The sequence below is a fragment of the Ranitomeya variabilis genome, chromosome 4 (assembly GCF_051348905.1).
Source record: "Ranitomeya variabilis isolate aRanVar5 chromosome 4, aRanVar5.hap1, whole genome shotgun sequence".
Lineage (NCBI taxonomy): Eukaryota > Metazoa > Chordata > Amphibia > Anura > Dendrobatidae > Ranitomeya > Ranitomeya variabilis.
In genome coordinates, this window is record NC_135235.1 from 259114162 (window position 1) to 259258340 (window position 144179).

General features: G+C 44.5%; 2 protein-coding genes, 1 non-coding gene and 10 pseudogenes across 3 annotated transcripts; all 13 read left to right on the top strand.

Moving 5' to 3' along the window:
* The first annotated feature begins 60844 nt into the window (after positions 1–60844).
* On the top strand, positions 60845–61056 carry LOC143771187 (U2 spliceosomal RNA; annotated as a pseudogene).
* A 2373-nt stretch (positions 61057–63429) lies between these two features.
* LOC143771190 (U2 spliceosomal RNA) lies at positions 63430–63641 on the top strand (annotated as a pseudogene).
* Positions 63642–65865: 2224 nt separating this feature from the next.
* On the top strand, positions 65866–66077 carry LOC143771169 (U2 spliceosomal RNA; annotated as a pseudogene).
* A 1165-nt stretch (positions 66078–67242) lies between these two features.
* LOC143771164 (U2 spliceosomal RNA) lies at positions 67243–67454 on the top strand (annotated as a pseudogene).
* A 6964-nt stretch (positions 67455–74418) lies between these two features.
* Positions 74419–74630, top strand: LOC143771204 (U2 spliceosomal RNA; annotated as a pseudogene).
* Positions 74631–76692: 2062 nt separating this feature from the next.
* On the top strand, positions 76693–76904 carry LOC143771165 (U2 spliceosomal RNA; annotated as a pseudogene).
* A 1219-nt stretch (positions 76905–78123) lies between these two features.
* On the top strand, positions 78124–78334 carry LOC143771171 (U2 spliceosomal RNA; annotated as a pseudogene).
* Positions 78335–79536: 1202 nt separating this feature from the next.
* On the top strand, positions 79537–79748 carry LOC143771196 (U2 spliceosomal RNA; annotated as a pseudogene).
* Positions 79749–80974: 1226 nt separating this feature from the next.
* LOC143771163 (U2 spliceosomal RNA) lies at positions 80975–81183 on the top strand (annotated as a pseudogene).
* A 1233-nt stretch (positions 81184–82416) lies between these two features.
* Positions 82417–82634, top strand: LOC143771185 (U2 spliceosomal RNA; annotated as a pseudogene).
* A 1366-nt stretch (positions 82635–84000) lies between these two features.
* On the top strand, positions 84001–84186 carry LOC143771335 (U2 spliceosomal RNA). Its single transcript, XR_013215085.1, has one exon. It is a non-coding gene; the product is annotated as a U2 spliceosomal RNA (small nuclear RNA).
* A 16478-nt stretch (positions 84187–100664) lies between these two features.
* LOC143767823 (protein kinase C epsilon type-like) lies at positions 100665–102495 on the top strand. The gene is made up of 3 exons (XM_077256344.1): positions 100665–100910; positions 101984–102234; positions 102429–102495. Exons 1-3 carry the CDS (start codon positions 100665–100667, stop codon positions 102493–102495), a joined length of 564 nt encoding a protein of 187 aa, XP_077112459.1.
* Positions 102496–102673: 178 nt separating this feature from the next.
* LOC143768786 (protein kinase C delta type-like) lies at positions 102674–105291 on the top strand. The gene is made up of 3 exons (XM_077257426.1): positions 102674–103210; positions 103337–103380; positions 103531–105291. Exons 1-2 carry the CDS (start codon positions 102681–102683, stop codon positions 103359–103361), a joined length of 555 nt encoding a protein of 184 aa, XP_077113541.1. The 5' UTR covers positions 102674–102680; the 3' UTR covers positions 103362–103380; positions 103531–105291.
* Positions 105292–144179: the final 38888 nt, after the last annotated feature.

Below are 144179 nucleotides of genomic sequence, written 5' to 3' on the forward strand. Positions count from 1 at the left end.
TGAATGAACTGCAGAGAGCTGGGACCAATGTAACAAGGCCTACCATAAGTAACACACTACGCCACCATGGACTCAGATCCTGCAGTGCCAGACGTGTCCCACTGCTTAAGCCAGTACATGTCCGGGCCCGTCTGAAGTTTGCTAGAGAGCATTTGGATGATCCAGAGGAGTTTTGGGAGAATGTCCTATGGTCTGATGAAACTAAACTGGAACTGTTTGGTAGAAACACAACTTGTCGTGTTTGGAGGAAAAAGAATACTCAGTTGCATCCATCAAACACCATACCTACTGTAAAGCATGGTGGTGGAAACATCATGCTTTGGGGCTGTTTCTCTGCAAAGGGGCCAGGACGACTGATCCGGGTACATGAAAGAATGAATGGGGCCATGTATCGTGAGATTTTGAGTGCAAACCTCCTTCCATCAGCAAGGGCATTGAAGTTGAAACGTGGCTGGGTCTTTCAACATGACAATGATCCAAAGCACACCGCCAGGGCAACGAAGGAGTGGCTTCGTAAGAAGCATTTCAAGGTCCTGGAGTGGCCTAGCCAGTCTCCAGATCTCAACCCTATAGAAAACCTTTGGAGGGAGTTGAAAGTCCGTGTTGCCAAGCGAAAAGCCAAAAACATCACTGCTCTAGAGGAGATCTGCATGGAGGAATGGGCCAAAATACCAACAACAGTGTGTGGCAACCTTGTGAAGACTTACAGAAAACGTTTGACCTCTGTCATTGCCAACAAAGGATAGATTACAAAGTATTGAGATGAAATTTTGTTTCTGACCAAATACTTATTTTCCACCATAAAATGCAAATAAAATGATAAAAAAACAAACAATGTGATTTTCTGGATTTTTTTTTCTCAGTTTGTCTCCCATAGTTGAGGTCTACCTATGATGTAAATTACAGACGCCTCTCATCTTTTTAAGTGGTGGAACTTGCACTATTGCTGACTGACTAAATACTTTTTTGCCCCACTGTATATATATATATATATATATATATATATATATATATATAGCAGCCACATAGTATATAGCACAGGCCAAGCAGTATTTGTCTGCTATATACTACATGGCTCCTATATACTACGTGGCCTGTGCTATATACTGTGTGGCTGCTATATACATACATACATATTCTAGAATACCTGATGCGTTAGAATCGGGCCACCATCTGGTATATATCCTATATGTATAGCCTACATCCACATAACAGCTGCAGCCAAACACCGGCTTCTATAGTGATATCTGCCTGGCTCCAAAATGCTGAGACTCAGTGGCTGCCTACCTCAGTCATGTGGATGTATAGCCAATGATTGCTGAGCCAAAGTAGATTTGTGGAGCTTGAGCTTCTAATTTTTTTGTTGTTGTTTTTTTCCTGGGGGGGGGGGGGGGGTGAGGATTGGGATTATTTTTATCTTTTTTATGAAGGAGGTAGAGGAGGAAGAGGACAAGGAGAAGGAGGAGGAAGAAAATGAGGAAGAGGAAGAGAAGGAAGGAGGAAGACGAAAAATAAACAGGAGAAGAAGAAGGCAGTGTACATTAGACTGGAGTACATTTGGAAGTAGTACACTACATGCTTGAAAAGTTGCAAATGATGAGTGAGGTGAAAAAAAATCTGTAAACCCTAAACTCCACCACCAACTAAATAGGCAAAAAGAAAGCAAAACAAAGGTGAGCATATTTAACCCCTTAGTCGCAGAGCAAATTTTGTGCTTAATGATCAAACCAATTTTTACAATTCTGACCACTGTCACTTTATGTGGTTATAACTCTGGAACGCTTTAATGGATCCCACTGATTCTGAGAATGTTTTTTCGTGACATATTGTGCTTCATGTTAGTGGTAAAATTTCTTCGATATGACTTGTGTTTATTTATGAAAAAATATGGCGAAAATTTAGCAATTTTCAAACTTTGAATTTTTATGCCCTTAAATCAGAGAGTGGGGTCACACAAAACACTTAATAAATAACATTTCCCACATGTCTACTTCACATCAACACAATTTTGGAAACAACATTTTTTTTTGTTAGGAAGTTAAAAGTTGACCAGCGATTTCTCATTTTTCCAACAAAATTTACAAAATCATTTTATTAGGGACCACCTTACATGTGAGGTGACTTTGGGGGGGTCAATATAACAGAAAATACCCAAACGTGACACCATTCTAAAAATTGCACCCTTCAAGGTGCGCAAAACCACATTCAAGAAGTTTATTAACCCTTCAGGTGCTTCATGAGAACTAAAGAAATGTGGAAGAAAAAAATGAACATTTTACTTTTTTCACAAAAAATTTACTTTGGAACCAATTTTTTTTATTTTCACAAGGGTATCAGGAGAAAATGGACCACAAAATTTATTGTGCAATTTCTCCAGCGTAAACTGATACCCCATATGTGGGGAAAAGCCACTGTTTGGGCGCATGGCAGGGCTCAGAAGGGAGAGAGCACCGTTTGACTTTTTGAACGCAAAATTGGCTGGAATCATTGGTGGCGCCATGTCGCGTTTGGAGACCCCCTGATGTACCTAAACAGTGGAAACCCCCCCAATTCTAACTCCAACCCTAACCCCAACACACCCCTTACCCTAATCCCAACCCTAACCACACCCCTAACCCTAATCCCAACCCTAACCATAACCCTAACCACACCTCTAACCCCAACCCTAACCACAAACCTGACTCTAACCTCAACCCTAACCACACTCCTAAACCTAATCCCAACCCTAACCTAGTCCTAACCCTAGCCCAACTTACTTTAGCCCAACTCTAACCCTAACTTTGGACCAACTCACTTTAGCCCAAATCACTTTAGCCCAACTCTAACCCTAATGGAAAAATGGAAATAAATGCTTTTTTTATTTTATTATTTTTAGCTAACTAAAGGTGGTGATAAAGTGGGGGGTTTGATTTGAAGTGGGGGGGTTGAACTTTTTTTTTTTTTTATTTTGATCACTGTGATAGGGTCTATCACAGTGATCAAAATGAACCAATAGGAACAATGTCCTATTGTTGCCGGGTGCCGGCCGGCAGATATCAGCGGGCGCACTGCGCATGCGCCCGCCATTTTCTCCCGAAAGAAGATGCCAGCGGCCCGGGGGACTTCACGGGGGCATGCAGGGACACCAGAGGTACTGGGGGGGTGATCGGGGGACCCTATTTCTCTTTCCTCTGATGTAAGATCACATCAGCGGAGAGAGAAATTAAATGGAAAATTGGACCTTTTGGTTTTGTTTTTTCTGCAGTCGCCGTTATACCGTTAATAACGGCAATGAGAACACCGGGGTCGGTAAAAGCTGACCCCAATCATGTTCTCTGGGGTCTCATCTACCCCTGGTAGCCAAGACCCCAGAGAAATTTCAACTCTGGGGGGGGGCGCTATACCCTTATTCCACAGTGCCGTAAAGCCAATGTGGTTTAAGTACCCTTAAGTGCCCCGTTAAAAGGTGAATCGGCGGTTGTTAAGGGGTTAAAATAAACTTGCATTTGGAGCACACAAAAAAAGACACCAAAATACATGCAAAACACCAAATACTTGACCAAAACCAGGCACAAATGCCATAATGAATCGGGACATACTGTAATTCACAGACAGATAAGTAATCTAGGAGAGTAATATGAATAATTATCAATAGTTAGCGAACATGGGAACAGTGAAGGGGCAAATAATCAGTCCCAAAGTGGCAATGATTGATACATACAGGACAATTTAATGCCAAAAAATAGCAGCCTTATTTATAAGCAATGATAACAAGTAGTCACAGTGAAGAGGCATGACACCTCAAAGTATTTCAGAAGACATTTAAAAAGAATATTTTTTACAATAGCATACTGACAAAAACAATTAGCAGTCAGATAGGTTTCACTGTCTGCCAGAAATTTGTTAAGTCATCTATTGTTTAAGTGAGTGATGTTAATTAAATGTGTGAATAGAATCTATGGCTGCTTCGTTGTGTGATCGGGGGAACAGTTCACCGCTTTTAAGCTTTTTAAAGCTGTTCTTTTTACACTGTACCTGTTTAATGACAAACAGTATAAAGTGATTGTCTGTTGCCCTATAATACTCATTGAGGATGGAGCACACATCTACTGAACCAACGTGACATTTCCTTTTCTCCTGCTCTGGCTTCTGCTTACACCTTTCATAGTGGCCATGCTGAATCTCTTGCTCTGGCTGCTCGGCTCAGGCAACCAGGAACAGAGGATGACCTGTTAGCCTATATAAAGGTCTTTCAGCCTGCCATGTCTTGCTGGCGGATTGAGGTTCATACACTGCATGGCTTTTCTTCCTTGTTCTATTGCTCCAAAAATATAACTACTCATTGACCTTGAGTTTCTGGTGGTTGATATAAGCCCCTACTGCTCGATTGTCCGACATGACTCGGACTTGGTGACCCCGGAGGAAGGGGAGAAAGTGTCTCAAGGCTCTTTCTACAGCCCACAGATCTTTCAAGCTTGAACCCTGGCCCCTCTCTAGAGGAGACCAGATCCCTTGAACTGAGTGAGACATTAGATGTGCCCCCCCATCCTGTATTGCTCGCATCTGTCGTGATAACATCCTCCACTGGTCTTATCCAATGGACTCCTAATGACGAATGTTTTCTTACTGTCCACCAAGACAGGGAATCCCTTACTGAAGAAGATGTAACTTTCCCTCTAAATGCCCTTTTAACAACCTCTGTACAGACAGAACCTTCCACTGTAGCTGCCTTAGGTGAAATTGGGCACATCTTACTGCCGGGATACAAGATGTTAGGGATCCTAGCAACGACTTTTTTTTTTTTTTTCTTAGTGTCATTCTTGGCTGATCTATCTATAGCTATTTTGTCCTCTGGTAGGAGACAGATCTGGTGCTCGGAGTCCAAAACCAAACCCAGGAAGGACTATATGGTTTTAGTCTCAATTTGAGGATATTTACCATCCAGCCCAGCTCTTCTAGGACCACCGTTACCTCCCTCAGCTGTCCTGCACAGTGATCTTTTGACCTTCCGACTATAAGGAAGTCGTCCAGGTAAGGGATAACGGTGTTTTGAGAACGAAGGTAGGCCATCACTTCCGATATTACCTTGGTAAATACTCTCGAAGCTCTTGACAGTCCGAATGGAAGGGCTGTGTACTGGTAATGCCTGACCCGTCCCTGGACATACAGAGTCACCCTCAGGATTCTTTGATGGTCTGATGGATTGGGATATGGTAACGGGCTTCCTTCAAATCGATGACCGACATGAAACAATTCTGGAATAACAGCTTTATAGCTGTGTTCCCTGACTCAATCTTGAAGGAATAATTCATAATCAATCTGTTGAGCTTCCTCAGGTTGATAATATTCTTAGAGAACCATCCGGCTTCTGTATGAAAAAGAGAGGAGAATAAAATTCCCTTTCATATCCCTTCCACGGGACTTTGCACAGAACATGCTTTTGTAAGAGTTCCATGATTTCTGCCTCCAGGACCAGATGTTCTCCTGGTGATTTCCTGAGGGATGATAATATGAAGGTCTGGCAAGGTGGATGGACAAAGTTTATCTGGAGTCCGTCCTTGATGATACCTAAGATCCAGCAACTGGGGGAGATGTTCACACCCAGGCAGGGAGAAAGAGGGAGAGCCTTCCACCTACTCCTGACCTGATGTAATTGGGAGGACTTTTTGGAAGATGTAGAGGGTCAGCTGAACATATATCTGGACTCCTTTCTATACTTGAACTCCCACCTCTTCCTTTCTCCCGAAGGACATCCCCTATTAAACTTCCTCCTCTGAAAGGAAGGCTTCCTAGCTCCAGCAGGTAAATGAGGGAATCCCTTCTTTTTCTCGCCTGCCTTTTCCAAAATGTCTTCTAGTTTCTGCCCAAAAGAGAAACTGGCCAACACATGGGATGGAGCAAAGTCTATTTTTTGAAGGCAGGTCTCCCAGACACCCCTTCAGCCAAAAGGCCCGTCTGGCCGTATTGGACAGGCTCGCCGACCTAGCCGCTAACTTCACAGAGTCTGCTGAGGTGTCTGCCAAAAAGGCTATTGCTCCTTGCAACAGAGACATATTGGCCAAGATCTCGTCTCTCAGAAGCTTGCTCTTAAGCTGCTCCTCCATTTGTTGCAGCCAGATAATAAGGGAGTGGTTAGTACAAGTCCCAGCTATTGCTGGCTTTAGAACCCCTGCGGCTGCCTCCCAGGTGTGTCTCAGGAACCCATGAGCTTTTTTATCCAATGGGTCTGTAAGTGCGCCAGAATCTTCAAAGGGCAGGGCCGACCTCTTAGAGGATTTCACCACTGCCCCGTCTATTTTAAGGATTTTACCCCAACTCTCTGAGTCTTTCTCCTCAAAGGGGTATTTCCTCTTTGAAGATGAGCGCAGGCTACCAGATCTTTTCAGCTTCTTCCACTCTTTATCTATGAGCGCTCGTATCCTGGAATTAACTGGAAAGGTGCACTTCCTCCTGTCCTCTAGACCAACAAACATTATATCCTCTAGGGATTTAGGTGCCTTCTACTCCTTCAGACTCATTGTTAACCTGACTGCCCTAACCAACCTATCCGTATCAGCTGGAAAGCAAGGTCAGCCACCTATATCACTGTCCGAGGAGGAGGACGGGGATTCACTATGTTATTATCCAGACTGTGGAGAGACCTCAGATTCCGTAACGACCTCCTGAGCTCTTTTGTTCCTCTTTTTTAATAAGGTCTTTAGGGAAACTTGCACCTCAGCCCTGATCATGGACCTAATGCTCGTGTTGAAGCAGGTGTTAAATGCCGCTGTCAGAGTTTGACAGAGGCATATAACTAGTTCACGGCCGCGGGTGGATCGCGATTCCAACCGTCGCTGTAAGAGGCACATGTAAGCTGTTCAAAACAGCTGACATGTGCTGGAAAAGATGTGGGCTCAGCGTCGGAGCCCACATCAAAGGGAGGGAGTCCGACATTGGCGTACTATTACGCCCGATATCGGAATGGGGTTAATAGTCCCCTTAGGAGACTTGAAGCTGCAATCGCCTGTGCCATGTATAGCCAAAATCACGATCTCCTATGAACTCTGGCCATGGTCTTCAGAAGACCCCCGGCTGTCATGACAATCCATCGGCACCGAGCGATCATGTGATGTGCATGCCATGGGCAGGATCAATGATGCAGTCAGTGATTGACAGTGGCATTTAACTGGTTAACAGCCATGGGTGGATCAACAAAAGCTTCTTAATTTATAAAAACTAATTTACATTTTTATTTATTTTTCTTTTTAATATCAAAGGAGTATTTAGGTAAAACAATGAAAACTATAGGAAATTAGTTTTTTTTTATCTTTAAATAGGTTCAAAACTAAACTAAAAAAGAAACTACACTTAAAACACATGCACATGATGGCTTCAGAAATACCCCTAAAACAGATTTAACTCTCTTGTACTTTATATAAGAGTGTCATGGGATATCCCAAACCCATTAGAGTCACAAAATCACTGTCGAGTTGAGGGGAAAAAAAAAAACAAAAAACACAAAACATTTACCCAGATGAAAAAAATGAACACACAGGGACTGTGCAGCACAAGAAATAAATGTAACGTAACTCATTAAAATTGATTCACTTCTCCTTCCAGCTCAGAAACAAAGTAACTATTGGGCTTGATTTTATTCCCAAATGTGGATAAAAAATTTGCATTAACATAGCTAACAGACGCAGTTTGGTGCTGTTCATTGTATGCACACCAGTGAAGACTGATAGAAAATGGCAAGTATGCACAGCACTCCGCCCGTGCGCTCATTTCAGATCTCTAGGGCAACATATCATATTAATAACAGCAAATCATAACTAACATTTTAATCTGGAACTTACGTAATGTAGGTGCTTCAAATGTGGACATTTTTAGTAGTTTTTCTTATATACATACCTTAAAAAAGCAGCTCTTAATTTTTGAGAATTATAAATTCACTTGCTCCAAAGCAATCACTATATTACAAATTGTTCTTAGGGCTCACTTTGCCGGCCGCCATATTACATCTAAAAAAAAATAAAACAAGGTGAAATACAATCATCAATACAGGGGGTTCACAAAGATAGATTGCACTATTATTCATTATCAAATAGCATGTTCTACATTATAGTATGTGTAAAACATGGAACATGTCCCAAAAATGTCAGGAATGAGGCAGCAGGCAATAATACTATAGGACAGACATGTTTGCAAGTCGACAATAATCCTTTTACCGTGTATTCAGTACATGGTGACAATTTAAAGTGTTATTCCTGTTGCAGTTTTTCATGGAAGGAACCAGAATAACATCCATTTCCGATCACTAGAGGTGGAGCTACAAAAATAGGTAAGAGTGGCTAAGCTACACTACGTAAAAGCTACAGAAACAGTAGCCCAGCAAATCTTGACTGTTTCCGGAGCTCTACTTCCAGTGGTCAGAGACTGGACAGAATGATTCCCCTCTCAGCCAGGAATGGTTGAGATGGAGTAACCTTTTAAATGAAACCGGTCATTAGATTCATGAATGAGAGCTTGGCTTCACTATCACAGCCAGTTATATTTTTCACTGAAATGCTGTTAAAGATCATTTCACCCAATGAATAAGTGTTTTGCTTACTCATCAGGTGATTGGTAGCCTGTTTACACGGCTTGCTCACATGGCCAGAAATCATCCGTTAGAACGGATCCAGCAGTAATCTGTTGTCAAAAAAGTTGTGCAGACATAATTTTTTTTATCCGGACAAAAAAGTTATTTCACCTGGATCCGATTTTTTAACATTGCAGTCTATGGACAACAGATCCGTTAAATAGTAATCCGTTTTCTTCCATTTGAAAATCATCCAGTAAACAAAAAATGGATCCAGAAAAGAGTTTTTGCGTCACTTTTTTGTCAACGGATTGCTGCTGGATCCATTCTAACAGATGGTTACTGGACATGTGAACATAGCCTTATCTTGCAGTGCTACTGCCCCTTTAGAGTTTGTTTAAATGAACTGACTGGCAGACCACTCTTAATGACTAACTGAACGATCCCTAATAGATCGTTCACTGTGCATAGGCTGTCATTGTTCTCGACCACAGGAATCCTGTTTACAGAGGACGAGGCACTGCCAAGAACGATGATGTTTAGAGCAAAAGATCATTTCACCTAACGAACAAGGCTGGATTTGCATATTCATCGGAGGATTGCCAACTTGTTCAGACTCAACATTATTGGGAACTGAGCAATCCTAGGAAGGGTCATTCATGAAAATGTTGCAGTGTAAATGGACCGTTAGGATCGGTTTCAGATGGTAAAGCGGCCACATTTAAACAGGCTGTAGTATCTGCAATACCTGGATTCTTAAAGTTCTAAACGATGCAAGATGTTTTTAATGATCTGAAAAAGACCTGACAATTTTATATACAACACACTCCTTTGAAGCCCTAATAGAAATTTCATGAAAATCAACTTTGTGTTGTTCAGTGAGCACTCATGCTGCAAATGCAAAGTGTAAACCTAGACTATTGGCCAACCAAAAGATTACATTAGATGTTGTCTCTAGTAGTGAGTCGGAAAAAGCTCACGCCCGTGCCTACAAAGCAACGATAGGACATTTCAATTATACCCAAACTTGAAGAGGGGTGAAAACATGACAAACTTGCTTTAATATTGCAAATATGGACATAGCGAAAGAGTAACATTTACAAAATTGTAAATCAATTAACTTCTATTATTGATTCTTTTGGCCATACCTATTTCATTACGAAGATCAGGCTATTAAAAAGAAAAGAGACCAACAGCACAAGAAGGGTGAACTGAGCGCGGGAGACCCAGCCAAGTCTAGGTTAGAAGTCAAATAGCATTTAAAACCTGTTTGATTTATAATATTCATCAGCGATTTTAAAAATGCTATCCGCAAGAAGGGGAGAGGGAGGGGAAAAGAAAAAAACCTTTTCCAGTAAATCGATGTATTTTGTTATAATTTTATTAGGAATATAAAAGAAGCCTTGTGAAAAGTGCTTAGAGCGCAGAAAAAAAGAAGTCTAGCGGTGGAAACATTAGTCAGTCTGTATTAGGAATCCCATCCTCACAGTTTTATTGTTACTGTCAGGATGTGAAAGGCAGTGCTTAGAACAAAATAATACATAATGTATTACACCGGCCTAAACATCAGCAGTCATTTTTATTCTAAAATGTAAAAGCTCAAAAAGGGAGGGATGGAAACCAATTGACGGCATTCACAGAAGCTTGGGACAGAGGAGACGTTCAAATTGCTATGAGGAAAGTAAAGCAGTTTTCTGCTCTAATGGCACACTGGTGCCTTTATTTAGGAGATTATATTGCAAGACCCAGCATAAAATTGTATTGATGTAAAAACACACATTGTACCTTAATACTTTTCTAATTTCCGAGATGTGCACTATTAGGATAATTGTCTTGTTAGGAGAAGCACCATTTATCTACTGCTGTGGGACAATGATTTGCTCATGCAAAGGAACTAAGTAAAACATGATATTACTGTTAATTACAGAATGGGTGTAAGATGCATTATGCTCATGACTGAAAAGTGCCTTGCTCATTAGATACAGCATCTCTATGATGGCATGGCAGTCGCTAATTAAGAGAAACTTTCATGGGTTAGAGGGAGGGTACCCTGGAGAAAGGATGCTATGTAATGCAGCCGGGATATTACAAGTCAAGGTCCAGACCCCCCGACTGTTCTCTTATTACACAGTACAAGCCACCACGTAATATATCTTCACATTACAAGCCTTATATTTGCAAAAACTAGCCAACCACCACCAATTAAATATCAGGATTTTATGCCTGGGAACGTCAAAATGTTTTCTATTGCTACTGATTGTAACTTGCATATTAGTGGGGGTGTGAACAATGAGACCCTCATCAATCATGAGAAGGAAGCTTTAAAATGGATTGTCAGCAGGTTTTGCTATGATAGCAGCATGATGTAGCGACAGAGACCCTGATTCCAATGACGTATCACTTAGTTTACTGAGTGCAGCAGTTATGATACAGTCAGTTTTCTCTACTGCATATCTAGCAGAGCAAAGTTGTTGAGCTTTGTATGGAATTATTTACCCACACCACACCTTTCTGTGTACATTGTATGGTGACAGAGAGCTGTTAATCAGTGCTGTTGGTGTGGTTGGACTAGCATGCACAGGTCACTTGTCTTGTAGGAGACCACTTGTAGTGATACTCTCCTGCTGATAAAACAATGATTGTATTGAAATAACAAAGCAGACCAGTGACACATCCCTGGCATCAGGGTTTCCTCTCTTACATTATGCTGTTCTTACATAGCAAAAATCAGGTGACCGATTCCTTTAAAAGTGCTTTAATCAATGATTCTCTATACAACTGCTTGAGATGTCCACGTAAAGCACTTGGCTCTCATGTATCATTTAAATAGGTGATAACTTCAACTCTTAACAATAATACTTTATGTTTAGACAGATCAAAGTTAGAAAGGATGCTCAAAATTTACCATAGTAGCTCATGACTGTTGATAAAATTTTTAACACCTCTAAAACACTTTTGTCTAACTTTATAACACCTCTTTATTGGCTTACTAAAAATACTACATTGTTCAATAAAATCTTGCCACATCTTATAGTATTTGCCTGATAAGAATGTATTGATAACAAATGCTGGAGATAAGAGGATGATTGTTGGTGCGCTGCAGAAGAGAGTGGGGGAGACAAGGCAGGTAAAAGTAGATAACTTTTATTGGAAGTTTTCGGAATCACAAACCCTGCTTTTGGCTCCAACCCGAAGCCTTCAATACACCTGATGAAGGTTTAGTCCAGAGCCAAAAACCGGTTTGTGATTCTGAAAACTTCCAATAAAAAAGGTATGTACTTTTACCTCTTGTCTCCCCGTGGCAGCGCACCAACAATCGTCCTTTTGTCAGATACCCACTGTTAACCTGTCTTACTGCAGCGCCCCAGAGTCCTGGTCGTTGCAGTACTGTGGCTCCGCCACTAAGGGGAGCCATGGTGCGTTCGATGGCACTGAAGGAGTTCCTCCAATCAGGTATCACAGACACCAATATGTTTCACAGCTGGGCCTCCGGGGGGAGCTAAGGGTGCTATTCATTAGGCCACTCCCCACCATAGTGGGTAAACTGGGGGTCAGGCAGGAAGTTAGTAGAGAAAGCTGACTGGATCGAACGAAGCAACACCTAGTGAGAGAGGGTGTTGTGGAGGAAGAGACAGTAGGGTCTCTGCCAGGGGTGGGATCCTGGCAGAGGCTTGGCATTGAAAGAACGTAACGGGACCGTGCCTGCTCAGAATAGCGGCGGTGCCCTAAGAAAGGATTAGAAGCGAGATAGATTGTGCTGAGTGAGAAACGAAATCAAGCAGAAGGAGAATACCAGCAGGGGTTTTGTTGAAAGAGGCAGCACCTTGCTGAGGCGCATTACCTGTGGCCGGAACGCCGAGGGAGTGGAATAATATACAGCTTTAAGCCATACTCCAAACAGCGGCAGGACAGTCAGTCTCAGGCGGGCTGTCTACCACATATCACCTATGAAGTCTTGGGGGGCAATTGCGGGAGAGGGGCGTCTCTAGGGTCCCGGAAGAACTCCAGGCCTACCTGACAAACGGGTGCCGTTCTTACTGTAACATCAGGAAGGGACGGAAGATTAGCAGAAGATCAGTTAATCGAGTTGTGAGGGAACTTAAGAAACAGACACAACAGTTGTGGGGTACTTTCCGTAAGCACAGCAGGGAAGGACTACAACACAAAGCGCTAAGAAGGAAGGCACTGATTTCCACCTGTGAGGAGAACTCTGGAGGTGCCATTGGACCGGCCGGACTTGCGCAGCCTGGTGGACCGGATTCCGGACTGAGGACCGAGAGATCTCCAGTAAAGAGGTAAAGAGACTGCAACCTGGTGTCCTCGTTATTTACCGCGACCTGCACCCCACAACTGCACCGCTACACCACCGTTAACAGCACCTATTTGCAACGGACGTCCCCCACTGACAGACAGGGCCACGGACCGGGTCTAGCCACCGTGACAACCCCAGGACTGAGATCCCAGAGGCCCGGCTCCGGGTACCCCTCGGCCCTGTGGCGGTGTGGGGGCGCTCCACATTACCCTGGAACCATCCGGGTTGCACCTCACTCCTTATGTGCTGTAACTGCACACCATCAGAACGATTTGCCATTTCAGTGCCACATCACCTCGCTAATGTGCCGATCCTGGGGATGGGTTATCAATTTCAGACTTCCACCAGGAAACCCCCATCGATTGACTCAAAGGTGGCGGAAGAACGTAAACACTTTGAACGAAACTACGCTGTGGAGCTCTAGTCAATGTATAGTGGCCGATGCCAGGAGCTGTTCTGCAACACCAGGTAGCAGGCATTAAACATTGAACTGAGCAATTTAGCACTGAATTCAGATAAATATTATGGTTCAAATAAAGAACATGAATTCCCAGATTGGCCACTGGGATTCTGACTCGAATTCAACATCCTCATATACGACGCTGTTGGGTTCAAGCCAGGGGTGCAGCGGAAGGTCCAGACATCATTGTTTGCATTCAGACCATGAAACTGGGCCATCTGAATTCAGCCGTGGTCTAAGAAATCAACCATGCTGGATCTTCAGACCACCGGGTGCATGAAATAGTGACAATTAACTATGCTGTATAAAATGCTTCCACAGTAAAGTTTTACAATGTCCTGGACTCAGGAATATATGTATTTCTAATGGTTCTCCTTAAGCTCTCCCCTTATCCAGCTAAACTTGATTGATAGACCTCTACCTAAATATCATGCAGAGAAGGAGAGGCACAAAAGCCAGGAGTACCATGACAGTATTCGCATTACTGTTCATGGGGGCTTATACTTTATTTAGCATGTAACTTACATATTTCTGCATATTTGTGTATTGACATAGGGACACAATAGAGAATTTTTATTCTAGATTTCAAGTAAAATTTCTTAGACAAGGACCGAAAAGGCATTTACACTCCATTTTTACAATGGTGTAATCAGGGTAGATATGTGGAATAACACAAAACGCCATCGTCTTTCAGTTTAATCGAGGAGTCAACGGTTGCGCCTTCATCAGCACTTAGATTGAATGAAATTTCATCCTGACAGAAACAAATCGTGATCTTTTCTTGTAATACAAGATTGTGATGAACAGTTGAAGTCCGAGTTTTGACTGGGAAGGTAAATATTCCCATGATGTTCTTAAATAGGCTCATTAACATAGTAGGGATAATTACACGGTGAACATGTCGCCAATAACTTCATGCATATGTGCAACGAGCTTCATCAAATATGTATAAGCTCATTATAATCTTACAGGTATTATTTTTAACCTTCACTGAAAGAGGCAATGTTTTCTAAAGCGCAAAACTCTTTTCTAGATATGAATAAATTTGCCAGTAAACAGGGAACAAATTTGAAAAATTTCTACTAATCAAAGAGGATAGGAAAAAAAAATTGCAGTCACAGATTTGCGTTAATTCATTTTGAGCGGCTGGCAGACAACCCAACGTGTCCGCTTGCTGAACAAGTCAATTATTTCACGCTCTTCCTACCTGATGAGACGAAGATGATAAGGGAAGCAACAAAATATCGCTATTGAAATAGGTATGTTCGTTGGATTAATGAAAGATCTTTTAATAATGGAATACACCTAGGCCCTTTTGTATTGCATTTAATCCTTTTGCTATTGTGATTGCCCAAAAATACAACAGTTAAGATGGCGATTCCATCTGGGTTTGGTTAGGATATGTTTACACTTTGTGCAATTGTTGACTATTTTTGGTCTAGAATCTGTACTAATATGTACGGTATCTAAATTATTTTTTTTTTATTTACAGAACCCTAGTCACACATTGTGGAAAAAAATGAGGAGTCAGGGATCGAAGGAGTGATCAGCGACATAGCTGAAATTTCAGTTGAAGTGGAGATGTGTGCATTGATCCTGCACAGCAAACTATGGAGGCTTATTGGCTATCTAGTACGAATCTGTATTGCCTCCCGAATGGCACCATACATGGTCCATCATGGGGGCATTCGTCCCTTGAGCAATGCCTCCATATATCTCCGTGCACAATATACAAAGCATATATCTTTTTTCAATCTAATTTTTACAGAGTTCAAAATCATATGGTGCCAATCACCTAAATTATGGCTCCATACAAAATGGCACTTCCGTAAAGAATGGACTTTCTCAAATACTTCCAGCTTTGAATGAACTTGCAACAAGAAAACTTTAAAAACTAATTGCAGCACTAAGAACGCAGTCTAAAACTCCTGTGACATTAAATCCTTGTTTTAGTATGACCCCCTCAAGGTGTCACTGTAAAAAAAAAAAGACAATCTCTTGATCCAGTAAGTAAATCGTTTCACGTCCTTTACTTAGTGGATCAAAGGATTAACTTTCATGCAAACATGGCTTTCTAGAAAAGGTTAGCAATCACAGCAGCCACGTGAATGGGTTAAAAAGCGTAAGGGCAATCACACTAAGCAATATGTAACAACATACCTACGTCTTTACAGTACCGTATATAGGTATCGCAGTATTTTATTTAATCACCTACATATTTTATTTCCCAAAAGAGAAAAATGACCATATTTAATAAAATCCATGTGACGAAGCAAAGAACAAAAACTTTAAAGGTCAATGTGAATCTCCTGTTGAGTCCTGTGCACTTTGAAGTATTTTTTTTTTATTAATAATATGTAAGGACTTCATCAGACATTTCCAACCCTATAGCCCACATCTAATTTTTATGTCGGGTATAAAATAAGCTTAATTATCAGTATCAAAATGTTAATGTGTTATAAAGAGAATTAGGAGATGACATTCTGCAAATATTTTATGAATTAAGGATGAGATAAATATTTTTTACATTATATTGATACCTAAAACCTAAAAGGTAAAGTCTACAAATTAAATATTTTTTACTCCAAAGAGCAGATTGTATAGCTGTGTATAAAACAAGTTCCTCTTTAAAAAGTCTTTATCCTCAAGGTATTTTTATCTATAATACATAGCAGGAAATGAATGGTTCAATATAATCAACTTAAAAAAAAAAAATAATAATGTGTATGTATATTATATATATATCTATATATATATATATATCTATATATATCTGTGAGGGTTAAGTTGCATAAAAAGGCTGGTTTTATGTGGACCTTCATAGAGTGGGTGGGAGAAGGTCCACTTTGCCTTCCCTGGCAGACCTGTCAGGACCTGTGTGAGGTCATGATCATGTGATCAATCACATGATGGGAAAATCACAGGCTTAGGTTTAAATAACTGAGCTCTACAGGCAGTCTGGGGTCAGCTAGCCTGGAGAGAGGAGTCTCAAGAGGCTTTGTGGCTCGTGGAGCACAGACTGAACCTGTGCTGCTCACATACACTGTATATATACACACACATATACATACAGGGTGGGCCATTTATATGGATAGACCTGGGTGGGCCATGTATATGGATACACCAAAATAACGTGGGAATGGTTGGTAATATCAACTTCCTGTTTGTGGCACCTTCATATATGGGAGGGGAAAACTTTTCAAGATGGGTGGCTTTCACATTAAATCTATGGATAATCTGCCATATACAGTACAGACCAAAAGTTTGGACACACCTTCTCATTTAAAGATTTTTCTGTATTTTCATGACTATGAAAATTGTAAATTCACACTAAAGGAATCAAAACTATGAATTAACACATGTGGAATTATATACTTAACAAAAAAGTGTGAAACAACTGAAATTATGTCTTATATTCTAGGTTCTTCAAAGTAGCCACCTTTTGCTTTGATGACTGCTTTGCACACTCTTGTCATTCTCTTCAAGCTTCAAGAGGTAGTTTTGGCAATTCAGAAGTATACGTCCAGCAGACTGCACTGTATACACGTAACAATGTATTGAATCTATACTGGGAGGAACTGAACTGCATGAAGGGCTAACAAATTACCACCAATAAGACCCCAACCGATCCAAAGAATGAGGCTTTGCAGAGCACTGTCTTATAATACAGGCATTCGAGTATGTCGCCACTTCATTATCTATGGGGATGCCAAAGGTAGCTGTACACAGTGTTTGGCTTTATACAGCAGTGCCATGAATAGTCCATCGAGCAGTGGTGCGCATGTCGTTACATTTGTCTGTGTGCAATATTTGGAAATGTTTTCTTCTCTTGATTCTTAGAAGGAAGCTACAGTTGGTTTTAAAAAAATAACCTGTTTTTTTTTTTTACCAAATAATTAGACATGACATAAATAGAACATATACGGTTTCAATGGTACATATATCTTACAATTATGTCTTCTATAGCCCTATCTCCAGGATATTCTAGATCGGAAGTCACTAATTGATAGACAATATCAGTATCATGCCGCATGCTGAGGGTATGTGGAGCATCTTTTTTCCAACACTAGTCTTTTCCAAATTGCATGTTGTTGGTTTTCTTCTAAAGATGGGATGTATCTGAATTGGTTTATTGACCGTGTACTTTTCATAAATTTGGATGGACCACATTAAAAACTGAATTAAAAAAAGACATAATTATTTACCGGCCATGGGATTTTTCAGAACCCATGACAGCACCACAGAGAGGATCCCACCCTTCAAGGAAAGGAAACCTATAGAATAAAAGAGCAGTACCTCTCCCTTGCATCAGTTGATTTCCTGTCCTTGACGGGGGAACTGTTGTGAATTCCGTTCTCGGGCTCCCTCCTGTGGTCGTGAATGGTACTTTGGTGAGTTCTGTCCTTGAACACCCTCTGGTGGCTTTGAGTGGAACTGCTGATCTTTGAGGTTGGCTTTCTCAGCTGCCCTCGTTTATTGTTTCTGCTGGCTTCCCTATTTAACTCTGACCAGGTCGTTAGTTCATGCCAGCTGTCAATGTCTCAGTACTGGTTCAGATCTCTCTTGGATTTCTCTGATGACCTGTCTACTCCAGCAGAAGCTAAGTCCTTGCTAGTCATTTGCTGTTCATCGGTTTTTGTACATATTTTTCAGTACATGCTATGTTTCTAGTCCAGCTTGCTATTATGATATTTCCTTGCTAGCTGGAAGCTCTGGGGGTGCAGAGCTGCACCTCCACACCGTGAGTCGGTGTGGAGGTCTTTTTGCACACTCTGCATGGTTTTTGTAGTTTTTATACTGACCGCATAGTTCCCTTTCCTACCCTCTGTCTATCTAGAGAAGATTCGGCCTCATTTGCTAAAATCTGTTTCATTCCTGTGTTTGTTACTTTCCTCTTAACTCACAGTTAATATTTGTGGGGGGCTAGAGTCTAGAGTCTCTAGAGTCGCCCCTCTCCAAATGTTGCCCCCTATGTCTTCTTAGGTGATTTGAGTGAGACAGCCCGCCTATAACTGACTGTCCTGCCGTAGGTTTGAAGTAAGGCCTGGAGCTCTATACTTCCTCGGCGTTCCGGCCACCGGCTGCGCGCCTCAGTAGGATGTTGCCTCGACTTACAGCACGACTCCTACTGGTGTTTCTCCTTGTTGCGTTGATCTCGTTTCTCACTCAGCACAATAAACCTCGCTTCTTGTCCTTTCTTGGGGTACCGCCACAACGAAATGCAAGCGCGGTCCCGTAACGTTCTTTCTGTTCGCTAGGCCTCTGTCAGGATCCCACCCCTGACAGGGACCCCCCTGAATCTTCCCCTGCAACACCCTCTGCCACAGGATGTTGCCTGGTTCCAACCCAGTCAGCTTCTACCTAACTTCCTACCTAACCCCCAGTTTTACCAGATTGTGAAGAGTGGCCTAATACATAGTGCCCTTAGCTCCCCCTGGAGGCCAGACTGTGAAGTGTATTGGTGTCTGTGATACCTGGTCAGGTGAACTCCTTCAGTGCCATCAGACGTACCATAGCCCCCCTTAGCGGTGGAGCATCAGTACTGCAACGACCAGGACTCTGGGGCGCTGCAGATGCGCTTCTTTATGACACATGCACCAGTGTCAGGTGACCAGAAGTAATTTCCAGGGATGGACCCAGATGACACCAGGAGGGACGCGCTGTTGGCTGGTCCCGCTTTGAAAAGTGGTTAGACTGCTAGGAGAGTGGTGTACCTATAGCTTCAGTTGTCCTGGCAGGCAAAATGAGAAGAAAATAATATTAAGGAAAATATAGGTCATTTATATATTAAACATTTCTTTTATTAAATGGCTTGACAACCAAGTATACTACTCACAATAGAGGGGATGTCTGGCCAATGAAACACTGAAATTAAACTTTCACAAAGCTGTCGATTAAGAACATTTATCTACCCAAACGCTACTACCGGATGCTCTGAGTGGACGTGCGGCGGACAAAGAAATAGCTGGAAAATGAGCAAGTAATCGACAAGGTGAGCATTGCTTAGTGGTGGCATTCGGAAGTGACCAAGCAGCCCCATTCAACAATTGCCTCTAGGAGAATACAAATGAAATCCTATAGCTTGTAATGTTGACGATTTCTACGTGGTATGCCTTTTGCAAAATATTTTATTTCCTTTATTCCTCACAACGTACAGATTGTTCTCTATGATTATGTTGAGCCTTTTTGCTTCTAATGTAGTCGTATAACTAGTTTGTATTTGCCCTGTTTTTACTGGGCAATAATACAGAGATTATTAAGAGGCGCAGGATGAACCAGAAATACCATATAAACCAATTACATTCAATTATCGCTCGTTTAGGATGTGCAAGACATCTCCTCTGAGTGTAAAAAAATATATAAAAATCCTTTTGATTTTTAAACATAACAGCTGTTTCGTGTAATTCCTCTGAATAGCTTTAATACTGTCTATTACTTGCTTTACGGAGCAAATGATTAATTCCCAGTAAGGTTAGTAATTATTCCATTATAAAAATGGAGATGTAAGGAGATGAAAACCACAAGAATGATGAAGCAAACCTTAGAGGAGTGGATTGTAGGATAAGTCCCTTGTCGCTGGTAGAACATGTGCATTACTGATCAATGTGGTTAAAACACACGAGAACAAAAAACTTTCTACAATTCCCTATTCTTTCCAAGAATCAATTGTTTAAGAAATTCTGTAGTCTCACAAGACTAATAAAGGTCATTTACTTCTTTGTTCTAATACACAACAGTACTGATATCCTACACTTATGCCGGTATAGGGGCCTAACTATACCCTCCTAACACCACTCTTCACTCCTTATGACCGTGTTCACACAACACAAAGTTGCAAATAGACAATTTGTTGTACGTAAATCCATAGTGGGCTTTTTTTGTGCTAGAAAAGAAAAACATTTCGATTTCTGAAGCTGTTTGACCTGCAGATCTGACCACAGCCTTCCACCTGTGGAATCCATGGCAAGAACAAACATGAAGATGAATTTAGACCCCTTTAGATTCCGATGTTATTTTCATGTATCAGAAAAATGGTTTGAGTCATCTGCTTTTTAGATGAGAGAAAAAAAAAAAGTTTCCCCAGCTTCTCCATTCAAACAATTTGTGAGAAAAGGATGGCACAAGGCTGGCAGACATGCATTGGCGACTTTGATCTGACACTCGGATCAATATCGGACAAGCCTACATGATTTTGCTTTTCCGAGGAGAAAAAAAAAAAAATCAGATGTGCGCTACCACATAAACTATCATAGGTACTAATGCTATCCATGAAAAACGCAAAGAGAACTGGGAAAGTGAAATGCTGATGGTCTGAATGAGCCCTAACTCTGGGGATAAGCTGCTGCAGGAGATAAGCAGAGCAATCAGAGAAGACTGCGATCATCTGCACTACAAAACAAATGAGCTCTAATATCAAAGAAAATGAAGGTAAGCAAACAAACTGGGGAAAATCTGGAGTTTGGAAGACAATTGCATGTTTTGTTGTTTTTTTTTTTTTATATGAATGAACACAAATCCCCTGAAAAGTGATTTTCTAAATTTCATAATTTTCCATGCTGAACAAAATTATAATAAAAAAAAAAAGTTTAGTTACTCTTTAAACTGCATAGTAAACAGCCTAAAGAAGCAAAAAGACAAAGAATTGCTACCCCCAAATAATAAACAATATGCATTAATGTATATGCAACTTAAAATGGCTCATGACATCCCATTAAAAAAAAAAAAAAAAAAAAAAAAAAAACACACATGGACATAGCAACATTAACATAAAAATATTTGAGGAAATGTGTTTCATTAAGCAAAAGGAGAAAGAGTTAATAAAATACAATAAGTTATTAGTACTGTATACTAAAATGTTGCCATTAAACAGCTACTTTGCCAGAGCGGCAAAAGAAATGCCAGGAAAAAAAAAAATTCTGCTAAAGCTTGTGAACAAGCAAGGGCTAAGCAAGCAAGTAATAAGATGTATAACTATGTGCTTAATTCTAAAACTCTGGGCAAAACCGTCAATGAAAAAGACCTGGGTGTATGGGTGGATGACAAACTCATATTCAGTGGCCAGTGTCAGGCAGCTGCTACAAAGGCAAATAAAATAATGGGATGTATTAAAAGAGGCATAGATGCTCATGAGGAGAACATAATTTTACCTCTATACAAGTCACTAGTGCGACCACACTTAGAATACTATGTACAGTTCTGGTCTCCGGTGTATAAGAAAGACATAGCTGAACTGGAGCGGGTGCAGAGAAGAGCGACCAAGGTTATTAGAGGACTGGGGGGTCGCAAAACCAAGATACCGTATATACTCGAGTATAAGCCGACCCGAGTATAAGCCGACCCCCCTAATTTTGCCACAAAAAACTGGGAAAACTTATTGACTCGAGTATAAGCCTAGGGTGGGAAATGCAGCAGGTACCGGTGAATTTCAAAATTAAAAATAGATGCTCCATACCATTCATTATGGCCCCATAGATGCTCCACATAAAGCTGTGCCATATATACAATGCTCTGCACCGTTGTCCCATAGATAGCTGTGCCATATATATAATGCTCTGCACCGTTGCCCCATAGCTGTGCCATATAGTGCTCTGCACCGTTGCCCCATAGCTGTGCCATATAGTGCTCTGCACCGTTGCCCCATAGCTGTGCCATATAGTGCTCTGCACCGTTGCCCCATAGCTGTGCCATATAGTGCTCTGCACCGTTGCCCCATAGCTGTGCCATATAGTGCTCTGCACCATTGCCCCATAGCTGTGCCATATAGTGCTCTGCACCGTTGCCCCATAGCTGTGCCATATAGTGCTCTGCACCATTGCCCCATAGCTGTGCCATATAGTGCTCTGCACCATTGCCCCATAGCTGTGCCATATAGTGCTCTGCACCGTTGCCCCATAGCTGTGCCATATAGTGCTCTGCACCATTGCCCCATAGCTGTGCCATATAGTGCTCTGCACCATTGCTCCATAGCTGTGCCATATAGTGCTCTGCACCGTTGCCCCATAGCTGTGCCATATAGTGCTCTGCACCGTTGCCCCATAGCTGTGCCATATAATGCTCTGCACCGTCCATTATTGCCCCATAGCTGTGCTGCTGCTGCAATAAAATAATAAAACACATACTCACCTCTCTTGCTTGCAGCTCCTCGGCGCCATCTTCCCGGCGTCTCTCCGCACTGACTGATCAGGCAGAGGGCGGCGTGCACACTATATGCGTCATCGCGCCCTCTGACCTGCACAGTCAGTGCGGAGAGACGCCGGGAAGATGGCGCGGCGCCCGGCGGGTGGAACGAGGACAGGTGAATATGTAATACTTACCTGCTCCCGGCGTCCCGCTCCTTCCCCCGGACAGCTGGTCTTCGGTGCCGCAGCCTCTTCCTCTATCAGCAGTCACCGGCACCGCTGATTAGAGAAATGAATTATGCGGCTCCGCCCCTATGGGAGGTGGAGCAGCCTATTCATTTCTCTAATGAGCGGTCCCACGTGACCGCTCAGGGGAAGAGGTTGCGGCACCGAAGACAGTGTGACTGCAGGGACAGCGCCAGGAGCCCCGGAACTAGGTGAGTATATGACAGTGCTCACCCGCCGACCCCACCACCGATCATGACTCGAGTATAAGCCGAGAGGGGCACTTTCAGCCCAAAAATTTGGGCTGAAAATCTCGGCTTATACTCGAGTATATACGGTAGGTTATTACACTTGGGGCTATTTAGTTTGGAAAAACGAAGGCTAAGGGGTCTTATGTTAATGTATAAATATATGAGGGGACAGTACAAAGACCTTTCTGATGATCTTTTTAATCATAGACCTGAGACAGGGACAAGGGGGCATCCTCTACGTCTGGAGGAAAGAAGGTTTAAGCATAATAACAGACGCAGATTCTTTACTGTAAGAGCAGTGAGACTATGGAACTCTCTGCCGTATGATGTTGTAATGAGTGATTCGTTACTTAAATTTAAGAGGGGACTGGATGCCTTTCTGGAAAAGTATAATGTTACACAGGGCCGGACTGGGACTAAAATTCAGCCCTGGCATTTGAAGTTACACAGGCCCACTTGTCACATGGTGACTGTATAATATCTTTGTACACTTGTAGGCAGGGCCGGTTTTAGGTAAAGTGGGGCCCTAGGTAAAGTTTAAAATGGGGCCCCAAATGCTAACATATTGCACATCACACAAAAGCATTTCTGTTGTATTTACGTGCGCTGAGTTCAGGCCGCTAAATGAGTTTGATCGACAATACGGAAGTTGTTCAACGCTTGTTTCCCGGCCTCTTTCCACCAACTGAGGAATAATGATGGGACAGAACGATCACTAATAGATCACTAACAGATCACCATACAGTATCATGTTATCAGCAGCACATCTACAGTTTACGCTGGCGATGTGCTGCTGAGAACAATGATTTTTGTTCCAGCAAGAACAATCTGAATATGCAGCATTTTACTTGTTTAGTAAAATACACCCCATAGTCCTCCATATATTATAATGTGCCCCACAGTCCTCCATATAGTATAATACACTCCCTATAGTCCTCCATATTAAAATACACTGCTCAGTCCTCCACATAGTATAATACACTCCTCACAGTGCTCCATATAGTATAATGCACTGCCATAGTCATCCAAGTACTACAATTCACTTCCCATAGTATAATGCACCCCATAGTTCTTCATATAGTATAACGTATTCCCCATAGTCCTCGATACAGTATAATGCATCCCACATATAGTATAATGCAGCCACCCCAGAGTATAATGCAGCCACCCCAGAGTATAATGTAACCCCCCATAGAATATAATACAGCCCACCTCCCCATAATATATAATGTAGCCCCCTATAGAATATAATGCAGCCCCCCATAGTATATAACACAGCCTCCCCCATAGTATATAACACAGCCTCCCCCATAGTATATAATATAACCCCACAATAGTATATAACACAGCCACATAGTACATAACATGGCCTCCCCCATAGAATATAATATACTCCCCATAGTATATAGCACAGCCAGCATAGTATATAGGACAAACCGTATAGTATATAGCACAGCCTGCGTAATATAGCACAGCGCGTGTAGTAGATAACACAGCCCACGCAGTAGTATACAGCACAGACCAAACAGTAGTATACAGCACAGCCCACAGAACACTATATACAGCACAGCCCACAGAGCACTATATACAGCACAGCCCACAGAGCACTATATACAGCACAGCCCACAGAGCACTATATACAGCACAGCCCACAGAGCACAATATACAGCACAGCCCACAGAGCACTATATACAGCACAGCCCACAGAGCACTATATACAGCACAGCCCACAGAGCACTATATACAGCACAGCCCACAGAGCACTATATACAGCACAGCCCACAGAGCACTATATACAGCACAGCCCACAGAGCACTATATACAGCACAGCCCAGAGTAATATATACAGCACAGCCCAGAGTAATATATACAGCACAGCCCACACAGTAGTATACAGCACAGACCAAACAGTAGTATACAGCACAGCCCAGAGTACTATATACAGCACAGCCCACAGAGCACTATATACAGCACAGCCCACAGAGCACTATATACAGCACAGCCCACACAGTAGTATACAGCACAGACCAAACAGTAGTATACAGCACAGCCCAGAGTACTATATACAGCACAGCCCACAGAGCACTATATACAGCACAGCCCACAGAGCACTATATACAGCACAGCCCACAGAGCACTATATACAGCACAGCCCACAGAGCACTATATACAGCACAGCCCACAGAGCAATATATACAGCACAGCCCAGAGTAATATATACAGCACAGCCCACACAGTAGTATACAGCACAGACCAAACAGTAGTATACAGCACAGCCCAGAGTACTATATACAGCACAGCCCACAGAGCACTATATACTGTACAGCCCACAGAGCACTATATACTGTACAGCCCACAGAGCACTATATACAGCACAGCCCACAGAGCACTATATACAGCACAGCCCACAGAGCACTATATACAGCACAGCCCACAGAGCACTATATACAGCACAGCCCACACAGCACTATATACAGCACAGCCCACAGAGTAATATATACAGCACAGCCACAGAGCAATATATACAGCACAGCCCACAGAGTACTATACACAGCACAGCCCACAGAGTACTATATATAGCACAGCCCACAGAGCACTATATACAGCACAGCCCACAGAGCAATATATATATAGCACAGCCCACAGAGCACTATATACAGCACAGCCCACACAGTAGTATACAGCACAGCCCACAGAGTAATATATATATACACCACAGCCCACAGAGTACTATATATAGCACAGCCCACACAGTACTATATATAGCACAGCCCACACAGTAGTATACAGCACAGCCCACAGAGTAATATATACAGCACAGCCCACAGAGTACTATATACAGCACAGCCCACGGAGTACTATATACAGCACAGCCCACAGAGTACTATATACAGCACAGCCCACAGAGTAATATATACAGCACAGCCCATAGAGTACTATATACAGCACAGCCCACAGAGTACTATATACAGCACAGCCCACAGAGTACTATATACAGCACAGCCCACAGAGCACTATATACAGCACAGCCCACAGAGTAATATATATATATATAGCACAGCCCACAGAGCACTATATACAGCACAGCCCACACAGTAGTATACAGCACAGCTAACAGAGTAATATATATATACACCACAGCCCACGGAGTACTATATATAGCACAGCCCACACAGTACTATATATAGCACAGCCCACACAGTAGTATACAGCACAGCCCACAGAGTAATATATACAACACAACAGCCCACAGAGTACTATATACAGCACAGCCCACAGAGTACTATATACAGCACAGCCCACAGAGTACTATATACAGCACAGCCCACGGAGTACTATATACAGCACAGCCCACAGAGTAATATATATAGCACAGCCCACAGAGATTATATACAGCACAGCCCACAGAGCACTATATACAGCACAGCCCACAGAGTACTATATACAGCACAGCCCACAGAGCACTATATACAGCACAGCCCACAGAGCACTATATACAGCACAGCCCACAGAGCACTAAATACAGCACAGCCCACAGAGCACTAAATACAGCACAGCCCACAGAGTAATATATATAGCACAGCCCACAGAGCACTATATACAGCACAGCCCACAGAGTAATATATATATAGCACAGCCCACAGAGCACTATATACAGCACAGCCCACACAGTAGTATACAGCACAGCTAACAGAGTAATATATATATATACCACAGCCCACAGAGTACTATATATAGCACAGCCCACACGGTACTATATATAGCACAGCCCACACAGTAGTATACAGCACAGCCCAAAGAGTAATATATACAGCACAGCCCACAGAGTACTATATACAGCACAGCCCACAGAGTACTATATACAGCACAGCCCACAGAGTACTATATACAGCACAGCCCACGGAGTACTATATACAGCACAGCCCACAGAGTACTATATATAGGACAGCCCACAGAGCACTATATACAGCACAGCCCACAGAGCACTATATACAGCACAGCCCACAGAGCACTAAATACAGCACAGCCCACAGAGCACTAAATACAGCACAGCCCACAGAGCAATATATACAACACAGCCCACAGAGTAATATATATAGCACAGCCCACAGAGTACTATATATAGCACAGCCCACACGGTAGTATACAGCACAGAGCACAGCCCGCATCTCTTCTCTTCCTCCACCCCCCCCGAGAATGGCCCCACACAGTCCAGTAAAAAAAAACCACTCTCCTCACCTCTCCTCGTGCCCCGCGTTCCTTCCTGGTTCCTGCTCCTGTCTCAGCAGCTGCAGTCTGCCCGGGGGACACAGCAGGTGCGCGATGATATGACGTCATCGCGCACCCACAGTGTCAGAGGCAGAGCGGGGAATGATGGGAGAGGAGCGTCTGTAGACGCTCTCTCCTCCATCATTGCGTTCAACTGTACCGGCGTCTATACACCGGTATAGTTGAATGCGACGGCGGGGGCGGGGGGAGGCGGATCCAGCGGCCCACTACTGGCACCGGCCCTTCTGGCATTTGCCAGAAGTGCCTGATGGCCAGTCCGGCCCTGATGTTACAGGGTATATACACTAGATTCTTTGATAGGGCGTTGATCCAGGGAACTAGTCTGATTGCCGTATGTGGAGTCAGGAAGGAATTTTTTTTCCCCAAGGTAGAGCTTACTCTTTGCCACATGGGTTTTTTTTTGCCTTCCTCTGGATCAACATGTTAGGGCATGTTAGGTTAGGCTATGGGTTGAACTAGATGGACTTAAAGTCTTCCTTCAACCTTAATAACTATGTAACTATGTAACTAAGGGTGAATTCACTCAGGGCGTTTTTGCTGCGTTTTTTATGCTAATTTTCAGCTGCTTTTTACAGTACCAGCAAAGCCTATGAGATTTCAGAAATCTCATTCACACACATTGTTTTTTGAGTGATCAGTATTTTGTGCTTTGCTGCGTTTTTTTGGACAGAGCATGTCACTTCTTTCTGCGTTTTTTCAGCATTTTTCACCCATTGACTTGAATGGATGTTGAAAAAACGCAGGTATCATTATTTTCTGCATTTTTGCTGCTGAAAATTCAAGGACATTAGCATGGACAAAGAGAAAAAAAAGCACCAAAGAAACGCACCAAATATGCAACAAAAAACGCACCTAAACCTGCTTTTTTGACGCAGCATCTTTCCTGCTAAGATGATCAGGTTTTACTGCAGAAAAAAAGCAGTAAAAAAGTCCTGTGTGAACGTTACCCTAATTGTACATTCATATGTACCAGTGTAGTCAGTAGTATTCTGAACTTGTTAGGGTAAGTTCACACAGGGCGTTTTTGCTGCTTTTTTATGCTAATTTTCAGCTGCTTTTTACAGTACTAGCAAAGCCTATGAGATTTCAGAACTCTCATGCACACACAGTGTTTTTTGTGTCATCAGGATTTTGTGCTTTGCTGCTTTTTTTGGACAAAGAGCATGTCACTTCTTTCAGCGTTTTTGCAGCATTTTTGCAGCGTTTTTCACCTAATAGCTTGAATGGATGATGAAAAAAACGTTGCAAAAACACATGTACCATTATTTGCAGCATTTTTACTGCAGAAAGTCAATAGACATTAGCATGGACAAAGACACAAAAAACGCACCAAATTCACACCAAAAACACACCTAAACCTACATTTTTGCCGCAGCTTCTTTCCTGCTAAGAAGATCAGGTTTTGCTGCAGAAATTAAAAGCAGCAAAAACGCCCTGTGTTTTGACCTAAACATTTTTATCTTGGTCATTCTAAGGCTGGGATCACACATACACGAGATACGGCCGAGTCTCGCAGGGGAAAAAACAGCTCTGGCGTCGGCACTCCGGAGCGGAGCGTGCAGCCATACAGCAATACATGGAGCCGCACGCTCCGCTCCGGAGTGCCGGCGCCAGAGCTGGGTTTTCACCTGCGAGACTCGGCCGTATCTCGCATATGTGTGATCCTGGCCTTATAATGAGAAGAATCATCCGCAGCCTCCCCTACATACTTATAATCAACTAAATCAACCACAAGATCTTTGCAACATGCTGCACAAAATATTATTATTTAACGGCCTTCCGCTTGATCCTGAGCCTTGAAAACTTGATTGATGTATGATCTGTATAAAGACAGATCTTGTGCAAGATAGGTCCACCAGGGTCTTCTCTGCCGTTATCTTGATAGTATCAAGCCATTGGGTTGCTGGTCTTCCTCTTTGCCTTGTTCCTTCTATTCTTCCGACCAGGATATCCTTCTCCAGTGATTACTGTCTTTGTATGATGTGTCCAAAATAAGCAAGTCGTAATTTGGTGATCCTTGTTTAGAGTGACATGTCTGGCTTTGATTTGTTCCAAAATTCATTTTCTTGTTCTTCTTTCCATGAGTGAAATGTTCCTCAATTTTAAGACCTCCAGTGACTTCATTGTTGATTTCTCCTTGGCTATTCTATTGTTTTCTAGTGTCGTCACAAACTGCAACCCTGTATACTAAAGACAATTATACAATTTGCTGTAAACTTCAGGCATTAGTATAAATTTGTTTGACAGTCCTGTGGTCTCACTAAAACCAGAGTGTTCTGTAATTTTCCTGCGCAGTTGCAGCGAATTCATTAAATACTTCTGCTGCGAATTTAAGCTGATCTCTAATGGTGTTATACACCAAGATCAACTTATTTTCAGGGAGTCCTCCTTGCAAAGCAGATTGTCCATACCCATGAGAAAGATCAGGCCAGGTCAAACATGTAAAAACAAAGTAAGACTTAAAGGGGTTTTCCACTACTAGGACAACCCCTTCTTAAACTAAATGTTTAGCCCCTAGAAAATAATAAAGACTAAACTCACCTCCCATGACAGTGAAACATGACGACGGCACCCAATCAGCGCTGGAGTCAATGTCTCCACCTTCAGACAAACTGAAAATGAAGAAGTAGTCCAGGCTGCAGCTCATCCCAAACTTCCTCTTCATGCTCAATTTGTCCGAAGGCAGACACAGCGACGCCAGCACTGATTGGGAGCCAGGCTTCAAATGTCATTTCACCGCATCACAGTCCTGGACGAACAAGTTTCGACAATACTAGAACGGAGCCGGCATGGGAGGTGAGAATAGGCTTTATTATTTTATCGGGGTATAATATTTAATTTAAGGGCTATCCTAGTAGTGGACAACCCCTTTAAATCCAAAGCTAAATAAATTGTGGACACCATTTTTTCCCATATTTTCTTTAATCTCGGCTACTAGGTAAAATAAAAACAAATTATTGTTTCTTCATACAGTTTATTGTTATTTTACCATTTCATTCTAATTACATATTTGGTACCAGCCACAAAAAAATGGAACATGCTTTTGACAACTATTTGACCTTACACAATTTAGCCTAATTGAACTAATGGAAAACCACAGAAAAAAAATCATCCCATAGTAAATCCAAAAGTCCTATTTGTCTTCTTTTACAGGCATGTGGCCACAAATTACCAACCATGATTCAGAAAAGATACACTTGTTTGCATAAATTAATAATTGACGGGGTGCTTAAATCAGAGTTGTACTCTTAGAATTAAAACATTGCAATCTTTTCAATATTAAGGTCTGGAAATGACAATAGTTTATACTTTGCTATTAGAAGCAGACCTTTTTAGGCTATTGACATATGATACTCGTAGCAATGAGTGGGTTTCAAGCTTAAAAAAAATATCTCTGCATCAGCAGTTATTAACAATTAGGGAATTCGTCATCACATCAAATGTTAATGAGGCACTAAAACAACTAGTGTGGATTGCTGCAGGCGGAATCAAAACCTATTAAGAAATTACCACTTACATGTCAGAGTACTTACCAAATGGAGTGACCTAGTGATAAAGACAGCGCACTTTGATATGGGAAATGCAGTTAAAGGCCTAGGACAAAATCTTGAAGATGAGGCAATTCAGTAAGCAGTCAGTGCCAAAAATAAACTGCAACTAAATGTAAAGAAGATTCGCCCGACAAGTCTCTACATTAAGACATGAACCAGCAGGTACAAACTCCATTAAGGAGACCAACAAAAAGTATATATTTTAACTGTTTGTAGAAGTATGGGCACTTTCATACATCAGTTTTTCGGAGGGTGTGAAATTCGTCATTTTTACGGATAGATCAAGACTCATTATAATCAGTATTTTTTACTTATCCTTCTTTCCAGACTGGCTGTCAGTAGAAAAAAACAAAACAGTTTAATCGGTAAAGCCAGGTTGTTTTTCTTGTATACATGAGAGGAAAATAAATGCAGCAAGAATTAAACAAACTGACAACCAGACCAAAAATGAGACCAGCAGAGTAGAGGAAAAAAAGTATGACTAGGTGCACAGTGTCGGGGGCGCATATGCTCAGAAGGTATGGATGCCAAGGCATCAGTCCAACATAGTGACCCACTGTTATAAAAACATACAGCGGGTGAAATAAGTATTGAACACATCACCAATTTTCTAAAGGTACTATTGACATGAAATTCTCACCCGATGTCGGTAACAACCCATCCAAGCCACACACAGAAATCACACCATCGATGTCCATAAACTAAGTTATGTGTACAAAGGAGAAATGACACAGTAAAAAAAAAATTTTTTCGACGCATGAAGAAAGAGAGGTGCAAAAAGCCATGGACAGTCCTGACACCAGATGAAATCTATCAGTAATTAGTAAACAATCCTGTCACTTAGTGAAAAATAATATCAGCTAGTTCAACTGATGGCCTATAAAAGGATTGCTCATTACCAAGATTGCCACACAAGAAACATCTCATGATGGGTAAAACCAGTGAGCTGTGTCAAGACCTTAGCAACCTCATTGATGCAAAACATACTGACGACATTGGTTACAGAAGAATTTCTAAACTACTGAAGGTTCCAGTGAGCACTGTTGGGGCCATAATCCGGAAGTGGAGAGAACATCATTTTACCATAAACCTGCCACGACCAAATGCTCCCTGCAAGATTTCAAACATAAGAAGAATTATCAGAGGAGTTGTCCAAGAGCAAAGGATTAGCTGGGGAGAGTACAGAAAGACCTGGAGTCAGCAGGTACAATTGTTTCAAAGGAAACAATAAGTAATGTACTCAACTTCCATGGCCTGTATGCACGCTCACCATGCAAGACTCCATTGCTGACCAAAATAAATCTTCAAGTGTGTTTAACCCTTTATCACCCAAGTCTGTTTGCACCTTCACGATGAGGCCAAATTTTACAATTCTGACCAATGTTACTATATGTGGCAATAATTCTGGAATGCTTCAACAGATCCCACTGATTCTGAGATTGTTTTTGGTGACATATCGTATTTCATGATAGTGGTAAAATTTCTTTGATATAACTTGCATTTATTTGTGAAAAAAATTGAAATTTTGGCAAAAATGTAGCAATTTTAAACATTTTATTTTGTATTCCCTTTAATCAGAGCATTATTTTCCACATGTCTACTTTACATAAACACAATTTTTTGTGAGGAAGTAAGGGTTAAAAGTTGAACAATGATTTTTCATGTTTTCCACAAAATTTACAAAACTTTTTTTTTTTTTTAAGGGACCACATTACATTTGAAGTGACTTTGAGAGTTCTATATGACAGAAAACTCCCAAAAATGACAATATTCTAAAACCTGCAACCCTCAAGGTGCTTAAAATCATATTCAAGAAGTTCATTAGCCATTTGACTTTTTGGGAACTTATCTGGATGTGTGGTGAGCACAATTAACGTAATCAGCAGATTGGCCCTTTTTGACAAAAGACCAAAGGGAACCAGAATCCCAGTTATAACAATAGCTATAGCAAAAAAAGGGGATCTTTAAAACATAACCTTTAATATACTGGAAAAAAAACTAATACTAAAATGTGACACACACAACATATAACATACAGATCTTAGGTCCAATATCACAGACCAATTACCATCGCACAACAATCAGAGGGAAGAGAGGACCTATATTAAGACCCCATGCCCCGATTGCATGCCAACTATGAAATATGCAGTACGATGTGAAATATGTAATAACCAAATTAGCCAATCATTATGGGCAGCACGGTGGCTCAGTGGTTATCCCTGCAGCCTTGCAGCGCTGGGGTCCTGGGTTTAAATCCCACCAAGGACAACATCTGCAAGGAGTTTGTATGTTCTCCCCGTGTTTGTGTGGGTTTCCTCCGGGTACTCCGGTTTCATCCCACATTCCAAAAAAACATACTGATAGGGATTCTAGATTGTAAGCCCAATCGGGGACAGCGATGATAATGTGTGCAAACCGTAAAGCGCTGCAGAATATGTTAGAACTATATAATGTTATACAACTTGAAACCACTTAACTTATTATGGATTTTTCTCACTTCCCATGTGGAAAAGCAAAAACTCAGCTTTCAGCTCAATGGTATAAGGCTAACCTAAAAGTGAAGGTGAGTATCGTATTCCAATTTAAATATACCACATCATGCAACAGCCTATATTGGAATAGTCTCACCCACAATTTGATTGAAGTCCTGTTTTTAAAACTGATCAACCCCCATTACAAGCCCTTCAGGATGCAGAGACCAACGCATATCCGCTCTTTTAAGCATCCATTCCTAAGGGCAGTATAGGGGAGAGCTTTAACCGGACAACTGACCACCCCCCGACACGTTTCTTCCTTTCCTAGGATTCATCAGGGGATTTTGTAGCCTGACAGTGGGTTCCCTTTTATACCTTAGTAGTGCCTTATTTTCCGGTGCGCAGGACAGCATTTCCCACCAACATAGAGCATGCCTGAGAAATCAGCCAATCCAGAGCTCATACCTTGTATGCCGAGAGCTACTCAGCGCATATTCCTTCCTCTTTTTGGAGCGCACAGACATCTACATCCCAAATATCCAGCGGTATGCATTAGCTCTTACTTCCGCCTCTTGGAATGCACAGCCTAAGACATCTGGTGATACCAGGTCACGCGCATGCTCAGGCTCTCATTGGGCGTATACACTCACCGGCCACTTTATTAGGTACACCATGCTAGTAACGGGTTGGACCCCCTTTTGCCTTCAGAACTGCCTCAATTCTTCGTGGCATAGATTCAACAAGGTGCTGGAAGCATTCCTCAGAGATTTTGGTCCATATTGACATGATGGCATCACACAGTTGCCGCAGATTTGTCGGCTGCACATCCCAAAGATGCTCCATACAAGGCAGGATGGATCCATGCTTTCATGTTGTTTACGCCAAATTCTGACCCTACCATCCGAATGTCGCAGCAGAAATCGAGACTCATCAGACCAAGCAACGTTTTTCCAATCTTCTACTGTCCAATTTCGATGAGCTTGTACAAATTGTAGCCTCAGTTTCCTGTTCTTAGCTGAAAGGAGTGGTACCCGGTGTGGTCTTCTGCTGCTGTAGCCCATCTGCCTCAAAGTTCGACGCACTGTGCGTTCAGAGATGCTCTTAGGCCTACCTTGGTTGTAACGGGTGGCGATTTGAGTCACTGTTGCCTTTCTATCAGCTCGAACCAGTCTGCCCATTCTCCTCTGACCTCTGGCATCAACAAGGCATTTCCGCCCACAGAACTGCCGCTCACTGGATTTTTTTTCTTTTTCGGACCATTCTCTGTAAACCCTAGAGATGGTTGTGCGTGAAAATCCCAGTAGATCAGCAGTTTCTGAAATACTCAGACCAGCCCTTCTGGCACCAACAACCATGCCACGTTCAAAGGCACTCAAATCACCTTTCTTCCCCATACTGATGCTCGGTTTGAACTGCAGGAGATTGTCTTGACCATGTCTACATGCCTAAATGCACTGAGTTGCCGCCATGTGATTGGCTGATTAGAAATTAAGTGTTAACAAGAAGTTGGACAGGTGTACCTAATAAAGTGGCCGGTGAGTGTACACCCGAATCTAGCCACTTACATCACTTCCGCCCTCTGGATCGCAAGCTCTGCACTGCTGAACTGCATATTTTCCACCTTCATTTTGAGGATTTATTATTATGGTTCCTAATTACCCAGGGGAAAAAAAATTAAAAAGAGAATAATATAACCATCTTCCTTAATAAAGGCACACATCAAAATAGAAAAGGATTATAGAAATCCAGGTCAAGGTAACTTAGTGTGTCTTAAAGGAATACCAAGATATCAATCTATCACAAATCATAAAAAATGACATACGGAATACAATCCTGGTATCACAGAGACTCAAACGAGCATATAAAAGGAATATTTTGGCAATTTCCACAGGGAAGACCACATTCACCAACAACTCACCTAGTGATAACAAAATTCAAGGGCCGAGCATGCCACACACCCACTACACCTATAACAACCTTTTATTCCCAATGTTAGCCATGTAGGTTCACGTGGGTTAACAAAGTGGCTATGCACCAGGCGATCTCGCAATGATCTGCCTTTTCTATACATACCATAATTTGAGGATATGTTGTCAGCAGTTACCTAATGTCATTATCCATTTTTAGTACCATCCAATGATTTTCAAGAATGGATCTCACATCTCCAGCTCCATTATTAAACGTTGTAATGAAGCATGCATTTTTTGCCCTTTTTTTTAGCAGATTTTGACAATAGATCTAATCTCTGACTGTCAACAGATGTTTTAAAAGCTTCTCTCAAGACCTGGTCTGGATATCCTCGCTCTTTAAATCTTTGCCTCAATTCATGGGCTTGATCCTTAAACTTGTGAATGTCTGTACAGTTTCTTCTAATCCTAATGTACTGACTTTTAGGAATCCCTCTTTTGTGCAATCGGATGGCTACTTTACCATCTTAATAAGGAATTGATAGAGGTGGGCTTCCTGTAGGTGCTTGTGCCCAAAGTGCCATCCGGCATTTTTTGGAACAAAACATCTAGAAAGGACAAACGAGTGCTGCTGGTTTCAAAAGTAAAGGTAAGACCCAGTTCATTAACAATGAGGACATCCACAAAATCTCTGAAGCTGTCTTTGGAGCCATGCTAGATAACAAACAGGTCGTCGATATATCTCAACCATATCACGACGCTCTCACTTTCCTGTGTGGCTCCCTCATCAAAAACCATCATTTCCTCCCACCAGCCCAGGAGTAAGTTAGCATATGAGAGGGCCCACGGGCTCCCCCTTGCTGTGCCCCTGAGCTGGTGGAGCATTTGGTGTGAAACAAACACATTTTTTGTCAGCAAAAAATTCAAACTCTCCAAGACAAATTCATTGTGTTTCCGAAATTAACAACCTCTAGTGCTCAAAATATTTTTTACTGCTTCAAGACCCTTAGAGTGTGGAATTGAGGAATATAATGCCTATACATCTATACTTGCTAAGATCATATCTTGTTCTAATACCAGTCCTTCAGTCTTAGTAAGGAGATCGGTCATATCTCGAGTGTAATAATTCAGAGCTGTAACAAAAGGTTTTAGTACTCTGTCCAGGCTATTAACCCCTGACACAACAGGCCTTCCTTTTAAGGGATCCAAACCTTTATGCAATTACGGCAGACAAATGTTACAGTGACTGGAAATTTTGGTAGTATAAATGCAAATTCTTTTTTATCCAGAACACCTGCTTGAAGACCACTTTTCAAAATTAAGTTCAGCTCTACCAGATGTTTCTCTTTGGGGTTATTCTCTAAGATCTTCTAAAAGTCTGAATCATTTAGAATCTTCATATACATCTGACGATTATCCCGTGTATCTACCACCACATTACCACCCTTATCAGATGGTTTGATCGTAATGTGATGGTCCTTCTCCAATCCATGGAGACAAGCCATCTCATCACGAGTCAGATTGTATTTTGTTCTATTCCTCATTTCTGACAATTTTTCCAAGTCCTCTGTCACCAGGTGGACAAAAATGTCAATCAAGGACAGTTTCCCTTGTGGTGGTGGCATAGATTTACTCTTATTTTGTAAATTTGTAAAGGGTCCTTCCCCTTTAAGATTTGGGTCAATTTCAGAGAGATTGTACAGTAATCGGATATCCTCCAAAAGTAAATCTGGGACCCCCAGTTTAGCACTCATTTTTTTGTCAGCTCGGATATGATATTTTTGCCATTTTAATTTTACGAGCAAACAGTTCAAGATCCTTGATAGTTTCAAAACAGTCTATATCAGCTGTTGGAACAAAGGAGAGTCCCTTACATAGTACACCCATCTCCAACTCAGCTTTCTCGAGGATAAATTTATGATTTGCGTGGGTCCAGTGGAATGTGGGTATTTTGTGGATTTAACAGATTTCTCAATGGATACCTCTGGTCTAAAAAATGTCCTGTAATTTGTTCGCCTATCAGAGGCCCTCTGTCTCCCACCACTCCATCCTCTAAACCTGCCCCTTTGCGGTCTCCTTTGGCTTTCAAAATCAGATGTCTCTGTATTGGCCGAGGAAAAGTCAGTCTCAGGGGATTTTGTCACTTTTTTTAATATGCCTTATTATCTTTGAAATCTTGTGAATCACAGATAAATTGTGTGTTTTCTATCCTTTAGATGGAACTAAAATTTTTCCAATGTGGTTTGCAAACTCTTTTGATGCAAGGTTCACTTGAAAATTTTTTAGTGACCTCTATCTGTTCTTTTAATAGTTCTGTCAGCTTGACCACATTATTACGTTCCTCCTCAAGGAGCAATTGCATCAGTCTGAGGGAGCTATTGGTTGCTTTCCTCTCCCATTTTGTAAATAAATCCTGGTTCTTATATCTGAACCCAGGTGATAAAGTGATTCTTAAATGTTTCTGGACTATCCCTGCTTTTATATAGTATACTAATCCTTGGACCTCCCACCATGAGGAAATCTGATTTTTATATACTCTAGCAAGTTCTCTGAATGCTGAGTTGAAAGATGGTGTGTACTTTTTTAAGTGAACTCTCTGTCTGAAAATATGTATTTTACTTTGGTGAGCCAGTGGTTAGTATCTATTCCTGTAGATAGGAAACCTGCCACATTCCAAAAATTTCAAAGTAATCAGCAGATTGGTCCCTTTTTACAAAAGACCAAAAAAGTCCAAAGGGAACCAGAATCTGAGTTGCCAGTTATCGGACCTAATATTTGTATGTTATATGTTGTGTGTGCCACATTTTAGTATTAGTTTTTTAACTAGTATATTAAAGGTTATGTTTTAAACATCCCCTTTTTAGTTATAGCTATTGAGTACTTTTAACCCCTAGGTGCTTCTCAAAAGTTTATAACATTGAGCTGTGAAAATAAATCACATTTTTCCCACAAAAATGTCTTTCAGCCCCAAATTTAGCATTTTCACAATGGCAACAGGAGAAATTGCACTGTATATTTTTTTGTGCAATTACTGCCAAGTAAGCAGATACCCTATATGTGAGGGAAAATTACAGTTTGGGCACATCACAGAGCTTGGAAGGGAAGGAGAGCCATTTGAATTTTTTAAAAAAGCAAAATTTGCTGGAATAATTAGTGAACGCCATGCAACATTTAGAAAATCCCAGATGTGCCTAAAAAGTGGAAACCCCCCCACAAGTGACACCATTTTTTAAACTAGACCCCTCAGGGGACTTACCTAGATGTGTGAGGAGTATCTTAAACCCTCATGTGCTTCACAGAAGTTTATAACATTGAGCCGTGAAAACAAGTCAATCACATTTTTCCCACAAAAATGTTTTTAGCCCCAAATTTACATTTTCATAATTGTAACAGGGGAAATTGCACCATACAATTTGTTGTGCAATTTCTCCTGAGTAAGCCTAAACTCCATATGTGGGGGAAAACTACTTTTTGGCCGCACGGCAGGGCTCAGAAAGGTAGGAGTGACATTTTGGAACGCAGACTTTAATGGAATTGTGTGGGCCGTCATGTCATGTTTGGAGAAACAGTGGAAAACCCCCATAAGTGACCCCATTTTGGAAACTAGACCCCTCAAGAAATTTATATGGATGTGTGGTGAGCACATTAAACCCCAAGGTTCTTCAAAGGATTTTACAAGGCTGATCTGTGAAAATGAAAAAAAAATAATAATTTTGCTCTGATTTTGTTTCGGAACTTAATCATATCTTCAAAATTGAGCAATTGATTGGTCAGGACACCAGAACCTCAGACAAAGTACTTAACATCTGGTCTCCTTGGATTGTATTCACTAAAGATTTGGCTATGATAAATGGTCTAACGAACAAACTACACCCCTATGTGTCATTACTCTTTGTCGTGGAACAATTAGCCCATAATTTTAAATAAACCAGATTCAAGTTGAACCGGACAAGAAACCAGATCCTTTCCTCCCCCCCCCCTTTTTTTTTTTTTCTTTTCTCCCCTCTCTCTCTTCTTACTTTTTCTCTCTCTTCTCTATAACCTGAGCTATATCTAGATTCTTTTATGGTCGTTGAGTAATCCAGATAGCTTGGGTATCCTTACTCCCAATTTGCATTCAATTACCACTCCAAATCATACGTAAGAGTTGGACAATGGGAGTTTTGATCTATAATACTTGTAAACCTTTATTGCAAATACTAATTTACCCTTATTTTAATTTAAAGGTAGAATGCTCATAAGGTTGGGCTGTAGTACTCTGTTGATGGTATCAGACTCTCTTTTTAGAAGTTAATTGTAATTGTATCCTCATATTGACCCTTGACGTGGGTTGGCAGCTTCAATATTGTGGCCATAATATCAACCAATACCTTGCATACATTGTTATGTTTTTGGTGCACTGTACATTTTTCCAGGGTGCGCCTGGGCCCTAGATGGCTCTGTACACTGTGGCCTCTGTTCACACAGGATGCATCATGGTTAGCCCGCTATATTTATGGCGTCATTAATAGGCTTTTCACCATATACTTTGCAGTCCTGTGTGAACATGCCACATACAGACTATTTTTTTGCATGGGTGCTCCAAGCAGCCAATTCCTGATTGTAGGTTGGCTGCATCGGTATTATTTGCACCTGTGTTGTTTGCTATCTTTACTTGGGCCTGGTGCACCCTGGGTAGTGCAATTGTTGGAGGCCTTGAACAGGTAAGCATGCCTGTGTTCTGGTGTTTTTTTTGAGTTTAGTGGAGGTTTTCCTCCAATGGTGTTTGTTTAGATTAGGACTGCCAAGATACAAGGACCCTTGACGTGGGTTGGCAGCTTCAATATTGTGGCCATAATATCAACCAATACCTTGCATACATTGTTATGTTTTTGGTGCACTGTACATTTTTCCAGGGTGCGCCTGGGCCCTAGATGGCTCTGTACACTGTGGCCTCTGTTCACACAGGATGCATCATGGTTAGCCCGCTATATTTATGGCGTCATTAATAGGCTTTTCACCATATACTTTGCAGTCCTGTGTGAACATGCCACATACAGACTATTTTTTTGCATGGGTGCTCCAAGCAGCCAATTCCTGATTGTAGGTTGGCTGCATCGGTATTATTTGCACCTGTGTTGTTTGCTATCTTTACTTGGGCCTGGTGCACCCTGGGTAGTGCAATTGTTGGAGGCCTTGAACAGGTAAGCATGCCTGTGTTCTGGTGTTTTTTTATCCTCATATTGATCAAGAGACAAAAGAAAATGGTTTTATACAGATTTAAATGGAATATTATAGTACCCTTACACGTTCGACAGCATTTATGATTGCTTATTAATACTTTGATTTACATCTGCTTATTAATACCTTGATTTACATTCTATATTTATATGCAATTCAACTCAATAAACCTGATTTACAAAAAAATAATAATAATTTACCATAAAACTTGTTTTAGCCAAACATTTTTTCATTTTCACAAAGATAGCAGGAGAAAATGGACCCCAAAATTTGTTTTGCTATTTCTCCTGAGTACAATGATACCCCATATGTGGCCAAAAAATACTTTTAAGGCACAGTGCAAAGCTCAGAAGGGAAGATTCGCGATATTGGGGTTCAGATTTTGCTGGAATGGTTTGAGGGTGCCATGTCACATTGGAAGAGCCTCTAAGGGTGCCAGAACAGCAGAAACCCCCCATATATGACCTAATTTTACAAACTACACTCCACAAAGAATTAATCTAGGGGTGTAGTGATTATATTGACACCACCTATGCCTCACAGATATTTATACTATTGCGCAGTGAAGAATGAATAATTATATTTTTACCACTAAAGTGTTGTTTTAGCCCCAAGTTTTTAATTTTTCTAAGGGCTGATAAATGGACCTTAGTTTGTTGTAAAAATTTCTCCTGAGTGCAAAAATACCCTACATATAAATGGGAAACACTTTTCAGGTACAGTGCAAAGTTCAGTAGGGAAAAGAGCCATATTATAGTGCAGATTTGACAGTTCTAGATTGCGGGTGCCATAACCCACTGGGAGAGCCCCTGAGGTGCCAGAACAGCAGAATTCCTCATAACTGACCCCATTTTACAAAATATACCTCTTCATGAATTAATCTAGGGTTGCAGTGATCACATTGACACCACAGGTGTGTCAAAAACATATCTGTGACGCCACAGGGAGGCGAGTACTAGAGTGGACCCTCTGGACCGTGGCACAAACCTACCCCTGGGCGAGCTGACCTAATGGAGACCGACCCCTATACAGGGATCGTCAGGGGCAAGCCCAGAGGTCTCTTGGACCACAGTAACCGATACCAAGAGTGGAGGCTCAGATAGTGAATGGGGAGTGACACAGAAAGGGACCATGGGAGAGTGATGGACACAAGCATGCAGGAGTCAGGGGTACAGATCCAGGGAGGATGGATGGGTCCAGGATGAACACTGGAGGACGCAGAGGCAGGACCTACCGCGGAGAGAGGGAGAGAGTTAGAGGGAAGAGGTATGTGCTGACACAGCAGGGCACAGGAGTACGAGCGTACGGGATGCTGATGGGGCAGCGTACAGGAGCGCAGGCACACGAGGGAGCAGGCACTGGCCTGAGACTTTAAGCAGAGAGCTTAAACGATAACCAGGCACCTCCACTATTAGGAGGCAGCCTAAAATACCCCACGCCTTACCCGGATTAGTTGAAGGGGACTTCCGGGTTAGGACCTCTGGGAGCATAAGAACCTGGAGAGGCGCGCAGCCGCGCTCTATGTATCTCAAGGCGCATGCGCAGATGCCGGGAACTTCCTGCAGAGCGCCTGACCAGACGTCGGTGAGGAGCGCGGAAGGACCGAGCGAGAACAGCGCCCTGAAACCCAGGAGCAGAGCCGGAGGAGCCATCCGCAACAGAGGGAGAGCGGGCAGCAGCGGACCGGTAGAGAACCGATTGACAGCGGCAGGCACAGCAGCGGTAACAATATCATTGGGCTGTAAAGAAAAAATAATTACGTTTTCATCACAAAAAAAATTGTTTTAACCCTAGATTTTACATTTTCACAAGAAGAAATGGGTAAAAATAGCACCAAAATTTGCCTCACAATTTTTGATGAATGTAGAAATACCCCATTTGTGCGTGTACAGTACTGCTTAGCCATACAGCGAGACTCAGGAGGGACGAAGCGCCATTTGCCTCCTGGACCTCATATTTTCCTAGAATAGTCTGCTGACTCCATATACAGAGCCCTAAATACTAGAAGAGCAGAATCCCCTTTCAAGTGACCCCATTTTGGAGATTATACACCTTTGGGAATTTATCTACAGGTGTAGTGACAATTTTGACCCCATGGCTGTTTTCCAGAAACAAGCAGTAGTGAATTACTAAGTACATTTTAAACTGCCATCGTAGTGACATGTACGCTGTAGCGACCTGTACTTACCGTATATACTCGAGTATAAGCCAACCCGAGTATAAGCCGACCCCCCTAATTTTGCAACAAAAAACTGGGAAAACTTATTGACTAAAAATTAAAATAGATACCAATAAAAGTAAAATTAATTGAGACATCAGTAGGTTAAGTGTTTTTGAATACCCATATTGAATCAGGAGCCCCATATAATGCTCCATGCAGTTCATTATGGCCCCATAAGATGCTCCATATTAAAATATGCCCCATATAATGCTCCATACAGTTCTTTATGGCTCCATAAGATGCTCCATATACAAATATGCCCCATATAATGCTCCTTGCAGTTCTTTATGGGCCCATAGATGCCCCATATAATGCTCCATGCAGTTCTTTATGGGCCCATAGATACCCCATATAATGCTCCATGTAGTTCTTTATGGCCCCATAGATGCTCCATATAATGCTCCATGCAGTTATTTATGGCTCCATATAATGCTCCATGCAGTTCTTTACAGCCCCATAGATGACCCATATAATGCTCCATGCAGTTCATTATGGCCCCATAGATGCTCCATATAACATTGTGCCACATTTAATGCGCCATACAGTTCATTATGGCCCCATATAATGCTCCATGCAGTTCATTATGGCCCCATAGATGCCCCATATAATGCTCCATGCAGTTCTTAATGGTCCCATAGATGCCCTATATAATGCTCCATGCAGTTCATTATGGCCCCATAGATGCCCCATATATGCCCCATATAATGCTCCATGCAGTTCTTTATGGTCCCATAGATGCCCCATATAATGCTCCATGCAGTTCTTTATGGTCCCATAGATGCCCCATATAATGCTCCATGCAGTTCTTTATGGCCCCATATAATGCTCCATGCAGTTCATTATGGCCCCATAGATGCCCCATATAATGCTCCATGTATTGTGCCATATGTAATGCCCCATATAATGCTCCATGCAGTTCTTTATGGCTCCATAGATGCTCCATATAATGCTCCATGCAGTTCATTATGGCCCCATAGATGCTCCATATAATGCTCCATGCAGTTCATTATGGCCCCATAAATGCTCCATATAATGCACCATGCAGTTCATTATGGCCCCATGGATGCCCATATAATGCTCCATGCAGTTCATTATGGCCCCATAGATGCTCCATATAACATTGTGCCACATGTAATGCAGCTGCTGCACTGAAAAAAAAAAAAAAAAAAAAAAGACATACTCACCTCTCGTCGCTGCCCGCTGCTCCTCAGCATCCCGTCTCTCTGCACTGACTGTTCAGGCAGAGGGCGGCGCGCACACTAATACGTCATCGCGCCCTCTGACCTGAACAGTCAGTGCCGAGGACGCGGAAGACGGAGCGGCGCTGAAGGTGGAACGCGGAAGTGTGAATATGAAATACTCACCTGCTCCCGTCGCTCCCGACGCAGTCCCTGCATGTCCCACGGTCTCCGGGTGCAGCAGCTTCTTCCTGTAGTGAGCGGTCACATGGTATTGCTCATTACAGTAATGAATATGTGGCTCCACCCCTATGGGAGTGGAGTCCATATTAATTACTTTAATGAGCAGTACCAGTGACCGCTGAACAGGTGAACAAGCTGCCGCGCCCGGAGACCGTGGGACATGCAGGGACCGTGTCAGGAGCAGGTGAGTATTTGACAGTCGTCGCTACCCCTCACCCGCCATCCATGACTCGAGTATAAGCCGAGAGGGGCACTTTCAGCCCATTTTTTTTTGGTGTCAATGGACAATACAAAGGTGACATCAACCCCACAAATATTACCATTTACCACCGCCACAGGGCAAGTGGGAAAAGTCGGGCAAAGCGCCAGAATTGGCGCATCTAATGGATGTGCCATTTCTGAGCGGCGGCGGGCTGATATTTTTAGGCTAGAGGGGGGCAATAGCAATGGCCCCTTACCAGCCTGAGAATAACAGCCCCCAGTTGTCAGATTTGTCTTGACTAGTTGTCAAAAATGGGGGGGACCCCACGTTTTTTTTTTAAATTATTTAAATAATTAAAAAACCAGTGTTGGGACCCCTCTATTTTTGATAACCAGCCTAGCCAATGCTGACAGCTGAGGGTTGCAGCCCGCAGCTGTCAGTTTTGCCTGGCTGGTTATCAAAAATACAGGGGAACCCATGTCAATTTTTTTTTTTTTATTTATAGCGCAATTGATGGGTCAATTGATGCCACTTTTCCTGGTGTCTGTGCCTAATTTGGGCTGTTTTGGCAGCTTTTTCTCCCCCCTGGAGGTGTTGTCTATGCATTTGGTTTTCTCTCCCAAATTCAATGGGGGTTCAGATATGTTCGACGAACCATTCACCTAACATGTTCGGCGAACATTGAGACGAAAGGTTCGCTCATCTCTAAGCCTAAGGCCTTATTCAGATGTCAGTTTTTCTCACATGGTCTATGGAGCTGTTCGCATGACTGATTTTTCGCTAAGACCAATGGTCCGCACAAAAGCACTGAGACTTGTTCAATACCGATTCAAATGTTGGATCAAACTGGCAAACGCAAGTCAATGGATCTGTGAAAAAAAGTCATCTGTTTTTAATGGACTGTTTGATAGGTGAAACTTGAGAAAGCCCCAACAGTTGTTTTTGGTTTGGTTTCATCCGAGGGAAACTGATGGTAAAAATTGACACTAACAAAACTCGGATGACACACTGATCAAACTCAGACTACTTTATGAGTATGAGAAAAATCCCTTATGTGTGAAGGAGCCCTTGGTGCGCACTTATCCTTAGCGTGTGCAAATTGGTGTCTCAGAAAGAAAGAAAAAAAACCTTTGTGGGTCATTATGGTTTCAGAAGCATTATTTTTGAGGCATATTTCTACAACTTCAGCTATTCAAGGCTAGTTGTCTACACAGAAAGAAACATTATAGCAAAATTCCCCAAAACGCCATTTCTTCTCTTCTGAGCATCTCAGATGTGTGCACATAACCTCATATTTAGCGTCTCCAAGCTGTCGGCAGTCAGCCGTGCTCAAGAAAGGGTTATGGACAAGAATTACACAAGCTACTTATAAACAACTTAGCACAAGACCTTTGGACATTTGTTCTTTAATTAGGTCTGCAGTGACCCCTGTGGTATGGAGCCATCTATAGATTAATTTAGAGAATAAAATGGGTCCTCCGCCTTCCATAAAACACTATTATGAACCCTCCAATACACACGTTTAATTAGAGAAAATATCCGTTCTAGCAATTTAAATGATTTTGGCAATTTCAGGAGGGCACATGTAATATTCAAATTACTTTCACTCTGCACTGTCTCGTCTGCCTGGGCTCCTCTTCCCAGGTGGATTTGCACACTCTGTAATGCTCTAATTTGCCTCACAAGCCATGTCAAATATAATTTTGGTGCAAAGTTAGTAATTATACGTAACATCAGTCTGATGTTAAAAACACTGAAAAATTTAGCACAGAGAGACACATGGAAAGAAACTACTCTGAAACACATGAAAAAAAGCAGAGCAGTCAGTGTTTTCCCCTCTCTCCCGCATACTCAATCTTTAATTAATAATAACATGTTTTCAAGAACTCGGCTACTGTATTTCTGAACTCTGTGGAATTCACTTATGTTCTAATTACTTTGTCTAAGGCAGGAGAGGGAAGGTCTGCTTTATTACATAAATATGTGGCCATGCTTGGGAGAGAAAGACATTTCTGCAGCTGTGGAGTCAATGTAGTGAGATGTGTTGCCACAGGGATGGTGGGGCAGATTTACTTTTGGTAGGGCAGATTTCCTAATAATAAGCCATGGCTTTAAACACTTTGTACCAAGTATAAAGAGGTGTTTCGGTTTCGGAAAACCCATGCCCACTGTATGAAGTTTGATTTAAAATAAATAAACTGTATTTTTCACAACCTCCCCAGATCCAGCCCTAAACTTTCTCCACTGCTCCCGATTATTGGACTTGATCAATAACATGAAGAACAGTGATTAATAGGACACTAAACATGTGATTATGTTGCAGCACAGGTGTCATGGCTGGCACCTGCCTGCAGTTTTTTTTTTTCTTCAGTATGTACAGGTATTCATTATGTAAACTAGGGGGCAGGTCAGTGAGGGATCAGTGACCTGTCAGCAGTCTGCACTATGACTACCTAATCAAAGCACCACATAAAGAACTCCTCCCCCACTGGCCGCCCCGGGGCACGAGCATATCGTTAACTAAAAACTGAAAATAAAGATTAAACAACAACCACAAGATGGATTTCATAATCCAAGGTATAATTTTAATCAGTATAACGGCGCCGACCTGACACTGTGTGTAGGTCACTGTGCACAATGCTGCTGACAGGTTCCCTTTAAGGCTGTGGGCACTTCCAGTCCCATCACAGCCATGCCAAGTAATGGCACGGCTGTGATTGGCCAGCACACCACATAAGTCTGCCTGATAGTGTAAAATAAATAAATAATTAACCTCTTCACCTTCTTGAGATTGTTCTTGTTTTATATCCTTCTTCCCAGAGCCATAACATTTTTTTTTTATTTTTCCGTCAATAAGGCCGTGTGTGGGCTTGTTTTTTGAAGGACAAGTTGTACTTTTGAACACCATCATTGATTTTACCATACAGTGTACTGGAAAAGAGGAAAAAAAAATCCAAGTTCGATGAAATTGCAAAAAAAGAGCAATTCCACAAATGCTAAAACTGACCTGCCATTATTATTCTATATGTCATTACGAGTTCGTAAATACCAACATGTATAGGTGGTTATTTCTTATTTTAGTGGTGTAAAAAAAGTGCAATTTTCCGAGACATGTAGTAGCTCCATTTTTCGGGATCAGGGGCTGGGTTCAGGCTTATTTTCTGCGCGCTGAGCTGACTTTTTATTGATACCATATTGGGGTAGATATGACGTTTTGATCATCCATTATTGTATTTAATTGCAATGCTGCAGTGACCAAAAGAACGTAATTCTGGAGTTTTGATTTTTTTTTTTTCTCGTTACACTGTTTACCAATCAGATTAATTCTTGATATATTTTGATCGGGTGTTTCTGAACATGGCGATACCAAATAGGTTTATTTATATTTGTTTTCTTTTGAATGGGGCAAAAGTGGGGTCACCTTTCGAGACTTGAAGCTGCAATCATCTGATTGCTTGTGCTACACATAGCAGGGTTTCAACCCTCCTATTTGTAGCAGAAATGCTCATCTGTTATGAATAGCAGCAGATAGAGAATGACAAGCACGGGGGTCTCATGAAGACCCTAGTTGTCATGCTAACCCATCGGCGCCCCACGATGTGACCGGGGCGCTGATGGGCAGAGTTAGGCCGCCGTCACACATACGAGTTTTACGGACGTAAGAGCGCAGAAACTACGTCCGTAAAACTCGCATAACATACGGCACAATGATTCTCAATGGGTCTAGTCCTATCAGCCGTATATTACGGATCCGTAATATACGGCGTTCTACGGCCGTACAAAATCGCAGCATGCTGCGTTTGTCAGCGTATTGCGCAAATAATACGCCAATGAAAGTCTATGGGGGCGAGAAAAATACGAATTCCACACGGACCAGCAGTGTGACTTGCGAGAAATACGCAGCGGTGTTAGTGAAAAGTCGGTAATTCAATTGCCGGCTTTTCATTTCTCCTGCCTAAACCCGACAGGATATGAGACATGGTTTACATACAGTAAACCATCTCATATCCCCTTTTTTTTTGCATATTCCACACTACTAATGTTAGTAGTGTGTACGTGCAAAATGTGGGCGCTGTAGCTGCTAAAATAAAGGGTTAAATGGCGGAAAAAATTGGCGTGGGCTCCCGCGCAATTTTCTCCGCCAGAGTGGTATAGCCAGTGACTGACGGCAGATATTAATAGCCAGGAGAGGGTCCATGGTTATTGGCCCCCCCGTGGCTAAAAAAATCTGCCCCCAGCCACCCCAGAAAAGGCACATCTGGAAGATGCGCCTATTCTGGCACTTGGCCACTCTCTTCCCACTCCCGTGTAGCGGTGGGATATGGGGTAATGAAGGGTTAATGCCACCTTGCTATTGTAAGGTGACATTAAGCCAGATTAATAATGGAGAGGCGTCAATTATGACACCTATCCATTATTAATCCATTTGTCTGAAAGGGTTAAAAAACACACACACACATGATTTAAAAGTATTTTAATGAAAGAAACAAACAGGTTGTTTTAGTATTTTATTGCTCTCTCAATCCATCAGGAACACCCTCGCTTGGCAAAATAATAAACACACAATATACATACCTTCTGATGTCCTATCACGTCCCACGAGGTAATCCATCTGAAGGGGTTAACTAATATTACAGGCATGAGCTGCGCTAAACCACTCGCTCGTGCCTGTAATCCCCGGGTGCTGAAAGGAAAGCAGAGTGATCTATACTTACATTCAGTCGCGGTGATGCGCCCCTGCTGGATGTTCTCATGAACTGCAGCCTGGGAACTTTTTCCAACGCTCCAGGTCATATGAGGACATCCACCAGGGGGCGCATCACCGTGACTGAAGGAAATGTAGGTCAATGACCTACATTTCCTTCATTCGCCGGGGAATTACAAGCACGAGCACAGCTGCATTTGCAGGGCTCCTGCTTGTAAATTATTTTAACCCCTTCAGATGGATTACCTCGTGGGACGTGACGGTTCAACAGAGGGTATGTATCTTGTGCATTTATTGTTTTGCCAAGCGAGGGTCTGCAAATGGATTGAGAGAGCAATAAAATATTAAAACAACCGCTGTGTTTATTTCATTAAAATACTTTTAAATCATGTGTGTGTGTGTGTTTTTTAACCCTTTAAAACAATTGGATTAATAATGGATAGGTGTTATAATTGACGCCTCTCCATTATTAATCTGGCTTAATGTCACCTTACAATAGCAAGGTGGCATTAACCCTTCATTACCCCATATCCCACCGCTACACGGGAGTGGGAAGAGAGAGGCCAAGTGCCAGAATAGGCGCATCTTCCAGATGTGCCTTTTCTGGGGTGGCTGGGGGCAGATGTTTTTAGCCACGGGGGGCCAATAACCTTGGACCCTCTCCTGGCTATTAATATCTGCCGTCAGTCACTGGCTTTACCACTCTGGCGGAGAAAATTGCGCGGGAGCCCACGCCAATTTTTACCGCCATTTAACCCTTTATTTTAGCAGCTACAGCGCCCAAATTTTGCACATACACACCACTAACATTAGTAGTGTGGAATATGCAAAAAAAAGGGGGATATGAGATGGTTTACTGTATGTAAACCATGTCTCATATCCTGTCGGGTTTGGGAAGGAGAAATGAGAAGCCGGCAATTGAATTACCGGCTTTTCACAGATATCGCGCTGAAGTAAATATAAATACAGACTATATATATATATATATGTGTCTCAATGACATATATATATATATATATATATATATATATATATATATATATATATATATATATATATATATATAAATATATAGATCAAAAAAAGAAGCAGCACTCCATTTTCAAAAAGGTGCAGGATTTATTCAAATCCACATGTCTATGCTATGCTATGTTTTTTTGATCTATACTGAATACTGACGACCGGTGGACGGGTTGCCTGGAGGCTTTGCACCCTAAAGATAAGTTACACCAGTGTGCTGTTCCTTTTTTACTATTTTTATATAAATATATATATATATATATATATATATATATATATATATATATATATATATATATATATATATATATACTGTATATATGTTTTCCCGAACATTTGAGCACATAAATCCATTAGATGTCGGTTTTGCAAGCCTGCGAGAAAATATCGCAGTACGGATGCCATACGGATTACATACGGAGGATGCCATGCGCAAAATACGCTGACACACCCTGCCTACGGATCACTATTTTGGAAACATTTCTCCGTATTACGACCGTATTACGGCCGTAAAATACGGACCGTATTGTCTTACGCCAAGTGTGACGCCGGCCTTAGTAACGCGATTCCAGCGCGAGCATGCTAAATGCCGCTATGAGATAGACAGCGGCATTTAACATGTTAACAGCTGTGGGTCGATCACGATTCCACCGGTGGCTGTTAGGGGCACATGACAGCTGATCAGATCAGCTGCCATGTGCCTGAAAAGATGCGGGCTCAGCGCCAGAGCCTGCATCAAACAGGGAGGCGACCTATGATGTACCTATACGTCACAGGTTGTAAAGGGTTAAAAAAAATCAAACCGTTGTGTGGTCCCCCTTATTTTATAACCAGCCAAGGGAAAGCAGAAAGCTGCGAGCTGGTTTTATTATGGCAGAGTTCACATTTGCGTTGTTGGGCGCAGCGTCGGCGACGCAACGCAACCAACAACGCATGTACACAACGCAGCATTTTGCGACGCATGCGTTGTCATAAGATTCTACAGATCGGGACTTTCGGTGCAGGGAAAACGCTACAAGTAGCGTCCCCTGCGCCCTGTCTTGTGCGTCTATATGACGCATGCGTAGTAAAACGCAGTACAACGCATACCGGCGCATGTCCATGCGCCCCCCATGTTAAAGATAGGGGCGCATGACGCATGCGTCGGTATGCGTCAACGACGCTGCGCCCAACAACGCAAATGTGAACGTAGCCTATGCTGGGAAGGAGCTAATATCCATGGACCTTCCCAGCCTATTAATATCAGCCCAGCAGCTGTCTGATTTGCCTTCAATAAGGTCACCTCAGCTCACAGCACCTGTTTTTCGCAGAGTTCAGCATAAAAGCCGGACTGATGAACGGTGACGTCAATGCTCATCATTTCGGCTCTTGCGATGCCCTCATGAGAATTGGCGCCTGTGAACTGAGGTGACCTTACTGATGTCATCTTAGTTCACAGCGGCCGGGTCTCATGCAGTACAGCGTGAAAACTGGTAGCGGCTGCTCGTTGTGGGACCTACATTTGGATTATAGTGGACCCTGTGGATTTTTTTTATAGTAATAAATGAGGGAAAGTGGGAACTTGTAGGGAGTGATTTTTACAAATATAATACTTTTGTGTGTGTGTTTCATTCTTTTAACTACGAAGTTATTAATGAGGTGTCTGATAGTCTACTCTCCATTATTAACCCCTGGGTTTGTTCAGAAAAGTTAAAAAAATAAAACTGATGCCGGAATTTAATAATTCCAGTCACTTCACACCCAAAAATGCCTATAAATCATAACCCTAAAATAGTATAAATAAAAGTCATCCTGACGCACAAAAGAAAAAAAAAAAACTTTTCGCACAGAAAAATACAAACATTGTGGGTTTCAGGTAAAATGGCGACAAGTACCTTTTTTATTTTCTTTTACACGAAGTCCAACATTTTTAATTACAAATAATTATATTAAAAAAAGAATCATTTTCAGGTCATTTTAACCTCAAAGTGAATCGCATAAAACCAAGACCCCCCTCTAAAAAAAAAAAAAGGGCAGAAACGTGTTTATCCTCCATATTGCAAGTTTATTTGTCCCCAAAAAAGCATGGAGTCATTCAAAACTTCAAGTTGTCATGCAAACAACCTCATGCGGCTGTGGGGATGGAAAAATAAAGAAGTAATGACTCTTGAAATGGGAGCAAAAAAAAAGAGCAACAGTGAAAAATGGCAGCGCAACTGGAAGGTTAAAATGGCGTCTCCTCTCAGGTCCGCCCATGCTAGCTTTCCAATGCTCAGCAGCTGTACACCCGTTGCTACTTATCTTTTCTTCCTGTAGCAGTAATGATGCACTGCACACGACAAGTCACATACATTTCTGTGGGTTTGGAGTCACTTTCCTCAGAAATAAGTTTCCACACAGAACACAGCAGGAGCCGCCATCTCCTCACCTGAGACGCCGCATCCTCCACAACGTTTTCCCGTGGTTCTGCTGCCGACGAAATGGCACTGCGCTCACTAGTGGCCGATCAACAAAATGGCGGCGCAGCCCCTGCGCAACTTTTACCTCAGGAAATTGGCGGGACGCCTGAAGTTTTAGATTCGGTTTACCTCATGTCCTTGTTGTGTGGCCAAGGGGTGTTAAAATAAAATAATCTTTGGCAGTTTTGCGACTATGGTGTCTTGTGTATCGCCAAGGACTTGTGTGAGGAAAGCTAAGTGCAGGAGTCAGGAGAGCCTCCATATATGTCTGCCTCCAAGTCATTCATCCTGACTGAGCAACAGCAACTTGCTGATGTGGAAATCACTTAAAAGTGGAAATATCTGGTTCATTTTCCATGCTGAAAACATTGCTTTTATTTATTATGTATTTAAGCAACATCCGATATATTTTTTTTTCCCTCCAGGTGTTTTGCTATTCAGATTTTGAGCAGGAAAAAAAAAACTCATGGAATTTCCATAGAAATTAATAGCGAGAGTTTTTGAGGAGGATTTTGGTGCAGATTTGGTCCAAAACCTCTGAGTGCAAAAATTGTGTAATGAATCCTATCCGCATCAATGCTGCATATAAATTTGTATTCCTTTTTTTTTATTCCAGGATCAGACTTCTATGATGTGATGATAGACATTTTTTTTCTTTCATTTTTGTTACATTATTATTTAACAAATAGGAAGTGGCGCGTGCTTTAATTTCGTATACAGGTGACAAGAGCTTGCAGCCATTGCTGGACGACAGGCACTTCTGTATTGTCGTGCATTTCTGTGATCGCGGCAGCCATTATTATAGTCCAATCGTACTCGCCCGATTTGTTCTACCACTTGGATGACATGGCCGCAATTGAGTGCAGCATCTGAGGGGTTACGCTGCAGTGATCGGAGCTGGCTGTATAACGCAGCCGGCGTCCGCTGCTCAATGACCCCTGGTGCCCTTACGACATGTATGGTTTAACTGTGAGTGTTCATCTTGCAGCTACGATACTCCATCCGTGCGTGTGACCGCTGCAGACAATCGCTGTTCGCAGCATAGGTTTCTATTAAAATTTGCATAAATGATTTGGTAAAATAATTTTTATTTTTTTGCTTGCATACATGATTTTTTGTGCTTTCTGGGAATGTCCAAGCAAGGGGAGTCCGCGGGGTCCGTGTAGTATTGATGAAGAGAGATCCGAGGTAACATATAGTGAGTGACACAATGCCCAGGCCGTGATCGAAGCAGCAGCCATTACAAACCATTAAGGCTTGTTCACACGTAGCAGATTTCATTGCAAAGGTGGAAAACGTTGAGCAAATCCATTTTGGTGCAGAAGTTTTCTGAACTCCATCTTCTTGGCTGGTACAGTATCACACTGCGGATATCGTGTACACTAATCGGCAGCAGACACGCAGTGTTACCCTAAGGGCTCGTTCACACAAACATATTAATCAGAACACAATTTGGATGCGAAAACTACAGGTTCTTTTTCTTGACAACGGGTATCCGTGACTCCTGTGAGCTCTAGTGTAAAACCCCTTACCTCACATCATGTCACCCCCGAGATAACAGCCGCCTCCCCCTTCATCCGTAGTAAGAGAATAACCCTATTAAAAACGCACGACAAATAGGTTGGATTAATTGGCCACAGCAGCCGTTTATTAACATTTAAACATACAACAATAATGGAACAATAAACCCCGGAAGTGGATGATCCTCGAAGCCCGAAACATATATTGAACATTTTCCAGCCAAAGGTCCCACCTATTTTGGCCTTATATCCGCCTTACCCCCAGCCGCTATGCACCAGCTCGGGGGCAAACTCCACCCGCCAGGCCAGAACCCACACACCTGTTTGTGGTTCCCCTAATAATCCCTTCCATGGGATTATCTGTACCCCTTTGACCATTTTAAAATCACCCCGGGGAGTCCAGGACCTATTGAGATCCCCCCCCCCATCGATCCGCCATTTTCCACTTCCACCAACTTCGAGGATCACCCCCCCCTGCCACAAACATAAATGCTCTAAAACCTTAGACATTTATGTCCCTCCGCACTCTCAAAGCTGTTTCGATACCCTCCTGGATCGCCAAACACCACATATCGGTGCCAACCGCATTCAGATGCACACCATCCAACCTCCAGTAACCTCCCGTACCGGACTCCAAATTGACGTGCCGCACCACTACCGCTCCGTTCCTTGCCATGAAACGCGAAACAGCTTTGTTCACCTTAATCCTTGCTTTATTTACCCCTTCCAATGACCTAGCGCCCCGCCAAACCTTCCGCGGGACGATGTCCGACCACACCACCAAAACCTTGGGAAATATTGCCCACAACCTTAACATGTCGAACTTAATGTCCTTTATAAGTTCTCTACACGGCCTCTTCCCCAAGTCATTACCCCCCAAGTGAATAACCAAAATTTGTGGGACCTGATCCCAGCGCACAAAACGATGAAACTCGGGTAAAAATTGGCTCCACGTCATCCCCCTTTTTCCAATCCACCTCAGAGTTGCCACGTCATGCGAAAAACCCAATTGCCGGCCATCAGGACAAACCGCTGCCCTCTCAGCCGCCCAGAACACGAATGAGTGTCCCATAATCCAAACCAGCCTTTTGTCGTGTTCTGTAAGAGAATAAACGAGAACAACGATCAATTCAATAAAAGAAAAAAACCCCAACACTGGAACCATGAAGTTAAACCAAACCCGGACGAACATAAGACCGGAATCTCTCCGATTCCCACCGCCCGATTCTTTTAACCACCTCATCCCCCAAACCTCTCCTGGCTGCTTCCGTCGCAGCCCCTATACGAAATGAATGTCCGCTGTACTTTGCCGGTGAAATTCCCCCCCATTTCCAAACACTTCCGAAATAGTGAAACAAATTGAAAACGTGATAAGAAAGAACCATCCGCATGAACCAACAGTGGGTCGGATAATACACCCCCTCTTCTCATTAAGTTATCCACACAGATTACCGGGCACAACGGACAATTCGGAACTTCAAATAACACTATTTTACAGCCTTTCCCGGTAACGTCCGTTTTTGATGACCGAATGAACACAACCACCCTATCCGACGTAATATCCACGTCTTCCCTCCGCAAACCCCCTCCCTTGTATCTGGAGGGGCTAACCAACTCCCCCAGGCGAAATGCCCCAAAAAACGCCAACGAAAAAGCCGCTTGAAATAACGTCACCTCCCAATCCGAAAAACAAACAAACCGTAACTGCCTACCAATTGTTAACAGCACTTCGAAAGAAACCGGTCATCTGTCGTCAAACGACTTCTGCCCTTTTTTCCAGCCTTTTACTAATTGCGTCACCAAAAATGATTTTGTCTCGTCCCGCAAACCTCTGGCCTTGAAACCAAATGCTAGACCAGCTAGGAACTTACTCACTTTGGACACCGACCAACCTGATTCCCATACATGCCCTACTAACAACAACAGTCTATTCTCATCGTCCATCCCAGCTCCGTAGGACACCTTCCAATTCTTCCATGTACTCCAAGCTTGATCATACTGCAACCAAGACCTATCCGATAACGATCTAGCGAACAACTCCCTTACGGCCTGAAGGGCAGGTTCCACAGTTCCGCTGGACAATCCCGGCCCGCTGAATCCAAGCAAGGTCTCGGCCCTTGAGACCGATGCCACTGTGAATGGAAAAGGACATTGTCAGCATTAGTAGGCATAGCTGCCCTACAATCCGCTACAATCCACAAATTAAACTTGAGGCCCAAGAAAACCAGATGCTGCAGTATCCTGACAACTTCCGGAGATGCCGCAGATAACGTATTGATGGCTTCCACAACGCCCGCATGTTTGCAAGAAAAACGGATTTTTTTATTCATCACCATTTCGCCCCAAACTGACAACGCCACTATTCGAGGAAATAACTGAAGCAAAACCCGGTTTTGCAGCAAACCTTGCTCACGCCACCTGGGTGGCCACTCCGCCACTAAACCCTGACCGCAATACTGCAAACTGAACCCACGCATTTCGCTCACATTAATGCAAAAACCTAAGTCTACCGCATTCTCAACTGCCTGAATCCAAATGGATTTGCCATTATATTCTTCCAAGAAAAGAGCCCACACCTTCAAATCCTGTTTCAAATCCTTCGTCAATCTGATGAAATGTAGGGGAGACTTCACTCCCGCCGTTGCCAAAGACAAACGCCGACAAAATGGACGGCCCATCGGCATAATCCTGCAAGCAAAGTTCAGCTTGCCCAATAAAGATTGTAAATCGTGCAGCGTTATCTTACGCCGAGTACTTGCTTTTTTAACCTCATCCCGAAAAGCGACTAGCTTGTCATCAGGCAATCTGCATTCCATCGCTACGGTATCAATTTCTATGCCTAGAAAACACAGTGTCGTCGTCGGCCCGACGGTCTTCTCAGCCGCTAACGGGACTCCGAAACCTTTTGCTACCCTCTCCATCGTGTGTAGTAGAATCGAGCAAACCGCAGACTGTGGCGGGCCCACGAACATAAAATCATTGAGGTAATGTAAACAAGAACTCAAGCCAGATACATCCTTAACGACCCATTCCAAGAATGTACTAAACGCCTCAAAATAGGCACATGATAGCGAGCAGCCCATGGGAAGACAACGATCAATGAAAAAACCTCCATCCCAAAAACAACCTAACAGGTGCATGCTCTCAGGATGCACTGGTAACAGGCGAAACGCCGCCTCAATATCCGTCTTCGCCATCAAAGCCCCCCTATCGCATAGCCGTACCAAATTCATTGCTGCGTCGAACGACATGTAAGAGACCGCACACAGTTGAGGATCGATACCATCGTTCACTGACAGACCTTTTGGAAATGACAAATGATGAATAAGCCTAAATTTGTTAGGCTCCTTCTTCGGAACCACTCCGAGCGGTGACACCCTTAAATTACTGATTGGAGCTATTGCAAAAGGTCCTGCCATCCTTCCCAAATCAACCTCTTTCTTCAACTTCTCGGAAACCACACTGGGAAACTGCAATGCCGATTTTAAATTATTTTTTGACAAACAAACATCGTGCTCAATAAACGGAATTTTGAAACCATAACCAAAACCTTCCCTCAAAAGTGACGCTGCTGCTACGTCAGGATATCTATTTAGATACACCTCCATCGCGTCCAGCCGCACCGGTGTCTCCCCTTTTTTCAGCAACGTCCCCCCCTCTTGTTTTTCCCCCTCTAAAACATCTAGCTGCCCCGTGTGTGCCCCCACAAGTTGAGCATTCGTGCTTGAATTTACACTTGCTCCCAAACCTACAGGTCCCCTCATTAAAGGAGAAACACAGTCCCTTCTGCATTGCGACCGAGTGTCCTGACTGCCCTGAACTCCCGGCGCCCCCTTGAAATGGCTGACTTCCCTGATTTGTTCTAGCCGGTGCCATAACCCTCATCCATAAAGCAATGTCCTTATGGTCCCAACGTATGCTCGGGCGGACTGCCTTACGCTTCCTAAACTGCTCGTCATATCGCAGCCAGCCTTGCCCGCCATACACCCGGTAAGCCTCCCCAATTGCATCCATGTAGCAAAAGAGACCTGAACAATTTCCCGGTGCCTTTTCACCTATTATGCTCGCTAATATAGCAAAAGCTTGCAACCAATTTGAAAAAGAACGAGGGATCAGACGGTACCTCCTCTTTTCCTCATCATCTTTTTTGGAATCATCTCTTCGTAACCTATCAAGATTGAATCTTTCTAACGGTAACAATGAAAAAATATCCACATAGTCCCCCTTCCAAATCTTTTCTTTCACTTCCTCCTTCAAATGGGACCCCAGCAGTCCCTCAAAACATACATACACCTCGCTCCTAGCTGAATCATCCAAACGCACCGCCTCCTCGTTTTCCTTTTCTTTGCTAGCCCCTGCATTATGGGTCGCACCTCCCAAATCAGCTGACCCAGTCCCCCTTTCTGCTTCACTGCTGCCCCCCCCCGACGTAGCTGAGACTGCTGTACCTCGGCCCCCACACTGCAAAACCACCTCAGTGTCTGATAACATTCCTATACCTGCTGCCCTCTCTGCGCTCCCTAACCAAGCCGCTGTAGGTGACCCCACCCCAAGAGGACCCCCGTACCATATTCTAGCTAAATCTCTAAGGCCATGCAATATTAAAATCATCCCCACGCTAGCGCCCCCCATGACTGCCTCCCGCTCCCTAACCTCATTCGGAGCTAAGCAGGGGTTAAATACAGAAAATTGCTGGCTCTCACCTGGCTGCCTGGGCGCTGTGAACCCAGCAGCCGAAGGTCCTGGATCCTGACGAAGATGTGCTGGTCCCATGCTGGTTCTGTCTGCTGCTGGCTCCGCAGCTCCCGGGTCAACCTGCCTCACCAGCTGCCCACCGCCAGAAGCAGGCACACTGGCGATAATGGCAGGGACCCTCGGAGCTGCCGCCGCTGTCCATAGGGCGCCGCCATCTTGGGGAGGTCCTAGGTCCTGGTGCATAGATGCAGAACTCCAGAATGCGGCGCCATCTTGCTGGAGTCCTTGGTCCCGTGGCGCCGAGTCCCCTGCTGCGGCGCCATCTTGCCAGAGACCCCGGCCCTGCGGTGACGCCGCAGCGCTGCTGACCGAGGCAGCCGACTGCTGCCCGCCGCTCACCGGAGCTGCCCTCTCCGCACCGCGTCCATACTGCCCATCATGCGCCGCTCCTCCCGGCGTGCTAGAAGACAGGCCGGCGGGCTGCCGGCCGCTGGACCGCCTCCGCATGGGGGCCCGTCCCCTGGCTCCTCGTGCCCCTCCACGCTGAGCAGGGCCAGCCGGAACGCTGGCGCCTGCCGCTCCTGGTCCCGGATCCCGACGCCTCTGTGCTGCGGGGGGGGGGGGACCCCCACCCCTGTTGTAGGTCCCGCCTGTTGGATGGATTCCTCCCAGCCTGCGGGCGGGGAGCAGGGGGAGCGCGCCCGCCGACCACGGCTGGAGGGTCCCTGGCGGGGCTCCGAATGCGGCGCCGGACCCGGGGGGTAGCCTCGGGGCTTAAGCGTGCCGGAGGCCGAGAGCTCCGCGGCCGGCATCCCGCTGGAGGAGCGATGGAGGCTCCGGCTACCGACCCCTGGAGCAGGCTGTTCATCGAAGCCTGCAGCCAATCTGTCCCTTGGGTGCCCGCTGCGTCCCGCAGCTGCTGCAGCAAAGCCTCGACGTCCATCGTTTGTGGGTACAATGGAGTCTATGGCTGGTGAGTACCCAAAATGGTTGCCCCACTAACGTGGCCACCCCCTTTTATAAAGTCTCCCCCTCCCCTGCCCCGACCCCTCATTCTCCTTTCAAATTCAAAAACCTCCGTCACTCCCCTCACCTCTTTTAACCCTGTACCCCCCAGCAGTCCTAATAAGCTCCCTATTGTCGCACGTTTCCCTGTCATGGCGGCCTCCCCTAATCGCCAGAGGCCCAGTATGGCCTTTCTGGACCAAAAGTGAACAATTTTGCCTAATCCTGGCCTAAGGCTTAATTCAGACATTACTTTTTCACATACGTGTTTTATCCGTGGTTGTCATGGATAGAACATGTTCCCATCATAGTCTATGGGGTTGTTCTTTATTTCTTTTTTCTTTTTTTTTGCAGACTGTGTATCCTAAAAAATGAAATGGAGACATGTCCGTTTTTGACGTGCATCATGTATCAAAATTATCAATAGAAGTCTATGGGTCTGTGAAAATCATAAAAATTAATTAGAGTATTTGAAGCAGGTTTTAAAGAAGATCCACAAAAAAAAAAAAACACAGTGTGAACGCCTTCGGAAAAAAAAACCACTTTAAAAGTCGCCTGCGCGGATGGAAAAAAGTCTTTTGCTGCAAGAAGGTGAAAAGAAGGTTCTTTTATTCAGACAACGCGTTTCAGCGCCATATCAGCGTCTTTCTCAGGTCACAAAAAAAGACGATAGATAAGATTACAAGCGCATTTGCTTAAAATGTGCAGTGTTTTACAGTACCAGCATAATCATGCCATGGCCATGGTCGTTCCACGTGTCACAATGGGCTGGAACCCTCACGTGTCACAATGGGTCCTTGGCCTATAAAAAGCAGCGCGGTGGCAGTCATCTTCAGTCTGCTGCCGGAGCAGCGGCGAGCAGCATGATGGTAGATAGGCAGCAGGGTCTATACCCAGCATCTGGAGAGCTAAGGGAAGACAGCTGTTCGCTTGTTTGTTTTTGGAATTTCCCTCTCGCACACCTCCTCCTGAGGGCACATAGGAACAAAGAGGGGTAGGAGGGTTACAATAGGTGGGGTTATGCAGATTAAAAACGAGGGGCTCACAGCTTGAACAAACAGCAGAACGGCCATTGTGAAGGCGTCCGGTTTGCTAAAATGTCCTCCTCAGGGCAATCTTTTGCTCCATCTCCCTAAAGGGTATCAGTGTTAGGCCTTGGTGCGGCACAAGTGCAAAACGAGTTCTGGTTATTGCTTCTTGGCCTTCTGGCTATGATGAAGGGTCAGTGTCAGGCCTCCAGGCGGCACAAGTACAAAACCATTTTTGGTTATCGCTTCTCGGCGTTTTGGCTATGATCGTCGTCGCCGCCGCCCAAGATCAATTATAGTATCTGTTGTTATCAGTTTAATATCTGATACGTCTCCTAATTGGGGACCATATATTAAATGGATTTTTAGAACAGGGAGATGGGAAAAGAGCTTGCTCTGTCCACTCACGCATTGACCCGTTATTGCAGTATCTCCGGGAACAGTGCACGCCTTCTCTGATCCGGTTTCCAAAAACAGATTGAATTGAAATCAGCGCAAGTTGTGTTTTAACCCACGATGTGAATTCTTTTCAGGGTCAAAGAAGCACATTTCAGATGCCAAGTGTAGCATTTTTCTCGCTTTCGCTTGACCGTTTGCAACATTTTGTGTGTGTGCCTTGCCTTGCTTTCACCTATGTATGTCAAGCATTATATTGCATTCAATATGCAATCAATCAATCAATCAGTCTTTACTGGTTGCATCAGGTGTGTTAAGATGTAGGTGCAGCGCCCCAGAGTCCTGGTCGTTGCAGTACTGTGGCTCCGCCACTATGGGGAGCCATGGTGCGTTCGATGGCACTGAAGGAGTTCATCTGATCAGGTATCACAGACACCAATACATTTCACCGCAGGGCCTCTGGGGGGAGCTAAGGGTGCTATTCATTAGGCCACTCCCCACCATAGTGGGTAAACCGGGGGTCAGGCAGGAAGTTAGATCAGAAAGCTGACTGGATTGGACGAAGCAACACTCAGTGGCAGAGGGTGTTGTGGAGGAAGAGACAGTAGGGTCTCTGCCAGGGGTGGGATCCTGGCAGAGGCTTGGCATTGGAAAGAACGTAACGGGACCGTGCCTGCTCAGAATAGCGGCGGTGCCCTAAGAAAGGACTAGAAGCGAGATAGATTGTGCTGAGTGAGAAACGAGATCAAGCAATAGGAGAATTCCAGTAGGGGTCGTGCTGTAAGACCGAAGCAACACCCTACTGAGGCGCACTACCGGTGGCCGGAACGCCGAGGGAGTAGAATAACATTCAGCTTCAAGCAATACTCCAAACAGCGGCAGGACAGTCAGTTTAAGGCGGGCTGTCTAACACATATCACCTATGAAGTCTTGGGAGGCAATTGCGGGAGAGGGGCGTCTCTAGGGTCCCGGAAGAACTCCAGGCCTACCCGACAAACGGGTGCCGTTCTAACCGTAACATCAGGGAGGGACGGACGATTAGAAGAACATCATTTAATCGAGTTGTGAGGGAACTTAAGAAACAGACACAACAGTTGTGGGGTACTTTCCGTAAGCACAGCAGGGGAGGACTACAACACATAGCGCTAAGAAGGAAGGCACCGATTTCCACCTGTGAAGAGAACTCTGGAAGTGCCCTTGGACCGGCCGGACTTGCGCAGCCTGGTGAACCGTATTCTGGACTGAGGACTCAGAGATCTCCAGTAAAGAGGTAAAGAGACTGCAACCTGGTGTCCTCGTTATTTACCGCGACCTGCACCCCACAACTGCACCGACATCCACACCGATCATTCACTGTGCGCCCCACGGCAGGGTCACGGACCGGGGCCTAGCCGCCGTGACAACCCCAGAAGCAGAGACTCAGAGGCCCGGTACCGGGTACCCCTCGGCCCTGCGGCAGTGGGGGCGCTACATAGGCCTGTATTAGGCCTTTGTTACTGTGTTGCATATATACTGTGCCATCCATCTACAAAGTTAGGCCCCCCTGCTGTCAGTACTTGGCGTTTAAATTGAAGTATCCAATGAGTGGTTCTGCCATACATACCACATTTGTGACCGCATGAATTCTTTTGTAAAACCTTGTTTCCCTCTTGTGGACCACTGACTTTTAAATTTGGTGTATATGTATTTAAAAAAAGGAAAAATCGTGTCTGTGCTGATCTCGAATACGCTGCCTATCTCCAACTGTGTGAGTATTCTAATGCTTTCTAGCAACCAGGTGCGCTGCCTGCATTTTATAGAATCTGTTCACGGAACCCTCACGTCTCACAATTGGCCCTTGTCCATGGTCGTTCCACGTGTCACAATGGGCTGGAACCCTTACGTGTCACAATTGGCCCTTAGCCATGGTTTTCCATGTGTCACAATGGGCTGGAACCCTCACGTGTCACAATGCGTCCTTGGCCTATAAAAAGCAGCGTGGTGGCAGTCATCTTCAGTCTGCTGCCGGAGCAGCGGTGAGCAGCATGGTGGTAGATAGGCAGCAGGGTCTATACCCAGCATCTGGAGAGCTAAGGGAAGACAGCTGTTCGCTTGTTTGTTTTTGGATTTTCCCTCTCGCACACCTCCTCCTGAGGGCACATAGGAACAAAGAGGGGTAGGAGGGTTACAATAGGTGGGGTTATGCAGATTAAAAACGAGGGGCTCACAGCTTGAACAAACAGCAGAACGGCCATTGTGAAGGCGTACGGTTTGCTAAAATGTCCTCCTCAGGGCAATCTTTTGCTCCATCTCCCTAAAGGGTATCAGTGTTAGGCCTTGGTGCGGCACAAGTGCAAAACGAGTTCTGGTTATTGCTTCTTGGCCTTCTGGCTACGATGAAGGATCAGTGTCAGGCCTCCAGGCGGCACAAGTACAAAACCATTTTTGGTTATCGCTTCTCGGCGTTTTGGCTATGATCGTCGTCGCCGCCGCCCAAGATAAATTGTAGTATCTGTTGTTATCAGTTTAATATCTGATACGTCTCCTAATTGGGGACCATATATTAAATGGATTTTTAGAACAGGGAGATGGGAAAAGAGCTTGCTCTGTCCACTCACGCATTGACCCGTTATTGCAGTATCTCCGGGAACAGTGCACTCCTTCTCTGATCCGGTTTCCAAAAACAGATTGAATTGAAATCAGCGCAAGTTGTGTTTTAACCCACGATTAGTGTTGAGCGATACCGTCCGATACTTGAAAGTATCGGTATCGGAAAGTATCGGCCGATACCGGCAAAGTATCGGATCTAATCCGATACCGATACCCGATACCAATACAAGTCAATGGGACTCAAGTATCGGACGGTATCCCTGATGGTTCCCAGGGTCTGAAGGAGAGGAAACTCTCCTTCAGGCCCTGGGATCCATATTAATGTGTAAAAGAAAGAATTAAAATAAAAAATATTGCTATACTCACCTCTCCGACGCAGCCTGGACCTTACCGAGGGAAACGGCAGCGTTCTTTGCTTAAAATGCGCGCGTTTACTGCCTTCCGTGACGTCACGGCTTGTGATTGGTTGCGTGCCACCCATGTGACCGCGACGCGACCAATCACAGCAAGCCGTGACGTAATTTTCAGGTCCTGAATGCAGAATTAGGCATTCAGGACCTGAAATTACGTCACAGCTTGCTGTGATTGGTCGCGTCGCGGTCACATGGGCGACGCGACCAATCACAAGCCGTGACGTCACGGGAGGCAGGAAACGCGCGCATTTTTAAATTACGTCACGGCTTGTGATTGGTTGCGTGCCGCCCATGTGACCGCGACGCGACCAATCACAGCAAGCCGTGACGTAATTTCAGGTCCTGAATGCCTAATTCTGCATTCAGGACCTGAAAATTACGTCACGGCTTGCTGTGATTGGTCGCGTCGCGGCCACATGGGCGGCACGCGACCAATCACAAGCCGTGACGTCACGGAAGGCAGTAAACACGCACATTTTAAGCAAAGAACGCTGCCGGTTCCCTCTGTAAGGTTCAGGCTGCGTCGGAGAGGTGAGTATAGCAATATTTTTTATTTTAATTCTTTCTTTTACACATTAATGTTGTTTCGATACCGATACCCAATACCAGAAAAGTATCGGATCTCGGTATCGGAATTCCGATACCCGCAAGTATCGGCCGATACCCGATACTTGCGGTATCGGAATGCTCAACACTACCCACGATGTGAATTCTTTTCAGGGTCAAAGAAGCACATTTCAGATGCCAAGTGTAGCATTTTTCTCACTTTCGCTTGACCATTTGCAACATTTTGTGTGTGTGCCTTGCCTTGCTTTCACCTATGTATGTCAAGCATTATATTGCATTCAATATGCAATCAATCAATCAATCAATTTGTCTTTACTGGTTGCATCAGGTGTGTTAAAATGTAGGCCTGTATTAGGCCTTTGTTACTGTGTTGCATATATACTGTGCCATCTATCTACAAAGTTAGGCCCCCCTGCTGTCAGTACTTGGCGTTTAAATTGAAGTATCCAATGAGTGGTTCTGCCATACATACCACATTTGTGACCGCATGAATTCTTTTGTAAAACCTAGTTTCCCTCTTGTGGACCACTGACTTTTAAATTTGGTGTATGTGTATTTTAAAAAAGGAAAAATCGTGTCTGTGCTGATCTCGAATACGCTGCCTATCTCCACCTGTGTGAGTATTCTAATGCTTTCTAGCAACCAGGTGCGCTGCCTGCATTTTATAGAATCTGTTCACGGAACCCTCACGTGTCACAATTGGCCCTTGGCCATGGTCGTTCCACGTGTCACAATGGGCTGGAACCCTCACGTGTCACAATTGGCCCTTGGCCATGGTCGTTCCACGTGTCACAATGGGCTGGAACCCTCACGTGTCACAATGGGTCCTTGGCCTATAAAAAGCAGCGCGGTGGCAGTCATCTTCAGTCTGCTGCCAGAGCAGCGGCGAGCAGCATGGTGGTAGATAGGCAGCAGGGTCTATACCCAGCATCTGGAGAGCTAAGGGAAGACAGCTGTTCGCTTGTTTGTTTTTGGAATTTCCCTCTCGCACACCTCCTCCTGAGGGCACATAGGAACAAAGAGGGGTAGGAGGGTTACAATAGGTGGGGTTATGCAGATTAAAAACGAGGGGCTCACAGCTTGAACAAACAGCAGAACGGCCATTGTGACGGCGTCCGGTTTGCTAAAATGTCCTCCTCAGGGCAATCTTTTGCTCCATCTCCCTAAAGGGTATCAGTGTTAGGCCTTGGTGCGGCACAAGTGCAAAACGAGTTCTGGTTATTGCTTCTTGGCCTTCTGGCTATGATGAAGGATCAGTGTCAGGCCTCCAGGCGGCACAAGTACAAAACCATTTTTGATCGCTTCTCGGCGTTTTGGCTATGATCGTCGTCGCCGCCGCCCAAGATCAATTGTAGTATCTGTTGTTATCAGTTTAATATCTGATACGTCTCCTAATTGGGGACCATATATTAAATGGATTTTTAGAACAGGGAGATGGGAAAAGAGCTTGCTCTGTCCACTCACGCATTGACCCGTTATTGCAGTATCTCCGGGAACAGTGCACGCCTTCTCTGATCCGGTTTCCAAAAACAGATTGAATTGAAATCAGCGCAAGTTGTGTTTTAACCCACGATGTAAATTCTTTTCAGGGTCAAAGAAGCACATTTCAGATGCCAAGTGTAGCATTTTTCTCGCTTTCGCTTGACCGTTTGCAACATTTTGTGTGTGTGCCTTGCCTTGCTTTCACCTATGTATGTCAAGCATTATATTGCATTCAATATGCAATCAATCAATCAATCAATTTGTCTTTACTGGTTGCATCAGGTGTGTTAAGATGTAGGCCTGTATTAGGCCTTTGTTACTGTGTTGCATATATACTGTGCCATCCATCTACAAAGTTAGGCCCCCCTGCTGTCAGTACTTGGCGTTTAAATTGAAGTATCCAATGAGTGGTTCTGCCATACATACCACATTTGTGACCGCATGAATTCTTTTGTAAAACCTTGTTTCCCTCTTGTGGACCACTGACTTTTAAATTTGGTGTATATGTATTTAAAAAAAGGAAAAATCGTGTCTGTGCTGATCTCGAATACGCTGCCTATCTCCAACTGTGTGAGTATTCTAATGCTTTCTAGCAACCAGGTGCGCTGCCTGCATTTTATAGAATCTGTTCACGGAACCCTCACGTGTCACAATTGGCCCTTAGCCATGGTTTTCCATGTGTCACAATGGGCTGGAACCCTCACGTGTCACAATGGGTCCTTGGCCTATAAAAAGCAGCGCGGTGGCAGTCATCTTCAGTCTGCTGCCGGAGCAGCGGTGAGCAGCATGGTGGTAGATAGGCAGCAGGGTCTATACCCAGCATCTGGAGAGCTAAGGGAAGACAGCTGTTCGCTTGTTTGTTTTTGGATTTTCCCTCTCGCACACCTCCTCCTGAGGGCACATAGGAACAAAGAGGGGTAGGAGGGTTACAATAGGTGGGGTTATGCAGATTAAAAACGAGGGGCTCACAGCTTGAACAAACAGCAGAACGGCCATTGTGAAGGCGTCCGGTTTCCTAAAATGTCCTCCTCAGGGCAATCTTTTGCTCCATCTCCCTAAAGGGTATCAGTGTTAGGCCTTGGTGCGGCACAAGTGCAAAACGAGTTCTGGTTATTGCTTCTTGGCCTTCTGGCTATGATGAAGGATCAGTGTCAGGCCTCCAGGCGGCACAAGTACAAAACCATTTTTGGTTATCGCTTCTCGGCGTTTTGGCTATGATCGTCGTCGCCGCCGCCCAAGATCAATTGTAGTATCTGTTGTTATCAGTTTAATATCTGATACGTCTCCTAATTGGGGACCATATATTAAATGGATTTTTAGAACAGGGAGATGGGAAAAGAGCTTGCTCTGTCCACTCACGCATTGACCCGTTATTGCAGTATCTCCGGGAACAGTGCACTCCTTCTCTGATCCGGTTTCCAAAAACAGATTGAATTGAAATCAGCGCAAGTTGTGTTTTAACCCACGATGTGAATTCTTTTCAGGGTCAAAGAAGCACATTTCAGATGCCAAGTGTAGCATTTTTCTCGCTTTCGCTTGACCATTTGCAACATTTTGTGTGTGTGCCTTGCCTTGCTTTCACCTATGTATGTCAAGCATTATATTGCATTCAATATGCAATCAATCAATTTGTCTTTACTGGTTGCATCAGGTGTGTTAAGATGTAGGCCTCTATTAGGCCTTTGTTACTGTGTTGCATATATACTGTGCCATCCATCTACAAAGTTAGGCCCCCCTGCTGTCAGTATTTGGCGTTTAAATTGAAGTATCCAATGAGTGGTTCTGCCATACATACCACATTTGTGACCGCATGAATTCTTTTGTAAAACCTTGTTTCCCTCTTGTGGACCACTGACTTTTAAATTTGGTGTATATGTATTTAAAAAAAGGAAAAATCGTGTCTGTGCTGATCTCGAATACGCTGCCTATCTCCACCTGTGTGAGTATTCTAATGCTTTCTAGCAACCAGGTGCGCTGCCTGCATTTTATAGAATGTGTTCACGGAACCCTCACGTGTCACAATTGGCCCTTGGCCATGGTCGTTCCACGTGTCACAATGGGCTGGAACCCTCACGTGTCACAATTGGCCCTTAGCCATGGTCGTTCCACGTGTCACAATGGGCTGGAACCCTCACGTGTCACAATGGGTCCTTGGCCTATAAAAAGCAGCGCGGTGGCAGTCATCTTCAGTCTGCTGCCGGGGCAGCAGCGAGCAGCATGGTGGTAGATAGGTAGCAGGGTCGATACCCAGCATCTGGAGAGCTAAGGGAAGACAGCTGTTCGCTTGTTTGTTTTTGGAATTTCCCTCTTGCACACCTCCTCCTGAGGGCACATAGGAACAAAGAGGGGTAGGAGGGTTACAATAGGTGGGGTTATGCAGATTAAAAACGAGGGGCTCACAGCTTGAACAAACAGCAGAACGGCCATTGTGAAGGCGTCCGGTTTGCTAAAATGTCCTCCTCAGGGCAATCTTTTGCTCCATCTCCTGTCATGAATCCCCAATGGCTAGGGATAGCACAGGACAAGCCAAGTACAAATAAATAACGGACGAGCTCTAGGGTGATGGAACCTGGGCTGACCGCTGCCCTACGCCTGACAAACGCAACTAGAGATAGCCAGGGAGCGTGCCTACGTTGGTTCTAGACGCCACGCACCAGCCTAAGAGCTAACTAGTACTGCAGAGAAAATAAGACCTCACTTGCCTCCAGAGGAATGAACCCCAAAAGATATAGTTGCCCCCTCACATGTATTGACGGTGAAATGAGAGGAAGGCACACACATAGAGATGATATATATAGCTTTAGCAAATTGAGGCCCGCTGTAAACTAGAAAGCAGAAAGATACAAAAGGGGACTGAGCGGTCAGCAAAAAACCCTAATCAAAAAAAACCATCCTGAGATTACAAGAACCCATGTGCCAACTCATGGCACATGGGGAGAACCTCAGTCCACTAGAGCTACCAGCTAGCATAGAGACATAATAAGCAAGCTGGACAAAAAAACCAAACAACTGAAAATCAGCACTTAGCTTATCCTGAAAGATCTGGGAGCAGGTAGGCAGGAACCAAACAGAGCACATCTGAATACATTGATAGCCGGCAAGGGAATGACAGAAAGGCCAGGTAAAATAGGAAACACCCAGCCTCTGATGGACAGGTGGAAACCAAAGGCCGCAACCCACCAAAGTCACCCAGTACCAGCAGCAACCACCAGAGGGAGCCCACAAACAGAATCCACAACAGTACCCCCCCCTTGAGGAGGGGTCACCGAACCCTCACGAGAACCCCCAGGGCGATCAGGGTGAGCTCTATGGAAGGCGCGGACCAAATCAGTCGCATGAACATCGGAGGCGACCACCCAGGAATTATCCTCCTGACCATAACCCTTCCACTTAACCAAATACTGGAGTTTGCGTCTGGAAACACGAGAATCCAAGATCTTCTCAACAACATACTCCAATTCTCCCTCCACCAGCACCGGAGCAGGAGGCTCAACCGAAGGAACAACGGGCACCTCATACCTCCGCAACAACGACCGATGGAACACATTATGAAGAGCAAACGATGCTGGGAGATCCAAACGAAAAGATACAGGGTTAAGAATCTCCGAGATCCTATAAGGACCGATGAACCGAGGCTTGAACTTAGGAGAAGAGACCTTCATAGGGACAAAACGAGAAGACAACCACACCAAATCCCCAACAAGAAGTCGGGGACCCACGCGGCGACGGCGATTAGCAAACTGCTGAGTCTTCTCCTGAGATAACTTCAAATTGTCCACCACCTGATTCCAAATCTGATGTAGCCTGTCCACCACCACGTCCACTCCAGAACAATCCGAAGACTCCACCTGACCAGAGGAAAAACGAGGATGAAACCCCGAATTACAAAAAAAAGGAGAGACCAACGTGGCAGAACTAGCCCGATTATTAAGAGCAAATTCGGCCAGTGGCAAAAAAGCAACCCAGTCATCTTGATCAGCAGAAACAAAACACCTCAAATAAGTTTCCAAGGTCTGATTAGTTCGCTCCGTCTGGCCATTCGTCTGAGGATGGAATGCAGACGAAAAAGACAAATCAATGCCCATCTTGGCACAAAACGTCCGCCAAAATCTAGATACAAACTGGGATCCCCTGTCAGAAACGATATTCTCCGGAATCCCATGCAAACGAACCACGTTCTGAAAAAATAAAGGGACCAACTCAGAGGAGGAGGGCAACTTAGGCAAGGGCACCAAATGAACCATCTTAGAAAAGCGGTCACACACAACCCAGATAACGGACATTTTCTGTGAAACCGGGAGATCAGAAATAAAATCCATGGAAATGTGCGTCCAAGGCCTCTTCGGGATGGGCAAGGATAACAACAACCCACTGGCCCGAGAACAGCAAGGCTTAGCTCGAGCACACACTTCACAAGACTGCACAAAGGTACGCACATCCCTAGACAAGGAAGGCCACCAAAAAGACCTGGCCACCAAGTCTCTAGTACCAAATATTCCAGGATGACCAGCCAACACAGAAGAATGGACCTCGGAGATGACTCTACTGGTCCACTCATCCGGGACAAACAGTCTTTCTGGTGGACAACGATCCGGTTTATCCACCTGAAACTCCTGCAATGCACGTCGCAAGTCTGGGGATACGGCGGACAATATTACCCCATCCCTAAGGATACCGGTAGGCCCAGAGTCTCCAGGAGAGTCAGGCACAAAACTCCTGGAAAGAGCATCTGCCTTCACATTCTTTGAACCTGGCAGGTATGAAACCACGAAATTGAAACGAGAAAAAAACAACGACCAACGAGCCTGTCTAGGATTCAAACGCCTGGCAGACTCAAGGTAAATGAGATTCTTGTGATCAGTCAAGACCACCACACGATGTTTAGCACCCTCAAGCCAATGACGCCACTCCTCAAATGCCCACTTCATGGCCAAAAGCTCCCGATTACCCACATCATAATTGCGCTCGGCGGGCGAGAATTTTCTAGAGAAGAATGCACATGGCTTCATCACTGAGCCATTAGAACTTCTCTGTGACAAAACCGCCCCCGCTTCAATCTCGGAAGCATCAACCTCAACCTGAAAAGGAAGTGAAACATCTGGTTGACACAACACAGGAGCAGAAGAAAACCGGCGCTTAAGTTCCTGAAAGGCCTCCACAGCCGCAGGAGACCAATCAGCAACATCAGCACCCTTTTTAGTCAAATCAGTCAAAGGTTTAACAATACTGGAAAAATTAGCAATGAACCGACGATAAAAATTAGCAAACCCCAATAACTTCTGAAGGCTCTTAACAGATGTAGGTTGTGTCCAGTCACAAATAGCCTGAACCTTGACGGGATCCATCTCAATAGTAGAAGGAGAAAAAATGTACCCCAAAAAAGAAATCTTCTGGACTCCGAAGAGACACTTTGAGCCCTTCACAAACAGAGAATTGGTCCGCAGAACCTGAAACACCTTCCTGACCTGTAGAACATGAGACTCCCAGTCATCAGAAAACACCAAAATATCATCCAAATACACAATCATAAACTTATCCAGATATTCACGGAAAATATTGTGCATAAAGGACTGAAAGACTGACGGAGCATTGGAGAGTCCAAAAGGCATTACCAAATACTCAAAATGGCCCTCAGGCGTATTAAATGCGGTTTTCCACTCATCACCCTTTTTTATCCGCACCAGATTATACGCACCGCGAAGATCTATCTTAGTGAACCACCTAGCCCCCTTAATGCGAGCAAACAAATCAGTTAATAATGGCAATGGATACTGATATTTGACTGTAATCTTATTCAGAAGGCGATAATCTATACAAGGCCTCAGGGAACCATCTTTTTTTGCCACGAAAAAAAAACCTGCTCCCAGAGGGGACGAAGATGGACGAATATGTCCCTTTTCCAAGGACTCCTTAATATAATTCCGCATAGCAGTATGCTCTGGCAGTGACAGATTAAATAAACGACCCTTAGGGAACTTACTGCCAGGAATCAATTCTATAGCACAGTCACACTCTCTATGAGGAGGGAGCGAATTGAGCTTAGGCTCCTCAAAAACATCCCTATAGTCAGATAAAAACGCAGGGATCTCAGAAGGAGTAGATGAAGCGATTGAAATCGGAGGTGCATCACCATGAACCCCCTGACATCCCCAGCTTAACACAGACATTGTTTTCCAGTCCAGGACAGGATTATGAGTTTGTAACCATGGCAGACCAAGCACTAGTACATCATGTAAATTATACAGTACAAGGAAGCGAATCACCTCCTGATGAATGGGAGTCATGCGCATGGTCACTTGTGTCCAGTACTGCGGTTTATTCATAGCCAATGGTGTAGAGTCAATTCCCTTCAGAGGAATAGGAACTTCCAGAGGCTCCAGACTAAAACCGCAGCGTTTAGCAAATGACCAATCCATAAGACTCAGGGCAGCGCCCGAATCCACATAGGCATCGACGGAAATGGAAGACAGTGAAAAAATCAGAGTCACAGACAAAATGAACTTAGGCTGCAGAGTACCAATGGCAAAAGATTTATCAACCCTTTTTGTGCGTTTAGAGCATGCTGATATAACATGAGCTGAATCACCACAATAAAAACACAATCCATTTTTCCGCCTATAATTTTGCCGTTCACTTCTGGACTGAATTCTATCACATTGCATAGTCTCAGGTGCCTGTTCAGAAGACACCGCCAACTGGTGCACGGGTTTGCGCTCCCGTAAACGCCGATCAATCTGAATGGCCATAGCCATAGACTCATTCAGACCTGTAGGCGTAGGGAACCCCACCATAATATCCTTAATGGCCTCAGAAAGACCATTTCTGAAGTTTGCAGCCAGGGCGCACTCATTCCACTGAGTAAGCACCGACCATTTCCGAAATTTTTGACAATATATTTCCGCTTCATCATGCCCCTGAGAGAGGGCTAATAAAGCCTTTTCAGCCTGAATCTCCAGGTTAGGTTCCTCATAGAGCAATCCCAATGCCAGAAAAAACGCATCCACACTGAGCAATGCAGGATCCCCTGGTGCCAATGCAAATGCCCAATTCTGAGGGTCGCCCCGCAGGAAAGATATTACAATCTTGACCTGTTGAGCAGGGTCTCCAGAGGAGCGAGATTTTAAAGAAAGAAACAATTTACAATTGTTCCTGAAATTCAGGAAGGTAGATCTATCTCCAGAAAAGAACTCTGGAATAGGAATTCTAGTTTCAGACATGGGAGTGTGAACAACAAAATCCTGTATGTTTTGAACTTTTGCCGCGAGATTACTCAGGCTGGAAGCCAAACTCTGGACATCCATGTTAAACAGCTAAGATCAGAGCCATTCATGGGTTAAGAGGAGGTAAGAAGCAATTAAGGGCTAGGCAGCAAAACTCTGAAGGGAAAAAAAAAAAAAAAAAAATTTCCCTTAAACACTTCTATTTCTCCTGCTTCAGCCCAAAATATTAACACTTTGTGGGCCGGCTATACTGTCATGAATCCCCAATGGCTAGGGATAGCACAGGACAAGCAAAGTACAAATAAATAACGGACGAGCTCTAGGGTGATGGAACCTGGGCTGACCTCTGCCCTACACCTGACAAACGCAACTAGAGATAGCCAGGGAGCGTGCCTACGTTGGTTCTAGACGCCACGCACCAGCCTAAGAGCTAACTAGTACTGCAGAGAAAATAAGACCTCACTTGCCTCCAGAGGAATGAACCCCAAAAGATATAGTTGCCCCCTCACATGTATTGACGGTGAAATGAGAGGAAGGCACACACATAGAGATGATATATATAGCTTTAGCAAATTGAGGCCCGCTGTAAACTAGAAAGCAGAAAGATACAAAAGGGGACTGAGCGGTCAGCAAAAAACCCTAATAAAAAAAAACCATCCTGAGATTACAAGAACCCATGTGCCAACTCATGGCACATGGGGAGAACCTCAGTCCACTAGAGCTACCAGCTAGCATAGAGACATAATAAGCAAGCTGGACAAAAAAACCAAACAACTGAAAATCAGCACTTAGCTTATCCTGAAAGATCTGGGAGCAGGTAGGCAGGAACCAAACAGAGCACATCTGAATACATTGATAGCCGGCAAGGGAATGACAGAAAGGCCAGGTAAAATAGGAAACACCCAGCCTCTGATGGACAGGTGGAAACCAAAGGCCGCAACCCACCAAAGTCACCCAGTACCAGCAGCAACCACCAGAGGGAGCCCACAAACAGAATCCACAACAATCTCCCTAAAGGGTATCAGTGTTAGGCCTTGGTGCGGCACAAGTGCAAAACGAGTTCTGGTTATTGCTTCTTGGCCTTCTGGCTATGATGAAGGATCAGTGTCAGGCCTCCAGGCAGCACAAGTACAAAACCATTTTTGGTTATCGCTTCTCTGCGTTTTGGCTATGATCGTCGTCGTCGCCGCCCAAGATCAATTGTAGTATCTGTTGTTATCAGTTTAATATCTGATACGTCTCCTAATTGGGGACCATATAGTAAATGGATTTTTAGAACAGGGAGATGGGAAAAGAGCTTGCTCTGTCCACTCACGCATTGACCCGTTATTGCAGTATCTCCGGGAACAGTGCACTCCTTCTCTGATCCGGTTTCCAAAAACAAATTGAATTGAAATCAGCGCAAGTTGTGTTTTAACCCACGATGTGAATTCTTTTCAGGGTCAAAGAAGCACATTTCAGATGCCAAGTGTAGCATTTTTCTCGCTTTCGCTTGACCATTTGCAACATTTTGTGTGTGTGCCTTGCCTTGCTTTCACCTATGTATGTCAAGCATTATATTGCATCCAATATGCAATCAATCAATCAATCAATCAATCAATCAATCAATTTGTCTTTACTGGTTGCATCAGGTGTGTTAAGCTGTAGGCCTGTTTTAGGCCTTTGTTACTGTGTTGCATATATACTGTGCCATCCATCTACAAAGTTAGGCCCCCCTGCTGTCAGTACTTGGCGTCTAAATTGAAGTATCCAATGAGTGGTTCTGCCATACATACCACATTTGTGACCGCATGAATTCTTTTGTAAAACCTTGTTTCCCTCTTGTGGACCACTGACTTTTAAATTTGGTGTATATGTATTTAAAAAAAGGAAAAATCGTGTCTGTGCTGATCTCGAATACGCTGCCTATCTCCACCTGTGTGAGTATTCTAATGCTTTCTAGCAACCAGGTGCGCTGCCTGCATTTTATAGAATCTGTTCACGGAACCCTCACGTGTCACAATTGGCCCTTGGCCATGGTCGTTCCACGTGTCACAATGGGCTGGAACCCTCACGTGTCACAATTGGCCCTTGGCCATGGTCGTTCCACGTGTCACAATGGGCTGGAACCCTCACGTGTCACAATGGGTCCTTGGCCTATAAAAAGCAGCGCGGTGGCAGTCATCTTCAGTCTGCTGCCGGAGCAGCGGCGAACAGCATGGTGGTAGATAGGCAGCAGGGTCTATACCCAGCATCTGGAGAGCTGTTATGATCCTGGTGGTAGGATCTCAAACTGACCTGACAAATATACCCTGAGTATATAGGACAAGTTCTGGGGATGTGGAAGCTATACTGACCGCAATCCTGATCCTATCCAAACACACTAAAGGCAGCTGTGGAACGTTACCTGAAAACCTAGACATCTCGTCACAGCCTGAGAAACTGACTACCCCTAGAAAGAAAGCAAAGACCTCACTTGCCTCAGAGAAATATACCCCACAGTTTTAGATAGCCCCCCACAAATAATAACGGTGAGTCAAGGGGAAAACACAAACGTAGAGATGAAACAGATTTAGCAAATGAGGCCCGCTAATACTAGATAGGCAGAAAATAGATAGGTGTCTGTGCGGTCAGTACAAAAACTATCAAAAGTAAACCACGCAGAGAATACAAGAACCCCCACACCGACTCACGATGTGAGGGGCGCACTCTGCACCCCAGAACTAACCAGCAAGCAAAAAATCACATAAAAGCAAGCTGGGCTGAACTCATAATATAATGAGAAACGTTTTCAAGGAAATAATGAGAAACAGAACAAGCAAACTTAGCTTCTCATAGCAGGAGACTGGTCACAAGGAATATTCAGGAGGACACAGGATCAGGACTGAATACACCGACAGCAGGCGACAAGTAAAGGTCCAGGTGAGTTAAATAGGCCCAGCCTAGCAGGAGATGAAACAGCTGAGCCCAGCCAAGACCAGCCATATCGCTAAAGGCCACCAGAGGGAGCCCAAGACCAAACTCACAAAGTACCACTCATGACCACAGGAGGGAGCCCGAGAACGGAATTCACAACAGAGAGCTAAGGGAAGACAGCTGTTCGCTTGTTTGCTTTTGGAATTTCCCTCTCGCACACCTCCTCCTGAGGGCACATAGGAACAAAGAGGGGTAGGAGGGTTACAATAGGTGGGGTTATGCAGATTAAAAACGAGGGGCTCACAGCTTGAACAAACAGCAGAACGGCCATTGTGAAGGCGTCCGGTTTGCTAAAATGTCTTTCTCAGGGCAATCTTTTGCTCCATCTCCCTAAAGGGTATCAGTGTTAGGCCTTGGTGCGGCACAAGTGCAAAACGAGTTCTGGTTATTGCTTCTTGGCCTTCTGGCTACGATGAAGGATCAGTGTCAGGCCTCCAGGCGGCACAAGTACAAAACCATTTTTGGTTATCGCTTCTCGGCGTTTTAGCTATGGTCGTCGTCACCGCCGCCCAAGATCAATTGTAGTATCTGTTGTTATCAGTTTAATATCTGATACGTCTCCTAATTGGGGACCATATATTAAATGGATTTTTAGAACAGGGAGATGGGAAAAGAGCTTGCTCTGTCCACTCACGCATTGACCCGTTATTGCAGTATCTCCGGGAACAGTGCACTCCTTCTCTGATCCGGTTTCCAAAAACAGATTGAATTGAAATCAGCGCAAGTTGTGTTTTAACCCACGATGTGAATTCTTTTCAGGGTCAAAGAAGCACATTTCAGATGCCAAGTGTAGCATTTTTCTCGCTTTCGCTTGACCATTTGCAACATTTTGTGTGTGTGCCTTGCCTTGCTTTCACCTATGTATGTCAAGCATTATATTGCATTCAATATGCAATCAATCAATTTGTCTTTACTGGTTGCATCAGGTGTGTTAAGATGTAGGCCTGTATTAGGCCTTTGTTACTGTGTTGCATATATACTGTGCCATCCATCTACAAAGTTAGGCCCCCCTGCTGTCAGTACTTGGCGTCTAAATTGAAGTATCCAATGAGTGGTTCTGCCATACATACCACATTTGTGACCGCATGAATTCTTTTGTAAAACCTTGTTTCCCTCTTGTGGACCACTGACTTTTAAATTTGGTGTATATGTATTTAAAAAAAGGAAAAATCGTGTCTGTGCTGATCTCGAATACGCTGCCTATCTCCACCTGTGTGAGTATTCTAATGCTTTCTAGCAACCAGGTGCGCTGCCTGCATTTTATAGAATCTGTTCACGGAACCCTCACGTGTCACAATTGGCCCTTGGCCATGGTCGTTCCACGTGTCACAATGGGCTGGAACCCTCACGTGTCACAATTGGCCCTTGGCCATGGTCGTTCCACGTGTCACAATGGGCTGGAACCCTCACGTGTCACAATGGGTCCTTGGCCTATAAAAAGCAGCGCGGTGGCAGTCATCTTCAGTCTGCTGCCGGAGCAGCGGCAAGCAGCATGGTGGTAGATAGGCAGCAGGGTCTATACCCAGCATCTGGAGAGCTAAGGGAAGACAGCTGTTCGCTTGTTTGTTTTTGGAATTTCCCTCTCGCACACCTCCTCCTGAGGGCACATAGGAACAAAGAGGGGTAGGAGGGTTACAATAGGTGGGGTTATGCAGATTAAAAACGAGGGGCTCACAGCTTGAACAAACAGCAGAACGGCCATTGTGAAGGCGTCCGGTTTGCTAAATTGTCTTTCTCAGGGCAATCTTTTGCTCCATCTCCCTAAAGGGTATCAGTGTTAGGCCTTGGTGCGGCACAAGTGCAAAACGAGTTCTGGTTATTGCTTCTTGGCCTTCTGGCTACGATGAAGGATCAGTGTCAGGCCTCCAGGCGGCACAAATACAAAACCATTTTTGGTTATCGCTTCTCGGCGTTTTGGCTATGGCCGTCGTCGCCGCCGCCCAAGATCAATTGTAGTATCTGTTGTTATCAGTTTAATATCTGATACGTCTCCTAATGGGGACCATATATTAAATAGATTTTTAGAACAGGGAGATGGGAAAAGAGCTTGCTCTGTCCACTCACGCATTGACCCGTTATTGCAGTATCTCCGGGAACAGTGCACTCCTTCTCTGATCCGGTTTCCAAAAACAGATTGAATTGAAATCAGCGCAAGTTGTGTTTTAACCCACGATGTGAATTCTTTTCAGGGTCAAAGAAGCACATTTCAGATGCCAAGTGTAGCATTTTTCTCGCTTTCGCTTAACCATTTGCAACATTTTGTTTGTGTGCCTTGCCTTGCTTTCACCTATGTATGTCAAGCATTATAATGCATTCAATATGCAATCAATCAATCAATTTGTCTTTACTGGTTGCATCAGGTTTGTTAAGATGTAGGCCTGTATTAGGCCTTTGTTACTGTGTTGCATATATACTGTGCCATCCATCTACAAAGTTAGGCCCCCCTGCTGTCAGTACTTGGCGTTTAAATTGAAGTATCCAATGAGTAGTTCTGCCATACATACCACATTTGTGACCGCATGAATTCTTTTGTAAAACCTTGTTTCCCTCTTGTGGACCACTGACTTTTAAATTTGGTGTATATGTATTTAAAAAAAGGAAAAATCGTGTCTGTGCTGATCTCGAATACGCTGCCTATCTCCACCTGTGTGAGTATTCTAATGCTTTCTAGCAACCAGGTGCGCTGCCTGCATTTTATAGAATCTGTTCACGGAACCCTCACGTGTCACAATTGGCCCTTGGCCATGGGCTGGAACCCTCACGTGTCACAATTGGCCCTTGGCCATGGTCGTTGCACGTGTCACAATGGGCTGGAACCCTCACGTGTCACAATGGGTCCTTGGCCTATAAAAAGCAGCGTGGTGGCAGTCATCTTCAGTCTGCTGCCGGAGCAGCCGCGAGCAGCATGGTGGTAGATAGGCAGCAGGGTCTATACCCAGCATCTGGAGAGCTAAGGGAAGACAGCTGTTCGCTTGTTTGTTTTTGGAATTTCCCTCTCGCACACCTCCTCCTGAGGGCACATAGGAACAAAGAGGGGTAGGAGGGTTACAATAGGTGGGGTTATGCAGATTAAAAACGAGGGGCTCACAGATTGAACAAACAGCAGAACGGCCATTGTGAAGGCGTCCGGTTTGCTAAAATGTCCTCCTCAGGGCAATCTTTTGCTCCATCTCCCTAAAGGGTATCAGTGTTAGGCCTTGGTGCGGCACAAGTGCAAAACGAGTTCTGGTTATTGCTTCTTGGCCTTCTGGCTACGATGAAGGATCAGTGTCAGGCCTCCAGGCGGCACAAGTACAAAACCATTTTTGGTTATCGCTTCTCGGCGTTTTGGCTATGGTCGTCGTCGCCGCCGCCGCCCAAGATCAATTGTAGTATCTGTTATCAGTTTAATATCTGATACGTCTCCTAATTGGGGACCATATATTAAATGGATTTTTAGAACAGGGAGATGGGAAAAGAGCTTGCTCTGTCCACTCACGCATTGACCCGTTATTGCAGTATCTCCGGGAACAGTGCACTCCTTCTCTGATCCGGTTTCCAAAAACAGATTGAATTGAAATCAGCCCAAGTTGTGTTTTAACCCACGATGTGAATTCTTTTCAGGGTCAAAGAAGCACATTTCAGATGCCAAGTGTAGCATTTTTCTCGCTTTCGCTTGACCATTTGCAACATTTTGTGTGTGTGCCTTGCCTTGCTTTCACCTATGTATGTCAAGCATTATATTGCATTCAATATGCAATCAATCAATCAATCAATTTGTCTTTACAGGTTGCATCAGGTGTGTTAAGATGTAGGCCTGTATTAGGCCTTTGTTACTGTGTTGCATATATACTGTGCCATCCATCTACAAAGTTAGGCCCCCCTGCTGTCAGTACTTGGCGTTTAAATTGAAGTATCCAATGAGTAGTTCTGCCATACATACCACATTTGTGACCGCATGAATTCTATTGTAAAACCTTGTTTCCCTCTTGTGGACCACTGACTTTTAAATTTGGTGTATATGTATTTAAAAAAAGGAAAAATCGTGTCTGTGCTGATCTCGAATATGCTGCCTATCTCCACCTGTGTGAGTATTCTAATGCTTTCTAGCAACCAGGTGCGCTGCCTGCATTTTATAGAATCTGTTCACGGAACCCTCACGTGTCACAATTGTCCCTTGGCCATGGTCGTTCCACGTGTCACAATGGGCTGGAACCCTCACGTGTCACAATTGGCCCTTGGCCATGGTCGTTCCACGTGTCACAATGGGCTGGAACCCTCACGTGTCACAATGGGTCCTTAGCCTATAAAAAGCAGCGCGGTGGCAGTCATCTTCAGTCTGCTGCCGGAGCAGCGGCGAGCAGCATGGTGGTAGATAGGCAGCAGGGTCTATACCCAGCATCTGGAGAGCTAAGGGAAGACAGCTGTTCGCTTGTTTGTTTTTGTAATTTCCCTCTCGCACACCTCCTCCTGAGGGCACATAGGAACAAAGAGGGGTAGGAGGGTTACAATAGGTGGGGTTATGCAGATTAAAAACGAGGGGCTCACAGCTTGAACAAACAGCAGAACGGCCATTGTGAAGGCGTTCGGTTTGCTAAAATGTCCTCCTCAGGGCAATCTTTTGCTCCATCTCCCTAAAGGGTGTCAGTGTTAGGCCTTGGTGCGGCACAAGTGCAAAACGAGTTCTGGTTATTGCTTCTTGGCCTTCTGGCTACGATGAAGGATCAGTGTCTGGCTTGCAGGCGGCACAAGTACAAAACAATTTTGGTTATCGCTTCTCGGCGTTTTGGCTATGGTCGTCGCCGCCGCCCAAGATCAATTGTAGTATCTGTTGTTATCAGTTTAATATCTGATACGTCTCCTAATTGGGGACCATATATTAAATGGATTTTTAGAACAGGGAGATGGGAAAAGAGCTTGCTCTGTCCACTCACGCATTGACCCGTTATTGCAGTATCTCCGGGAACAGTGCACTCCTTCTCTGATCCGGTTTCCAAAAACAGATTGAATTGAAATCAGCGCAAGTTGTGTTTTAACCCACGATGTGAATTCTTTTCAGGGTCAAAGAAGCACATTTCAGATGCCAAGGGTAGCATTTTTCTCGCTTTCGCTTGACTATTTGCAACATTTTGTGTGTGTGCCTTGCCTTGCTTTCACCTATGTATGTCAAGCATTATATTGCATTCAATATGCAATCAATCAATCAATTTGTCTTTACTGGTTGCATCAGGTGTGTTAAGATGTAGACCTGTATTAGGCCTTTGTTACTGTGTTGCATATATACTGTGCCATCCATCTACAAAGTTAGGCCCCCCTGCTGTCAGTACTTGGCGTTTAAATTGAAGTATCCAATGAGTGGTTCTGCCATGCATACCACATTTGTGACCGCATGAATTCTTTTGTAAAACCTTGTTTCCCTCTTGTGGACCACTGACTTTTAAATTTGGTGTATATGTATTTAAAAAAAGGAAAAATCGTGTCTGTGCTGATCTCGAATACGCTGCCTATCTCCACCTGTGTGAGTATTATAATGCTTTCTAGCAACCAGGTGCGCTGCCTGCATTTTATAGAATCTGTTCACGGAACCCTCACGTGTCACAATTGGCCCGTAGCCATGGTTGTTCCACGTGTCACAATGGGCTGGAACCCTCACGTGTCACAATTGGCCCTTGGCCATGGTCGTTCCACGTGTCACAATGGGCTGGAACCCTCACGTGTCACAATGGGTCCTTGGCCTATAAAAAGCAGCGCGGTGGCAGTCATCTTCAGTCTGCTGCTGGAGCAGCGGCGAGCAGCATGGTGGTAGATAGGCAGCAGGGTCTATACCCAGCATCTGGAGAGCTAAGGGAAGACAGCTGTTCGCTTGTTTGTTTTTGGAATTTCCCTCTCGCAACACCTCTTCCTGAGGGCACATAGGAACAAAGAGGGGTAGGAGGGTTAGGAGGGTTACAATAGGTGGGGTTATGCAGATTAAAAACGAGGGGCTCGCAGCTTGAACAAACAGCAGAACGGCCATTGTGAAGGCATCCGGTTTGCTAAAATGTCCTCCTCAGGGCAATCTTTTGCTCCATCTCCCTAAAGGGTATCAGTGTTAGGCCTTGGTGCGGCACAAGTGCAAAACGAGTTCTGGTTATTGCTTCTTGGCCTTCTGGCTACGATGAAGGATCAGTGTCAGGCCTCCAGGTGGCACAAGTACAAAACCATTTTTGGTTATCGCTTCTCGGTGTTTTGGCTATGATCGTCGTCGTTGTCGTCGCCGCCCAAGATCAATTGTAGTATCTGTTGTTATCAGTTTAATATCTGATACGTCTCCTAATTGGGGACCATATATTAAATGGATTTTTAGAACAGGGAGATGGGAAAAGAGCTTGCTCTGTCCAATCACGCATTGACCCGTTATTGCAGTATCTCCGGGAACAGTGCACTCCTTCTCTGATCCGGTTTCCAAAAACAGATTGAATTGAAATCAGCGCAAGTTGTGTTTTAACCCACGATGTGAATTCTTTTCAGGGTGAAAGAAGCACATTTCAGATGCCAAGTGTAGCATTTTTCTCGCTTTCGCTTGACCATTTGCAACATTTTGTGTGTGTGCCTTGCCTTGCTTTCACCTATGTATGTCAAGCATTATTTTGCATTCAATATGCAATCAATCAATCAATCAATCAATTTGTCTTTACTGGTTGCATCAGGTGTGTTAAGATGTAGGCCTGTATTATGCCTTTGTTACTGTGTTGCATATATACTGTGCTATCCATCTACAAAGTTAGGCCCCCCTGCTGTCAGTACTTGGCATTTAAATTGAAGTATCCAATGAGTTGTTCTGCCATACATACCACATTTGTGACCGCATGAATTCTTTTGTAAAACCTTGTTTCCCTCTTGTGGACCACTGACTTTTAAATTTGGTGTATATGTATTTAAAAAAAGGAAAAATCGTGTCTGTGCTGATCTCGAATACGCTGCCTATCTCCACCTGTGTGAGTATTCTAATGCTTTCTAGCAACCAGGTGCGCTGCCTGCATTTTATAGAATCTGTTCACGGAACCCTCACGTGTCACAATTGGCCCTTGGCCATGGTCGTTCCACGTGTCACAATGGGCTGGAACCCTCACGTGTCACAATTGGCCCTTGGCCATGGTCGTTCCACGTGTCACAATGAGCTGGAACCCTCACGTGTCACAATGGGTCCTTGGCCTATAAAAAGCAGCGCGGTGGCAGTCATCTTCAGTCTGCTGCCGGAGCAGCGGCAAGCAGCATGGTGGTAGATAGGCAGCAGGGTCTATACCCAGCATCTGGAGAGCTAAGGGAAGACAGCTGTTCGCTTGTTTGTTTTTGGAATTTCCCTCTCGCACACCTCCTCCTGAGGGCACATAGGAACAAAGAGGGGTAGGAGGGTTACAATAGGTGGGGTTATGCAGATTAAAAACGAGGGGCTCACAGCTTGAACAAACGGCAGAACGGCCATTGTGAAGGCGTCCGGTTTGCTAAAATGTCCTCCTCAGGGCAATCTTTTGCTCCATCTCCCTAAAGGGTATCAGTGTTAGGCCTTGGTGCGGCACAAGTGCAAAACGAGTTCTGGTTATTGCTTCTTGGCCTTCTGGCTATGATGAAGGATCAGTGTCAGGCCTCCAGGCGGCACAAGTACAAAACCATTTTTGGTTATCGCTTCTCAGCGTTTTGGCTATGATCGTCGTCGTCTTCGCCGCCGCCCAAGATCAATGGTAGTATCTGTTGTTATCAGTTTAATATCTGATACGTCTCCTAATTGGGGACCATATATTTTTTGGCTATGATCGTCGTCGTCTTCGCCGCCGCCCAAGATCAATTGTAGTATCTGTTATCAGTTTAATATCTGATACTTCTCCTAATTGGGGACCATATATTAAATGGATTTTTAGAACAGGGAGATGGAAAAAGAGCTTGCTCTGTCCACTCACGCATTGACCCGTTATTGCAGTATCTCCGGGAACAGTGCACTCCTTCTCTGATCCGGTTTCCAAAAACAGATTGAATTGAAATCAGCGCAAGTTGTGTTTTAACCCACGATGTGAATTCTTTTCAGGGTCAAAGAAGCACATTTGAGATGCCAAGTGTAGCATTTTTCTCACTTTCGCTTGACCATTTGCAACATTTTGTGTGTGTGCCTTGCCTTGCTTTCACCTATGTATGTCAAGCATTTTAATCAATGAGATTTCTAAAAGCTTATGCACACACTGTATTTTTTCCCTGCACATACCGGTATTTTGAGTCCTGCTGCATTTTTGCCATGATGCAGCATGTTAAGGGTATGTGCACACGTTGCGGAATGTTGTGTGGATTTTTCTGCACTGATTTTGATAAACCCGCAGGAAATCCGCACAGCTGTTTTTGTGCGGATTCCACCTGCGGTTTTACACCTGCGGATTCCTATTGAGGAGCAGGTGTAAACTGCTGCGGAATCCACACAAAGAATTGACATGCTGCGGAATAAACAATGCAGCGTTTCCGCGCAGTAATTTCTGCAGCATGTGCATTGCGGACTTTGTTTTCCATAGGTTTGCATGGTACTGTGCACCGCATGGAAAACAGCTGCGAATCCGCAGCAGCCAATCTGCTGCGGATCTGCAGCAAAATCCGCAGCGTGTGCACATAGCCTCATTCTTTCACAAGGCTGAAGTTGGTTTCTTAGGCCGGAGACACACTGGTGCGAGATACGGCCGAGTCTCGCTGGTTAAAAGCAAGCTGTGGCACCGGCACTCCGGAGCGGAGCGTGCAGCTCCATCTATTGCTATGCAGCTGCACGCTCCGCTCCGGAGTGCAGGTGCCACAGCTTGCTTTTAACCAGCGAGACTCGGCCGTATCTCGCACCAGTGTGTCTCCGGCCTTAGGGTATGTGTCCACCTTCAGGATGGCCGGCGGTATGGACGGAGCGGCAAACCCGCTCCGCCCTAAGCTCCGCCCCTTTCTGTTACGCGATGATTCCGGATGTGTTCATTGCACACATCCGGCATGATCGCACCCCACTCATAGGGCCCTTTGTTATACCTTGCGGCGGCACAGCGTCGCCGCAAGGTATACGGACATGCTGCGATCTAAAAAGACGCGCAGCATGTCCGGAATCGCAGGGCTCTGCGCAGCGTCAAACACGCAGCGTTTCCTGCACGTGGAAACATACCCTTATTCGTTCAGTTTCTTATTCTGAACTGAAGTTGGTTTCTTATTCGGCAATTTTTTCTTTTCTGTTTTTATAGGTTTAACAACAAAAAATAAGCATCACAATAATAACATACGATGCAGTGAGGTGCCCTGATGTGAATACACTTAAATACAGCTACAAAAACAATAAAACTGGCACAAACATGGGCATCAAAGTGGGCACCAAAGAACGTTGAAGAAAGGGTTAAATGACTTTGAGTCACTAATCTCACACTGCATACATATAGAACAGGGCGCCCCACATCAACCAAATGGTTTCTGGGCATCAGAACTGGCATCGAAGTGGGCAGACAATCAATTTTGGCCATTTGAATAAGTAACTGGTGTTTTTAAAGGGTTAAATGCCCTTGGGCCACTGATTTCACACTAAGAATACATAGATAGTGATGGCCCGCATCAAACCCAGGTCCCTCCAGCCTGGCCCAAATGGGTTCTGGGCATCATAACTGGCATCAAAGTGGGCAAACAGCCCATCTGCACAGATTTGAATAAGTAACTGTTTGTAAGGGGTTAAATGACTTGTCCATTTCCATTGTGGATGCATTTATTTATTTATTTTATGTAACATGAGGATGAGATTTCTTAAAATCACACCCACAAGACGCTACTTGAAAATTCTTGGCCGAAAAAACAACTATGGACGAACCACTAGACGACTTACATTTCAGCTGTCAGCACCATAATACGCCGCCTGCAGACGTCCATGTACTTCCTCCTTTTAATATTGGCGCGTATTATACAGCTATTCTTTCCTAGAACCATGGGGAGAGACTTTCTGCCATTCGATATCCTATAGCACACCATATGGCGGCATGTCATGGAGGCAGGAATATTAAGACTCAGCCACCCAGAGGTGGTAAGGCAATATTGTCATAGCTCCCGAGACCTTACCACAACCTTGTTCCGTTACGAATAATGTTCTACATGACGACAAGTCCATAATTAATCAATCAGGAGAAGTAGCAAGGGGTGCGTATAAGCGGCGCGCTCCTCCATTGTATTTCTAGATGACAGTTTTATTTTGTTGCTGCTGCTCAAACAAATCTTGGCAAACTCTCGCTCAAAATGCACGATTTAGAATAATAACTAATGAATAATGCCCTATACAATCCTATCGGGGAAAGTGGCTGTAAATAAATGACAAATAAACCGAGGCCCCATGCACTGCGGCTGCGATTAATTAAATATATATATTAATATTAAACGCAATCACTCTGTTCTAGCTAATAAGGATGCAGTTAGGCTTTTTTTTTTTTTTTTGTTTATTAACTGAAATGTGTTTTTATCTGTCCTGCTTTAGCATTTATAATCTGTAGATTAAATACGAGTGCATTTGTCATCTGACAAGTTTTTGGTGAGTTTGCCCTTCATGTTGTGTTTTTTACTTCTATTTTAGGGCTGGCACAGATGGATGTAGTACCCGCACCTCTCACAGTGGGATACTTCAGATGAAACGCAAAAGATCCGGGTTTTGCATCAATAAAGCAACGTGCACATTGCATTTGTGGCTGCTGTAAATGCCCGAAAGTGTCTGCAGTCTTAGGCCGGCGTCACACTCAGCGTAGGGAAATACGGTCCATTTTTTACTGGCGTAATACGCAGAAATGATCCCAAAACAGTGATACGTATGTAATCCGTAGGCAGGGTGTGGCTGCGTACTTTGCGCATGTAAACCTCTGTATGTAATCCGTATGGCATCCGTAATGCGCTTTTTTTCCCGCAAACTTGCAAAATGCACATTTAATGGTTTTGAGGCCTGAAATTAATTTAAATCATCAGCATAATCCCATTTAAGGTCTCTCCAACAGGTGGAACCCTCCCATATGGCCATTTTGTTGCTGTGCTTGTGTAGGTGTTGTGGTGGTACTTGGTCAACATGTGTGACCTCTTGCATTTCACACCAACTCAGCGGGTGTTATTGAATTGGGTCTTGTCACGCCTCTTTGGGCAGCCATACCCCCGTGATAGTTGATCCGCGAAGGAGGAGAAGAATGTGGGTGCATCCACTTTTGCGGCAACGCCTCACTAAAGGGAATTTTCACCGACTCTATTCAGCTCTGTGGACACATCCGGACAAATTCTTCCAGTACTGTCGCATGACAATACCCACCTTTGATATCTTGTTGGAGACAGTACGTCCAGGAATAACGTATCAGGATACCAGGATCAGGGGCGGACACAGACTGCTTGGGGCCCCTGTGCAGGAAATGTGCCTGGGCCCCCCTCCTTTTAAGGCGACAAAGCTAAGGGACTGTGCTATACATAAGTGAGTAAACTTTATACTAAGGGACTGTTAGACATAATAATCGATAATAATGTCTTCCTCCACCTCCCCCTGTTCTTAAACCCATTATTAATCCCCCGCATCCCATTATTGCCCTCTCCCCCACCCCCATGATTGACCTCTTCACCACCTCCATTATTGCTTTCTCCCCCACCACCCCATATCATTGCCCATTCCACCACCTCCATCATTGCCTCCTCCCCACCACCCCCATCATTGTCCTTTCCACTGCCACCATCATTTCCTCTTGTCCCACCACCCCTATCATTGCCCTCTCCATCAACCCAATCATTGCCTTCGGCCCCGTCACCCCCATCATTGCCCTCTCCTCCACCTACACACACACAGCACCATTCACCTCTCTGCACACACACACCTCACCTCTGCTCACACAGTATCCTGAAGCCGCACCATCGCTGGCAGCTTCCTGTCTGACACAGCCGTGGCGCTAAATGATTATGTCATTCAGCCGCTTCTGTGTGGCAGGAAGCAGGATGGATCCATTCCCTGCAGCTCTGCTGCCTTTTTCTCTTGCAGGCAGCGGAGCTGCAATCCCATGATGGCAATCTGGCCAGGGGCCCCCCGGAGACGGATAAACTGGCCAGATTGCCCTCATTATTAGCCACCCTGCAGGCAGGGATGGTTTTAGGCAAAGTGGGGCCCTAGGCAAAGTTTAAAATGGGGCCTCAAATCCTAACATATTGCACATCACGCAGAAGCATTTCTGTTGTATTTACAAGCGCTGAGTTCAGGCCACTAAAGGAATGTGATCGACAATACTGAAGTTGTTCAACGCTTGTTTCCCAGCCTCTTTACACCGTCTGAGAATGATGGGAACAGAACAATCACTAATAGATCACTAACAGATCACCATACAGTATCATGTTACCAGTAGCACACCTACAGTTTACAACGGCGATGTGCTGCTGAGAACAAAGATTTCTGTTCCGGCATAACCAATCCAATCAATGGATGAATAGGCAGCATTTTACTTGTTTATTATAATACACCTCATAGTCCTCAATATATTATAATGTGCACCACAGTCCTCCATATTGTAAAATACACACCGCATAATCCTCCATATAGTATAATACACTCCTCAGTCCTCAGTCCTATAATTCACTTCCCACAGTATAATGCACCCCATAGTTCTTCATATAGTATAATGTATTCCCCATAGTCCTTGATACAGTATAATGCAGCCCACATATAGTATAATGCAGCCACCCCATAGAGCATAATGCAGCCACCCCACAGAGTATGATGTAACCCTCATGGAATATAATGCAGCCACCCTCATATAGTATAATGTAGCCCCCCCATAAAGTATGATGCAATCACCCCTCATAGAATATAAATATAATACAGCCCCCCATAGAATATAATACAGCCCACCTCCCCATAGAATATAATGTAGCCCCCATAGAATATAATGCAGCCCTCCATAGTATATAACACAGCCTTCCCCATAGAATATAATGCACCCCCCATAGTATATAACACAGCCTCCCCCATAGAAGATAACGTATAATGTACCCACCTTAGTATACAACACAGCCCGCATAGTATACAGCGCAGCCTCATAGTATACAGCACTGCCCGCATAGTATACAGCGCAGCCTCATAGTATACAGAACAGCCTCATAGTATACAGCGCAGCCTCATAGTATACAGAACTGCCCGCATAGTATACAGCGCAGCCTCATAGTATACAGCGCAGCCTCATAGTATACAGCGCAGCCTCATAGTATACAGCGCAGCCTCATGGTATACAGCACACAGCTTCATGGTATACAGCACACAGCCTCATGGTATACAGCGCAGCCTCATAGTATACAGCACACTGCCTCATAGTATACAGCGCAGCTCTCCCCCCCAGAATGGCCCCACAGTCCAGTACTCAGTTATAGAGTAAAAAAAAAAAAAAAAACAACACAGCACACTCCTCACCTCTCCTCGTGCCCGCGCTGCTTCCAGTTTCTGCTCCTGCCAGCACACAGTGAGTGCGCGGCAGTGTCTGTCAGAGGCAGAGCGGGGAATGATGAGAGATGGAGCGTCAGCTGACGCTCTCTCCTCCATCATTGCTTTGAACTGTACCGGCAGACGCCGGTATAGTTAAATGCGGCGGGGGAGTCGGCGCTGGCGGCAGGCGGGCCCCCTGCCTCACAAGGGCCCCATAGCAGCTGCGTGATGTGCCGCTAGCTGGGGGCCCCTGGGGGAGCGAGGACCTAGGCAGCTGCCTGCCCCTAACGCCGGCCCTGCCTGCAGGGGCCCCCTGGAGCCTCCGTGCCCCTGTGCAGCTGCACAGGTTGAACAGGCGGTATGTCCGCCCATGCCTCTGTCTCTCTGTCACCAACCTACAAAAATATGGGAAAAAAAATCCCCAAAAATGCTTTTCTATGTAAAAATCTAAAAAAATTAAATATTATACACAGAACAAGTTACACATATTTAAAGACATGCACCCGTAAAGGGAATTTCTCAGTAGTTTTTTTTGTAATTTGAGAACAGCATAATAAAAAGATAGAAACACTGATTCCAGGGATGTGCAACATCAAAAAGTTAATTTATTTCAGTTCTTCAATACAAAAAGTTAAACTCATATATTATGTAGAGTCATTACAAACAGAGTGATGTATTTCATGTGTTTATTTCTGTTAATGTTGATGATTATGGCTTACAGCCAATGAAAACCCAAAAGTCATTATCTCAGCAAATTAGAATAATTAACAAAAAACCCACCTGCAAAGGCGTTTAACCCTTTAATGACCGCCAATACGTCTTTTAACTGACCTGAGATATAAGAGAATAGCCTCCCCATACAGGAGACAATCCAGCAGCTATCAGCTGTACACTGTAGCTGACAACTTGCTGCATCAGCCACTATCAGTGTTTGCACTGTCCAAATCTGTTTAACCCCTTAGATGCTGCTTTCAATAGTGACTACATCATTATAAATGGTTAACAGACTGTGGGGGCCTCCTATTTCCAATTGGTGCCCTGAGATCATGATTTTGTGGTCCTGATGTTTGCGATTGGCAATTCATGACCAAATTCTGGCCTAAGAGTCTGCTGGCTGTTGTAACCTGTTCAGAAGTTAGAGACATTTAGGTGGTAAAAATACACATTTTCAATTCTGTCATGTCACTTTGCATTAATTCCTGGAAAGCAACCGAAGGGTTAATAAACTACCTGACAGTAGTTTTCAATATGTCAGGGGGTGCCGTTTTTAAAATGGTATCACTTTTGGGGGTTTCCAAATGTATAGGACCCCTAAAGGCACTTCAAACATGGCTAAGTCTCTAAAAAAAATAAATTTTGTAAATTTCCGTGAAAAAATGAAAAATTACTGCTACATTTTTAAACTTCCTAAAATGCTAACAAAATAAAAGAACATTTTACAAATGGTGCTGATGTAAAGCAGACATGTGGGAAATGTTATTTATTAATGTTTTGCTGTGGCATGACTATCTGGATTAAAGGGATAATCATTCAAAGTTTGAAAATTGCTAATTTTTTAACATTTTTCTCAAATTTCTGACATTTTTTATAAATAAACACAAAACATATTGACCTAAATTTACCATTATCATAAAGTACAATGTGTCACAAAAAAACAATATCAAAATCACTAGGATTTGTTGAAGCATTCCATAGTTATTACCACATAAAGTGACACTGGTCAGATTTCAAAAATTTGACTCCGTCGCTAAGGGGTTAAAAAGGTCCCTTAGTCTGTTTCAGTAGCTCCACAATCATGGGGAAGACTGCTGACTTGAAAGATGTCCAGAAGGCAGTCATTGACACTCCACAAGGAGGGTAAACCAATAAAGGTCATTGCCATAGAAGCTAATGTTCACAGAGTGCTGTATCCAAGCATAATAATGGAAAGTTGAGTGGAAGGAAAAAGTGTGGTAGAAAAAGGTGCACAGCCTTGAAAGGATTGTTCAGAAAAGGCCATTTAAAAATTTGTGGGAGATTCACAAGGAGTGGACTGCTGCTGGAGTCATTGCTTCAAGAGCCGCCACACACAGACGTATCCAGGACATGGACTACAAGTGTCACATTCCTTGTGTCAAGCCACTCATGACCAATAGTCCTATGTAACAACAATCGCACTCAATAAGGAGAGTTCTTCTGAATTTTGTTAGTCAAAAAACGTGGTTTCTTTATTGTGAACAAACACCAAAATAAAGGTATCACCGCAGTGTTTCAAGGTACCTTGAAACACTGCGGTGATACCTTTATTTTGGTGTTTGTTCACAATAAAGAAACCACATTTTTTGACTAACAAAATTCAGAAGAACTCTCCTTATTGAGTGCGACTGTTGTTACATAGGACTATATTCTGGAGTATCCCTCCAAGTTCAGTCTGCACCAACACCAGCGAGAGTGCACGTCTTGTCCTGTACTACTCATGACCAATAGACAATGCCAGAAGCCTCTTACCTGGGCCAAGGAGAAGAAGAACTGGACTGTTGTCAGTGGTCCAAGGTGTTGTTTTCAGATGAAAGTAAATTTTGCATTTCATTTGGAAATCAAGGTCCCAGAATCTGGAGGAAGAGTTGAGAGGCCACAATCCAAGCTGCTGGAGGTTTAGTGTGAAGTTTCCACAATCAGTGATGGTTTGGGGAGCCATGTCATCTGCTGGTGTAGGTCCACTGTGTTTTATCAAGACCAAAGTCAGCGCATCCATCTACGAGGACATTTTAGAGCACTTTGGAGATGGAAATGTTATTCTCCAGCAGGATTTGGCACCTGTCCACACTGCCAAAAGTACCAATATACCTGGTTTATAAACAACAGTATCACTGTGCTTGATTGGTCAGCAAACTCCCCTGACCTTAACCCCATAGAGAATCTATGGAGTATTGTAAAGAGGAAGATGAGACACCAGACCCAACAATGCAGATGAGCTGAAGGCTGCTATCAAAGCAACCTGGGCTTCCATAACACCTCAGCAGTGCCACAGGCTGATCGCCTCCATGCCACGACGCATTGATGCAGTAATTGATGCAAAAGGAGCCCCGACAAAGTATTGAGTGCATTTACTGATGACATATTTCAGTAGTTAAACAAGAAGTTTTCCAAGATAAATATCAAAAATAACAGGTCCAAATTCAAAAAGCATTATGAACACAAAAAACCCCAATAGGTGTAATTAAAGTAACAGGGGAATCAAAGAATATGTTCAACCATAAAATCAATTTTATTAATAGAAATTAACACTTAAAAATCTGAGCATATTATCAATACCAAAGCAGGAAAGTTAGGGGATCATAAGAGAAAGTATAAAAAGGGGTAAAAATATATAATATAAATAACTGTATGCAAAGCATAAGGCTCTGCCAAAATTGCACAAGTGAAATTGATGTAAACAGAGGTAAGTTACAAAGGGTTAAAAGATGTGAAAAAGGCAGAGCAACAATAGGGAAAAGTATAAAGTGAAAAGTATGGTCCCCAATAACACAGATAAAAATAGGTCTAAATGTGTCAACATACCATATGGCCATATAATAGAGAAAATAATTTTGCAGATAGCTAATAATTTTGTAGAAAGCTAATAATATCAATTATCAATTCATTAAATCAAATGATAAAATCCGTAACCTGATTGTCCACAAGCATCTATCATAATTAAATCAAGTCCATAAAGAGGTTCACAATCCCGGCTGTTCAACAGTCTATCAAGCCTCCATAATGTCTCATAGAAAAAAATAATAAAGAATTCACAGTCTAGCCAGAGACAATTTCTAGAGTTCATTGTCACGGGGAGACTAGGTGGGCGAGAGCTAATAACCCGGGCCCCTGCAATTTCCCTCAGACTAGGGAAATCCTGACTGACCCTCTACCTGGAGTTTACACTGATGGTGTGCATGTCCAGGCCTCGAACCTCACCCTGTCTCCTGTTTCAACCCTAGGCTGAAACCTCCGCCCACCACCCAGTGAAGAGGTAATACACCAATACCCACAATTAGCACAGACAAGGATAAAGGAAAATATACACTACGCCGCAGTCACTCAGGAATACACTATAAATGTGCAGGGCAAAATAAATACAAATATAGGAAGAAGTAAATAAGACAAAGGAAAATACACCACCAGCAACGAATCTCCAACAACCAGCTCTCCACTCCAGACCGAGATAACAACGCACAAGACAGAAGCTATATTCGGTGCCGCCCAATGATCAGGAGAACTATGTAAAGGCAATGGGCATGGCCCAGCTTCCAATCCGAGGATCAGGTAAATTAACCCCGGAACAGTTAGATAAAATCTAGCCGACGCCAATGAGCAAATAGTGGTCAAAAGCGGAATTACAGGTGTCTGTCGAACGACCTGGTCTGAACAGCGTCCGACATGACAGTACCCCGCCTTCTACGAGGGACCCCAGGGCCCTCACGGCTTATAGGACCCGGCTTGTCTGGATGGCGACGATGAAAAAACCTGACCAGCCGATCCGCATGAATGTCCGAGGCTGGTACCCAGGACCTCTCCTCAGGCCCATAACCACGCCAGTGTACCAAGTACTGTAAAGTGCGACGCACTACACGAGAGTCAACCACCTTGGAGACTTCAAACTCCAAATTACCATCCACCAAGACTGGAGGTGGCATAGGCGCCGCATCCACAGAACCCACCACCTTCTTTAGAAGAGACCTGTGGAACACGTTGTGTATCTTATACACCGTAGGGAGCTCCAATCGGTACGCTAGTGGGTTAATGACGGCGGTGACCCTAAATGGACCAATAAACCGTGGACCCAATTTAAGGGACGGTATTTTGAGTCTTATGTTTTTTGTGGATAACCACACCCAGTCATCCACACTCAGGTCCGGACCTGGCACACGCCTACTGTCAGCCACACGTTTGTACCTAGCACCCACACTCAACAGGCGCTGTTTAACTCTCCTCCAGACTGATGACAATTGTGCTCCTAACTGATCCTCCTCCGGAACGCCGGAAGAGCCCCTCTGACTCAAGGTACAAAATTGAGGATGTAGCCCGTAAACACAAAAAAACGGAGACTCCCCAGACGACTCCTGGCGGTGATTATTGATGGCAAACTCAGCCAAAGGAAGAAAGGTAGACCACTCCTCCTGGTTATCAGAGACAAAGCAGCGTAGGTACTGTTCCAAATTTTGATTCATACGCTCAGTCTGACCATTTGACTGAGGATGGAACGCTGAAGAATGAGACAACCTGATCCCCAGCCGTGAGCAAAATGCTTTCCAAAATTTTGCCACAAACTGAGACCCCCTATCAGACACGATGTCAGACGGAAGCCCATGAAGTCTGACCACCTCCTGCACAAATACCTGAGCCAGAGTCTTAGCGTTAGGCAACGAAGGCAAAGACACAAAGTGCAACATTTTAGAAAACCGATCAACAATCACCAAGTTGACCGTGTTCCCAGCTGATGAGGGCAAATCAGTGATGAAATCCATGGAGATTTCCGTCCATGGCTTACTAGGTACTTCAAGAGGAAGTAGTGTGCCAACAGGATGGGAGCGGGGCGTCTTAGCCCTAGCGCACGTGGTACAAGCTGACACGTATGAGACCACGTCCTGTCGGATCTTGGGCCACCAAAACCGACGTGACACCAACTCCAAGGTACCTCTAACCCCTGGGTGGCCAGCCAGGACAGCATCATGATGCTCCGCCAAAACCTTTAAGCGGAGATGAAGCGGTACAAAAGATTTGTTGATGGGAAGCTCAGATGGTACCTCCTCCTGAGCCTCGGCAATCTCAGCCTCAACCTCGGTAGTGAGAGCCGAAACCACAACACTCTTTTGGAGGATGGGTACTGGATCTTCCCGAGGTTCTCCCCCCAGAAAACACCTGGACAGAGCATCCTCCTTAGTGTTTTTAGACCCCGGTCTGAAAGTGACAACAATATTGAACCGCGTGAAAAACAATGCCCAGCGAGCCTGCCTGGGGGACAGACGCTTGGCTGACTCCAAATACAGCAGATTCTTATGATCGGTAATAACAGTAACCTGATGTACCGACCCCTCCAAGAAGTGTCGCCATTCCTCAAAGGCCAACTTGATTGCCAACAACTCCCTGTTGCCGATATCGTAGTTACGTTCGGCAGATGACAGTTTCTTGGAGAAATAGGCGCACGGACGCAAACCACTCAAAGATGAGCCTTGAGATAGTACCGCCCCCACACCAACCTCAGACGCATCGACTTCCACAACAAAGGGTTTTGATACGTCTGGCTGCGCGAGAATGGGGGTTGAAACAAAACTGTTCTTAAGAAATTCAAATGCGTGCACAGCAGCCTCAGGCCAAACGGAGAAAATGGTACCCTTTTTAGTCATGTCAGTTAGCGGTTTAGCAATGATGGAAAAATCCTTGATAAATTTCCTATAGTAGTTAGAAAACCCAAGGAACCGCTGAAGTGCTTTCAGGTTATCAGGACGTTCCCAATGCAGCACCGCTTGCACCTTAGCGGCGTCCATTTTAAAACCAGAAGCAGACACAATATAACCCAAGAAAGGCAACTCTTGAACAGAAAATACACATTTCTCAAGTTTAGCATACAGCTTATTCTCTCTGAGAAGCTGTAACACCTGCCTGACATGATCTAAATGAGCATCACGGTCGCAAGAATATATGAGGACGTCATCTAGGTACACGATAACGAATTTCCCCAAAACATGCGAGAACACATCATTGATGAAATGTTGGAACACTGCAGGTGCGTTAGTCAACCCAAAAGGCATCACCAAATTTTCAAAATGACCCTCAGGGGTATTAAAAGCCGTCTTCCACTCATCACCTTGACGGACTCTTATGAGGTTGTATGCCCCCCTGAGGTCAAGCTTGGTAAACCACTTAGCCCCTGCCACCTGGTTGAACAAATCTGGTATCAGTGGCATAGGGTATGGATCACGAACCGTAATCTGGTCCAACTCCCTGAAATCCAAACACGGGCGTAATCCGCCATCTTTCTTCTTCACGAAGAAGAACCCTGCTGCCACCGGCGAGGATGACGGCCTGATGTGCCCTTTGCTCAAGCTTTCAGCAATGTAATCTTTTAATGCTTGTCTCTCCGGACCGGAGATGTTAAACATCCTTGCTTTAGGCAATTTGGACCCTGGTTTAAACCTGATAGAACAGTCATAGGGACGATGTGGCGGCAACTCTGAGCAACCCTTCTCAGAGAACACATCCACAAAATCCAGAAGTGACTCCGGAACGCTTGAAGTCACCGCAGCCACGCATGTGGCCAGGCAATTCTCCTGGCAGAACTCGCTCCACTGAATTATGTCCTGAGTTTTCCAGTCAATTACCGGGTTGTGCATAGACAACCAAGGAAAACCCAAAACCACCTGAGCAGGAAGATTCCTGAGCACCTTACATGTAACCCGCTCGGAATGTAGAACTCCAATATGGAGTTTCACCTCAGCCACAAATTCAGTAATCTCCCCCTGAGAGAGAGGAGCAGCATTGATGGTGACCACGCGGATAGGATGCGACAGTTTTTCAATCCTAAAACCTGCTGAGCGCGCAAACTCCTCATCAATGAGATTTGTGGCTGAACCACTATCCACAAAAACAGTAATTGGCAGCTCACTGCCAGCGATAAAAACCTTAGCAGGGAGCATGCATTGAGAAACCACCATAGAGGATATACATAAGCTCAGATTGGTCTCCACACCCTCTGAGCTTAGAAGTTTTCCGCCGTTGCGTTTTTTTTAGACAGCAGAGGACAGATGTTAATAAAATGACCAGTTTTACCACAGTAAAAACAGGCTCCCTGCTTCCTGAGCTCAGAGGCTCGACGCTTCACATGTGACACCCCTGCGATTTGCATAGGCTCCGTGGGCTCACCTGCAGCAACCTCAAGTGAACCTAAACCCTCTCCCATAGGCGGTGTCTCATGCTCCCCCTGATGCAAACGGCGAACAATGCGGACAACCAGACTCATAGCGGAATCTAGAGAAGTAGGAGTCTTGTACATCAGAAGGGCTTTTTTAACCCTTCCTGAAATCCCATGTATAAACTGACTCCGCAATTCTGGATCATTCCATTGTGTATCGATCACCCAGCGACGAAATTCAGAACAGTAATCCTCTGCAACTCGCTCCCCCTGGCGAATAGTGCATATCTTAGATTCTGCTAGAGCCATTCTGTCAGGTTCATCGTAGATTTTTCCAAGAGAGGGAAAAAAACTCTCCACAGAGTCAAATGCAGCAGAATCGGATGGCAAAGAAAACTCCCATGCTTGGGGATCCCCGCTTAACAATGACAACACCAGACCCACACGCTGAGCCTCATTACCCGAGGAGATCGGGCGCATGCGGAAATATAGTTTGCAAGCTTCACGAAAAGAAACAAATTTACTGCGTTCCCCAGCAAATTTTTCAGGCAAAGGAAATTTAGGCTCAGCAACTCTTCCTGTCGCTCCAGCTTGCACATTAGATACTGCTAGTCCCTGTTGCTGCACTGCCCCCCTCAACTCAGTGACCTGTAGGAACAGCGCCCTCAACTGGCGGGTTATGGAAGTCATGGGATCCATGACAAAACACACAAAAAAAAGAAACCCCCTTTTTTTTTTGTTGTTGTTGTTGGGCCGATTATAATGTCACGGGGAGACTAGGTGGGCGAGAGCTAATAACCCGGGCCCCTGCAATTTCCCTCAGACTAGGGAAATCCTGGAGTTTACACTGATGGTGTGCATGTCCAGGCCTCGAACCTCACCCTGTCTCCTGTTTCAACCCTAGGCTGAAACCTCCGCCCACCACCCAGTGAAGAGGTAATACACCAATACCCACAATTAGCACAGACAAGGATAAAGGAAAATATACACTACGCCGCAGACACTCAGGAATACACTATAAATGTGCAGGGCAAAATAAATACAAATATAGGAAGGAGTAAATAAGACAAAGGAAAATACACCACCAGCAACGAATCTCCAACAACCAGCTCTCCACTCCAGACCGAGATAACAACGCACAAGACAGAAGCTATAATCGGCGACGCCCAATGATCAGGAGAACTATTTAAAGGCAATGGGCATGGCCCAGCTTCCAATCCGAGGATCAGGTAAATTATCCCCGAAACAGCTAGATAAAATCTAGCCAACGCCAATGAGCAAATAGTGGTCAAAAGCGGAATTACCGCTGTCTGTCGAACGACCTGGTCTGAACAGCGTCCGGCATGACATTCATATATTCTGCAACAGATCCATGGAGTACAATAGCAGAGAAAAACAAGCTTGTTTGTAGGAAGACTTTCCTCCCCCAATCCTCCATCTCTTTATAGGATGAAAAATGTTCACAAAGTAGAAATCATCACATACATGGATATAAATAGGTGGATTAAAATCCGGCCTTCATGGCCGTATACTGCAGAGCAAACAAATATGAGTTAAAATCAATAAAAAAACACAAACCCACCTCCCAAAAGATGCCTCCATATTTCTAAAAATGAACCAAACCCCAGATTTTCATTAAGCCTGGTCAGTACCCAATCTAAAAGTCCACTTGCTCTCAATGTAAGCAAGAGTTTTCTTGAGATCACCACTTCTCGGTCCCAAAAGAACTCTGAGAAGACTTGAATCCCTATGATGGAATTGTTGAAAATATCTTAGTAGGGTTTTAAATTGTTCAAGATCATCCTCTGTCCTAGATTTGTCCATATCTCTTACATGTTCCTTGATACATACGTGAAGTTCTCTAGCAAGGAGACCAATGTAGATTTTCCCACCTGGACATCGGGCGTGATAGATCACCCATTAAATGGTGTCTGATGTCATATGTCTAATTTAATGACATTTCCCTGAAGGTAGCCCTCTCAGGTGTGTTCACAGTTGTCAATAATTGTGTCCTGTCCTGTTTATGAGACTAGGACACCTGCTAATTGTGCAATGTCTTCACATGTCTGTGTGGATGTGACGTCATAAGACGTCTGCACCACAAATAATATGGGAGTGAGCGGTGACATCTTACTCCTTTAATCCCCATTCTCCTGATGATGCCTGAGAGCGTGCGAAACATGTTGGGGGATTAATGTTTATAGATTTAGGGCGACAGGACCTGCATTACAATAACGGTGACAATCCGCCAGTATATAACTAATCGCTGACTGCAGCAGTAAATGGTACGGTGTATTCACTGCCTGTGACTGTGACACAATAGCACAAAGAAGCCGTAATAACATGGTCATTTTCATTTATAGGGGTTTTAATTGTTTTCTTTGTGTTACATGTAAATAAAGCGATATTATAAAGAGGAAGAAGAAGATTTCGGTGACCCCAGAGATGAGCAGCAGTGACCCGTCCTTCCCATGGGTTGTGGTGGGATTACTGTAAATCACATGTGATGGGTTATTGGGAACGGTACAACCTGTATTATATATAGCACTGATGGCTTTATTATATACTGCCCCAATATCACCATATTCCTGGTAAGAGGTAATAATTGGTAGAAAGTGTTGGTTATACAGAGAATATAAAAGCTCAGGAAGAGTTTACAGCTCCGTGTATTCTGTCCATGAGGTGCAGTAGAGCCGGCTGGTTGGCACTGGGGGTAATAGGTGCGCACCACTTTGGTGGAATAGACTCTTGGGAGAAATGATAAAGGGAAATGGGGCATCGAGGAAATATGTGATAAGAAACATAGAAAAACGAATAAAAATATTAACTTTACAATACAAAAATAATGTAAGTTATAAAATGGAACGATGATGAAACACATAGAGGGATTAATAATCTAATAAATAAACTACTGGAAGTCGCCATGAAGTTCTCTGCCGTTCCTCTGGACTCTAAACTGTCACCCATGATGCCCACATCACAGTGTATAGGAGAGCAGGGCCAGGAGCCACTGCCTGGCAGGAGCCACCTGAGGGTTCCCTCACCTCTGACCTCTGGTCACCTGCACACGACCAACTGCCATTTACTTTCAACTGTCAGCTGAAGTGATTGGACCGAGGTCTACAGGCGGGAAGAGATTACGGAGAATGGCGACTACTGGACGAGGAGAAGAGAGCGAGAAGAGGAGCGAGGAGAAGAGGCACGAGGAGAAGAGGAAGAGGGAAGAGGACAGCGTGACCGGATTAAAGAAGAAAATGAGACGAGACAACAGCGGATTGGAGGAGCCAACACCTGGATGCAGCGGAGACCCTGGATCATCCGGCCCCTATGCCAGGCTTAACATCAGCCGCTTCAACATCCACCAGGTCCTAGGTAGAGGCGCCTTTGGCAAAGTAAGGCCTACATATTTGTTATTTATTTGAAATCTGAGATTTTTCATATATCCCCATGTATTGTTCTATGTTATCAGCCATGTCTTGCTTTGTTATTGCTCATTGTAGTGTCCTTCTGTGAGATGAGGTATAAGACATCACCATAGTTAGGGCTAGTGCTGCTATAACCTGGTATTCTTCTATACTGGAGGGTTCATCTCAGGGGTCACAGCTGTAGAGGGCAGGGGACATTATTTTTTTCTCCTATCAGGCTGCCATATTGTACATACATTTGTCTCTGTGTTTTTATTAAATCTAGATAATCAATGATATTTGGACCATACCAATGCCAACTCAATGCCTCTACTAATGCTTACTCTGTTTATTTCCATATGGTAACAGAGGAAAACCCTTTAAAACGTCATCGTCATTTTAATTTTTATTTCATAAATCAATAGCAAACATGAAAATAAGCAGCTTTGTAATAATTCTAATCAGATAAATCTTCTTTCTCCACCAAGACTGATTTTTCATATTCTATATTCTCAATTTCTGGGTAAACTCTGTATTTAGTGAAGACAGATTGTTACATTACTGAGAGGAGATGACAGTTGGTGCTGATAATATTCAATGTAGTGGAGAGGAGGGGCTAAATGCAAAACTCCTCCCCCCTCCCTTCTGCATAGAATATTATCAGCACCAACTGTCATCTCCCCTCAGTAATGTAACAATCTGTCTTCACTAAAAACAGAGTTTACCCAGGTACATAGAATTTTGAAAATAAAAAATCAGTCCTGGCGGAGAAAGAAGCCGATTTGGCTGATAAAATGTATTACAAAGTTAAATATTTTCATGTGTATTATTGTTTTATGAACTAAATATTAAAATGACGAATATTTATTAAGACCTCTCCATACCCATCCATGGAGCAGGCAGTGCATTGTTCTGATAGATAGATCTGCTCCTCTATATGGTCCTGGTCACTAGCAGACTGAGCGATCACTCAGTTTTCTCATGCGCATTGTGGACTATAAAATCCAGATCCTTCCACCCCTGCAGACACCTTCTAAGTATTCTCCATTTGTGTTTTTCAGGTGGTCCTGGCATCTGTTCCCGGCAGTAACATCAACGTGGCCGTCAAAATGATCACCAAAAGGGACAACGAGGACACCATCTTGAGAGAGCGGCGGATACTCCTGGCGGCCAGACACTGCCCATTCCTGTGCCACCTCTATGCCGCACACCAGTCTCAGCACAGGGCATATTTCATCATGGAGTACCTGTCCGGTGGCAGCGTGGAGGATTTGATCAGGATGTGCGGCTGCCTGAACATCGGCAATGTGAGGTGAGAAAGCAGAGAATGTACCTAAAAGAGAACTAAGAGAAAGGGAAAAAACCTGAGGTTGGGGTGCAGCTAGGGGAGCACTGGCAGGGCATATATTTAGGGTGCTGGAAGCAGGAGGTGGGGTGCCATGGTATCTGGGGATTGCCAGAGAAGGATTTCATGACATTGATTCTGCACTCTGTTATCTCCATCAGATTCTACACAGCAGAGATTTTAAGTGGCCTCCAGTTCCTCCACGGACACAACATCGTCCACCGGTAAGCAGAACTTTCCTCCTTCTCTCTGTCCCCTTTACAAGCTGTAGATATGGCCCCCGGCTTCCCTGGTGTCCTGCCGCCTATTCTGCCGTATTTTGTAGTGACCCATTTTCCATCTCTTGTATCACTGGACAGATTTCTTATTTAGTTTTCTTCTTTCATTGCAGTGACATAAAGCCGGATAACATCATGTTGGATGCAGATGGCCACATCCGTATAATTGACCTTGGGCTTGCCCAAGATGGCGTCTCCTCCTCCAAAAACACCTCTGGAGTGACGGGCACTTTCCATTACATGGCCCCTGAGGTGCATCGTAGAAAACGGTATGGTGCAGCAGTGGACTGGTGGAGCCTGGGGATTGTGGTGTCCAGGATGGCAGCAGGGCGATATCCATTTTACAACGGCCCCATCAAGCAAATGGCTTTCAAATCCATCATCAACGAGAAGCCAAAATTTCCAACTTGGCTTGATGCTGACGTGAAACATCTCATCAAGAAGCTGCTGCGCAAAGACCCTCAGACACGCCTGGGTGTGAGTGGGAACATCAGAGAGCATCCATTCTTTACCACCATCGGCTGGGAGGATCTGGAGGAAAGGAGAGTAGAGCCACCATTTACACCATTCAGGCCAGTTCTGGAGAACCACCATCTGCAGTGGCCGGAGCACACAGTCCTTCACCCCGTGGCCGGATTTACGTACGTGTCACCAAGCTGGACCCGGTAAGTATCTCCTCCTCTGGGGATAACACTCATCAGGTGCTGTTCTCTCATTGTGGTAATCATCATCATCGATCTTACCTTTTTTCACTTTTTCTGACAGTGACTTTATGTTTCTATTTTTCTTAGGTGGATGAAAAGATCTGGACTGTGAAAGAATTCACGACCATCTGGTGAGTGACCGATGTACACACAGGACACCTATTATGTCAGTACATTGTATCTGATGTTATATAGCAGAATGGTTCATTATAAAGACCATTCCCCTAATATAACATAAGATCCGGTAGATAGATTTCCTGTCTTCCTCTTATGTCTTGCAGGATGAGCCCGTGCCAACTGCCCAGAACTTCATGCCTCCTGACCCGTGCCTCACGTCTCTGCTGCTGTACGACACCTCGGCTGCCCTTCAACATCATCTCTCTCTTTACCATCTTCATGCCGGACCACTGCCATTACTGCCCCAGACCCTTGACCTCCTGGGCTGGCATCTAACATCCCTCCAGCCCGAAGATCTTCTACCCCAGGAGCGGCCTGTGCTAAGTTTCTATCTGGTGAGTTCAGGAACAATAGTCGCACCTTTCAGTCCTGGGGCCGCTGAGCAGCAGCATGTAAGGAGCGGCCATTATCCCTGAACTCACCTTAGCACAGGCCTGGTAAGTATCGCACCCATCACGCATCACCCACACTACATGGTCAGTGCAGGTCCCCACACTACATCATCAGTACAGGCACACACATAGCACACAGTACATATCAGCACATAGATGTAGGACATAGATCGGCTTCTGATCCTGAGATTTAACCTGATCGCCATATTTGGGGTCAGGAAGGAATTTTTCCCCCTAATATGAGGACAATTGGCCCATTCCTCATAGGGGGTTTTCGCCTTCCTCTGGATCTACACGGCCTTAAATAGGTTTAGTATAATAGATTAATAAGTAGAATCACACACTAGTAGCACAAAAAAAGTTATAATAAAATAAAATGTTCTTACTTTAAAAGAAAAAATAGTTCCTATAAATAATAATTAGTCCAAGTAAAGAAACATATATATTATTTTACATGACAGGTATATTACACAGGTTAGGTACATTACACAGGTTAGGTATCAGCCTTTGATCTTGGGATTCATTCTGATCGCCATATTTGGGGTCAGGAAGGAATTTTTCCCCCTGATATGAGGATAATTGGCCGATTCCTCACAGGGGGTTTTCGCCTTCCTCTGGATCAACACAGCCGATACATGCATTTAGTGTCATAGGTTAATAAGTAAGTGCACACTTTTAGAGCATAAAAAAGATACAAAATAAAATATTATTAGTTGAAAAAATGTTTCCTAACCAAATATAGACATAAATTAGTCCAAACATGCTACCAGATTAGTAGGAAAAAAATAATACAACACATTTTTTTACTTTAATCTCATCGGTTCATTATCAGCCCTTGATCCTGGGATTTATTCTGACCGCCATACTTTATTTGGGGTCAGGAAGGAATTTTCCCCCCTGATATGAGGATAATTGGCCGATTCCTCACAGGGGGTTTTCGCCTTCCTCTGGACCAACACGGCCCATAGATAGGTCTAGTAAAATAGAATAAATAAGTAGCTTCTTATGTTTATAATAAAAAATATAAAAAATATATAATTTATGTAAAATAATAATATAAGATTTTGGATTTACAATAATATAGTCGACACAAATATAAACATAAATTAGCCAAAAAATAGAAATTACTTTTAAATTTTTATATAATAAACGTTTATATAATAATAATAATATAATAATAATTTTAAATAATATATATTTTTTACATTAAACTTACGTATACACATTAGCTATGAGCCCTTGATCCTGGGATTCATTCTGATCGCCATATTTGGGGTCAGGAAGGAATTTTCCCCCCTAATATGAGGATAATTGGCCGATTCCTCACAGGGGGTTTTCGCCTTCCTCTGGACCAACAGGGCCCATAGATAGATTTAGTCTGATAGATGAATAATTTACACATATATATGATATATAATATATAATAACCTCATCTATAAATAAAATCTTCTTTTTACCCCTATACCTTTGTGTTGTCTTTACTCCATTGCTCGGCCATGTAGTCATTATTATACTGCCCCCTATGTCTGGTGGGCGCATACAGCAGTGTCCCCCACACTCCAGGCCTCACGGCCCCAACACATCATGGTGTCAGGATTTCCTTCGTATTTCTCGGGGGAGAGAACCTGCGGCAGCTTCTGAGGCCTCGATAATAATTCCATCCTCAGTGCAAAATGAAGGAAATCCTGACACCATGATGTGTTGGGGCCGTGAGGACTGGAGTTTGGGGATCAATGTCACACATGAGATAAAGCTGGATGAGCCCCGATATCGTTATATCCAATGGGGATAAATCAGGTAATTGCTCTGATTCCTGGGAGTGTCAGGTCCAGAGCAGGAGACTCTGGGGCCTTTCTCCATTTCCGCTAATAAATGAGAACACTGAGCCGCTCCATCCTCTATTACTTCAGAACTTCCTAACAGGACAGAGAAGAATGGGTTTCCTATACCAGACCCCCATATCATAGACAGCCAGTCTGATGAGATCCTCCAGAAAAGATTAATGAAGAAGGAGAATCCCCTGCAGAGAGGCGTCCACAGCAAGAGATGTGATAGTAACAGCTTTTGTGTCATTTCCTAGTGATCTGTATCTGGAAATAAAGGATGACAATCAAAATGGCCGCCATTATCGTTCCTACAGGGGACATCACTAAGCTTTCATACACCCTGAACAGTACATGGTGTAATGACACATCCCCTCACATTACCACTGTTACAGAGGTGCCATAAAGCTCTCATAGATCCATGGTCAGCATTAGGGGTAGGCAGACTTGGCATCTGCCTAGTACCTTCACTCCTCCAGGGGCCCCCAGCCAGTGGTATACCGTTAATAGCGGCATACCACACAGCCGCTAATACGGCACACCATGAGGCCACTATGGGATCCGTGGGTCAGGGGATGCCGATACAGTTGAAAGCAATGATAGAGGAGAGAGCGTCATCTGAAGCTCCCTCTCCCATCATTCCCCTCTATTTCTGATGCAGTGGGTACACGATGACGTCAATTAATCGCGCACCATGCTATGCCGGGCAGTGGAGCTGCTGAGACGCTCTGCAGCAGCGAGGGAACTAGGAGAAGTGAGTATTGTATTTTTTTTCATATATTAGTGAGTACGTGCAATCATAATACTGCAGGACAGTTGGGCTACATGATACACTATGGGGTGGCTGCATTATACGCTATGGCAGTGTTCCCCAACTCCGGTCCTCAAGAGCCACCAACAGGTCATGTTTTCAGGTTTTCCTTAGTATTGCACAAGTGATGGAATTATTGCCTGTGCAGGTGATGCAATTATTACCTCTTCAATATTAAGGAAATCCTGAAAACATGACCTGTTGGTGGCTCTTGAGGACCAGAGTTGGGGAACACTGCTCTATGGGGTGCCTACATTATACTCTATGTAGTGGCTGCATTATACTCTGAGAGGGGGATGCATTATACTCTGAGGGGGCTCCATCATACTCTATCAATGACTATGACTATGGAGTGCATTATCCTTTATGGGGACTGCATTACACTCTATCGTACTATGGGGACTGCATTATACTATATGCACTATATGGAACCTGCATTATACCGTATGGAAGGCTATGGGGAATGCATTATACTATATGAAGAACTATGGGGTGGATTGTACTACATGAAGGACTATGGGGGGTGCATTATACAATATTGAGTACTAAAATTAGTGTACTATACTATTTGGAGGACTGAGGAGTGTATTTGTCACAACTCTGTTGTCGGGTGTCCTGGGACCAGGGGCTCATTCCCTGTCCCTAACACTAGGGGCCCCTAGCTTGCCCTGTTCCCCAGGTTACTTCTGATGATGAAGATGCTGTGGCCACATACCTTGCCTTAGCTCCACCCTCAGTCCGCACCCTTACCGCACGCAGGAAGGAGGTGATTAATAGTGTACCGTAATATACCAACCAGACTAACAAGATAATACGAACAGGGGTAATGAAAAATACCAAACATACAACCCCCCCATAGAATATAATACAGCCCACCTCCCCATAGAATATTATGTAGCCCCCATAGAATATAATGCAGCCCCCCATAGTATGTAACACATCCTTCCCCATAGAATATAATGCACCCCCCATAGTATATAACACATCCTCCCCCATAGAAGATAACGTATAATGTACCCACCTTAGTATTCAACACAGCCCACATAGTATACAGCACAGCCCGCATAGTATACAGCACTGCCCGCATAGTATACAGCGCATCTTCATAGTATACAGAACAGCCTCATAGTATACAGCGCAGCCTCATAGTATACAGAACAGCCTCATAGTATACAGCGCAGCCTCATAGTAAACAGCGCAGCCTCGTAGTATACAGCGCAGCCTCGTAGTATACAGCGCAGCCTCATAGTATACAGCGCAGCCTCATGGTATACAGCACACAGCCTCATGGTATACAGCACTGCCTCATAGTATACAGCGCAGCCTCATAGTATACAGCGCAGCCTCATGGTATACAGCACACAGCCTCATGGTATACAGCACACAGCCTCATGGTATACAGCACACAGCCTCATGGTATACAGCACACAGCCTCATGGTATACAGTGCAGCCTCATAGTATACAGCACACTGCCTCATAGTATACAGCGCAGCTCTCCCCCCCAGAATGGCCCCACAGTCCAGTACTCACTGTTATAGAGTAAAAAAAAACAACAACAACACAGCACACTCCTCACCTCTCCTCGTGCCCGCGCTGCTTCCAGTTCCTGCTCCTGCCGGCACACAGTGAGTGCGCGGCAGTGTCTGTCAGAGGCAGAGGGGAGGATGATGGGAGAGGGACCGTCAGCTGACTCTCCTCCATCATTGCTTTGAACTGTACCGGCAGACGCCGGTATAGTTAAATGCGGCGGGGGAGTCGGCGCTGGCAGCAGGTGGGCCCCCTGCCTCACAGGGGCCCCATAGCAGCTGCGTGATGTGTCGCTAGCTGGGGACCCCTGGGGGAGCGAGGACCTAGGCAGCTGCCTGCCCCTAACGCTGGCCCTGCCTGCAGGGGCCCCTGGAGCCTCCGGTCCCCTGTGCAGCTGCACAGGTTGAACAGGCGGTATGTCCGCCCATGACCAGGATGCGGAAATGCATATCCGCAAAGGAGCGTCTTCTCCTTACCTTACGGTATGTATTCACCATCCTCACATACTGTATGTTGATGATGTTGTTTGGCCTATTTTGATTTTCTAAGCATCAGATTTAAATTATATTATTCAATTTTAACAAAATCAAATACAAATATGTAGTTAATGTAAAATGTAAGTAGCCAGTGTACATTTTGTAAGGTACACTGGTATCCTGCCTTTTTATATCCTCATATTACTTTGCTTTACTATGGATTTTAACAAGCATTGTAACATTGCTAATATTTTATTTTTGTTGTGTGCTTTCAGATTCCTGTCAACTGGATTACCTTATGCCGGAATACATCTGGAATTTCTGATAGGGAGGTCCACTATTTCCGGCATTGTGCGTGATACATGTGTTCAAATATGGGACAAACTACATGAACTTGTGATGCCGGAGCCCAAAAGGGAGGATTGGCCAAAAATAGCCGGTGGATTTTCTGACTCTTGTGATTTTCTTCATGGTATTGGAGCCCTGGATGGGAAACATATCAGGGTGCGTAAGCCGCCAAACTCGGGCTCCCAATTCTACAATTATAAGCAGTTTTTCTCTGTAGTTCTGTTAGCTGTAGTTGACAGTAACTACAGGTTTATAATTGTAGATATTGGGGCCTATGGGCGAACTGAAGACTCAAGGGTCTTCAATTCGTCTATTATGGGTCGGCGGCTACGTTAAACCTGTTGGACCTCCCACCACCATGACAACTCCCAGGCTCCAATGCTGAAACAGTCCCTTATGTACTTGTGGCAGATGAGGCCTTCCAATTGACCAGGCATGGCATGAGGCCTTATCCCCAGTGCAACCTGGACCACTGGCGGCGGGTGTTTAATGTGAGACTTTCACGGGCGTGGCGACTGGTGGAGTGCGCCTTTGGCATTATGTGTGCCAAATGGCATGTCCTCCAGTCTGCCATTCAGCTGAGTGAGGCAAATGTTAATGAAGTCATAAAAGCTTGTGTTGTTTTACACAACTTCACATGAATTCATGAGTGCTCCTCAGCTGACAGTGGTGAAGGCATGTTAGCCAATGTGGGTAGTCCTACACCACATGTCCTTCCTCAGCGGCGTCACCTTTCTGGCCTAAAAGTTAGGGATATTTATAAGTCCTACACCACATGTCCTTCCTCAGCGGCGTCACCTTTCTGGCCTAAAAGTTAGGGATATTTATAAGTCCTACACCACATGTCCTTCCTCAGCGGCGTCACCTTTCTGGCCTAAAAGTTAGGGATATTTATACAAATTATTTTCTTTCTCCTCAGGGTGCTACTCCCTGGCAAGATAATGTTGTCTCTATGTTGTAAATTTATTTATTTATTTTCTTTAAATTTACATTTGATTGGTTTGAAAATGTTTGAATTGTGTATGGTGTAATAATGATTTATCAAACACAAAGAAATTGGCTTGTTAATGTTTGTTTATAAATGATATCATAAGCCCCCAATTTTTTTTTTTTTTAGCACCATATTTCCATCATATGGCTTTTGTGGCCATTTTAACTTGGCCAAAGTGTAAAAAAATAAAACAAACCACATTGCTATCACAGCAGATTAAATAATTTTGGGAGATAACACAAAATTATCAGCAAGAAAATATTTTTTACAGATTATGATACATTGGTGGAGGTGATGGCGGGAGTTCGGGTTGCTGCTCTTGTGGCCTTTGTTGGGCCAATTGTCCTTCACCCTGTTGGTGACTTCTCTGTTGGGCCTGCTCCAAAATCTGCCCATGCTCAGATTGCCCAGATGAGTACTGGCCGTAAGGGTGGATACTATGGGCATCATAACCCCCACCAATATGTCCATGTCGTCCAAACCCAGGTTGGGACCAGCCTCCAACACTGGGTCTAGACAAGTGGCCATATTGGTAAGGTTGCTAGAAGGGTGCCATTTGGTACGGTGTAGGCATTGGTGAGTTATGTTGGGGAAAGGGTTGAGGTGTAGGCATTGGTGGGTTATGTTGGGGAAAGGGTTGAGGTGTAGGTATACGTGGAGGAGGTGCTTAAAATCCCTCTTGAGCATGCACTGGTTGATTTGTTGGCATACGCAGGACATTACATGTTGACAGCTGCCACCTCTCAATGTACTGAAACAAATCATAAGGGCTATTTGGGGGGGTGCATGCATCAAGAAGGATTTGAAAGCACCCTCTCACACGTAGCCTCACCTGACGGGGTATGGTACGGAGATATCGGGAAAGGCTTTGAGAAAATGCCTCCTCACCATCATCCTGAGCAGCCCTGGCCAAATAATTTAAGACACCAGTGTCCACATTCCTTTGAGTTCCCATTAGCTCTCTCCTTCTGCGGACACGGCGTGAGGTCACAACAGGGCCTGCAGCGGAACAGTGGGGCTGCTGCTGTGGCCAGGATCTTCTGGCATCCCTGAAGCTGCATCATCTGGCCCAGGTGGATGTTGACCATGAGGGGCAGTCAAAGATGGATCCAGAGGGATGAACATGGTAGGAGCCGCAGATGGGCCAGCTACCTCTTCTCCTTCCCCAACAGGATCAATCAATGGCTCCGATTCGGACCCTGTTGTCTCCCTCTCAGTGAGGTTGGATTGCGTTCTGTTATGAAAATTGAAAAATTTAATTTGAGAAATCATCTATGAGCATTCCAAACATATGTGTAATGTGGTGTGAGGTTTGTACTTACGGTCTGAGATCCATACTGGGATCCAGAAAAGACAGCCGGTCAAAATAGATATACTTCCATTTTGCCAGAGCAGATGACCCACTTCTGGACCGCTGCTGCCTTTCTCTCCGGTACTGGTCCCGAATGTGCGCCAACGTCTCATAACATTTTCCACTGCAATGACAAAGAAGAAAATAATGTATAAGGCCATTGTACACTGTGGTACCACAAGGTGTCAGTGATTTCCCAGACTGTAATATGCCCTAGTAAGCTGCATTTCTTAATAAATATTTTCAATAATCAAATTTAACACACAAATCCCACAATACCATAAAAGGTTAACACTATAGACTGTAAGTACACAAGGACAGGGTCCTCTCCCCTATATACCAGTCTGTCACTGTAAATTTGCTTACTGTAAGCGACATCTATAAACGCTGTACATAACCCCTTTGTCATGTCCAGCACCATTAAATAAATGGTGCAATATACATACAAATTCACAATAACCTAAATAATAATAATGTAAAAATATTGTTCTTACTGCAGTTTACAATATTCATTAATTGAGAAACATGAGTGTACTTACTTATTTGCCTCTTTCCCTCACGTGGCCGCTGCTCATAATCTGGGAATAGGATCCCACAGATGCTCCTCTAAGCAGCCTCTTTCCTTGCCTGGTTAGCGTAGTTGGAATCACGTTGGTCCCAAATTTCGGGACTTTCTTGGAGCAGGAGCATATCAACATTGATTATGTTGGCCATGCTGCTTACAACTCCGTGGAGGTGTGCGCCAGACTTCCGGGATGTCAGTCTGGCTTTTTAAGCTAATTAGCATGTCTCAGCTTCCTGATTGAGGGTTTGGCACATTTCCTGTCACCTGGAGATGTCTGGCGTATTTTTCGCAAGTCACACGCATGGTCCGTGTGTAATCCATATTTTTTGCGCACCCATAGACTTGCATTGGCAGATTTTTTGCGCAGTACGCTGACAAACGCAGCATGCTGCGATTTTCTATGGCCATAAAATACGGCTGCGAAATATACGCCAGATAGAATCTGCCCCATAGAGAATCATTGGTCCGTGTGCAATGCGTAGTTTTTGCACCTCTCATACGTCCGTAAAACTCTGTAGTGTGACGCCGGCCTTACTTAATCCCTACACACCTGTCCAAGGTATGTGCAGTCACATTGTTTTTATTTTTCAATTTCCTGAAGCTTTTGGGAATTTTTTATTTTTTTATTTTTTTTCTGCCTTTTGGTTGCCTGTTGTCTAATTTAGAGCCCGTTAAAAACATAATTATATGTCATTTCTTTTTTTTTTTCTCCAGATGTTTTACAAAAACTTTGGTGAGAAAAAAATAACACTCAAAATACTGAACACATGACAAACAAAATAGTTTTGCAATACTAATTAATAGAAAGAGTCTTTAAAGGGAACCTGTCACCCCCAAAATGGAAGCTGAGCTAAGGCCACCGGCATCAGGGGCTTATCTACAGCATTCTGTAATGCATTCTGTAATGCTGTAGATAAGCCCCCGATGTATCCTGAAAGATGAGAAAAAGAGGTTATATTATACTCAGCCAGGGACATTCCCGCTGCGGTCCGGTCCAATGGGCGTCGCGGTCCGGGGCCTCCCATCTTCATAGGATGACGTCCTCTTCTGGTCTTCACGCTGCGGCTCCAGCGCAGGCGTACGTTATCTCCCTGTTGAGGGCAGAGCAAAGTACTGCAGTGCGCAGGCACCGGGCCTCTCTGACCTTTCCCGGTGCCTGTGCACTGCAGTACTTTGCTCTGCCCTCAATAGGGCAGGCAAAGTGCGCCGGAGCTGCGGCGTGAAGACAAGAAGAGGACGTGATCGTAAGAAGATGGGAGGCCCCGGACTGCGCGCCCATCGGATCGGACCGCCCGCCCGCCCAGGTGAGTATAATCTAACCTCTTTTTCTCATCTTTCAGGGTACATCGGGGGCTTATCTACTTCATTACAGAATGCTGTAGATAAGCCCCTGATGCCAGTGGGCTTAGCTCAACTTCCATTTTGGGGGTGACAGGTTCCCTTTAAAGCAATTTTTCAGGCCTTTTTATACCGCTTGGATCTGCTCCAAAATACTACATCTACATATGGCTTATTGCAAAAAAAAAGTATACTGCATGGTAGAAGTTTTTCTTGCAGTGATCTGCTGTATAAGAAAAGTACAATTTGCTGCTCTTTCTTGTACATTTTAATAAACTGTATGCAAACACATACTGTCCGGATGGACGTAAAATGGACACCCCATTGGCCTCCAGTTTGGTGAATGTTGGAAAAAGCTCCTATCGTATTCTTTCAGCTAAGTGCATGAACGCAGTGTGCACTCGGCCTTGCGTGGATGCCAACCTGTGCCTGTACGATGGCGGCTTCAGGCAAAGTTTACAAAATGCGTCCTTTAATGCAGATTTGATGTCTTACACATGCCAGGTGCATGCATGGCTTCCAGGGAAACACGCAATTGGTTTATGTGCCTGGCTCCCTACTCACCGGAGGCTTTTTAGAGCACATTAGGTAAGTTCCAGATACAATTATAGTACATTGTAAACCCTTATACAAATACGTTTTAATGAGGTCATGCACACGTACCGCGCTCACAGTTCTGATTGTGTTGCATTTATTTTAATGCTACGTGCTCTAGTAGGATGTATTCAGAGTAACGCTTCTTCCTGCAGTCTGTAAGGTATATGTATCTCAGGACGTGGAGCCATTGCATTAAGAAAACACCTCTAGTAAATTAAAAAAAAAAACATATGAGGGCATATTCTCGCCTTATTAAATGCTTCCAAGTACTTGTATGGATGCATTTACAACTAATGTGACTATCTAAATGCAACCGGGGCAAGTCTGATTAAAGGGATTGTCCCAAAATGAACATTTATCTCCTGTTAAATGTCTGATACCTGCGGGCCCTTATTGACCTACAGAAGGTGGGGACCAGAGAAGTATAATTTTGGAGTTGGAAAGGGCTCCTTCCCTTCAGTTGTATTTTAGGCTAAGGGCTCGCTCACACGAGCGTATAAATATCGCATTGAACTTGCACCAACATTATTAAATGAATCCCTGCTTATCTGCAAGTTTTTCCTCTAATTGGACTAAGAAAAAAAAAATTGCAGCATGCTGCAAGTGGATGTGAGATTCGGCTGTCACTCACCAATGCAAGTCAATGGGTGTGAGAAAGAAAAACGGACGGCACACAGACCATGCATATGCCACCCACTTTTTATGCACTCATCTCAAAGGAAACCTGAAATTTCACCAGCCAAGTACAGTAAGTTCAGAGCCAGAACCATCAGAGTAAAGAGATAGAATAGATACTGTATATATGGAGAAAAGATGATAAATAGATGTCCTTTAGATATATAATTTCACAAGTACCCTACTTATAATGTGGCACTATTTAGCGGTATTTAACCTATTAAATGAACAATTTTAAAGAAAATGACGTGTGCCCCCCCTATTTTTTTGATAACCAGCACAGGTAAAGCAGACAGCTGTAAACTGATATTAATAGGCTGGGAAGATCATTGGTTATCTGACCCTTCCCAGCCTAAAAATACCAGCCACATCAGCTGCCCCCAGAATTGGTGCATCACATTAGATGCACCAATTCTGGTGCTTTGCCCGGCTCTTCCTGATTGCAATCGGGGTAATGGTAGTTGGGGTTGATGACAGCAGTGATTTGTCATAAATCACATCTGCCATCAACTCTAGTGGTTAGTAAAAGGAGTTTACAAGACAACCCCATTATTAACCCAGTAATCAGAAACATAAACCCAAACATTTTATTTGAATAAAGACTTTCCCAAACTATCCCTTGTTCACCAATTTATTAAAAAAATAAAAAAAATAAAAAAAATTCCATGCACGTCCAGTTGTCCACCGGATCCAAAGTAGTCCAGAAATGGATACCCGAAAGATATAAAAAAGAAGAAACAAGACACAGTCCCTTGTTCACCAAACTATTACCCAAAACGTTCCCATGAAATTCCCCAAATCTGTCTCAGGCGCCTGTGAATAAAAGTAAAGTGACCGCTATTCACAGGGTAAATAAGGCTAAACGCCCTTTAGCGCTCCATGAAAGGCACTAAATGGTGCGGGTTTATCATATGTAGTGGCCTTGTGACGATAACTAGCTACAGGACATCTATTATCAATCTCTAATATATCTAATATCTTTCTATCATTTATCTATATTGGTATATAACATTGCTTTATTAGTTTGTAAACCAGCTTTTAATTACCTACAGCATTACAGTATGTAAAATATTATGTTAAAACACTGATGTCGTACAGATGCTAGGTGAGAAAGATCGCATTGTACTCACATGATACTCTTTCCGACTTTTCTGGATCAACATCGGAGCGATGATGACGTAATACGAAAATGCGCAGTGTCAAACTCGCCTAAAACTCTTTGTGGGCACACAGCCTTAGGGCTCGTCCAGACGGCTGTAAAAATCGGACAATGGCAGATAACCTTATGTTATTCTATTGGACATGTGCAATTTTGCACTGTCCAAAGGAAAAAATGTACAGCATGTGAGTTGAATATGATCAGATCGCACTCAGCCATTCATGTCTATGGGTCCGTGGAAAAAATTGGACCTCGCTCTCAAGACATCTAATTTCTGCGGACTGACAAAATGGAGTTGGTTTTTTTGGTTTGTTTGTTTGTTTTTTTTTAATTCTCCACATCCAAGAAAATCAGGTGAAACTCTGATCAGCATAATCGGACCAATTTTCTCAGTGAGAAAAATGTTTGTGTAACCGTAGCCTAAGGGCTCATTTCCACTTGCAAGAGACAAAACGGTCCGATTTACGGACCGAAAAAATGGAGGAAAATCATGCGATTGTCATGCGAGTGTCATGCGAGTGTCATGCGATTTTTTATCGCAACATCCGTATGACATCCGTATGACATCCATATTTCTGTCCGATTTTTAGGCACCGGTGTCCTTTGAAAAGCCGGCAAATCAGTGCTGTGTACAGTAAAATCACACTGACAGGTTAGAATAGAATAGATATATACACATAGAATAGGTATATATACATATATATATGTCAGTGAGACACCTATATATGTATATTTATATTTAATGCAGCGCTAGATAGCATAAAAGCCGCTAATTCAATTGCCGGCTTTTGCTCTCTCCTTCACAAACCCGACAGGATATGAGACATGGTTTACATATAGTAAACCATCTCATATCCCTTCTTTTCTTACATATTCCTCTTCACTAATGTAAGAAGTGTCTGTGTGTCAAATTTGGGGGCTCTAGCTATTACATTAAAGGGTTAAATCGCGGAAAACAAATGCCGTGGGCTCCCGCGCAATTTTCTCCGCCAGAGTGGTAAAGCCAGTGACTGAGGGCAGATATTAATAGCCTAGAGAGGGTCCATGGTTATTGGCCCCCCCTGGCTACAAACATCTGCCCCCAGCCACCCCATAAAAGGCACATCTGGAAGATGCGCCTATTCTGGCACTTGGCCACTCTCTTCCCACTCCCGTGTAGCGGTGGGATATGGGGTAATGAAGGGTTAATGTCACCTTGCTATTGTAAGGTGACATTAAGCCAGATTAATAATGGAGAGGCGTCAATTATGACACCTATCCATTATTAATCCAATAGTACAAAATGGTTAATAAAACACACACATTATTACAAAGTACTTTAATGAAATAAAGACACAGGGTGTTGTAATATTTTATTATTCTCTTAATCCAGCTGAAGACCCTCGTTCTGTAAAAAAGTAAAAATAAAAAATCAACAATATCCCATACCTTCCAATGATCAGTCACGTCTTACGATGTAAATCCATCTGAAGGGGTTAAATCATTTTACAGCCAGGAGCTGTGCTAATGCAGTGCTCGTTGCTGTAAAACCCCGGGGAATGAATGGAGTGCAGGGGAATGTCCTGTAGTTACCTTGAGTCGCGGTGATGCGCAACCTGCTGGATGTCCTCATATGAACTCGAACTTGGGAAAAGTTCCCACGCTCGAGTTCATATGAGGACATCCAGCAGGGGGCGCATCACCGCTAGGGTTGAGTGACCTTTAGTTTTTTAGGGTCGAGTCGGGTTTTGTGAAACCCGACTGTCTTAAAAGTCGAGTCGAGTGAAATCGGCTGACCACCGTGAAAAGTCGGGTTTCGGCCGAAACACGAAACCCAATGAAGGATTTTTTTATTTTTTTTTCTCTCTCTCTCTCTCTCTCTCTCTCTCTCTCTCTCTCTCTCTCTCCCTCTCTCTCTCTCTCTTTCTCTCCCCCTCCGTCCCAGCACAGAAAATTTCGTTTTCCACATTCCAAATCCCTACTGCGCACAAGCGATAACATGACGATAGGCGTTCACTCCCCTAAGACCTATGTCATCACTCTGCCCACGCTCATTCATTGGCTGTAAAAATGGCGCTAAACGCGTCATACGAAATGCGACTTTGGCGCCAAGATCGCGTACCGCATGGCCGACCCCGCACAGGGATCGGGTCGGGTTTCATGAGACGCCGACTTTGCCAAATGTCGGCGACTTATGAAAATGAACGACCCGTTTCGCTCAACCCTAATCACCGCGACTCAAGGTAACTACAGGACATTCCCCTGCACTCCATTCATTCCCCGGGGTTTTACAGTCAAGAGCACTGCATTAGCACAGCTCCTGGCTGTAAAATGATTTAACCCCTTCAGATGGATTTACATCGTGGGATGTGACTGATCATCGGAAGGTATGGGATATTGTTGATTTTTTATTTTTACTTTTTTACAGAACGAGGGTCTTCAGCTGGATTAAGAGAATAATAAAATATTACAACACCCTGTGTCTTTATTTCATTAAAGTACTTTGTAATAATGTGTGTGTTTTATTAACCATTTCGTACTATTTGATTAATAATGGATAGGTGTCATAATTGACGCCTCTCCATTATTAATCTGGCTTAACCCTTCATTACCCCATATCCCACCGCTACACGGGAGTGGGAAGAGAGTGGCCAAGTGCCAGAATAGGCGCATCTTCCAGATGTGCCTTTTCTGGGGTGGTTGGGGGCAGATGTTTGTAGTCAGGGGGGGCCAATAACCATGTAACTGGTTCATGCAGCTTTACATGAACACCCGAGCCTTACACTATGGCTGGTTCAAATAACTAAAGCAATTGTTACCATCCACCTCTCGTATCTCCCCTTTTCCTCATAGTTTGTAAGCTTGCGAGCAGGGCCCTCATTCCTACTGGTATCTGTTTTGAACTGTGATTTCTGTTATGCTGTAATGTCTATTGTCTGTACAAGTCCCCTCTATAATTTGTAAAGCGCTGCGGAATATGTTGGCGCTATATAAATAAAATTATTATTATTATTATTATTATTATTATGGACCCTCTCTAGGCTATTAATATCTGCCCTCAGTCACTGGCTTTACCACTCTGGCGGAGAAAATTGTGCGGGAGCCCACGCCAATTTTTTCCACGATTTAACCGTTTAATTTAATAGCTAGAGCCCCCAAATTTGACACACAGACACTTCTTACATTAGTGAAGAGGAATATGTAAGAAAAGAAGGGATATGAGATGGTTTACTGTATGTAAACCATGTCTCATATCCTGTCGGGTTTGTGAAGGAGAGAGCAAAAGCCGGCAATTGAATTAGCGGCTTTTATGCTATCTAGCGCTGCATTAAATATAAATATACATATATAGGTGTCTATGTGTATATATCTACTCTATTCTAACCTGTCAGTGTGATTTTACTGTACACCGCGCTGAATTACCGGCTTTTCAAAGGACACCGGTGCGTAAAAATCGGACAGAACTCGCATGGTGCAAGTGCTTTGCGATTTTTTTCTCGCACCCATTGACTTGCATTGGTGAGTCTCGTCCGAGAATCGCAGCAATACGCAGCATGCTGCGATTTTTTTCTCAGTCCGATTTCGGCTGAGAAAAAAATCGCAAATGAAAAGACACCTATTGAATAACATTGGTCCGAGTGCAATCCGATTTTTTTATCGGATTGCACTCGTCCGTTTTCCTCACAAGTGGAAATGAGCCCTAAGGCCGAGATACACTAGTGTTTTCAAAATTGGTTAGATTTTGTTCCTGAAAAGTCAGACGAGTGTCATGCATTTTTTCATTCAAGTACAATCAATTTTTAACACCTAGCATCTGAATGACATCCAAATGCGATCCGATTGCAATGTGAGTTTAACATGAGCTTTTACATAGATACAAATATGTGTGTGAGGACATCGAAGTTCAGAGTCAAGGAACTCCTTTCACCTCAATTATGTCGGCACAAATGCCGTGGGAAAAGTTATAACGGCTCTCGAGCTGACATCGGTGAGTTGAACTGAGTTTATTGGCTCTGAACTACGATGACCTTTGACGGCACCATGAGTGTGAGAACTTTCTCACTCTCAGGCCGGCGTCACACTAGTGATTTTTACGGACGTATGAGCGCATAAACTACGTCCGTAAAATACGCATTGCACACGGCCCAATGAATCTCTATGGCCCAGCTCCTATCAGCCGTATTTTACGCATCCATAATATACGGTCTTGTACGGCCGTAGAAAATCGCAGCATGCTGCGTTTGTCACCGTATTGCACAAAAAAAATCGCCAATGAAAGTCTATGGGGGTGAGAAAAATACGGATTACACACGGACCATGCGTGTGACTTGCGAGAAATACGCACCGGTGTTAGAGAAAAGCCGGTAATTAAATTGCCGGCTTTTCATTTCTCCTTCCCAAACCCGACATGATATGAGACATGGTTTACATACAGTAAACCATCTCATATCCCTTTTTTTTGCATATTCCACACTACTAATGTTAGTAGTGTGTATGTGCAAAATTTGGGGGCTGTAGCTTATAAAATAAAGGGTTAAATGGCGGAAAAAATTGGCGTGGGCTCCCGCGCAATTTTGTCCACCAGAGTGGTAAAGCCAGTGACTGAGGGCAGATATTAATAGCCAGGAGAGGGTCCATGGTTATTGGCCCCCTGGCTACAAACATCTGCCCCCAGCCACCCCAGAAAAGTCACATCTGGAAGATGCGCCTATTCTGGCACTTGGCCACTCTCTTCCCACTCCCATGTAGCGGTGGGATATGGGGTAATGAAGGGTTAATGTCACCTTGCTATTGTAAGGTGACATTAAGCCAGATTAATAATGGAGAGGCGTCAATTATGACACCTATCCATTATTAATCCAATAGTACGAAATGGTTAATAAAACACACACACATTTTTTTAAAGTATTTTAATGAAATAAAGACACAGGTTGTTGTAATATTTTATTATACTGGTAATCCACCTGAAGACCCTCATCCTGTAACAAAGGAAATATAAAAAATCAACAATATCTCAAACCTTCCATTGCTCAGGTCAAGTCCCACGAAGTAAATCCATCTGAAGGGGGTTAAATCATTTTACAGCCAGGAGCTCTGCTAAAGCAGTGCTCGTGGCTGTAAAACCCCGGGAATGAATGGAGGGGAATGACCTGTAGTTACCTTGCGGCGCGGTGAGGCGCCCTGTTATGGTTTCCAATGGCAAGGAAACATCAGAAGCATAGAATAAACGGACAAGCTCTCGGGTGATGGAAACTAGAGCTGACCGCGATGCTAAACCTACACACCACACTAGAAGTAGCCAGGGGGCATTCCTGCATTGTCTCTAGATGCCGCGCGCCAGCCGGAGAACTAACTACCCCTGGTAGAAGAAAACACAGTCCTGGCTTGCCTCCAGAGAATGTCCCCACAGGAGATAGCAGCCCCCCACATATAATAACGGTGAGAGCAGATGAAAAGACACACGTAGTATGAAAGCAGATTTAGCACAGAGAGGCCCGCTAACTAAATAGCAGAAAGATACAACAGAGGACTTCGCGGTCAGCTGCAAAACCCTTCAAAACACCATCCTGAAATTACCTTAACTCATGTGACAACTCATGCCACTGGAGTGGTAATTTCAGCCCAACAAGAGCTTCCAGCTGCAGAGATTCACATAAGTGCAAACTGGACAAAACATACAAAAATAGGCTTAAGGACTAAAGTGTCCAACTTAGCTGAGCAGAAAACTGGGAGCAGGAACATGCAACAGAATCACTCTGGATACATTGATGGCCAGCATTAGAATGACTGAGGAGCAAGGTTAAATAGGATACTCCCACATCCTGATAGGAACAGGTGAACTGAGAAGGCAAAGCTTGCAGGACACCAGTACCACAAGAGACCACCGGGGGAGCCCACGAACCGAATCACAACAGTACCCCCCCCTTAAGGAGGGGGCACCGAACCCTCACAAGAACCACCAGGGCGAGCTGGATGAGCCCTATGAAAGGCACGGACCAAATCAGAAGCATGAACATCAGAAGCTGTAACCCAAGAATTATCCTCTTGACCGTAGCCCTTCCATTTCACCAGATATTGAAGTCTCCGTCTGGAAACACGGGAGTCCAAGATTTTCTCCACCACGTACTCCAATTCACCCTCAACCAGCACAGGAGCAGGAGGCTCAACAGAAGGCACAAGTGGTACCTCATACCTCCGCAATAATGACCGATGGAAGACATTATGGATAGCAAAGGAAGCTGGGAGGTCCAAACGAAAAGACACAGGGTTAAGAATTTCCAAAATCTTATAAGGACCGATGAACCGAGGCTTAAACTTAGGAGAAGAGACCCTCATAGGGACAAAACGGGAGGACAACCACACCAAGTCCCCAACATGAAGACGAGGACCAACACGACGATGGCGATTAGCAAAACGTTGAGTCCTCTCCTGGGACAACTCCAAATTGTCCACCACCTGCCCCCAAATACGATGCAACCTATCCACCATGGTATCCACTCCAGGACAATCCGAAGACTCCACCTGACCAGATGAAAAACGAGGATGGAACCCTGAATTACAAAAGAAAGGGGAGACCAAAGTGGCAGAACTGGCCCGATTATTAAGGGCAAACTCAGCCAACGGCAAAAAGGAGACCCAGTCATCCTGATCAGCAGACACGAAACACCTCAAATAAGTCTCCAAGGTCTGATTAGTACGTTCCGTCTGGCCATTTGTCTGGGGATGAAATGCAGACGAAAAAGACAAATCAATGCCCATCCTGGCACAAAACGCCCGCCAAAATCTGGACACAAACTGGGATCCCCTGTCGGAAACGATATTCTCCGGAATACCATGCAGCCGAACCACATTCTGAAAAAACAGGGGCACCAACTCAGATGAGGAAGGCAGCTTGGGCAAGGGCACCAAATGAACCATCTTAGAAAAGCGGTCACACACCACCCAAATGACGGACATCTTCTGAGAAACAGGGAGATCAGAAATAAAATCCATAGAGATGTGTGTCCAAGGCCTCTTAGGAACAGGCAAGGGCAACAACAACCCACTAGCCCGAGAACAACAAGGCTTGGCCCGAGCACAAACATCGCAAGACTGCACAAAAGTACGCACGTCCCGAGACAGGGAAGGCCACCAGAAGGACCTAGCCACCAAATCTCTGGTACCAAAAATTCCCGGATGACCTGCCAATGCAGAAGAATGAACCTCCGAGATGACTCTATTGGTCCACTCATCCGGCACAAACAATCTACCAGGCGGACAACGATCAGGCCGATCCGCCTGAAACTCTTGTAAAGCACGTCGCAGGTCTGGGAAGACAGCAGACAATATCACCCCATCCTTAAGTATACCCGTAGGTTTAGAATCACCAGGGGAATCAGGTTCAAAACTCCTAGAAAGGGCATCCGCCTTCACATTCTTAGTACCTGGCAGATACGAAACCACAAAATTAAACCGGGAGAAAAACAACGACCAGCGCGCCTGTCTAGGATTCAGACGTCTGGCCGACTCAAGATAAATCAAATTTTTGTGATCAGTCAAGACCACCACCTGATGTTTAGCACCCTCAAGCCAATGACGCCACTCCTCGAATGCCCACTTCATCGCCAAAAGCTCCCGATTACCGACGTCATAATTTCGCTCGGCGGGCGAAAATTTTCGAGAAAAGAACGCACAAGGTCTCATCACTGAACAATCTGAACTTTTCTGCGACAAAACCGCCCCCGCTCCGATCTCGGAAGCATCAACTTCCACCTGAAAAGGAAGAGAAACATCAGGCTGGCACAACACCGGAGCAGAAGAAAAACGGCGCTTAAGCTCCCGAAAGGCCTCCACAGCAGCAGGAGACCAATCTGCAACATCAGCACCCTTTTTAGTCAAATCAGTCAAAGGCCTGACAACGCTAGAAAAACCAGTTATGAATCGACGATAAAAGTTAGCAAAGCCAAAAAATTTCTGAAGGCCCTTAAGAGAAGTCGGTTGCGTCCAGTCACAAATAGCCCGAACCTTCACAGGATCCATCTCAATAGAAGAGGGGGAAAAAATGTACCCCAAAAAAGAAATCTTCTGAACCCCAAAAACACACTTTGAACCTTTAACAAACAGAGAATTGGTCCGCAAAACCTGAAAAACCCTCCTAACTTGTTGAACATGAGATTCCCAGTCATCCGAAAAAATCAAGATATCGTCCAAATACACAATCATAAATTTATCCAGATATTCACGGAAAATATTGTGCATAAAAGACTGAAAGACCGAAGGGGCATTAGACAGACCAAAAGGCATCACCAAATACTCAAAATGGCCCTCGGGCGTATTAAATGCGGTTTTCCACTCATCCCCCTGCTTAATTCGCACCAAATTATACGCACCGCGAAGATCAATCTTAGAGAACCACTTCGCCCCCTCAATGCGAGCAAATAAATCTGTCAGCAATGGCAAAGGATACTGATACTTGACTGTGATCTTATTCAAGAGTCTATAATCAATACAAGGTCTCAAAGAACCATCGCTTTTAGCTACGAAAAAGAACCCCGCTCCAAGAGGAGACGAAGAAGGACGAATATGTCCCTTTTCCAAGGACTCCCTAATATACTCTCGCATGGCAGCATGTTCAGGTACAGACAGATTGAATAGACGACCCTTAGGAAATTTACTGCCAGGGATCAAATCTATGGCGCAATCGCAATCTCTGTGAGGAGGAAGAGAATTAAGAGTAGATTCCTCAAAAACCTCACGATAATCAGACAAAAACTCAGGAATTTCAGAGGGAATAGATGAAGCAATGGAGACCAAAGATGTGTCCCCATGATTTCCCTGACATCCCCAGCTTAGTACAGACATTGTTTTCCAGTCAAGGACTGGGTTATGAGTTTGCGACCATGGCAATCCCAGCACCAACACATCATGTAGATTATACAGTACCAGGAAGCGAATCACCTCTTGATGGTCTGGAGTAATACGCATAGTCACTTGTGTCCAGTATTGTGGTTTATTACTAGCCAATGGTGTAGAATCAATACCCTTTAAAGGTATAGGAACTTCCAGAGGCTCTAGATCAAACCCACAGCGCCTGGCAAAGGACCAATCCATAAGACTCAAAGCGGCGCCAGAATCCACATACGCATCCGCAACAATAGAAGATAACGAACAAATTAGAGTTACAGACAAAATAAACTTGGACTGCAAAGTGCCAATAGCAGAGGATTTATCAACTTTCTTTGTTCGTTTAGAGCATGCTGATATAACATGAGTAGAATTTCCACAATAGAAGCACAAATGATTTTTGCGCCTATAAATCTGTCGTTCGCTTCTGGACAGAAAGCTATCACATTGCATACTCTGTGGTGCCTCTTCAGAAGACACCGCCAACTGGTGCACAGGTTTGCGTTCCCGTAAACGCCGATCAATCTGAATTGCCATTGTCATGGACTCATTCAGACCAGTAGGCGCAGGAAACCCCACCATGACGTCTTTTACAGCATCAGAGAGACCTTCTCTGAAAATTGCCGCCAGAGCGCACTCATTCCACTGAGTAAGCACAGACCATTTTCGAAATTTTTGGCAATATATTTCGGCTTCATCTTGCCCCTGAGAGAGGGCTATTAGGGCTTTCTCAGCCTGAATCTCCAAATTTGGTTCCTCATAAAGCAACCCCAAAGCCAGAAAAAACGCATCCACATTGAGCAACGCAGGATCCCCTGGTGCCAATGAAAATGCCCAATTTTGGGGGTCACCCCGCAGTAAAGAAATAACAATCTTTACTTGCTGGGCAGGATCTCCAGCAGAATGAGATCTCAGCGAAAGAAACAATTTACAATTGTATTTAAAATTTAGAAAACAAGATCGATCTCCAGAAAAAAACTCCGGTATAGGAATTTTAGGTTCAGACCGAGGAGCATGTAACAAAAAATCTTGTATATTCTGAACTTTAGAGGCAAGATTATACAAATTGGTAGCCAGACTCTGGGGATCCATATTTCAACAGATAAAGTCTGAGCCATTCAGGGGTTAAGAGGAGAGGAAAACAGGAGACTGCAATTAGAGCTGGAGTGCAACTTCAGAGGAAAAAAAAAAAAAAAAAAGGTTTCACACAGTTCCTTTTCTCTCCTGCTTCAGCCTATAGATTAAACATTTGGGCTGGCCATACTGTTATGGTTTCCAATGGCAAGGAAACATCAGAAGCATAGAATAAACGGACAAGCTCTCGGGTGATGGAAACTAGAGCTGACCGCGATGCTAAACCTACACACCACACTAGAAGTAGCCAGGGGGCATTCCTGCGTTGTCTCTAGATGCCGCGCGCCAGCCGGAGAACTAACTACCCCTGGTAGAAGAAAACATAGTCCTGGCTTGCCTCCAGAGAATGTCCCCACAGGAGATAGCAGCCCCCCACATATAATAACGGTGAGAGCAGATGAAAAGACACACGTAGTATGAAAGCAGATTTAGCACAGAGAGGCCCGCTAACTAAATAGCAGAAAGATACAACAGAGGACTTCGCGGTCAGCTGCAAAACCCTTCAAAACACCATCCTGAAATTACCTTAACTCATGTGACAACTCATGCCACTGGAGTGGTAATTTCAGCCCAACAAGAGCTTCCAGCTGCAGAGATTCACATAAGTGCAAACTGGACAAAACATACAAAAATAGGCTTAAGGACTAAAGTGTCCAACTTAGCTGAGCAGAAAACTGGGAGCAGGAACATGCAACAGAATCACTCTGGATACATTGATGGCCAGCATTAGAATGACTGAGGAGCAAGGTTAAATAGGATACTCCCACATCCTGATAGGAACAGGTGAACTGAGAAGGCAAAGCTTGCAGGACACCAGTACCACAAGAGACCACCGGGGGAGCCCACGAACCGAATCACAACAGCGCCCTCTGCTGGACGTCCTCGTATGAACTCGAGCGTGGAAATTTTTTCCCAGGCTCTAGTTCATGAGGACATCCAGCAGAGGGCGAGTGCCAGAATAGGCGCATCTTCCAGATGTGCCTTTTCTGGGGTGGCTGGGGGCAGATGTTTGTAGTCAGGGGGGCCAATAACCATGGACCCTCTCTAGGCTATTAATATCTGCCCTCAGTCACTGGCTTTACCACTCTGGCGGAGAAAATTGCGCGGGAGCCCACACCAATTTTTTCCGCCATTTAACACTTTATTTTACAAGCTATAGTGCCCAAATTTTGCACATACACACTACTAACATTAGTAGTGTGGAATATGCAAAAAAAAGGGATATGAGATGGTTTACTGTATGTAAACCATGTCTCATATCATGTAGGGTTTGGGAAGGAGAAAGAAAAAGCCGGCAATTGAATTACCGGCCTTTCACATATCTTGCGCTGAATTAAATATAAATATAGTATATATATATATATATATATATATATATATATATATACATATATATATATCTATATATATAATTGTCTAAGGGTTTTTCCGTCTGTCTGTCTGTCTGTCTGTCTGTCTTTCTGTCTGTCTGTCTGTCTGTCTGTCTGTCCTGGAAATCACTCCATATAAGGTATGGTCTACAAACAGGATACCTTATATGGAGTGGTCGGCGGTTTGTAGACCATACCTTATATGGAGTGGTCGGCGGTTTGTAGACCATACCTTATATGGAGTGGTCGACGGTTTGTCGGGCGGCCTCGACCAATCAGAGATGGGCACAGCATGGCGACGATGATGTCATAATGGTTGCCATGGCGACGATGATGTCATAAAGGTTGCCTCGACCAATCAGCGACGGGCACAGTCTGCCGCGAATCACATACTATGGGGACATGCATATTCTAGAATACCCGATGCATTAGAATCGGGCCACAGTCTAGTATATATATATATATATACAGTGCCCCAGAGTCCTGGTCGTGCAGTATTGTCGCTCTGCCACTAAGGGGAGTGATGGTACGTCTGATTGTACTAAAAGAGTTCACCTGACCAGGTATCACAGTCACACATTACACTTCACACTCCGGCCACCAGGGGGAGCAAAAAGTTCTATTTATTAGGCCACTCCTCACACTCTGGTAAAACTGGGGGTTGGATAGGAAGTTAGAAAGACTGGGTCTTGCCCAGGTAGCATCTAGTGAGAGGAGAGCGTTGCTTGGGAAGACTCAGGGGGGGTCCCTGTCAGGGGTGGGATCCTGACAGTGGCCTAGCAAGAGACAGATCGTTACGGAGCCGCGCCTGCACTTCATTGCGGCGGCATCTTATGAAAGGACAAGAAGCGAAGTATATTGTTGGAGAAGTGAGAAACGAGATCACAGCACCAAGGAGATAGAACCAGGAGGAGTCGTGTCCCAAGATCGGCAACATCCTTCTGAGGCGCGTAGCCGGCGGCCGGAACGCCGAGGAAGTAACAGGCTCTACGCATTACTTTGAACTATGGCAGGGCAGTTAACTTTAGCTTGGCTGTCTCACCTTTTCACCTAAGCAGACAACGGAGGCAATTGTGGGAGAGGGGCGTCTCTAGGATCCCTATAAAATAACTCCAGGCCTTCCCCTTCATATGGGTGCGTCCTATCCAAACCATCTGGGGGACGGAGAGAGAGAACAGAAACATACACGACAGTTGTGAGGACTATCCCGTGGTGCTCAGCAGGGAAGTACTACAACACACAGGCGCAAGTAGGAAGGCTACTGATTTCCACCTGCAAAGGGAACTCTGGATGTGCCTTCGGACCGGCTGGTCTCAGCCAGCCCTGTTAGCAGTTCTCTGGATTGTGGATGCCGAAGTCTACAGTAAAAGGTAAAGAGACTGCAACCCTGTGTCCTCATCATTTACTGCGATCTACACCATCACCATCTACACCTCTGGGAAGCCCTGGGGACATACTTCACCTGTGGGAAGGTATACCATCTAGCTGCCATTCCATCACCCCAGCGGACCCCTAGCAGCGTTGGTCATCCTGACCTATAACCACAGGTGGCGTCACAAACACTTGACAAACTCTCACCTACAGCTTTAATTGGGCGCCCCTTAGCAGGGTCACGGACCGGGTCAGGCCACCGTGACAACCCCAGAACCGAGACCGAGGGACCCGGTACCGAGTACCCCACTGTCCTGCGTTTGGGGGCCGCTCCATATCTATATATATAATTGTCTAAGGGTTTTTCCGTCTGTCTTTCTGTCTGTCTGTCTGTCTGTCTTTCTGTCTGTCTGTCCTGGAAATCCCGCGTCTCTGATTGGTCGAGGCCGCCAGGCCTCGACCAATCAGCGACGGGCACAGCATGGCGACGATGATGTCATAATGGAAATCCCGCGACTGATTGGTCGAGGCCGCCAGGCCTCGACCAATCAGCGACGGGCACAGTATCGACGGAGATGTCATAATGGTTGCCATGGCGATGATGATGTCATAAAGGTTGCCTCGACCAATCAGCGACGGGCACAGTCTGCCGCGAATTCTGGAATCATCATTGTCCATATACTACGGGGACATGCATATTCTAGAATACCCGATGCGTTAGAATCGGGCCACAGTCTAGTATATATATATATATATATACTAGATTGTGGCCCGATTCTAATGCATCGGGTATTCTAGAATATGCATGTCCCCGTAGTATGTGATTCGCGGCAGACTGTGCCCGTCGCTGATTGGTCGAGGCAACCTTTATGACATCATCGTCGCCATGGCAACCATTATGACATCATCGTCGCCATGCTGTGCCCATCTCTGATTGGTCGAGGCCGCCCGACAAACCGTCGACCACTCCATATAAGGTATGGTCTACAAACCGCCGACCACTCCATATAAGGTATGGTCTACAAACCGCCGACCACTCCATATAAGGTATGGTCTACAAACCGCCGACCACTCCATATAAGGTATGGTCTACAAACCGCCGACCACTCCATATAAGGTATCCTGTTTGTAGACCATACCTTATATGGAGTGATTTCCAGGACAGACAGACAGACAGACAGACAGACAGACAGACAGACAGAAAGACAGACAGACAGACAGACAGACAGACAGACAGAAAGACAGACAGACAGACAGACAGACAGAAAGACAGACAGACAGACAGACAGACGGAAAAACCCTTAGACAATTATATATATAGATATGTGTGTGATGTCGGTTTTGCAAGCCTGCGAGAAAATATCGCAGTACGGATGCAATACGGATTACATATGGAGGATGCCATGCGCAGGCGTGTACTACGGAAGACAGAGAATGAACTTCAATCCCATATTGCAGCCAGCATGCAGCCAGCGGGTAAAGAAAGGGTGAATCAAACACCCGAAAACCCCGCCCCTATGGCTAAAGATTGTTCCCTCCAAATTCAGGTGACAGTGTCCCTTTAATAAAATCCCACACAATTTTTTTCAGAGATATATTTATTAAATACATGTACAGTAAGCTACACACAAAAATGACTAATTATATATGTCACTGACATCTTTATATTTGTCTTTTGTATGTGTATATATCCTACTATTCTATTCTGTTGGGTCACGCTGTGATTAAAATCTATGCAGCTGCTGAAATATCGGGTTTTCAAGGACATCTTTGTGTAAACATCGGACGGCACTCACATGGTCCGAGTGCTGTGCAATTTTTTTTTTCTCGCACCTATTGACTTCTATTGCTGAATTTGATCAGATTTTCTCATACAATATGCAGTATGCAGCAATTTTGTTTCTAGTCCAATCTTGATCTGATCCGAGTTGGGAAAAAAAAATCGCAGCTGAACACACAAAGAATAACATTGGTCTAAATGCAATCCAATTTTTATTCGAATTGTATTCATCCGATTTAATTGCAAGTGGAAGCAAACCCTAAGGGATATATAGCCTGTAGATAATCCTGTCTTCTTAGGCCGGCGGCACACTTAGCGTAGGGAAATACGGTCCGTATTTTACAAGCATAATACGCAGAAATGATCCCAAAACAGTGTTCCGTATGTCATCCGTAGGCAGGGTGTGGCAGCGTATTTTGTGCATGTACTTCTGCGTATATAATCCGTATGACATCTGTAATGCGTTTTTTCTCCCAACCTTACAAAATGGACATTTAACGGTTTTCAGGGTTGAATTTTATTTAAATCATCATCACCAACCCTATTTAAAGCCTCTACAACAGATGGCACACTCCCATCTGGCCATTCTGTTGGTGTGCATCTGTTGGTGTATTGTTGTTACGTTGCCACCATGTCTGAGCTACTGCATTTCACCTCAACTCAGCGGGTGTTATTTAACTGGTGTTGTCTTGTCGCTTTGGCCAGTCATACCCCATGATAGTGGATCCGCGAAGGAGGAGAAGAATGTGGGTGCATCCACTTTTGAGACAACGCATCACTAAAGGACATTTTCAGAGTCTGTATAGAGCTCTGCGGGCACATCCTGAAACATTTTATCTATACTGTCGAATGACAATACCAACCTTTGACATCTTGTCGGAGACAGTACATCCAGGAATAACATTTCAGGACACCAGGATGCGAAAATGCATATCTGCAGAGGAGCATCTTCTCCTTACCTTACGGTATGTATTCACCATCCTCACATACTGTATGTTGATAATGTTTTCGTTTTTATGTTTTTTCTTAGCAGCTCCATAAAATTATGTGTAAATTATAGCCAAAGCTGGTCCAAAATATGTATTTAAAATGCTCAATTACGTACCCAGTGTAGATTTAGCAAGTTACACTGTTTAATCCTGCCTTTTTACATTTCCAAATTACTTGTGTTAACTCTGGCTTTGGTGAAGTATTTTTACTTAGCTAATATTATTTGTTCTGTGCTTTCAGCTTCCTGTCAACTGGATTGTCCTATGCCCGACTACATCTGGAGTTTCTCATCGGACGATCCACTATTTCTGGCATTGTGCGTGCAACATGTATGGAAATATGGGCAAAACTCTACGAACTTGCCATGCCTGAGCCCAAAATGGATGATTGGATAAAAATAGCCTGTGGCTTTAATGACACTTGCCAATTCCCTCACTGCACAGGAGCCCTGGATGGGAAACATATCAGGGTGTGCAGCGCCCCAGAGTCCTGGTCGTTGCAGTACTGTGGCTCCGCCACTAAGGGGAGCTATGGTACGTCCGATGGCACTGAAGGAGTTCATCTGACCAGGTATCACAGACACCAATACATTTCACAGTTGGGCCTCCAGGGGGAGCTAAGGGTTCTATTCATTAGGCCACTCCCCACCATTGTGGGTAAACTGGGGGTCAGGCAGGAAGTTAGTTCAGAAAGCTGACTGGGTTGGAACCAGGCAACACCTTGTGGCAGGGGGTGTTGTGGGAGAAGATTCGGTAGGGTCCCTATCAGGGGTGGGATCCTGACAGAGGCCTGGCTACAAGAAGGAATGTAACGGGACCGTGCCTGCTCAGCATAGCGGCGGTGCCCAAGGAAGGATTAGAAGCGAGATAGATTGTGCTGAGTGAGAAACGAGATCAAAGCAAGAAGGAGAATACCAGTAGGAGTCGTGCTGTGAGACCGAGGCAACATCCTACTGAGGCGCACAACCGGCGGCCGGAACGCCGAGGGAGTATTACAATATTCAGCTTCAGGCAATACTCTAAACCAACGGCAGGACAGTCAGTCTAAGGCGGGCTGTCTCACCCAAATCACCTATGCAGTCTTGGGGGGCAACTTGTGGAGAGGGGCGACTCTAGGGTCCCGGAAGAGCTCCGAGCCTACCCGTCATACGGGTGCCGTCCTAACCGTAACACCAGGGAGGGACGGAGGATTAGCAGAACATCATCTAATCGAGTTGTGAGGGAACTTAAGAAACAGACACAACAGTTGTGGGGACTTTCCGTAAGCACAGCAGGGAAGGACCGCAACACCTAGCGCTAGAAGGAAGGCACAGATTTCCACCTGTTAAGAGAACTCTGGAGGTGCCATTGGACCGGCCGGACTTGCGCAGCCTGGTTATCTGGATTCCGGACTGAGGACCCAGAGATCTTCAGTAAAGAGGTAAAGAGACTGCAACCTGGTGTCCTCGTTATTTACTGCACCGCACCACCACCACCACTACCACCATCCATATCATATCTATCACTGTACGCCCCTCGGCAGGGTCACGGACCGGGCCTAGCCACCGTGACAACCCCAGAGCAGAGACTCAGAGGCCCGGTACCAGGTACCCCTTGGCCCTGCGGCAGTGGGGGCGCTACAGGTGCGTAAGCCACCGAACTCGGGCACCCAATTCTACAATTATAAGCAGTTTTTCTCTGTAGTTCTGTTAGCTGTAGTTGACAGTAACTACAGGTTTATAATTGTAGATATTGGGGCCTATGGGCGAACTGGAGACTCTAAGGTCTTCAATTCGTCCATTATGGGTCAGCGGCTACGTGAAAACCAGATTGACCTCCCACCACCACGACAACTCCCAGGCTCCAATGCTGAAGCAGTGCCATATGTTCTTGTGGGAGAGGAGGCCTTCCAATTGACGAGGCATGTGATGAGGCCTTATCCCCGACGCAACCTGGACCACCGGCGGCGGGTGTTTAATTTGAGGCTTTCCAGGGTGCTGCGACTGGTGGAGTGCGCCTTCGGGATTCTGTGTGCCAAATGGCATGTCCTCCAGTCTGCCATTCAGCTGAGTGAGGCTAATGTTAACGAAGTGATAAAAGCGTGTGTTGTTTTACACAATTTTACGAGACATCATGATTGCTCCTCAGCTGCTAGTGGTGAAGACATGTTTACTAATGTGGGTAGTCCTACAACACATGGCCCTCCCCCGCGGTGTCCCCTTTCTGGCCTAAAATTGATGGATATTTAGGGTACCGTCACACAGTGCAATTTTGATCACTACAACGGCACGATTCGTGACGTTCCAGCGATGCATTTACGATATCGCTGTGTCTGACACGCTACTGCGATCCGGATCCCCGCTGAGAATCGTACGTCGTAGCAGATCGTTTGAAACTTTCTTTCGTCGTCTAGTGTCCCGCTGTGGCGGCATGATTGCATTGTGTGACACAGGTTGTATACGATGTGTGCACAGTAACCAACGGCTTCTACATCGCAAATACGTCATGAAATTATCGCTCCAGCGCGTGTGACCGCAGTATACGACGCTGGAGCGATACTTATACGACGCTGCAACGTCACGAATCGTGCCGTCGTAGCGATGAAAATGGCACTGTGTGACGGTACCCTTACACAAATTATTTTGTTTCTCCTCAGGGTGCTACTCCTTGGCAGGATTATGCTGTATCTCAGTTGTAATTGTTTTCTTTATCACTATACTATCTGAAAAAAAGAAATTTTTTCTTTACTTACTGAACTATGTGTGTTGTTTTGACTTAATTAATAGATTTTGAGGAACATAATATGATTGTATATGATGTCATAATGATTGGACAAACACAAAGAAATTGGCTTTCAAACTCGTTTTTATAAATATTTTTAGCCAATTTTTAACTTTCAAAAACCATATTGCCAGCATATGGCTTTTGTGGCCATTAAAATTTGGCCAGAGCCAAATAATAAGCAAAAACACATTGCTATCACAGCAGAGTATCAATTTGTGTGTATATCACACACAATTTGCAACAAGAATCAACCAGTTTTTTTTATAGATTCTGATATGTTGGTGGAGGTGATGGCGGCAGTTCAGGTTGCTGCTTTTGTGGCCTTTGTTGGCTCAATTGCCCTTCACCCTGTTGGTGTGATCCCTGTTGGCTCTGCTCAGATTGCCCATTTGAGTACTGGCCATAAGGGTTCATACTATGGGCATCATGACGATAATAGAAGTCGTGTGAGTCATAACCCCCACCAATATGACCATGTCGTCCAAACCCAGGTTGGGACCAGCCTCCAACACTGGGTCTAGACAAGTGTCCACATTGGTAAGGTTGCTGGAAGGATGCCATTTGGTAATTTGTAGACATTGGTGGGTTCTGTTTGGGATAGGGTTGTGAGGTTGACATTGGTGGGTTTTGTTGGGGATAGGGTTGAGGTGTAGGCCCACGTGGAGGAGGTGCTTCAGATCCCTCTTGAGCATGCACTGGTTGATTTCTTGGCATGCGTAAGACGTTACATGGTGACATCTGCCAACTCTCTATGTACTCAAACAAATTATTAGGGTTATTTGGGGGGGGGTGCATGCATCAAGAAGGATCTGCATGCACCCTCTCACAAGTAGTCTCACCTCACGAGGAATGGGACGGACATACCGGGCCAGGCTACGTGCAAATGACTCCTCACCCTCATCCTGAGTAGCCCTCCCCAAATAATTTAAGACACCAGTGTCCACATTCCTTCGGCTTGCACTAATCTCTCTCCTTCTGCAGCCACGGCGTGAGGTCACAGCAGGCTGTGGTGAGGCCTCAAGCAGAACAGTGGGGCTGCTGCGGCCAGTATCCTCGGGCATCAGTGAAGCTGGTGCATCTGTGGGTGGTGCTGCAGCATCAAGACCAGGTGGTTGGGAAACATGAGGGGCAGCCGAAGATGGATCCGGAGGGAGATTCATACAAGGAGCCGTAGATGGCCCAGCCACCTCTTCTCCTTCACCAACAGGATCTATGAGTGCCTCTGAATCTGAACCTGTTGTCGCCCTCTCAGTGAGGTTGGATTGAGTTCTGTTATTCGAAAAATTGAAAAAAAAAAATTACAATCATCTATGACCATTCTTAACATATGTATACTGTGATGTGAGGTTTGTACTTACTGTCTGAGATCCATACTGGGATCCAGAAAGGACAGCCGGTCAAAATAAATGTATTTTCGTTTGGCTGGAGCAGATGAGCCACTCCTGGCCCGCTGCTGCCTTTCTCTTTGGTACTGGTCCCGAATGCTTCTCCAGCGTCTTATAACATCATCCACTGTAATGACAGAGAAGAAAATAATGTATAAGGACTTGTGCACATTGGTAACACAAGGTGTCAGTGATTTCACAGATTTAAATATGCCCTATTATAAGCTGCATTTCTTACTTAATATCTGCAATTAGCAAAATAAACACACAAATACCACTATCCCATAAAAGGGGGACACCATAGAATGTAAACACACAAGAAAAGGGTCCTGTCCCCTCTATACCAGTCTGTCATTGTCAATTTGCTAACTGTAAGCGACATACTGTATATAAATGTTGTATGTAACCCCTTTATCATGTACTGCACCATTACATAAATGCTGCAATATACAGACAAAATCAGGCTAACATCTATATATATAATTGTCTAAGGGTTTTTCCGTCTGTCTGTCTGTCTGTCTGTCTGTCTGTCTGTCTTTCTGTCTGTCTGTCTGTCTGTCTGTCTGTCTGTCTGTCCTGGAAATCACTCCATATAAGGTATGGTCTACAAACAGGATACCTTATATGGAGTGGTCGGCGGTTTGTAGACCATACCTTATATGGAGTGGTCGGCGGTTTGTAGACCATACCTTATATGGAGTGGTCGGCGGTTTGTAGACCATACCTTATATGGAGTGGTCGGCGGTTTGTAGACCATACCTTATATGGAGTGGTCGACGGTTTGTCGGGCGGCCTCGACCAATCAGAGATGGGCACAGCATGGCGACGATGATGTCATAATGGTTGCCATGGCGACGATGATGTCATAAAGGTTGCCTCGACCAATCAGCGACGGGCACAGTCTGCCGCGAATCACATACTACGGGGACATGCATATTCTAGAATACCCGATGCATTAGAATCGGGCCACAATCTAGTAAATAATAATTGCGAACAAATATTGCTCTTACTGCAGTTTGCAATATGAAATACTTGATAATCAGGAGTGTACTTACTTAGTTGCCTCTGTCCCTCACGTGGCCGCTGGTCAAAATTTGGGAAAAGGATCCCACAAATGCTCCTCCAAGCAGCCTCTTTCCTTGCCCGGTTTGCATAATTGGCATCCCGTTGGTCCCAAATCTCGGGCCTTTCCTGGACCAGGACCAGGAGCATATCCACATTGGTTATGTTGGCCATGCTCTGTGCAACTCCGTGGAGGCGTGCGCCAGTCTTCCGGGATGTCTGTCTGGCTTTTTCAGCTAATTAGCATGTCTCAGCTTCCTGATTGAGGGCTTGGCACATGTCCTGGCACCTGGAGATGTCTGGTGTATTTCTTGCAAGTCACACTGCTGGTCCGTGTGTAATCCGTATTTTTTGCGCACCCATAGACTTTCATTGGCGGATTTTTTTGCACAATTCGCTGACAAATGCAGCATGCTGCGATTTTCTATACCCGTTAAATACGGCTGCAAAATATACGGCAGATAGGAGCTGCCCCATAGAGAATCATTGGTCCGTGTGCAATGCGTAGTTTTTGCGCCTCTCATACGTCCGTAAAACTCTCTAGTGTGATGCCAGCCTTAGGGGAGAGTCAGACGGCTGTATTACTCGGACGAGCATCGCAGTGTAATGCACGGACTGGCCGGTGGCTCTCCTGACCCAAGCGTGACTGCATGTATTTCTATGCAACCATCACCCTCGGTTCAGGACAGCCAGTACGAGCATTGCGTTGCGATCATTGCCTGAGTTATACAGCCATCTGACTCTTCCCTTGGAAGCTTTCTTTAACAATAAGCTGACCACAGTCTCCTTAGGACAGTGGTCTGGTTCTGCTGCTGTGGTCTTCAATTTAGATTGTTGTGAATTTGCTGGGGAAAGTGACCTCTACAAATTGCATTGCATACATTCAATTTCCATGCAGTGCCTCCTCAGGGAATTTGAAGCATTACTGTTGTGAACTATACTTCTTGGCTCCCTCTTGTGGTCACTAGTGATTTGGCACTTGGATTGTCTTTTACCAGGTTGGTACTCACCTGCTTCGTTAGGCCTGGGGTGTTGCTATTTAAACTTCCTGGATTCTCAGTCCAGTGCCTGGCATCGTTGTAATCAGTTCATTTCTGTTTGCTCCTGTCTTCAGGTCCTGGTTCTTTGCAAGATAAGCTAAGTCCTGCTTTCTTATTTTTTGTTATTTTGCTTGTTCATATTTTTGTCCAGCTTGTACAAAATGTGATTCCTGATATTGCTGGAAGCTCTAGGGGGCTGATATTCTCCCCCCTCACCGTTAGTCGGTTTGGGGGTTCTTGGATATTCAGCGTGGATATTTTGCAGGGTTTTTTGCTAACCATATAAGTCATCTTACTATTTTCTGCTATTAGTCAGTGGGCCTCTCTTTGCTAAAATCTAGTTCATTCTTACGTTTGTCTTTTCTTCTTACCTCACCGTTATTATTTGTTGGGGGCTTGTATTACTTTGGGGTCTTTTCTCTGGAGGCAAGAGAGGTCTTATTTTCCCTGATAGGGTTAGTTAGTTCTCCGGCTGGCGCGAGACGTCTAGGATCAACGTAGGCACGTTCCCCGGCTACTGTTAGTGTTTGTGCTAGGATCAGGTATATGGTCAGCCTAGTTACCACGTCCCTATGAGCTGGTATTTATGTTTGCAGACTTTGCTGTAATCTCTGAGATCCTTGCCATTGGGATCATAACAGTATGCCAGGCCATGAATAGTTAATGCATTGCAGAAGTGGGATTAAAAGAAAAGGAGTTCTGAGTTTTTTTTCTCCTCTTTCTTCCTTCCCCTTTTTCTCAGAGTGGCTGTAAGCTTTGCTGCAGACATGAATGTTCAGACCTTGATTACTAGTGTGGATCAGCTTGCTGCACGAGTGCAGAGCATTCAGGATTTTGTTGTTAGCAGTCCTATGTCTGAGCCTAAGATACCTATTCCTGAGCTGTTCTCTGGAGATCGATTTAAATTTAGGAATTTTAGGAATAATTGTGAATTGTTTCTATCTTTGAAACCTCGTTCGTCTGGAGATTCAGCTCAGCAAGTTAAAATTGTTATCTCCTTTTTGCGTGGCGACCCTCAGGATTGGGCTTTCTCGTTAGCGCCAGGAGATCCGGCATTGGCGGATGTTGATGCGTTTTTTCTGGCGCTCGGATTGCTTTATGAGGAGCCTAATCTTGAAATTCAGGCAGAGAAAGCTCTACTGGCTATCTCTCAGGGCCATGATGAAGCTGAAGTGTATTGCCAAAAATTTCGGAAATGGTCCGTGCTTACTCAATGGAATGAATGTGCTCTGGCCGCAAATTTCAGAAATGGCCTTTCTGAAGCCATTAAGAATGTGATGGTGGGTTTCACAATTCCTACAAGTCTGAATGATTCTATGGCGCTGGCTATTCAGATTGATCGGCGTTTGCGGGAGCGCAAATCCGCTAATCCTCTGGCAGTGTTGTCTGAACAGACACCTGTTTCAATGCAATGTGATAGAAACCCCGATCCAGCAATGCAATGTGATAGAATCCTGACTAGAACCGAACGACAAAATCATAGACGACAGAATGGGCTGTGTTTTTACAGTGGTGATTCTACACATGTTATATCAGCATGCTCTAAACGCCTAACCAAGGTTGTCAGTCCTGTCTCCATTGGTAACTTGCAGCCTAAATTTATTTTGTCTGTGACTTTAATTTGTTCATTGTCTTCCTACCCTGTTATGGCGTTTGTGGATTCAGGTGCTGCCCTGAGTCTTATGGACTTGTCGTTTGCCAAGCGCTGCGGTTTTGTCCTGGAGCCTTTAAAAATTCCTATTCCTCTCAGAGGAATTGATGCTACGCCACTGGCGGAAAATAAACCGCAGTTTTGGACACAAGTGACCATGTGCATGACTCCTGAACATCGGGAGGTGATTCTTTTTCTTGTTCTGCATAAAATGAATGATTTGGTCGTGTTAGGTCTGCCATGGTTACAGACCCATAATCCTGTTTTGGATTGGAAGGCTATGTCTGTGTCGAGTTGGGGTTGTCAGGGAATTCATTGCGATTCTCCGCCGGTGTCTATTGCTACTTCTACTCCTTCAGAGGTTCCTGAGTATTTGTGTGACTATCAGGATGTATTCAGTGAGTCCAGGTCCAGTGATCTTCCTCCTCATAGGGACTGTGACTGCGCTATAGATTTGATTCCTGGCAGTAAATTTCCTAAGGGACGATTATTTAATTTGTCTGTACCCGAGCATGCCGCGATGCGTTCTTATGTCAAGGAGTCTTTGGAGAAGGGGCATATTCGTCCATCCTCTTCCCCTCTTGGTGCGGGATTCTTTTTTGTGGCCAAGAAGGACGGGTCTTTGAGACCTTGTATAGACTATCGGCTTCTGAATAAAATCACTGTTAAGTTTCAGTATCCTTTGCCACTATTGTCAGACTTGTTTGCTCGGATTAAGGGTGCCAAGTGGTTCACCAAGATAGATCTTCGTGGTGCGTACAACCTTGTGCGCATTAGGCAGGGAGATGAATGGAAAACTGCATTCAATACGCCCGAAGGTCATTTTGAATACTTGGTGATGCCCTTTGGGCTCTCTAATGCTCCTTCAGTGTTTCAGTCCTTAATGCATGATATCTTCCGGAAGTATCTGGATAAATTTATGATTGTTTATCTGGATGATATTCTGGTTTTCTCGGATGATTGGGATTCTCATGTAAAGCAGGTCAGGATGGTGTTTCAGGTTTTGCGTGATAATGCTTTGTTTGTGAAGGGCTCAAAGTGTCTCTTTGGAGTGCAGAAGGTTTCCTTTTTGGGTTTTATTTTCTCCCCTTCTGCTGTGGAGATGGACCCAGTCAAGGTCCGAGCTATTCATGATTGGACTCAGCCCACGTCTGTTAAGAGTCTTCAGAAGTTCTTGGGGTTTGCTAATTTCTACCGTCGCTTTATCGCTAATTTTTCTAGCGTTGTTAAACCTTTGACGGATATGACCAAGAAAGGTTCTGATGTGGCTAATTGGGCCCCTGCAGCCATGGAGGCCTTCCAGGAGCTGAAGCGCCGGTTTACTTCGGCGCCTGTTTTGTGCCAGCCTGATGTCTCACTTCCCTTTCAGGTTGAAGTGGATGCTTCTGAGATCGGTGCTGGGGCTGTTTTGTCGCAGAGAGGCTCTGGTTGCTCTGTGATGAGACCATGTGCCTTTTTCTCTAGGAAGTTTTCGCCTGCTGAGCGGAACTATGATGTTGGTAATCGGGAGTTGTTGGCCATGAAGTGGGCATTTGAGGAGTGGCGTCATTGGCTCGAGGGTGCTAAGCATCGTGTGGTGGTCTTGACTGATCATAAAAATCTGATGTATCTCGAGTCTGCTAAGCGCCTGAATCCTAGACAGGCTCGTTGGTCATTGTTTTTCTCTCGTTTTGACTTTGTGGTCTCGTACCTGCCTGGTTCGAAGAATGTTAAGGCTGATGCTCTTTCTAGGAGCTTTGTGCCTGACTCTCCTGGAGTCTCGGAGCCAGCTGGTATTCTTAAAGAGGGAGTAATCGTGTCGGCCATATCTCCTGATTTGCGACGTGTGTTGCAGAGATTTCAGGCTGGTAGACCTGACTCTTGTCCACCCGACAGTCTGTTTGTTCCTGATAAATGGACCAGCAGAGTCATTTCCGAGGTTCATTCCTCGGTGTTGGCGGGGCATCCGGGAATTTTTGGTACCCGAGATTTGGTGGCTAGGTCCTTTTGGTGGCCTTCCTTGTCACGGGATGTGCGGTCATTTGTGCAGTCCTGTGGGACTTGTGCTCGGGCTAAGCCTTGTTGTTCTCGTGCTAGCGGGTTGCTTCTGCCCTTGCCCGTCCCGAAGAGGCCTTGGACACACATTTCCATGGATTTCATTTCTGATCTTCCGGTGTCTCAAGGAATGTCTGTCATCTGGGTGGTGTGTGATCGTTTTTCCAAGATGGTCCATTTGTTACCCTTGCCTAAGTTGCCTTCCTCTTCCGATCTGGTTCCATTGTTTTTTCAGAATGTGGTTCGTTTACACGGCATTCTGGAGAATATCGTGTCTGACAGAGGATCCCAGTTTGTGTCCAGATTCTGGCGATCTTTTTGTGCTAAAATGGGCATTGATTTGTCGTTTTCATCTGCCTTCCATCCTCAGACTAATGGTCAAATGGAGCGAACTAATCAGACACTGGAGGCTTATTTGAGATGTTTTGTTTCTGCGGACCAGGATGATTGGGTGACCTTCTTGCCATTGGCGGAGTTTGCCCTTAATAATCGGGCTAGTTCCGCTACTTTGGTTTTGCCATTCTTCTGCAACTCTGGTTTTCATCCTCGTTTCTCCTCGGGTCATGTTGAGTCTTCTGACTGTCCTGGGGTGGATTCCGTGGTGGATAGGTTGCAGCGGATTTGGAATCATGTGGTGGACAACTTGAAGTTGTCACAGGAGAAGGCTCAGCGTTTTGCCAACCGCCGCCGTGGTGTGGGCCCCCGACTTCGTGTTGGGGATTTGGTTTGGTTGTCTTCTCGGTATGTCCCTCTGAAGGTTTCCTCTCCTAAGTTTAAGCCTCGCTTTATTGGTCCTTATAAAATTTTGGAAGTTCTTAACCCGGTTTCTTTTCGTTTGGATCTTCCGGTGTCGTTTGCCATTCACAACGTGTTCCATAGGTCTTTGTTGCGGCGGTACGTTGTGCCTGTGGTTCCTGCTGTTGAGCCTCCTGCTCCGGTGTTGGTTGAGGGCGAGTTGGAGTACGTGGTAGAGAAGATCTTGGATTCTCGTCTCTCTAGACGGAGGCTTCAGTATTTGGTCAAATGGAAGAGCTATGGTCAGGAGGATAATTCCTGGGTGGCCGCCTCTGATGTTCATGCGGCCGATTTGGTTCGTGCCTTCCACGCTGCTCATCCTGGTCGCCCTGGTGGTCTTGGTGAGGGTTCGGTGACCCCTCCTTAAAGGGGGGGTACTGTTGTGAACTATACTTCTTGGCTCCCTCTTGTGGTCACTAGTGATTTGGCACTTGGATTGTCTTTTACCAGGTTGGTACTCACCTGCTTCGTTAGGCCTGGGGTGTTGCTATTTAAACTTCCTGGATTCTCAGTCCAGTGCCTGGCATCGTTGTAATCAGTTCATTTCTGTTTGCTCCTGTCTTCAGGTCCTGGTTCTTTGCAAGATAAGCTAAGTCCTGCTTTCTTATTTTTTGTTATTTTGCTTGTTCATATTTTTGTCCAGCTTGTACAAAATGTGATTCCTGATATTGCTGGAAGCTCTAGGGTGCTGATATTCTCCCCCCTCACCGTTAGTCGGTTTGGGGGTTCTTGGATGTTCAGCGTGGATATTTTGCAGGGTTTTTTGCTGACCATATAAGTCATCTTACTATTTTCTGCTATTAGTCAGTGGGCCTCTCTTTGCTAAAATCTAGTTCATTCTTACGTTTGTCTTTTCTTCTTACCTCACCGTTATTATTTGTTGGGGGCTTGTATTACTTTGGGGTCTTTTCTCTGGAGGCAAGAGAGGTCTTATTTTCCCTGATAGGGTTAGTTAGTTCTCCGGCTGGCGCGAGACGTCTAGGATCAACGTAGGCACGTTCCCCGGCTACTGTTAGTGTTTGTGCTAGGATCAGGTATATGGTCAGCCTAGTTACCACGTCCCTATGAGCTGGTATTTATGTTTGCAGACTTTGATGTAATCTCTGAGATCCTTGCCATTGGGATCATAACACATTACACAGTGTTAGTTCAATCCACTGAGTCTTCAGTGTAATGCAGGACAAGACAAGTCCTCCAGGGAAAGAGAGACCCTCTAATTAATTGCTCTCTGCTCTGGCCAACAGATGATGATCCTGAAATAGCCCCCCTGTGTTGGAATTTACCATAGGGATGTATATATAATATATATGTATATGTATGTATGTATAATTAAAAATATATATATATATTAGTGGCCCGATTCTAACGCATCGGGTATTCTAGAATATGTATAGTAGTATATAGCACAGGCCAAGTAGTATATAGCACAGCTCATGTAGTATATAACACAGCCCACGTAGTATATAACACAACCCACGTAGTATATAAAACAGCCCACGTAGTATATAAAACAGCCCATGTAGTATATAACACAGCCACGTAGTATATAGCACAGGCCACGTAGTATATAACACAGCCCACGTAGAATATTGCCCAGCCACGCAGTACATTGCATAGCCACGCAGTATATTGCACAGCCACGTAATATATAGCACAGGCCACGTAGTATATAGCACAGAGACGTAGTATATAACACAGCCCACGTAGTATATTGCCCAGCCACGCAGTATATTGCACAGCCACGTAGTATATAGCACAAGCCACGTAGTATATAGCAAAGAGACGTAGTATATAACACAGCCACGTAGTATATTGCCCAGCCACGCAGTATATAGCACAGCCACGCAGTATATAGCACAGCCATGTAGTATATATCACAGCCACGTAGTATATAACACAGCCCATGTAGTATATAACACAGCCACGTAGTATATTGCCTAGCCACGCAGTATATTGCACAGCCACGTAGTATATAGCACAGAGATGTAGTATATAACACAGGCCACGCAGTATATTGCACAGCCACGCAGTATATTGCACAGCCCACGTAGTATATAGCAATGTGCGCACCATATCCCTGTTAAAAAAAAAAATTAAAATAAAAAATAGCACAGAGACATAGTATATAACACAGGCCACGCAGAATATAACATTTAAACACACGGGCTGATGACCGGATCATGCAGCTTTATATGAAAATCCCTATTTATTATAATTGCCAGACCTGAAATAACAATCACTTTTCACCTATTGTGTCCCCCCCATTTCCTTGTAGATTGTAAGCTTGCGAGCAGGGACCTCACTCCTAATGTCACTGTTTAAATTGTCTTAACTTGTATTGAATTTGTCTGTATATGTCCCCGCTTAATTGTAAACTGCTGCGAAATATGTTGGCGCTATATAAATAAAAATTATTATTATTATTATAATATAACAGCCACGTAGTATATAGCACAGCCATGT

What these genes read in the sequence shown, in the direction of transcription:
- LOC143767823 (XM_077256344.1), top strand. Translation starts at nt 100,665, where the DNA reads ATGGCGACTACTGGACGAGGAGAAGAGAGCGAGAAGAGGAGCGAGGAG. An exon ending in GTAGAGGCGCCTTTGGCAAA is followed by an intron (nt 100,911 to 101,983) that starts GTAAGGCCTACA and finishes TGTGTTTTTCAG; the next exon opens with GTGGTCCTGGCATCTGTTCC. An exon ending in CTGAACATCGGCAATGTGAG is followed by an intron (nt 102,235 to 102,428) that starts GTGAGAAAGCAG and finishes TATCTCCATCAG; the next exon opens with ATTCTACACAGCAGAGATTT.
- LOC143768786 (XM_077257426.1), top strand. Translation starts at nt 102,681, where the DNA reads ATGTTGGATGCAGATGGCCACATCCGTATAATTGACCTTGGGCTTGCC. An exon ending in GTGTCACCAAGCTGGACCCG is followed by an intron (nt 103,211 to 103,336) that starts GTAAGTATCTCC and finishes TATTTTTCTTAG; the next exon opens with GTGGATGAAAAGATCTGGAC.